The 139,401-nt window shown below is 39.9% G+C and overlaps 13 protein-coding genes and 1 long non-coding RNA gene across 19 annotated transcripts in view; 9 read left to right on the forward strand and 5 right to left on the reverse strand.

Moving 5' to 3' along the window:
* The window catches only part of LOC120726924 (sodium/hydrogen exchanger 3-like), a 20,287-nt gene extending 5,452 nt beyond the window's left edge, over window positions 1-14,835 (reverse strand). Inside the window, exons 1-8 of the mRNA XM_040020962.1 lie at window positions 14,366-14,835; window positions 5,624-5,926; window positions 4,404-4,564; window positions 1,780-1,858; window positions 1,329-1,506; window positions 997-1,217; window positions 270-472; window positions 60-149 (exon numbers count right to left, since the gene is read on the reverse strand). Of these exons, the coding sequence (XP_039876896.1) occupies window positions 60-149; window positions 270-472; window positions 997-1,217; window positions 1,329-1,506; window positions 1,780-1,858; window positions 4,404-4,564; window positions 5,624-5,926; window positions 14,366-14,627 (1,497 nt within the window). The 5' untranslated portion in view covers window positions 14,628-14,835. The remainder of the gene's footprint in view (window positions 1-59; window positions 150-269; window positions 473-996; window positions 1,218-1,328; window positions 1,507-1,779; window positions 1,859-4,403; window positions 4,565-5,623; window positions 5,927-14,365) is intronic.
* A 13,599-nt stretch (window positions 14,836-28,434) lies between these two features.
* On the forward strand, window positions 28,435-45,237 carry lipea (lipase, hormone-sensitive a). Of its 2 annotated transcripts, none has more exons than XM_040021055.1 (11): window positions 28,435-28,542; window positions 33,853-34,100; window positions 35,997-36,281; window positions 36,790-36,880; window positions 36,994-37,139; window positions 37,232-37,417; window positions 37,818-37,967; window positions 38,131-38,275; window positions 38,784-39,011; window positions 41,345-41,724; window positions 44,182-45,237. In XM_040021055.1, exons 1-11 carry the CDS (start codon window positions 28,533-28,535, stop codon window positions 44,407-44,409), a joined length of 2,097 nt encoding a protein of 698 aa, XP_039876989.1. In that variant the 5' UTR covers window positions 28,435-28,532; the 3' UTR covers window positions 44,410-45,237. The 2 variants fall into 2 exon arrangements, with proteins under 2 accessions (XP_039876989.1, XP_039876990.1); XM_040021056.1 differs by lacking the exon at window positions 28,435-28,542 and adding an exon at window positions 28,550-31,163.
* Window positions 45,238-48,722: 3,485 nt separating this feature from the next.
* Window positions 48,723-61,955, forward strand: LOC120726718 (probable ATP-dependent RNA helicase ddx6). The gene is made up of 13 exons (XM_040020544.1): window positions 48,723-48,885; window positions 51,010-52,136; window positions 52,228-52,332; window positions 53,193-53,322; window positions 53,858-54,004; window positions 54,165-54,259; window positions 54,371-54,493; window positions 54,902-55,030; window positions 55,300-55,416; window positions 55,677-55,740; window positions 55,842-55,943; window positions 56,846-57,059; window positions 57,878-61,955. Exons 2-12 carry the CDS (start codon window positions 51,894-51,896, stop codon window positions 57,052-57,054), a joined length of 1,464 nt encoding a protein of 487 aa, XP_039876478.1. The 5' UTR covers window positions 48,723-48,885; window positions 51,010-51,893; the 3' UTR covers window positions 57,055-57,059; window positions 57,878-61,955.
* Window positions 61,956-63,086: 1,131 nt separating this feature from the next.
* Window positions 63,087-71,219, forward strand: LOC120726719 (mitochondrial import receptor subunit TOM40 homolog). The gene is made up of 10 exons (XM_040020545.1): window positions 63,087-63,214; window positions 66,290-66,504; window positions 66,595-66,662; window positions 67,049-67,141; window positions 67,223-67,324; window positions 68,462-68,567; window positions 68,718-68,840; window positions 68,925-69,001; window positions 69,088-69,190; window positions 70,451-71,219. The coding sequence occupies exons 2-10, from the start codon at window positions 66,291-66,293 to the stop codon at window positions 70,588-70,590; spliced, it is 1,026 nt and encodes a 341-aa protein (XP_039876479.1). The 5' UTR covers window positions 63,087-63,214; window position 66,290; the 3' UTR covers window positions 70,591-71,219.
* A 2,447-nt stretch (window positions 71,220-73,666) lies between these two features.
* LOC120726721 (apolipoprotein A-I-like) lies at window positions 73,667-74,885 on the reverse strand. Its single transcript, XM_040020547.1, has 4 exons — window positions 74,810-74,885; window positions 74,675-74,722; window positions 74,440-74,590; window positions 73,667-74,347 (listed from the first exon to the last, which is right to left on the reverse strand). Exons 2-4 carry the CDS (start codon window positions 74,706-74,708, stop codon window positions 73,780-73,782), a joined length of 753 nt encoding a protein of 250 aa, XP_039876481.1. The 5' UTR covers window positions 74,709-74,722; window positions 74,810-74,885; the 3' UTR covers window positions 73,667-73,779.
* Window positions 74,886-78,245: 3,360 nt separating this feature from the next.
* On the forward strand, window positions 78,246-79,681 carry LOC120726722 (apolipoprotein A-IV-like). 2 transcript variants are annotated; one of them, XM_040020548.1, is made up of 4 exons: window positions 78,246-78,502; window positions 78,581-78,634; window positions 78,731-78,884; window positions 79,006-79,681. In XM_040020548.1, the coding sequence occupies exons 2-4, from the start codon at window positions 78,595-78,597 to the stop codon at window positions 79,454-79,456; spliced, it is 645 nt and encodes a 214-aa protein (XP_039876482.1). In that variant the 5' UTR covers window positions 78,246-78,502; window positions 78,581-78,594; the 3' UTR covers window positions 79,457-79,681. The 2 variants fall into 2 exon arrangements, with proteins under 2 accessions (XP_039876482.1, XP_039876483.1); XM_040020549.1 differs by having other exon boundaries at window positions 78,246-78,634.
* A 2,914-nt stretch (window positions 79,682-82,595) lies between these two features.
* apoea (apolipoprotein Ea) lies at window positions 82,596-84,859 on the forward strand. Its single transcript, XM_040020546.1, has 4 exons — window positions 82,596-82,665; window positions 83,033-83,183; window positions 83,829-84,116; window positions 84,421-84,859. Exons 1-4 carry the CDS (start codon window positions 82,623-82,625, stop codon window positions 84,725-84,727), a joined length of 789 nt encoding a protein of 262 aa, XP_039876480.1. The 5' UTR covers window positions 82,596-82,622; the 3' UTR covers window positions 84,728-84,859.
* A 1,292-nt stretch (window positions 84,860-86,151) lies between these two features.
* msto1 (misato mitochondrial distribution and morphology regulator 1) lies at window positions 86,152-93,298 on the forward strand. Of its 2 annotated transcripts, none has more exons than XM_040020779.1 (14): window positions 86,152-86,375; window positions 87,572-87,701; window positions 87,868-87,937; window positions 88,401-88,476; window positions 88,836-88,893; window positions 88,986-89,142; window positions 89,816-89,930; window positions 90,090-90,224; window positions 90,303-90,455; window positions 90,679-90,810; window positions 91,029-91,213; window positions 91,778-91,882; window positions 91,993-92,105; window positions 92,186-93,298. In XM_040020779.1, exons 1-14 carry the CDS (start codon window positions 86,292-86,294, stop codon window positions 92,443-92,445), a joined length of 1,773 nt encoding a protein of 590 aa, XP_039876713.1. In that variant the 5' UTR covers window positions 86,152-86,291; the 3' UTR covers window positions 92,446-93,298. The 2 variants fall into 2 exon arrangements, with proteins under 2 accessions (XP_039876713.1, XP_039876714.1); XM_040020780.1 differs by having other exon boundaries at window positions 86,153-86,375; window positions 88,989-89,142.
* A 1,210-nt stretch (window positions 93,299-94,508) lies between these two features.
* srsf4 (serine and arginine rich splicing factor 4) lies at window positions 94,509-100,850 on the reverse strand. 2 transcript variants are annotated; one of them, XM_040020783.1, is made up of 6 exons: window positions 100,680-100,850; window positions 99,324-99,511; window positions 97,421-97,530; window positions 96,773-96,987; window positions 96,603-96,680; window positions 94,509-95,480 (listed from the first exon to the last, which is right to left on the reverse strand). In XM_040020783.1, the coding sequence occupies exons 1-6, from the start codon at window positions 100,784-100,786 to the stop codon at window positions 94,967-94,969; spliced, it is 1,212 nt and encodes a 403-aa protein (XP_039876717.1). In that variant the 5' UTR covers window positions 100,787-100,850; the 3' UTR covers window positions 94,509-94,966. The 2 variants fall into 2 exon arrangements, with proteins under 2 accessions (XP_039876717.1, XP_039876718.1); XM_040020784.1 differs by lacking the exons at window positions 99,324-99,511; window positions 100,680-100,850 and adding an exon at window positions 97,970-99,317.
* A 494-nt stretch (window positions 100,851-101,344) lies between these two features.
* Window positions 101,345-105,855, forward strand: LOC120726818 (XK-related protein 8-like). The gene is made up of 3 exons (XM_040020781.1): window positions 101,345-102,092; window positions 103,077-103,264; window positions 103,349-105,855. The coding sequence occupies exons 1-3, from the start codon at window positions 101,767-101,769 to the stop codon at window positions 104,098-104,100; spliced, it is 1,266 nt and encodes a 421-aa protein (XP_039876715.1). The 5' UTR covers window positions 101,345-101,766; the 3' UTR covers window positions 104,101-105,855.
* An 89-nt stretch (window positions 105,856-105,944) lies between these two features.
* LOC120726819 (XK-related protein 8-like) lies at window positions 105,945-110,921 on the forward strand. The gene is made up of 3 exons (XM_040020782.1): window positions 105,945-106,651; window positions 107,034-107,224; window positions 108,905-110,921. The coding sequence occupies exons 1-3, from the start codon at window positions 106,344-106,346 to the stop codon at window positions 109,627-109,629; spliced, it is 1,224 nt and encodes a 407-aa protein (XP_039876716.1). The 5' UTR covers window positions 105,945-106,343; the 3' UTR covers window positions 109,630-110,921.
* Window positions 110,922-114,434: 3,513 nt separating this feature from the next.
* LOC120727035 (protein Daple-like) lies at window positions 114,435-127,844 on the reverse strand. Its single transcript, XM_040021159.1, has 2 exons — window positions 127,757-127,844; window positions 114,435-116,394 (listed from the first exon to the last, which is right to left on the reverse strand). The coding sequence occupies exon 2, from the start codon at window positions 116,334-116,336 to the stop codon at window positions 114,813-114,815; it is 1,524 nt and encodes a 507-aa protein (XP_039877093.1). The 5' UTR covers window positions 116,337-116,394; window positions 127,757-127,844; the 3' UTR covers window positions 114,435-114,812.
* A 5,955-nt stretch (window positions 127,845-133,799) lies between these two features.
* The window catches only part of LOC120727106 (XK-related protein 8-like), an 8,563-nt gene continuing 2,961 nt past the window's right edge, over window positions 133,800-139,401 (forward strand). The window contains exons 1-2 of the mRNA XM_040021251.1: window positions 133,800-134,567; window positions 138,261-138,508. Of these exons, the coding sequence (XP_039877185.1) occupies window positions 134,260-134,567; window positions 138,261-138,508 (556 nt within the window). The 5' untranslated portion in view covers window positions 133,800-134,259. The remainder of the gene's footprint in view (window positions 134,568-138,260; window positions 138,509-139,401) is intronic.
* On the reverse strand, window positions 135,380-137,870 carry LOC120727107. Of its 2 annotated transcripts, none has more exons than XR_005694428.1 (9): window positions 137,721-137,870; window positions 137,505-137,594; window positions 137,297-137,416; window positions 137,043-137,218; window positions 136,684-136,755; window positions 136,457-136,568; window positions 136,268-136,376; window positions 136,112-136,182; window positions 135,380-135,582 (listed from the first exon to the last, which is right to left on the reverse strand). It is a non-coding gene; the product is annotated as an uncharacterized LOC120727107 (long non-coding RNA). The 2 variants fall into 2 exon arrangements; XR_005694429.1 differs by having other exon boundaries at window positions 137,714-137,870.

The raw sequence follows: 139,401 nt of genomic DNA on the forward strand, positions 1-139,401 counted from the left end.
TAGAAACTGGGCGGGAAACGTTTTTGTCGGTGAAACATGACGTGTTTTATTAGATTTACCTTGTTTGTAATTTTCTCTAGGAGTGAGACCTCGGTTACTGCAGCTCTCTTTACTTTAAGCCACATGACCAGAGGTTTCATCGTTATTCCCTGTAACAATGTCAAGCACAAATGTGCCAACAAAATTAAGCTCTAACACAGACTGTGTAATTAACAAGCAAACTAATGTACACATATTTTAGCGAATTATCAACTCCAAAAATTCACTACCTGCAAGATGACAGTGAAGTACACCACAATGAGTGTAGTGCAGATCATCAGGTTTTTCTCCTTTATCTTTTTCTCATCCAGCAACACAGCCAGGCCATATGCAACAGCCCCTCGTAGGCCACCGTAGCTCATGATCACCATATCTATTAATTCAACTGGGACCAGCCTGTACCTGTTAAGGATCCACTGCAGGAAAAACACACCTGGAAGATACATACAAACACACACAGTTATTTAAAGACTTCACACATCGGTGGTGCTTTTTGCTGGATTGTTGAATTACGCTTTTAGTAAAGCCCAGCACTCAAGTCTAGTGTTTTCTTTGCCTCATACTAATCTCATTGTTGTCCCTCTTGTGTACAGACCTTTCCTGGATTTTCCCTGCCGCACAGTGTTTTTAGAGACAGCCTGAGCAGAGTAAATGAGAAGACATTGTTTGGCTGCCCCTTCCCCTGCATTCCTGGAGCCCCTATTTTCCCTTATCACTACCTGTATGTATCACTCTGGTGTTTTCATTGTAAATAAGCTCACTAAACTTGAATACTGTGAATCCTGCCTCTGAGTCCGGTCGCTCAGTGTTCTTGACACATGTATTCTTGTAAATGTGTGTCATTTGATCTTTGTGCTGCAGCAGCAGAAGATTGCTTTGCATAACACACCAAGTTTTTACCCCGCAATGTGTGTGATGCTTTGACTCAACAGTGATAGCCAAACAACAAAATCTCACCAATGAATCTATACACAAAGACGAAGAAGACTGTGAGGAGGATGAAGCCCGTGTTCCAAACCCAGATAACCTTATCGATGGCCGAGATACCGAGGAAAACAAAGATGATGGTTTCTGATCCGTTGGCGAAAACCTTCATGGCATATTTGACTGTTTGGACGGAACTCTCATCCATGTTTGCTCTGACGTACTTCTGACATAACACACCGCAGAATGTAGTCCTACAGAAGGAACCGCAAAGTAAACTCTAAATATGTTTACCTCATTTTTACATATATAAAATGGATACAGACATAATAAAACAAATTATATTTCAGTTGTGAAATACTCACGAAAGGATAGCAGACAGAGAAAGCATCTCAGCAGTCAGGTAGGAAAGGTATCCCATGACAAAGATGAAGCCTGGCTCGATGATCTGGATGTTTTTTGTGCATCTGGTCAGAAGTGAAATTAGTATGCCGAATGCTATGCCCACAAGGGAACCACCAAATGCAACCACGAAGAAGGAAACTGTGGAGAGAGAGGAAACATATAAAAATCTATTTTTTTTTAGTGCTATTGTTTACTCCCCTCTAAAACCTACTAGCCTTACAGGGCATTGATAGCATAAAAAGTGTTTAATTTATTTTGTGTCCACACCCGACAAATCAAAATGGTCAACACATTTGTGTGTTGCAGCAGGGACACTCTACACTGTCTATTTTGCCAGACTTGACTGTGAGCAGCTTCACTGCATGAACAAATACATTTTCTTTTACCAGATTAATAAATGTTATAGCTTACCTATTCCTTTAATAATTTCTGCTGCATTAATTCGGCCTCCTCCCAGCGATACAAATGCATCAAACACATTAAAAAGCACCTAAGAGAAAAAAAAGAAAACTTATTGAGTGATCAGTATATATATAAAAGAAACAAACAAAAAACTGTCAGCGTTTGGACAGTCAGACTGGAATGTTTTCAGACTTTTCTTTTCTAGTATGTAGCACTCAACAGGAGATAAACTTCCATCATATTCTCACTGCTGGACCTAACATGAAAACGGGAGGTGAGAGACTCCCGTGCCATGGTTCTGATTGAGACATGGCTGAACCCTGTTCCTGATTATGTAGTTAGTCTGCATGGGGTTAATCACAATGTGGCTACGCAGGAGCCAAACATTTTGTGGTAAATTCTGTGGAGGAGGGTTTTGTATTTACACAAGCAACAGATGAAGTACAAACACAGCAGCGGTCTTAAGTCAGTGTTCTCCTGAAACAGAGCTGCTCACTGTTAATGGCAGACTGTGTGACCTGCACAGAGAATTTACCACTATGAATATTATGGCTGTAAACATCCCCTCCAGTGCAAACACAAAATAGACCCTGAGTGATCTTTAAGACCTTCACTGAGTTTCAAGCCACTTTGCCAGAGGGCGTTTGTATTGTAGTAGGAGAATTAAATCAGGCAAACAGGCCTCGTTTCCAAGCCCACTGCTGTTGACAATGCTGACACATGACTGCAGTGCTGCACCTGCTTCTAATCACATCATTAAGTATGCAGATGACACAGCAGTGGTGAAGATAGTTGGCAGCATCATGTTTCTGGGAGCACAGATAACTGATAGCCTGGGCTGGTCACTTAATACAGCATCAGTAGTTAAACGGGCTCGGAAGCACCTGCATCGCTGTGCCGGATGAGGAGAGCACACCTTCCCCTCCCCATTCGCTCCACTTTCTAATGAGGCACCTTGAAAACTTGCTGAGTAGCTCTATCTCCATCTTATTCTGCAGCTCCAGTGTCTCAGAAAAGAAATTGCTGCAGAGCTCATCAGAGCCTGCAACATCATCAAAGATTACCATACTACTTGGTACACCAACTTTCTCTGCTCCACATCCCTGCCAACCTGAGGAGGGGCATCAAACAGGCCAAGGAGGCTTTCAGGTGAATGATAGAGGGCTTCCTCACTTCCTCAGGTGTGGAGGGGCATCCAAACGCTCACCAACTACAAAGGCCAGAGCCCCCCAATCCACAACAGCAGCATCCAACTTGCAGAGGATCTCACACCTTTGCCCAATATGATCACTACTACAGCTCATTCAGCACCATAAGTCCAGACATCCTAATCACCAAAGGTCCAGTTTCTTCAGGACATAGATAGAGACTTCAAGAGGCATAGACGGGTCCTCTCCCCTCTTATAGGAGGAGAACAGATGGAATCTGTCTCAATCTTTAATTTGTTGGGCACCCACATCTCCAATGGTCTTGTGTTAATGTTGGATCCATAACACCAACACCCTCGTAAAGAAGGCTCGGCAGGTCCCACACCTCCAGACGCACAAACAATTTCTTCCCCTTGCCATTCGGACTGTTAACAAACACTATATATGTATATATTTCTCTTGTTTGTTATTTATTCCTGCTGTGTACTGTTTTTATTTTATACCTGAACAGTTGATATGGAGCACAAAATTTCATTGTACATGTACAATTACAAGAAGGGCCATTCTATTATATTCTATTCTAGTTACATAATTGGATCTTGTTACCAACCAAAGTTGCTGACACCTGCTTTATTGCAATTTGTACTCACACTTGTGGCATACATTAAATGAAATTAAGTCTGAGTTTATTTAATGCTGTATCATAAATCAGTTATTACATTCAGCTTTGAATGAAGTAAACACTCCACATGATTCCATCAGAGGCCTCCAACCTTGTTTTTAAAAAGGGTATGCAAGCTTTCAAGCAGTGAATAGAGTGTAACTTCATGGTTCATATTAGGGCTGCAGCCATCGATTATTTCAGTAATGAAGTAAGCTATTGATTATTAATCACCAGCAATCATAAATATTCAAACAGAGAAATATCAGAATGAACTGCCCTTTGATTTCCATTTTAGAAACTGCAATGTTTTAAAGTTTACCTGCACACAAAATATGTAACATAATAATAATAATAATAATAATAATAAAACAATTAAACCCTTTATATGTATTAAATGTAATGTAATTTTTTTAAAGAAAAAAATTCTTAAATGCAAGAGTATAAAAATGATCTCAAGTACAGTCAAAGGTCAAAGTCAAATGAAGTGCAATGTATACGCAATTTTTATTCTGTCTTGTTATGTCAGGCTTTCTGACATTATTAGGAGGCAGGTTTTTGGATGTTAGACATTAATATTAATACTGAGTCAGTGTCCAGCCTAACAAAGTTAACCAGGTGCTCTGTTAAAGGACTCTGGCTTGCTTTTTCACAGTAAAGGTTTTAATAGTCATTAAAGGAACAGGCGCTGCTGTTTTAGATTCTAGAAACCTGAGCTCCCCGTCTCGGTAAGGTCTCGGCCTCATTGCTCTTTGCGGTGTGTAAACAGACTCCACGTTTTGGTTTGGTGAAAAGCTTGCGTTTACAGAGTTTATCATACTAACCACTGTCACACCGTCGTTGAGCAGCGACTCTCCAAACACTATGATGAAGAGGACTTCGTTAACGTGGACCTGATCAAACACAGCTAAGACAGCCACGGGGTCCACAGCAGCCATCAGACTTCCGAAAAGAAGATACTGCAGCAGACCGATGTCCAGGTCACCTGTACAGATACAGAGGGCCGGAAATACAATAAACCTAGCTCATATTTTCTGTAGCTGAGAATGACAAAGTAAGCATTCTAATTCATTAATAGAATAAATCGTGTCAAATCTCTCTCCAGTCTCGTCCAGTGCAGTGGACAAGGCCTAAGCATAAAATAAACTTATTAAGTCTGCATTTGGAGAAAGTTTGGGAATTAAACCAAATTAGCAGCTACTGATGCTGTTGTTTAATGTATTCAAACAAAGAATAAAAGTAAAGTATTAAAGGATTTCTGTAATACTAAAGAAAGCTCTTTTCAGGCAGCTTGCTTAAGTCATGTGACTGTACAACTATCATTTGTTCATCATGTCTTTGTTCCAGAACAATCACAGCCTTCAGGGGTAAAATATAAAGCCAGGTTTGAAGTGCTTATGTTTGTGTCATTTGTGTCACAACAACGTGTTGGTTATGATGGTCTGTCTCGCTTCCATTGTTAATGGCCTTTTTTCCCACTATTTGTCTGCTACACGTTGAGAAACATGAATTTGTATTTTAGTTTTTTGTTATATAAATAAAGTTTTTTTTCTCTGTTTTGTGCAGCCAGCAAGATTTACTGTGCATGTTTTATGCACAGTTCAATTATTACGATGCAGAGTTTGTGCTTTACTTTTTTGTGAGTCAAATGTGAGTATTTAAAAAAAATAGCACTAATTAGCCCCCAGTTTATGCATACAGCTTAATAACCAAGCTTTCTATCAGTAGCTGATAATGTAGAAATCCACCCTTTTTTCCAAATTTGGCCTCTTCTGGATTATAATAACCAACATGCTGCCGACCAAATCCTTATCAGTCAAGCCTCAAAATGTGGATTGTTAGTTCCAACGAAGTAACTAACTGATATTTTTAAATGTCTCCTTCTTTTACTTAGATTTTTAATAATCCTTTAGTATGCTAAACAACACTACAAATATCACAAATCGTAGCTATCAGTCTAAACATCTCAGAATGGATCGCTTCCTCTGTGTGAGTCGCAGCAGCAGGTGTGCTGAAATGGAATAAATCAAAGATCCTCTCTTACCCATGGCTCCTCCCATGTGACACCCCCATAGCGACAGCCCCAAACTGGCAGCATTCCAGCAGGTCCCAATGACGGCATGGATCAAAATAGCACCCAGGTTTGTGAAGAAGAGCTTGTTTGGCATGTGGTAGCCTGAATCCAGAATGATTTGAGGCAACAGGAAATAGAAGAAGACTGTCGGGCTCAGTGAGAAGGTCTGCACCTTGTCTGCACCCCAAATCATGCCACCCAAAATGAAACCAGAGCAGATGAGGAGGGCACTCTCAGGTATGTAGTTGGTGACATTATGGTTGGCCTCAATGACTGAGAGGAGAAAAAAGATCAAGACAAAGACAAGAACCATCAATCAATTGTAACAACCTTTTATTTTAAGCCGTTCTTCTTCCTGTCAGGTAGGAGCTGGCAAATGTTCAAAGCTCAGTTCACTTCAGTTCACTTAACCTTAAATATAAAACTCTAGTTGACCATTTGCAACTTCTGCAAATGATCAACTTTTGCTCATCTAAAAAAAGAGCATCTGGGGATATGAGCAACACGTGAGGTGGTTGGATCGTGTGTGAAACCTGTCTGCATAACCAAAGATAACCACATGTCTAATGAGCTCATAAAGTGTCACTAAAATTTATTTAACAATAAAAACTACTGAACCACAGTGTACACCTGTTCTTACCCCACAGGGTTGCACTTATGTTGTGCACATTTGTATTTAAAATTAGTTGACGATTAAATTCCAAAAACTATAGTCCCCAATACAGCTTACATTTGTGCAAGCACAGAATCAAAATGAATGTTTTTGCTAATATCTACTTCAGTGAGGATGAAAAATAAATGTTAGAACAAGTCTTTTTGCTTTCAGGTTTTTGAGTTAATGTACAAATTTGTGTGTCACTCCACACATATAGAAAGCAGCTAAAACAATCATAAAGCTTCCAATTTTATATATATGTAAGACTCATATCACAGTAAAAGTGAATATATTCTCCCATTACTAAAACATATTCACTCAAGGACCTCCAACAAGTTAAAGATTCTCTCCACACCATGCAAAGGTTAATCACTTCTTTAAATTTAACTCAAAGGAACCTCTTGTAAAAAAAAAAAAAAAATACTGGAAATCTATAAACAAACAAAAAATAATGAGGTAACCAAAACACTTACACTTTTAAACTCTCACTTTTGCTCACTAACTTGACTCCTTATAAAACCACATCTGTGCGGTCTCTCGTGAAGTAGATCAGCTGAGATTTTGAGGAGTTAGCTTTACGTTTAAAAAGGTTTAACTCAAGAAAAGGATGACCAAACAGACCAGCAACAAGAGCCAGACATGCAATTATCTAGTGACCAGCTCTAAATTAAAAACCAGTAGACTATAGGCCGACTGACCATACGCAAGATTGCAGTGTGTGACTGTCTGGTTTAGTTGTTGCTTTGACAATTTATTGCTTTGTTTGTATTTTCTGGGCACGTCCACAGGGATTTGTGACACAGTCAGTGATGGAACAGAGGTCATTGGATACCTGTTAAATTTGTGGGTTTAGGAGCATTTTCACCAGTTTTCCTTTAAATGAAGAAATACATTCAAACATATACTGTAAATCAGATGGAGCCAAAATCCATCTGTGTATACCGTATAATGTGTGGAAAAGTTGCAACAGGTGTGTGGTGTCACGGTCACTGAGTTTTGTTGTGTAGACTTCTTATCGAGTCTGTAATTAATGACCTAATTTGGTTTTATCTTATTTTTTCCTCTATTCTAGGTTTGTTTAATTTCTCTTGATTTCTGTCTCTTCCATAGTAGTCCAGGGGTTTTGAATTCCATTGAGTTTTTTTAACTCCATTTCCGATCAGGTTTCCTGTCGCCCTCTGTGTTACGATTCTTAGTCCCCAGTTCTTATTACTTTGGAATTTACATTGTTATTTATATTTACTTTATTGTGTTTTGGTTCAGTTTAGCCTCTCCGTGCCTTTTTGTATCTTCTTGTCAAATTCCTGCCTCTGTGTAATGTATTTTCCTGTTGAGTCATTTGAGGTTTCATTTTGTTTCAGTAGTTTCTGGTCTCCTGTGTGCTGTGTTTAGTTTTACCTCCTTGATTAGTTTCAGTCATTCCTGACCTTCCTGCATATATAACCATGTCCTTGTCTTTGTTATTTGTTATTGTGTGTATTTACCCTGCCTTGTGTGTTTCTCCTTTATTGCTCCATGTCAGAGTTTTCATTTGACTGTCAGGCAACTTTGTATTTTAATTGTTATGCCCTGAACTAGCAGGACATAACCCCTTTGGACTTTGTCACTTTCTGCCTTTCAGCTATAGCAAAACTGCTTCCTGCTCAAACCTGGACAGTTTCATTCTGACTACTGGAAACATAAATAACAATGCTGTTGGTATTGGGAGAATTCAGATTCAGACTATAATTAGGGTCTGTGGACCAGAGGTGGGACCAAGTCATTGTTTTGCAAGTCTCAAGTAAGTCTCAAGTCTTTATCCTCAAGTCTCAAGTCAAGTCTCAAGTAATGTCAGGCAAGTCAGAGTCGAGTCTCAAGTCACTGGTGTAAAAGTCCAAGTAAAGTCACAAGTCTGAAATTTTGAATTTCAAGTCCTTTCGAGTCTTTAAAAAAAAAAAAAACGAAAAAAAGCATGTTGCAGTTATATGCTAAATGTAAATATTAGACCATGTAATTTTTAAATCTGTTTTTCTCAACACATGACAAAATAGTGAACTTAGAAAATATACACAAATTGTGAAATTGCACCTCGTCATCTCCGAGCATGAAGTAAGGAGAGCCTTCAAGAGAGTGAACACCAGGAAAGCAGCAGGACCAGACGGCATCCCAGGTCGTATCCTAAGAGACTGCGCATACCAGCTAGCTCCTGTGTTCACTGAGATATTCAACATCTCTCTATCTCAGTCGGTGATCCCCACATGCTTCAAAGAGTCCATCATTGTTCCTGTCCCGAAGAAACCCCACCCTGCTTCTCTCAATGACTATCGCCCTGTAGCCCTCACCTCAGTAGTGATGAAGTGCTTTGAACGCCTGGTCAGAGACTTCATCATTTCTTCACTACCAGACACACTGGACCCACTACAGTTCGCTTACCGTCCAAATCGTTCCACAGACGATGCCATCTCTCATCTCCTCCACACATCACTCACTCACTTGGACACTAGAAGGGGGAATTATGTTAAAATGCTCTTCATAGACTACAGCTCTGCATTTAACACCATAATTCCCTCCACACTCACCACCAAGCTGGAGCATCTGGGACTCAGCTCATCTATGTGTCTGTGGATCTCCAACTTCCTAACTGGCAGACCACAGGCAGTAAGGATGGGCGGACATGTCTCAGCCTCCACCACTCTCAGCACTGGAGCCCCCCAGGGGTGTGTTCTGAGCCCCCTGCTGTACTCTTTGTACACATATGACTGTGTGGCCACTACCAGCTCCACCACCATCATCAAGTTTGCTGACGACACCGTCGTGGTGGGCCTGATCTCTGATAACAACGAGACGGCCTACCTGAAGGAGATTAGGAATCTGGAGAACTGGTGCCAGAGGAACAACCTCCTTCTAAACGTCAGTAAGACAAAGGAGCTGATAGTGGACTTCAGCACTAAGCAGGAGAGGAACTACCAGACCCCTGTCATCAACGAGTGCCCAGTGGAGAGAGTGGACAGCTTCAAATACCTCGGAGTTCACATCACGCAGGACCTGCCATGGTCCTGTCACATCAACACCGTGGTGAAAAAGGCCCGTCAGCGTCTCTACCACCTCAGACGCTTGAGAGACTTCCAACTGCCCTCCAAGGTGCTCAGGAACTTTTACTCCTGCACCATAGAGAGCATCCTGACGGGAAACATCTTAACCTGGTTCGGGAACAGCACCATGCAGGACAGACGAGCTCTACAGAGGGTTGTGCGGTCAGCTGAGCGCACCATCCGCTCCGAGCTCCCTGACCTGCACTCAATCTACAGCAGGCGGTGCTGGACCAAGGCCAGGAAGATCGTGAAGGACCTCAGCCATCCCAACAACAGACTGTTCTCTCTGTTGAGGTCAGGAAAGCGATTCCGCTCCCTGAAGACCAACACAGAGAGACTGAGGAGGAGCTTCTTCCCGCAGGCAATACGGTCTCTCAATCACACCACCACACAGTACTGACCCACACATATAGTTCTTACACACACACACTGGACATTCTGGACATTGTTTTCACTTCATTACTTAAATCACACTGCTGTTATTGTGTATATATTTATTTATATTTCTTCATACATTTTTATATAGTTCTATATTGTGTATTTTGTTGTACAGTTATTTTATTTTCAACTTTAATTTATATATTTTATCTTATTCTCCCAGTTAAATTTACCCTTCATTCTAATTTGTGTTGTACAGTTATTTCATTTTTAACCTTAATTTATATTTTATTCCTTCCTAGTTAAATTTACCCTTTTTAATTTTTCATATTTATTTCCTATCTTATTCATAGCCTTTTCCTTTTTTGTTTTCTTTAGGTCACGAGCAGTTGTCCAAGCATTTCACTACATATCGTACTGTGTATGACTGTGTACATGACAAATAAAATTTGAATTTTTGAATTTGATTTGATTTAAAATGCAGCTCAATTAAACCTAGCTCCTAGAATAATTTTCACCAACAGTTCTGAGATAAGCTGCATGTTATTCTTGGATGCGGTTGTAGGACTGGCTTTAAAATCGCATGACAAAAATATCATACACATTAAAAAAAACCTGCATCACCAACGTGGCCTGGACAACATTTGCTAGTTAGATGAAGTCAGCTATCTCATCGTAGCATATTTATATGCATATTTATAATTATACGGTTCTTGGAGTGAGCGCATACACTCGTGAAGTTTAGTAACTTCCGGTCACTGCAACAAGCCCAGGTACAGTTTACCGACGGATGGGTACAGGACCTTGAAATGCACCGTGTAGAAAGTAAAGACCATCGTACGTATCATAAGTTTACCAGTCTCACAAATCGTCGTCATAAATACACATTCGTTAACCGTTTATTAATAGGACCTTTGAGCTCAATGGTAATTAATTAGCAGTGGAAATAATTTCTGGTAGCATCACAGAAATGTAGCAGTGACAATAATATTGTATGCTGTAATCGTACTGGGCAATTGGTGATACAAAACAACTGTTTTACCCTGTGAATAAAAGTATATGTTTTTGTCAATGTACCATAATAACAGAAGCGAAACGCAATATTGTGTCAGGACAATTTACTATTTATGCACAATAAACAAAGGAGCATAGCGCTACAATTTCTGTTCAGCGCCAGACTTGCTTGTAACCTATATCACCAATTATGTTAAGAAAAATGACGCATTAACTACAACAGCAGACTGACCTGTGTGGAAATGCTTGGAGCAGACTAACCTGTGAGCTGGAGTGTTCTGGGACGTAATATTTTGTCTTTGAATGGCTGCAATCCAGTCGCCTCTTTGTTACTTCGGAAACATGGCTCGAACAATTTCTCTTCAACGACGTAATCCGATAACAACCGATCTCTTTACCCGTCGGCTTCCCGTGGCTGTCATGCGACCGGCTATTGCAGTTAATAATACAACAGCTTCTTGACATTTTTGTGTTTCTTTTTATCGCTGTATAACTGATTTCAATTGAAAGCCTGCGTGCGCTAGTACCGCTTGCCACGAGTTCCCAGAATCCTTTGCGGTTCTACCCGTGAATGACGTCACATTTTCAATCTCTATATAATATGCATGTTAAATTTTATATTTGGGGTAAAATATCAAGTCTTTTCAAGTAAACCGGTTCAAGTCCAATTCAAGTCCCAAGTCATTGGTGTAAAAGTCCAAGTCAAGTCACAAGTCTTAGAACATTTTTTCAAGTCAAGTCTAAAGTCATAAAATTAATGACTCGAGTCTGACTCGAGTCCAAGTCATGTGACTCGAGTCCACACCTCTGCTGTGGACAGATATAAGGTTTTAATGTACTAACTCAAGGGTCTTGAATGTGAGAGCTTCATGCATCCCATGGATTGTGAAAAAAATGTATGTATAAATATGGAATTAAACCTTTTTTTTTTTTTCATTTAATTGCATTTGTCATAGTTCTAAGTGATTTTTTTGGTTTGTCTTTTTCTTTTTACATTTTACAAATTTAAATGTGTCCCCAGTGACCCCAGTAACCTATATTTCACAACAGCAAAACAAAACTGGAAATTCTGTTTTAGATATGAGTTCTTTGGGGGAGTCTGAGGTCACCATTTCTACGGCAGAGAATCAAGGGTCCTTCTATGGGAGACTAGCTGCAGTGGCATTGACGAGCTGGCCAAAGGTTTTCGTTAACCCACCCTGATCAGCAGAGCTTCAGGCAGAGGAGGCTGCTGCAGTGATGAGGCTTTGTCCAGCTGTCCACATATCCATCAGCATTCAGTAGTGTGGACTTGGACGGCCGATGTTGGAACGGCGATGATGAGATCAACATTTCCTCCTAGATGAAGTAGTTGGTTGGGCTAGAGAAAGCTCCTCGCCCTCAGCCAACATATTCATCAGGCTGGAAGCTGTGCCAGCTGTCAGAGAGCCAGAAGGGCTGGATGGATATGTGGACAGCTGGACAAACTATTTTTAAAATCATCTCGTCCACGTCTGCTTCTAATCACCAGTACTGCAACCTCTCCTCGACCATCCACACTGCTCTGCCTTAGTCTGCAGCTTCACATCCTCAGCTCTGTAACTCAGGATCAAAAAAACAGTCTGATTTGGCTGCTATGCTCTGAATTTCACTTTTTATTTGATTGAAATAGTTCTCTACACTCTGGACGCACTGCACAGACAGTGTTGTGCTGAAAAGTGATTTCTTGTATTTGCCAAAAAGTGATTTTCCATATTTAAATTACTTTTAATGGCTTGTTGGCCTATGATATGTGAAACATATGTCAAATGTATCCCTCATGTCCATCCATCCATCCATCCATTCGCTTCTGCTTATCCTTTTCAGGATTGTGGGGGGCGCTGGAGGCTATGCCAGCTGTCAAAGGGTGAGAGGCAGGGTACACCACATTCACTTCCACATTCACACCTATGGGCAATTTAGATTGATCAATTAACCTACCCCCCACTAACTATCCCTCATCCTCGAGCTACAAACAACATTCTTGTCACAAGGTAGAAGCCACAATTTTTTGGCAAAGTGATTTTTAAATATCCTTCTTTTATCCAGTTAAATTGACAATGACATTACTTTTTTTTAAAGAGAGAGAGACCTGGCCAAGAGGGCAGCAGAAATTGCAAGAAGTATAACAATAGTTCTGTAAAGATATTTCAACTGGCTATAAAGGACTGGATTAGTTATATTGTAGGTAAAATAACCCAGTGGTTAAAATACTTGCAAATTAAGTCATTTCTTTAGTTTATAAGTAACCCCTTTGTAAATCCTATTCACTAAAGTCTATTTTCTCTATTTATTTAGTCTATTTATAAGTAAAGGTATTACAAAAAAAAAAAAAAAAATTACACACGTTGGAAATCACTTTTTGGAAGACAAAGCGCAACAGTGGTGTATACCAAAAAGTGCCTACCCATTTATAAACTGCTATAAATAACTTGTTGGCCTATAATATGTCAAAACAAATGTCCCCGTATCCTGGGACACGAAAACTTATGATGTCATGTCATCTGGAGCCCCAAACAACATTCCAGTCACAAGGAAAAAGTTATAATCATTTTTTTTTAAAAGTGAGTTTAACATCACCTTTATTTATCCAGTTAAAAAGTCTCATTGACGTTGAACATTTCTTTTTAAAGGGTAATCTGGCCAAGAGGCTTACAGGAACTGCTAAAAATATAACAATAGTACTATAAAGATATTTTAAGTGGCAAATATAATTGGATTGGTTGTAATGTAGGTGCAATAACACAAGGGCATGTTTTAAATAACCCCTTTGTAAAGCCTGTTCATCAAACTCTATTTAAACAATATAGATAAGGACATTACACACGAAAACTCTGCAAGTCACTTTTTTTTGCAGGCGCTCACTTTTTGGCAGATATTCCACGAGTTCTGATCGAGTATCCTGCCAAAAAGGGATCGTCTGCCAAAAAAAAAAAAAGTGATTTCCTATGTTTTTATGTGTTTTTAACGGCCAATATCTTTACTTATATTTGTAAATAGACTCTCCGCAGACTTGGCTCGTGTTAGAGCGGCCATCAAGTAAAAGTCGGCTTAAACAATAAGTGTTGCTAAGCAACGCGGCATGCCGGGTTGCCGATATTTCACATTGATTTCTATGAGGTTCAAATATCGTCCAATCGTCCATATCGTCCGTCACACATCCAAAAATTCACTATATGATGAGTAAGCTGAGGAAAAGCCGTGAAATATAAGATGATGGGGTTTTAATTAAACAGAGTTGCATGATTTTTTAAAATTCTAGTTGTAGGGTTAATCTTAGATTGCAAAGTGCCCTGAGAGGACATATGTTTGGCTCTATTTAAATATCACTAAAGTGTATAAGCACACACGTTTTTATACATTTAAGAGCTCTTACCTGAGAAATAATTAAAAATAATAATAATAATAATTGCACCAGTGATAAAAAATACATGTTGTGCGTAGCCCTAAACTAGAAACAAATTATTACTACTTCAAAATTATTTTTAAAAAAAAATATCTTGGGTGCAGAGGATTATTTTTAATAGATTTCAGAAAAGGAGAGCACTTCCATGAATTGGACTTTTTAAGACTTACGGAGTTTGCAGAGCCAGCAAACCAAAACCCACAGGGCCACCAGGTACTGTACGCTGATGTGATCCCACTTCCAGGTCACAATAGGCAGTGTTGTGATGGGCGCCACTCCATGACCACCTTCTCCAGTTGTGTTAGAGCTTGAGGCCGTCCCAGTTTCTGTTTGTGTATTTCGGGTTTTTGCTTCTTTACTAGCCAGGCTCAAGCCTCCACACGCCATCAGCAGCATGCAGAGAAAAAGTGTAAATCGCCAAAGAGTTGCCATTATTGGATAAAATATCTTAAAACTTTAATCAAACTGCTATTTAGACTGTTGATGAAAATGCTCGAGTCAGCCTCAGACTGCAGCTCAAAGTCTCATTTCCTTTTTCTGCGCCTTCTTCTTCTCACTCAGATCTCTGTCACTCTCTTCACATATGTATCCATATCCTCATCTGACCAGAGCATGGTATCCACTTTCTGCTCTCTTCTCTGTCAAGGATACAGCTTTTACAGCAGGTGAAGCTCAGCCCATTATGATGCTGGTCTTTCTCCACCCACATTTGTACCCAGACCAGCAAGTTTAGTCACGTTACTCAGTGAGTTCTATGAATGTCTGTATTAGCAAGTTGTCATAAAATTTCTACTTCTCAGATGGAGTTGATGGAAATATTTTGGAAGAAACTCCTTATACATACTTATGAAGCTCTTTTTTGAAGCAGGTGTATGTGTACTTTGATTTTATTATGTCATAAGTTGAGAAGATTCATGTTTTTTTTTTTTTAAAAAAAAGAAAATTTTGATCCAATGTAATATATGATATCCATACATTACAGATATAACTAAGCTGTTGCATATACTGATCAAGTTTAATGTCACTTAAACTTGGATTCAAGTGTTTTACTGGACACAAGGTCCTGCGCTGATTGGAGAGAGACTATGTTATAAACACATATATTGTGATATACAAGCATGCGTGAAAATTTAAAAATGTGTACAATGATTTGTGTGTAACGTTTGAGTTACAATAAGCAATTTCAACCCATTTTTAAGTTGAGCTTCACAAATAATCTTTGCTTCAAAAAGCGTCCTGTCTAAAAAGTATTTGTGACAGTGTTTCCTGAAGCCTGAAGCTTTTGGCTCTCAGCTAACATCAGGTTAGATGATGGCAATCTGTGTTTTAACTGAACCAAAAACTTTTTGGTTTAACATTAAAAAGGGCAAAAATATATTAAAAACATCACAACAATGAGCAATTTTTAAAATTCACCCCGCAAAGTTGCTCAAAAGGGCAGCAAATCAAACACAACATAAAAATGTCAGCTTTAAAAGAACCGTCATGAGCTGTATGTAGAGTGTAGGAGTGCTGAGGACCCAAATACAAACAAGTGAACTGAAAATACACCCCTTATTATTCTGATGCAATGTCCAGTACAGAAATCAATAAATCTACTGTAAAACATAGTGGAAACCAGTACAAAGAGGCTAGAACAACGCAGTTCAGAAACACAAGCTTTGATATTCAGAATGTGTTCAAACAGTGTCTTTACTATTACAACTATGCAGACGAGCTGTGATGGAAGAGAGAAGACCTGTCTTATTGCGCACAATAACAAATACTGGACAGGAAAGCAGGAAGGCACATGCCATAGTGCCATTTAGCATGTGGTCATCCAATCACCCTGTGGGCTAAAGCGGCACCTGGAAGACCTGCCTTAATCATATCTTTTAATGTTTCTTGTAAGCACTTTAAACTGCCTTCTAGAAAATGCAGCATAAAACTTCTGTATTGCCGACAATAGCTGAAGATTTAATTTATATATCTATCTTAAATCTTACATAAGACTTTGGTTGGTCCCTGTTACTTATTCTAAGAAAATATAACAGAGAATAGTGGGGAATATGGATTAAGCTTCACTACTGAACAATTAAACCCTTCTTTTTGAGCAATGTCCTGTGACAGAGGTGAAAACCATTTCTCTACTACATACAAACTCACAATTGAAAATATCCAGCTGTGTGTTGAAGAGCTTATGTACGAAACACATTCACTCTTCCTGTGATGTGTTTCAATAAAGCCTGTGGAAAAAGGAGAAAAGTGATGAAACTTCATGCAAAATAAAAATTCAACAGTAGTTGGCACGCAGAGGAAGCAAACACAGATATTCTTTTGATAAGATAGATATTTGTGCAGGTTTGCAGAGACTGATAGTCTGAACCATGAAGGGAGACTGGGAGGACAGTTAATGGTTTACAGTGGCACAAACCACTGAGCCTCCATAAAAATGTTGTTTCCAGTTTGAGCCAGCACAATTTGTAATTATAAAGCAATAGTTTCATAAAGTGTTAATAGGTAATAAAGTTACTGAACTATTTTAAACCGCTTGCACTTGGGGGGGAGGGGGAGGTCACGCTGTCAAAAGAACATGAGGAACAGTCAGATTTGGCATGGTTTAGTCCAAGTTCATTAAAAAAAACCACAAAAATAAATAAAAAATGCTGGTTAAAATAGAAGCAGGATTTAAAACAGCAGACAGATGATTTTATTACTGTATACTTGTTGAATAAACTAAATACACATCCTAAAGCTGACTAAATCTAAACCTACCAGCCATTCAGAATTAGCTTGCTTTGACTGTTTTTATTACACGTACCAGAAAAGAAAACACCTGTAAATATATTGCATGTCGTTACCATAATGCCATCTTTTTGATTTCATGTGTTTTTGTATCAGGATCAGGACCATTAAGAGCCTTTGTCTCCAGGTTTTCTTCAAGCTGATGTTAGCTGAAAGCTGTTAACTTTGTGATGAACCCAGAATGTTCAAAGTTTTCTGAATTAGCCATGAATCAAAGACTAAACACAGCCTACTGTTATCAGAGAAAAGTAAGAATTACATCTCAGTGCTATTCTGCATTAGCTCGATTACATCTGTAGTCAAATGTAAAGACATTAGTCTACAACAACAATGCAGGAGTACAAAGGAAGCCCAGAAACACAGAATGTCAATTTACATGAAGCAGACAACGTGAAATTTGTCATATCAGGAGATTTGTGACTCACAGCTAAAGCTGTCTAGCATGACCGTATTCAGGCTGTCTCAATGAAATCATACCAAGTCGAAAGTAGAAAAATGGAAATCTTCCTAGGTTTTTCTTCACAGAGACGCCCCTTATGAAGTTATTCATGAAGCCATTAATTTTCCAAAACAAACAAGCATTGCCTTGTAACCTTTTACATCAAAATATTGAGAATGACAAAAGTGATGCACTCTATAGCGCAATGAACGGGAAGCATAATAGCATAATAGGTACATTTCTCCAACAGATCAATAGAGATCAAGTTAATCAAAACCAATGCACTGGTGTCCTAAGCAGCTGGCATTAAGTGTTATGAAAGCTTTTGTAGCATGTGTTGTGCTAGAATTAACTTTACATACAGTTTCCATCACATCATCTTTGAATGCAGTATTTAAAGGGGACTTTCCTGGCTAACAGAAAGAACACAAGCAGAGCAGATCTTTCCTATAGAATTGTTTGTTTTTAACTATGCGTGCGTGCGTGCGTGTGTGTGTGCGTGTGTGTGTGTGTGTGTGTGTGTGTGTGTGTGTGTGTCTGTGACACAAGTGATAAAAGGGCCGAGAGGTGATTTGACTCATCGACTCATCACCTGTGCTCCCATCACCCCCTCCTCTCCTATACTTAACAAAAGTTGTGTTGAGCCTTCATTGCCACTATACAGGCGTGTTTAGGTGACAGAGGTTTATAAATGAACCGTGGTTTAGATTCTTTTTCCGACTTCTTAATAAAGGCTTGCCTTTCAACCAATAAATCACCCATATCAGCTCCTATTTTCATTGGAGTTAACATTTGAATACCCCTTTAATTCTGTCACTTTGGTCAAATATCCAGGATCAGGAATCAATTAGGAATTTTCTAGAAACGTTTTCAGCACAAAGGTAAAAAAAAGAAAAAAGAAAGAAAAAACTAAAAGTGGTTAACGCCTTTCTTTGTTTCTTTGTAACTGTATTTTCCCAAAGAGGGACATGGACAAGCCCTTCCAGTGATATAGAACAAACAAGTGATGTTAAAGGTTTTACAGTGTCTTTTAACTTGACAAGGCTGAAGCCCATAACTTCATGTTAGTGATAATGATTGACTATAACCAGTAGTTTCTCTTTGGCACCGTAAAAAGGATTTGTTTAACAACCAATCCTCAGAACAATGGCAAAGTCAAAGGAACGGGAAGACCTGAGGAGAATTCTTGTGAAGGGTCAACACTAGGATGGACTCCACCTTAGGAGTTGAGATAAAATTTTCAACAGGTTTGGTTACAAGCAAGCAGGGGCGGTCCTAGCCTGTTTGGTGCCCTAGGCGAACACTCCCTCTGCCCCCCGCCCCCCCAACACACACACACAACAACACAACCTCAGGTCCCGGCACGTCTTATGCAGTGGAGGCGTGATGAACTGATGGAGCTCCGCTGTGTCAGCCTCACCTGCAGCCGTGCACAAATCAAAGTGAAGTAAGAAAAACTGGAACAAACGCACACTAATCATGAAGCTACAGAGCCCCTTTACTCACATGGATAAGGAAAATTTTCATTGCATGTCCACATGTTGATGTGACAACAAGACATATACAGCAGGTTACCCCACAGTCAGATGCCTGCCATCTACCAGCTAACTGTGTGAAGAGGTAAAATTGCTATAAATGTCTGTTTTTTTGTTGACGCGCATGCTCAGTTTATGGTAGAAGCAACTTAATCCGGTGCTAAGCACAGTGAGACTGATTACGTGGACATTCATAGAAACCTTCTTGTCTGGGAGGAGGGATGGCAGACTCAGTCACTGCTGACAATAATTTTAACCTGTTACATTCTTTAGAAAAGATGATCCAGTGAAAGAGCCTTTGAAAAAGGATCTCTTCACATGTAAACAACAATTATTTAATACAGATTTGATAATTAAAGCCTCTCATTTTCCACCTCGTTTACCCTTTAATTTACGACTGATATGTTGAAATGGCTTGACACACAGTGAAATGATTTAATGCACAGCAGAAAGTGCATATTAACTGTGACTGCAAGTAAGTCACAGAAAGGTTATGCAACTTTGCACTGGGCTGAACAAGATTTAACTGGGAGATTGATTCTCATTTGCCTCAGGCCTGAATCTCAGGTCTTAGGGCAATTCTAAAATAGTTTCTGAAATAAATTTCATAACTGGGTATTTTTGGAAGATAATCAAACCTGCAGAGTAGATGGGTGCCATGCCGTAGGTAAGCCAGATGCTTGCTTCATTCTTGTGTCGTCAATAGAGCTGCACGGGCCGCCATCAAAAGCTGACAACAGTGGGAGAGGTGATGCTGCTCAGAAGAAGCTGCAAACCAAACCTTCTTGGATGGGAATAGAAGTGGCTGTTGTACCAGGGATACCTCTAACTCTAACAGAGGCCCTTGATTCCAAATGGTTTCCAGTAGGATGAAGCAAAAATACATGGCGAGTTAGAAGCTGAGCACTTTCTATAGTTGTGGGCAGTTTTTGCAGAGCCACAAAGTGAGCCCCTTTGGAAAACTGGTCAATTATTGACACTGATGAGGTTCAGGGAAATGTGGGAGCATGGCCATCCAGGAACAGATAGAGGTCTAAGCGGTCCCATGAACAGTAAACTGGAGGACTTGTTTTGGACAGAATAGGCAGATGCAGTACATTCACATACATCTTTAATTACATGACTGTAAAGGTTTACAAACCCCAAGAAATGCTGGAGATTTCTCATCACTGCCAAAACTGTCTACTCCACCATTTGAACCTAAGCTGGGTGTCATTTTACCTGTACTTGGTAATAAATCCCCAAAGTGCCACAAAATCAACATGCAATATAAATCCTTGTCCATTGACATGCAGTTCATTTTCCAATAAGCATTCCAGTGCCTGCAGGATGTGATTTTGATGCTTGGAAATGGTCTTGGAAAGGATGAAAATATTATCCAAGCAGACAAAGGTGAAGTCAGCACATTGTTACCCATGGCTTGGAGCACAGCTGGAGCAGTGGTATGCATAAAAGGGATCCCAAAATACTTGAAGTATCTTTTATCCACACCCTGTGGTAAGCATTACTGAGATACAACTTTGAAAAAATGGTGGCACCCTGCAAGAGTTCAAATGCGGAAGACAACAGAGGCAACAGATACTTGTTTTTAACAGAGATTTGATTCAAATGTGGATGCATGGTTTGAGATTCTCACCCTTCTTCTCCAGAAAGAAAAAGCCCAAACAGAGTGGAGATGACAAAGGCATGATGATGCCCACTGCCAGGGAACCCATGATGTACATTTCCAAAAGATGTACATTTACACTTTAATTATTGCTTCCTGCAATAATTAAAGTGTAAATGTCTACAGCCCATTCATACAATCACTGTGCTGGAAGAGAGAAAGCCACATTCATTAGAAACACCTCCTCCAAATCATATTTCCTGGATAACGAGGAGTGGTGACAGAATGAACTTTAGTCAGTTATTGTATTCCAAGACTGGTCAATGCCTGCATTATGGATTTTTAGCCTCTGTACCAGGGGTGTGCTAGGTATGTCAAAGATAAACAGACTGAGAAACTCAGTGAGGTTTTTTGAGTGATACTGGCAAGATAAGTACTTTTTTGAGCTGAAACCTGAAGAGGCTCTGGCAGGTTCTCCAACAGAATCCCTGGCTGATAAGTAAACATGGTGTTAAGAAAGCTCTACTCGCCACTAAAGTCCACTAAAGTCAACTGAAAGTAGAGTTTTCCAGCCAAAATATCAACACAGAAACGTGTTGATGGCTACCAACGTATCTGGTCGAGATGCAACTTGCTAAGGGGCATTTAACAAATAAATTACTGGCGGTGTATGCATACTTTTGAGCCTTGGTGGATTAGAGAAAATTCAAAATATATTCAAACAAAGTCATTAAAGTTGTATGTGCTGCAAAGTCATTTAATCCTGGAAAAATAAAAGTCCACAAAACTAATTTAAAGCCTGAAATTACTACGAAATTCATGCCCATGGTGATGTTCATGGTGATGCCCATGGTGATGTTCATGGTGATGTTCATGGTGATGTTCATGGTGATGCCCATGGTGATGTTCATGGTGATGTTCATGGTGATGTTCATGGTGATGCCCATGGTGATGTTCATGGTGATGTTCATGGTGATGTTCATGGTGATGCCCATGGTGATGTTCATGGTGATGCCCATGGTGATGTTCATGGTGATGTTCAGGTCTCTTTAGTTGAGCGGATAGTTGAGCAGATGGCCATATGCCACAAGGCTCAATGCATTGATCTGGGCTTGATTTCAACCCAGGGCCTCTTGCTGCATGTGGATTACCCCGTCTCTCTCCCCCACACTCCAATCCTAAAAAGTTCACTCTTCAATCAAATAAAGGCAAAATGCCAACAAATGATGTTCTCCTTTAAAATTGCTTAAGGTTTGAACATAAGCAAATCCAGAAAGGTCAGGGACCAAAAACACAGCCTATTAAAAATAATCCATTAATATTATTTTACATAAGAGCTGAAGGAAAGCATAATTATTTCTATATTTCTATATATCTCTTTAACTCACCCCTCAAAAAACATACAAAAAACATACTGAGTCCGTTTTATGTTCTCTTTACTGAGGCCGGCATGAACTTCACGGAAGTCCGAGGTGTTTGCTCAACAACTTACAGTTTATGGGTAAACTAGCTGCGTTAGTTGTTAGACTAACTCAAGATAGGTCTGAGACATTTATCCAAGGTTACTGGTTATCACATGGTTTCTGTGATGCTTTAGCCTTTAACTTTTGCTTGAAAAACAAAACGGTAGCAACAGACTGACGCAGAAATTGAAGACCTAAAGATATTATCCAATCTGAATTCATGTGAGTAACAGAAACCAACATGAATTTGAACATGGAGAGCAGTTTTCATTATCTAACAATTCCTCTAAAAGCTACTAAAAGCTTTAAATGTATTACCTAAAACCACAAATTTTAGATTAGTGGTGCTCGGAAGTAAATATCATTGCCAACTCTAAGAAGCTGACACTCTCAGTTGATTCATACATAATTCTCAGCAACTATAAGATGGTAGTTATACTTTGAGCCTTATGATAGCTTGGCAACCTGTCAAAGGGTGTAACCTTTCTGTGCACTCATGAGAGCTGGCTTCCAGCCTCCACTGTAACTGTTGCATACGTGGAAGACAATAGATGGATGGGATGGTTTTCTGTTTACTGGAAATCTGTTTTATCTGTCCCTGTGTTGGCCCAGGGGCGTCCAACTCCAGGCCTCAAGGGCCGGTGTCCTGCAGGTTTTAGATAGCAGCCTGGTTCAGCATACCTGAATCTAATTATTATTAGGCCTCTGAAGAACTTCAAGACACGTTGAGGAGGTAATTTTGCCATTTAAATCAGCTGTGTAGGATCAAGGACACATCTAAAACCTGCAGGACACCTGCCCTCGATGCCTGGAGTTGGATACCTCTGTGTTGACCTGTATTTGTATATGTCATGCGCTGGCCCATACTACGAGGAATGATGACTAGTGCTCAAAATATTTCCTAAATCTCTGCCAATTTATGTTTTTAAGCTCTCAAATGTGTATTACTCTTCAAATGTCAGATTTACACACCGCAAGCCCGTCTGTGCCGTCGCTGTGTTCTCGATGAAGGTTTAATTCTGTTGTATGCTTAGTCTTGTTTTTCTGTCTTTACGTCTTCCCTGTGTTCCTCATCTAGTTACTTTTGTCTGTGCTTCGTGTTACAGTCTGTCATGGTTTCCACATCTCTGTATCAAGCCTGTGTCTTTGCTAATGTCTCGTGCTTCCTGTTTTACTTTGGTTGTCCTTGTCCTATGTCAGTGTATTCTGCTTAGCTTCCTTTGTCTTGTTATGTCTCATTTGTCCCAGCTGTTTTCCCACTCATTGCCCAGCCTTTCATTGTCCTGCCTGTGTATTTTAGCCCTGTGTCTTCCTCTATTTGTTGCTGGTTCGTCTACTTGTCATCCCTAAATTTCCACCTGCGTTTCAAGTTTTTCTAGTTCCTTGCCTCAGATTGCATGCTTCTTGTTAATTTTGTCAGTTTAGGCTTTTCTTAGTTTGAGTTTCTGCCATTCTCTGCTTTTGTTCGTATTTTGCCTCCCACTGTGAATAAAGTTCACGCTCAGTAAGTCGGTTGTCAGTGTCTGCTCTTGAGTCCACATCTTTCACCAGTGATCTCCTCATGCTCTGCCTTGCGGATCGTGACAAAAAGTATAGTTGTGTTCACTATAGTGTTTTTGTTTTGTGGATAGTACTCTGCTGTAGCTGCAGCAAACCTGGTTTGAATCATTTTCACAGTCCTTTATCCTGCAACCGACCATAAGCCATTAAAAAACAGTGTTTTCAGGAGGAACAAGGCAGCACAGAGTATTTCATAAATAAAAAATAATAATAGAAACTATAAATACTGTTTAAGCATTCCAGCATGAGCGATTTTAAATTCTGGTATAAAGATTTTTTTTTTTTTATCTGTTTCACTGCAGTTTGCAGACAATAGATATTATAACCCAAGAGATAGACCTACATGAATGGTATCTGATACTATCTAATACAAATAAATATATCATTATTATTATTGTTGTTGTTGTTAAGTTTAGTGTAATTATGACAGATTTTTAATCCTCTTTATCTATTTTAGAGTTTCAGTAGCCAATTGACTGTTTATCAAGCAAGTGTGCTGGAAATAGTAATAGTAGTGGTCTAATCTAAATATCAAGACCAACTGTCATAAGCTGAAGCTCTAAATTGTCGATTACAACTTTTCCGAGTTGTCATAACTACCACATATATAAGATACTTGTTATACTTTGAGCCCTTTAACAGGCTGGTGACCTTGCCTGGGTGTACCCTGCCTCTTACCCTATCACAGTTTGGAGAGGCTCCAGAACACATGCAACCCCGAGTCATAATTTTACATGATAAAATGTTGGATTTTTGCACTTCAAAGGTTAAATAGAAAGTTATGTTCACTTCTTAGGCGGTTCTACTTTGAACAGTAGCACACTGAGATTGGACAGTGGCTTGTGTTTTGGTTTAATATGGTTCACCGCATTTTATCCTGCACCCCAGAAGTCTTTTCAACAGTATAGTGCTTTGCTAAATTAAGAGCAACAAAGATACAAGTTGTGTTAAATCATGTTAACAATTTTGTTAACATGTTAAAAATGTAAACGTAATTTAAGAGTGATGCAAAAGTCTGCAGGAGAAAATGCTGAGTGGTAGAGCGGAAGAATTAAGTCAAAGCAAATAAAAACTCAAAGAAATTTTCCTCATTCCTGTCAAGGTGATGATTTACAAGCTCAAACTTAGAAGACATAAAATATACCAGTATTTTTCCCGCTACTGAAAGTATCTGTTTAAGCAAAGTCATTACATGTTTATGTCTTATAAAATCTGTTTATGGTATGAAACTGCAGAGGAGAGGATGTTAAATAAGAGCACCTGCATGAATATCAGTAGACGTGTGACCTGTTTGACAGTTCAGGGAAGTAGCACCGAATGTTGAATAAACACACTGTGACTGTGATGACCTTACCTATGTCCCTGAATCGGATACTTATAAGTGCTATATGGAGGATCAGAAAGCCACACGCATCAAAATAAAGAATTATGTGCTTAATAATGAATTGTACAATAAAATATACATTTGTAAATTCATTTACAAATTCATTTTTAATTTTATTTATTCAAACACTACTAAAGTAATTTAATATTATTTAATAATTTAATTAAAAATAAAAACACTGTTTTTAAATCAATATTTTAAAATGAATTATTCATCTATTAATAAATACTTTAAATCAAAAATAAGGCTCACAAAAAAGAATTAAACTCTCAATCAAACCCTCAATTAAAAAAAAAAAAAGTGAATTCCAAAATTAAAAAACAGATTTTGAAAATTGTTTTAAAAACACAATTTTAAAAAGACAAATAAGTAAATGGATTAAAAAAAATCAAAGATTTTCAACAAATATAGTTCTGACATTTTAAATGGCGATTCCACAACTCATTCGAAAGTGGTTTAGCTAACAGATTAACTACTGGATTATGTCCTGGATTAGTTGACAGATTAATTATTGGATTAGCTATCTGATTTCTGAAATCCCAAAGCAATACATATTAGCTTTGCAACAGTGTAAGGAGCTCCCTGATTGGTTGGACATACGCATGCACTGCTAAGAAGTGTGTGTGCTTGCACAAGGGCCATTCAGCCTCCGGATTGACACTCTGCCCGACACGGATATGTGAAGAATGAAGGGACCCTGCAGTGAAACAGAGAGCTGAACCTCCAACTGTCTGCCTGCGGACTGAGCTGATAAAACAAGTAAAAGTACAAATGTGTACAAGTTACAGACGTCATTCTTAATAAAGTTACACAACGCTTTTGGTGTGACTTTATATTGTGTGTTAAAGGGGATAATGGTTAGGAGGTAAAGTAGAGGATGCAGAGACAATCATCACTGAGGCAGTCTCTCCTGCATGAAGTCCAGTTGGTGGTTTTCCTGTGTGTGTGTGTGTGTGTGTGTGTGTGTGTGTGTGTGTGTGTGTGTGTGTGTGTGTGTGTGTGTGTGTGTGTGTGTGTGTGTCTGATGCCGCAAAGCTGACTATGAGCTGTAACATCCTCCATGACTGTGGTATGGAACAGATGTGGGTGTGTCCTCATCTCACGGAGGAGTCCAAGTTGTCATCAAACAAACCTTCACACAAAAACAAAATATAAACAAATAAAATTACAGCAGTGATTTAATTACTTTATGACCTCTGTTAAAATTATTTCTACATCATTTGCTCAATATATCACAGCATTCAGGGCCATTATAAGCACAGAACGTACAGAGAAAGGTACTAAACTGAATCAATTTCAGCTTTTGTGCGTGCTTACACTTATTAGCAACGCAAAGTTATGAGCACAAACAGCAATGTAGAAAAATCCAGGCAGCTAATCCTGTTTAATCTCAGAGCTAATCAATATGCTAATATAAATGCTAATCTGTGAACTAACAGGAAAGGGAAATAGATTTTCATATGAGTTGTGGAATCACCAGTTTAAATGTCAAAAATTAATCTCTGAATTTTGAATCCATATACTTATTTCTCTTTTTGAATTGTGCTTTAAAAAACGATTTTGAACATCTGTTTTTTTTTTTTAATTTTGGAATTAAAAAAATGTTTAAAATTTGGTTTTGAATGAGAGTTTAATTCTTTTTTGGGAAATTCATTTTCGATTTGAAGTATCTATTAATAGATTAATAATTCATTTTGAAATATTGGTTAAAATATAATGTTTTGATTTTAAATTTAAATATTAAATAAAAAAAATACTTTAGTCATGTTTGAATTAATAAACGAATTGAAAATGAATTTGTAAATGAATTTACAAATGTATATTTTAATATTAATATTGTACAATTCATTATTTAAGCACAGAATTCTTTATTTAAATGGCTTTCTTTGTCTTTTTTATACATCTGCGGGGTGTTTTTAAACTCTTCATTCAGTGTTTATTCAACATTAAGATTTATACATATATATATACATATATATTTCTTTACCCAAGACGAATCATTTAAAATCTTCTTAAAATATAATTAGTTATGTTTTTCTATTGTAAGTTGAGTTGAGTTAATGGACATTACAGGCTTTTTCTTGCAATTGCATTACAGCCTTTTATTCCCTACAGTGTCTCAAATATGACATTGCTTCCTGCGAAATATATATTATTGTTTTCTGTAATAAATATCAGAAAATTACAATTACAGACCACTGTGTTTTAAACTCTTAAAATCTTGCATATTGTCCGTTTTTTAAATTCTAGTAAATATTCTGTACACTGTTGATGTCCTGATAGCTGCAACTAATCTGATGGCCACTAGAGACTCCCATGGAGTGAATGTTTTAACTGTAGTACATAAGCAACCTGTCTCTGAATCTTTTTTTGATTGTTTCACTGTTTGATTCTTTTGTTTTGTAATTATTATTATGACAAAAATGTTCTTCTTAAATTTGACTGTTAACAGTTTTCAGAGATTCTGAATGTTTGCAAACAAAATTACTATTAGTAGATAAACAATCATAAAAAACAACTTCTGGATTCCGCATTAAATTCCTCCTTCGATGCAATATGATTACTTTCTAACAAGCATACGATTAAACAAAATTGTAACTCAATGTTTGTATATTTCTTGTTTTAATCATACTGTGTGATTCCGTACTATTCATGGTTCTTAGTTGTTTTCTGCTTATGTTATATTTATAGTTTCTAGTCTAGTGCCTTCCCTTGTTCCACTAAACTAAACGTGGAACACAGGGAAGGGACTCATGTCCTGAATGTTTCCAACACATTGATAGCATGGTTGCTTTGCTCCTGTGTCTTTTTAGGTCCCTTCCAGCTTTTTATTTTGTTATTACCCTCTTGTCTGGTCTGTCTTTCATGGGCACACTTTCTTCTCATCGGAAACATCATTTGCCCACATCAATTTCTCCAACTGCTCCAAATATGACTCAAAATCTTCCTTCGATTCATTATATTCGACAACACGACCCACATGCAGTGTTTTTTCTTATGTTTGAACAGTCCCTCAACAGCCTCTTTAACACTGAAAATTTTTTAAAATCCTGGTCGCTAGTTGTGAAATTCTTGAATACTGGGGGGCAACAATTCACTCTATTACAAAAACGATATGTCCAAATGAACAGAATCAACCTTTTTGGGACCCCGATAAGAAGTGAGCCACCTTTTTTAGTAAAGACAACCCAGGGTTAATCCTCAAGTTATCTTGATAGTAGTAGTAGAGGCCTCTAAGATGAAAGAACAGAGATTGCTTTACTTTGTAATTTGTCAAGGAAGACACCAATTGCCTTGCTTGTCCTGACTGTCCTGCCACTAATATATAGTGAATAAATGTCCTAGTCATCAGAACTTTGATTTAAATCAGATTATATAATATAAGGGCTGCCATGGCATCAAAATATGCAGCTCAGTATTGACAATCCTTGTTTTTATCCCACCTGTGGATTAATAATAATGCTAACTGGTGTCATGGTAGACACGTGAACGCGCTTTTCTCACATGACGTTACCCAGCATTCTGCGGGCGAGCTCACAGAGATCGTCAGAAGATCAAGGAAGAAGATGCGGGAAGGTGAGTGAAGGCATTTACTACACAACGAGGTCACATAACCGCCCACATAACATAACATCTGTCGTGTTAGGCTCATCTGCACAGTGTTATCCAGCTAAACAAACGTTAGCGACGTTTTAGGTGGTTGTGTCTGTTTGTAAACGGTGGCATTTGGCAGTATTGGAGGAGGACGAGCTTACAGTCCCGAAACTTCGCGTTATGGGCGAAGTTGTCACCGGTAGCAAACTGTTGCTCGTTGTTAGCTTCGACAGTGGGCGCGTTTTCAGCGTTTAAGATATCCGGTTTGCTGTTTAAAACGCGGAATGATACAGACTGTAAATGTGAAACCAATGTCCGGGAAGACAACTGATAGTGATAGTGGACAGAGCAGCCTGCTACCGCTGTTGCTGACAAGTGTTTGCTACTGTTAGCTGTTTAGTTTGAAAGGGGTTGCCATGTGACAAGCCAGGCTTTTTATTTTGATAAATAAAGAGATTTAGCAGGGAAGCAAGTTTGCTCACGTCGAAAGAGGCGTGGACTCATCGTTAAACAGATGTCACCAAGCTGCCACGAATGGCTCATTTAGTTTAGTTTTGGTTATGTAACTTCGAAACTGAAACACGGAATCACTGTAATATTATCACAAAACCGGACCATTGCAGGTGGAACAGTGAGTCACGTTTCACATCTGGCCAGCGGCAGAGTGAAATTATAATTTAGGCTGTTGTTTCGGTCTAAGTGTTGATTGCGTTGTCCATTGATATTCGTTTACATTTTAAACTCCAGTTGTTAAAATGTAAACAAAACGGACTCATTTAGTAATGAGCAGTAATAATCCTACCTTTAGACAACATAAACCAGTAGCAAGTATTAAAATATATGTATATGTAAAAGATAAAGTAGTTGTGCAGTTTCATATGTGAGGAGCCATGGATGGTGAGCCACAAGCACCACCCTTTTGTGAGGTAGTTTTTGTTGTTTTTCCACAGACAAACATAGATAGATGGCCCTGTGCTGAGGATAAGTAGGCTAACATGAAAGCAGTTTCATTCAAGTTTGTGAAGGAAGGGGGAAAGGGATCTGCAGCATATGAAAGGCATTGGTTGCCCAATAATATCAAGAGCTGCAGCTAAATAGTGTCTAAAAGCACAAAATAAGATTAATCGTCTGATCAGACTTCTGAAAAGCTCAACAGGAGAAAAAAAAAAAAAGAAAATGCAAAGAAGTGCAAGTGATCTCTTTTTGTAGGCTTTTCCACGAACTTGCACAGATCTTCAAAGTATAGCCATAAGGAATAAACTTTCCTGATGATGTTCCCAAGAACTGAGGTTTATTTGTGGTTGGGGTCCTAGTTACCACTGGTGTTTCTAAGAAACAGTGGAGCTGAATGATTCTTTGAAATTGCACTTTGACCTTTACATTGGGAACAGTCTCAGAAAAGGGAAGTGAACAGAGATTTTGTTATCTGTAGGCCTGCAGCGAATCAGCAAGTAACTTGATTACACAAAAAACCCCTCAACACAATCTATTTGCTTTGGTGCTTTCTTTAATCCACAACTCTGTAACACTTAGTTGTCACCATTCAAAGGCAAGTGTTTCTTCCACTAAAAATAAACCTGTAGTAGAAGTGTATATAAGAGCCCCCACTGTGAATGCAGAGTATTACAACATTAAATCTGTCCAGGCCCCAGTTTTTCAACAAAAAGACTGATAACACAACAGCGGTAGTGACAGTGATGGTGTCATAGTTGAGTGTGAAGCTAAAGCTGGAGAAGTTCAGATGAACTCCTAACCCAATCTGATGCCATGATTGAATTGGGCAATTTGCTGAAAGCTGATGAAAGGAGTGCTTTTTTCTGTCACAACAGTAGGTACAACAAGCAGGGGGGAATCTAAGAGGGTGACATTATTTCAACTCTTTGATAACATTATTTTGCATATTTATTATAAAATCTAAATAAAATCTGAATTAAATTGTTTTGGATGTTCCTGGCTACTAAGTTCCTTGTCGACTAAACAAGGAAAGTAAATTAGACTAACCAACTAGGCTAAAACTAAAATTTACACTCAGATATAAAGCCAAATTTGGGAACTGTTTTATGTCCAAAGCCTTTTAAACAAAGACAATTTAAACCTTTAATCCCATTCTTCAATAACGAGTCATGTTGCTTAACTGTGCAGCACCTTGCATGGTGCTTTATAACCATTGCACATTGTAGTCCAGACAGTGAAGAAGAAAAACACTAAATTAATGTTAAATATGATATAAAAACATGTTACTGCAAACATGTTAATGGGTTGTTAAAAACATGACAAATTACCACCTGAAAAATGAATAAACCCTGACTAAAAAGGGTGATTTTGTGCCGTGTTTTTTGCACGCTGTTTGAAAATTCATGGCAACCGCTTCAATGAAAGTTCAAATCTAAAATAACAAAAAGATAAGTCATCCATCCTTTTTCTTCTGCTTATCTGAAGTTGGGTCATGGGGACAGCAACCTAAGCAGGGAAGCCTGAGAATTCTCTCTCCCCACCCACCTCCTCCAGCTTATCAAGGGAAACGTCGAGGTGTTCCCAGGCCAGCCGCTGCATACATCCGTCGGACCACCTTACCCAGAAGGCCTCAGCTGACTCCTTTCGATGTATGACTAGACTCCTCTGCATACATGATACGTTTATCTGTGCATCTAATTTTTTCACCTTTAAAAGAACTAGCAATAATAGCGTTAACAACAAATCAGGCCGAGGTTAACAGATTTAATGTCGTTTCTCATCATATGCATCTGGTAGTAGATGGTTGCATGACATTAGGACACAACTATTTACTGGCATCGTGTATCAATTAATGTATAAAACAATTAGATTAAATGACTTTTACATCTGGTACCGACTAGTGACAGTAGCAACGGTTAGTCAACTATTTGGCTAGTCACACACAGTAGTTAACTAACTACTTAAACATCTAAAAATAAAGGCAAACCAGTAAAGTTTTGCATGGGCCACTGACCTGGCACTGTAAGGCTGGGCACTGAATTATTATTAACATCAATTATTAACATTATCAGCATCTACACCATCAGAACTTTTTCTGCACCATGAAATTTTACATCAAACCACAGGTCAAGCCTCAGTTCTGAGAATGCTGATGTACTCGCTTTTCTTCATTGCACATGCTCATTTATAGGCTTGCAAACTCACTTATTCACTACCACACGTAAACACACAGACAGCACACACCAAATCTACTTCATCCTGAAGATATAATAATGTCAGAACTCTTATTTTTCCATCTGTTAATGTAAGTATGTATACCTATTTTTATCTAATATCACCATACTTCAGATTATTTAATTTTGCATTTAAGAAAATATTTTCTTAAGAAATATGTTTTTGATATGGCATGCAAATACAGCAGTAAGGTTTTTTTTTTGACAAATGTGGATTGCAGTGAAAGTAATAAAAACATTGCAATGTCAAAAATCAGCAGTTCATTTTACTCTGTTGAATATTTATTATTGCTCAATTAGCGATAGAATAGCAGATTACTATAATCTATAGCTGCAGCCCTTGTCATCTGTGCGAGCTTGTTTCTAACCGCTGTTTAGTGGGCTTTGCAGGCAGATGTGCATCACACTGCAGCCCTTATAGCATTAAAATATTGTGAGAAGCCTAAAGGTCATCTCTCTAAGGCACAGAGTGCTGCCCAGAAATGGAAAAACACAATCGACCATGTGTCAAAACTGCGACAAAGCTTTCAGTGTTTATGAGCATCTCCACATTTGGCACGGTGTCCCGATTTCACTCTTCGCTGCAGGCTCTGTGCTCTGACAGCTGCTGCTGACATGAAAGATTTTACTTTTCTTTTTTTAGTAAAGCCACACCACACACACTGGTCCATTGTCTCCATGACCATTTCCACAATGGCTTTTAATGTAGCACGACGATGCATGTTAAACTGTGACTGCTCTTTTTATTAATCATCATATGCAATATGATCTTTAGTGGGTGAATGTCCTCTCCTGTGTTGTGTGTGTGTGTGTGTGATATTTAGGAACGCATTAATTCAACTTTTTCCAGTTTTAATTCAATATAGGGTGCCAATTAGACACCAGTGTTGAATTAAAAAACTATTCCTCACTGTGGGAAGAGACTGGGAAGAATTCTTTATGTGTAAAGAAACATCTAGTTTGACTTCCCTTTAATTGATCAGAGTCTGCTGATTCTGGAGTGCAGGATAGCAGTTTCTATTCCTGCTTTATGACACATGACTGTTAAATTGAAATAATCCTAATAAAAAATTAAAAGCATTCCAACAAGTGCTACAGCAAACATAACGGGTGAACAGATGGGCCCATAGATCAGCTCTTTACCACTGACAGCCGATCCAGCTTTTGTTAGTCGGGATTGAATGGGTATCTGATCCAAATCAAATTGGTGCATCCATGGTGGACAATCCCACGACACTTTGGGTAACCCTGTGTATGTAGTTTGTTTCCTTTTTTTAGTTGGAAGTTTGTTTTTTGTTTCATGTTTTGCAAAGTTCTGTGTTGGAGGTTGTTGAACTCCAAGCCTCAAGGTCTGGTGTCCTGCAGGTTTTAGATTTCACCCTGCGTCAACACACCTGAATCAAATGATTAGTTCATTACCAGATCTCTGGAGGACTTCATGACATGTTGTGAACGTAATTTAGCCATTTAAATCGGCTGTATTGGGTCAAGGACACATTTAAAACCTGCAGGATACCAGACTTTGAGCCCTGGAGTTCCCCGACCCACAGCTAAATCATCAGATGTAAGACATCATGCAATGTGTCGTTGTCAGGGAAGGTAAATGGTGTTGTTAAAGCAAAGATGTTGCAATGTGACATTGTTATATTACTTAAACATTTTTTGCAAGATTAATTGCTGACAATATGATGCAGCACAGACCCAATGGCCAGTACACTACTGGATACCTTCCCAGTTATATTATAATAAAGGGCGTGTTTCATTTCATTTTCATTTGGAGATGCACCATCTTTGCCATTACAGAAGTCTTCCACAGATTTGTTTATTATTTTGTGACTGCCACGTTTTCTCCTTAGCTTTATTGCTCTTTATTGCATAACAGTCAGCTGCTCTCATGAGGTCAGTTGAACTTCAACCCTTGAACAGATAAATACAGTGTAATCACTGGCAATGAGATCACTGCGATCTTTGGGTTTCCCCTAAGTCTTTTATTTAGATGTATAAAGCGCACATCAGAGGTTTGCTGTATCGGCACGGAGAGCTTCAAATGAATGACAAGTTTCACTCGGCGGTCTCTTCTTCTTTCTCTCTCTTTCCTTCACAGCCCCAGAAATGGATTACGAGGTTGTGTTTGCAACCTTGGAGAAAGTGTGCCAAGACAACATCTCTGTTTTTTGCGGGCCTTCTCGTTTGCCACACGACACTGCTGTTGAGCGTCTGGTCACTTGTGTGAAACAGATTCAGGAACATGGTCGAGCCCTGGAGCCTGTAGTAACCAGCTTCACCGCCGTCTATCACCATTATGACTTTGATGCACAAACACCCGGGAATGGCTACCGCACGCTGGTCAAGGTATGACGGTGGCTGGACCGTGTGTGTTATGTGACTAACAGTGTGTTTGGTTTTTCAGATCTTTGGTTTAAATCATTAGAAAAAAATCGGTTTATTAGATTGTAGGTTATTGCATTTTAACAACGACGACATTTTAATATTTGTATTTCTGCAAATATTAGAAGTGTGGGGTTCACATGATTCAAGTACAGATTCACTCATTTTTATTGATCTATTTATCCATTTTCTTCTGCTTATCGAGTTCAGGATCATGGGAGGGTTGGACCTTATTGTTTTTGCTCAGTTAACATATTTTTCCATTTAGGTTTTTCATTTGAGTTTGTTTTGTTTTTTTTTTAAGTTTATAGAAATTCAGCAACAATATAAAAATATCAATTAAATTAAATATCAATTCAGTTCAGGAGATCTTTTTTATGTGTAAACCTTAAATTTAAAAAAAATCTGTTGATATCTTGAGTTATACAGACACTCCTAAAGCATGAGAAATAGTAGACATTGTGCATAGGAATAAAACAAATTAACAATTAGCAAACAAACTAAGTAATGCAAAAGTCTGTAGAAGACTGACAAAATATGATATCAGTCTGATTAATTGTCTGCAGTGAGTTAACCCTTTAAGACCTACCACAGAACAAAGTCCGCCAGAGCTTACTTTATATTTTTACATGCTGTGGAGCCATTTTAGGGAGCATTTCAAGTTGCTATACATCAATACAACTGTTATAGCCCAAATTTTAATAATATGTATGCATTAAGTCCATAGTAACTACATAAATTGCAAAAAAGTGCAATAAACTACAAAAAAATTGAAAATCGTTTTTGTTTTTTTTACACATATTTCTACTTGGAGAAATTTAAGAGGCTTATCCCTCAAAATTTTAAATACAAAAAAGTTGCAAAAAAATAGTTTACAACAACAGGAAATTTATTTTGAGTGTCTTCATAATTTTATTTTTGAGATACACCAATTTTTATTTACTGCAGAAGAAACGAAAATTAATCCTATAATGCAAATTTGCAAAGAAAACAGCATGTGCATCAAAATAAACGATTTAAAGCAGTTCAATTTGAGTTCTAGGCATCCCAGAAACTATTCAGAAAAGCATGAAGTCTAACATGACTTTTAAAAACACCAGTATAGGCTTATAAGGCCTATAAATAAAAAAACTACATTTTCTGCGAAAATGACGTCACTTCCGGTTACGGGCAGGTAATGGCGGACATGCGATAGTTCGTGCTGACGTCTATTTCAATGTAGGAAGTGTTATTAACAGCTGATCGGATCGGCAAAGCCCGTTTCTGGAATATTATGTTTTTGTTCCTGCAAGCGCTTTTTATGCAATTTTTGCAAAGCTATATGTGGAAGGAAAACGTGACCTAGGACAAGCTGATGGCATAAGATGTAAGTACAACTCCTCCGGTTTCATATGCAAAAAAAATTATTGCGCTAGCTTACGCGGTTCCGGTTCTACAGGGATTTAAAAATAGTTACGCAAAACGGAGCGTGCTGCTCCGACCGGCTTTAAAGGGTTAAAGTACAAACTCTGCAAATTGGAAAACAACCACAAAATTCTTTAATGGTTTAAAAATGGTTGACTTCCTGTGTGGTTTAAGGTTTGGTCGTTACACTACTGTGAAATGTAGTTCTTCCTTAAGTTTATATAGTAGGTACCAAGATTGTTTTAATCTTGGTTCAATCTTAAATTTTCATAGGTTTTGGAGCACATCATAAATGTTATAATAATCACTACAGATATAAAAAGCCCATCATCTCAGTGTGTGATTGGGCTGCATGAGAGCCTTTTAAAATTAACTATGTTTCATGAAAAGCCATAATAAACATGTGCATTTCATGTATCATTGCCTTCCAACCTCTCATCCTGTTGTTTCTTTCAGGTCTTGGAGGCTTGCCTTTTGCACATCATCCACAAAGCCCGTTACGTTGCCTCCAGTTACAGCAACCCCTTCTTCAGGGTTGACCACAACACGTCTGAGATGGAGGCGTACTGCAGCGCCCTTTGCCAGCTCCGAGCTCTTCTCCATCTCGCCCAGCAGCTGATCAACGACAACGACTGCGGCCAGCTGTACTCCCTGCAGGACAAGGACCTGAGCCGCAGCTTTGTGCAGGAGTACTCCTCCATGCACAAAGCGTGTTTCTACGGCCGCTGTCTGGGCTTTCAGGTCAGCCAACAGTGGAGACATATTTGTAATCAACTTTATTGTTTTATTATATATAGATTTTTTTTTTTTGTTGGTTTGATTTGTCAATTCTGCCACCTGCAGCCCTGCAGTAGGTTTAGACCTTTCCCCTAATAAAAACATGACAAGGATTTTAACTGCGATTTAATTTCTGGCAGCTTAAATTACATTTATTTTTATTATTTAGAAATAAAAGCAAAGGCTTCACAGACTATCATTAAGTACTGTAATATAGGCTCATTACGCTTACTATATGCAGATTAGGCAAGTTTACACTGGGCCCCATGGACTAAGGCCCAGCCACCAGATGCTCCTGGGCCTGGTTCCAGGGCGAGCCCCTGGTTAACCCTGTCCCAGGCAGGGTGAACCGATCCCTAGGTCTTTCACACAAGTCTCTTATGTTTTGTGGTTGTAATTAATACTTAAAAATAAGTAAGATCCCTGTCTTTTGAATGTATTTATTAAATGCCCCTCTTATTTTGTTTCACAGTACTCCCCTTCCATTCGCCCATTCCTGCAGACTGTTGTCATAAGTATGGTTTCATATGGAGAAACCTATGGTAAACAACAGTCTGGCTTAGGTGAGGTTTTTTTATTTTTTTATTTAGGATGTTGTCAAAAGTTACATTTCCTTCTTCTGAATGGGCATTTTTACCTTTAACCATCTTTAAAATAAGTATCTGTCCTCCTTTAGGAACAGCAGCCTTGTCTCTCCTCACATCAGGGAAGTATGTTATTGATCCGGAGCTCCGGGGCGCTGAGTTTGAGCGCATTACCCAGAATCTGGACATGCAGTTCTGGAAGTCCTTCTGGAACCTCACAGAGTCCGGCCTATTAACAGTAGGCAGAATCACAGACTCCTTCTTGTGCTTGTCTTTTACCTAAAGTTATCTTCAGCATTTGAACTTTCTTCCATTTCTTACTCTTTTCAGGGCTTCAACAGAATAGCCTCCAAACAAGTGCAAGTAAACTTCACCATGACCGTGCCTCCAGTCACTCTACGCCTTCCTCTGGCCTCCGACCCCAGGCTGTCTGTCACCGTGTCACCTCCAATAGCTCACTGGGGCCCCGGGCCAGTCCACATGCGTCTGATCTCCTATGAACTCCGAGAAGGACAGGTGAAGGTCAACAACTCGTAGAGTAGAAGAAGAAGAAAAGAGACATTTTATGTAGAGAAGGCATTTAAAAGACTATAATATGTAAATACAGTTGTTGACACGACTGACCAATATGGTGAGGATCAGACTTTTTACAGAATAAGCGCAGTAAATACATTCTGTATTTTTTGTATTATGTGTTTTTGAGATTGGATAAAACTAGTAGAGCTATTTTAGTAACCAGTAAAATTTGCTTATGGATGGGCAATGAAAAATGAGCACAGGGGAAATATTCAAGGTTTTCATTAGAGAGCTGCAAAAATGTGGTTGTACACATGCTGAAAGATGACTTCTGTTAAAAGACTTGATTGCTTTGTTTGCTTTATTTTATGATCCCATTCCTCATCCTTTCACTTTACAGGACAGTGAAGAGCTTCTAGTTTTGTCCCGTGCTAAGCCTCCCCCCATCTCCACCCATCTGCCCTGGGTACAGAAACAGCCTCGCTCCCCCTGGCTGCTCATCCACTTCCATGGAGGGGGCTTTGTGGCCCAGACTTCGAAATCTCACGAGGTACACAACAGAAGACAGACTTCTTCTTTTTTTTTATCTGTCATAGCTGTTCTGATTAATTCTACTCAAATTCCAATGATAATAATAGTAACAGGTAGCACTAGATCTTGCATTCCTGTGAAAATAAATTAATCGCATGCCTTTTAACCCACTCGTGTTGCAGAACTATCTTCGCAGCTGGTCGAAGGAGCTGAATGTCCCGGTCCTCTCCGTCGACTACTCTCTGTCACCTGAAGCACCCTTTCCCAGAGCTCTAGAGGAATGTTTTTACGCCTACTGCTGGGCACTGAATAACTGTCACCTGCTGGGTCAGTGTGTGTTGTCTTACTGTAAAGCTAAACTCATTGTAATTCATGGACCACATGTTGCCTAATTTGATTTAAAGTGGGGCAAACCAGTAAAACCAGTGCATAATGACCTATTTTTTTTCAAATTTCGTCTTTCTTATAAGTTTTTCTGAGAATTTTTGAAACTGTTCATGAACCCCAAAGCCAAGAAAGCCATAAAATCATCCTTTACCCCACTCTCTACTTTTTATACTTTAGGAATTTTCTCTTGTTTAATTTTTTCTCATGAGAGATTAATTTAAAAACAGATGATAAATAGTCTGAGATATCTTAAGTAAAAGAAAAAGCACACAACAGTACACCACACATAAATGACTGCATTTACTGCAAGTAGTAGATTGAGCACTAGATTGACAAAATCATGGCAGGAAGTATTTTTACAGTTTAAAAATATCACAACAGCACATCTGAATCTGCAGCCATGGCCCCAAAGAATTATTGGGGGAATTATTTTTGTTTTTATTGTCAGGCTCCACTGCAGAGCGAGTTTGTCTGGCAGGCGACAGTGCTGGAGGGAATCTCTGCATCACCGTGTCCATGAAGGCCATATCCACCGGCATCCGAATCCCTGACGGCATTATGGCCGCCTACCCCGCCACTTTGCTCACCACCGATGCTTCACCCTCCCGCCTGCTCACTCTCATTGACCCGCTGTTGCCTCTAGGTGTACTCACCAAGTGCATTAATGCTTATGCAGGTATGTGTGTGTGCAGGGCGTGTGTGCCTGCATGGAGATCAGGTGTGTTGTTTTACAGATCATTTAACACAAGTACATCCAGGTGCCACCTGACAAGAACACGGAATATTAAGAGGATTTATGTATAAACCGTCAAATGCGGGAGGAAAAACTTACGATTTGTCTGCCCCGTCAAACTTCTAATTAAGCATGTACTAAAAACAAAATCTGTGCCTACCTTCGATTTAATCTTCATTGCACCGGCTAGATGTCTTCCTGTTGTCAGCCACGCATAACTGCCAAAGCAAAAACTGGAAGGTTTCAGTCATGTGACCTGTTGTTCACAACCATATATAGTTGTTAATTACCAAAAACAAAGACATGTATTTATCACCGTCATTCTAATAATATAAGTGTTTCATGCTTTGTCTGAGTGGACCTGTACTATATGTGGTTCCGCTTTTGCTGTCATACCACAGCCATTTTTAAACTGGGAAATAATGACATAATTTCAACAATGGCCGCCCCTCCCTGAGCCTCATTCTGCTGGAGGTTTCTTCCTGTTAAAAGGGAGTTTTTCCTTTCCAGTGTCGCCAAAGCGCTTGCTCATAGGGGACATCTGATTGTTGGGTTTTCGCTGTTTTCTCTGTATTATTGTTGGGGTTTAGCCTACAAAAACGATGTAAAGCAGCTTGAGGTAACTGTTGCTGTAATATGGCACTATATAAAGAGAACTGAGTTGAACTGAACAGACTGGGTATAATTTGGCATATTTAATGAAGCCATGCAAACATTTTCCTTAATATCTGTAAATATATTTACAAGTTACATCCTCATGTAAGTTGTAGCTGTCATAGATTCAGGATATACCTACTTAATAAACAACCTTAAGCTCTGTTAAAAACTAGAACCAAACAATTTTACAGTTAATCCAAGTGTCACAATCTAAAGCCAAAAGCACATTTTTTTTTCTATAAGCATCAATATCATGGGATTTACTAGCAGCCCTGCACCAATTTAATGTCTGTGATGCAGAGTAACAAAAACCAGCACTGGTACTCTGGAAGTTTGATCTGCTTTCTGATCATTTCCAGATAATTAACTTTTAAAAAGATCATTTTGGCTAAAATTTGAAGGCTTGTATAGGCAAATTAGTCAGCCGGCGTAGAGACGAATCACAGAATCTATTATTAAAAATGTACAGAGCAGATTACATCCTGGCTGTCTCAATGCATTTCAGAGCTGAATGTCAATGTGACTGTCGATACACATAAAGGAGCCGCAGCAGACGTGATGAAGCCTGCTCGTCAGTTACGAGCAGCAGAGATCTGGGTGTGTTTATTAGCGCTCTGGAATGTAACTGCTGTAAAACAGTCTGAGAATAGCGCATTATTTTTATGATTCACCGCTTTGTTTTTACTGACACTGCTCCCTCTCTTTATTTATTTTTTGGCTCACTCCACCACTGCCTCTCATTCTCTGACTTCATTACTGGCGTAATAAGCCAAAAGATAAAGCCAGCACAGCCTCACCAATCCATTAATGCTCATATTTCACATATCTTCCATTTGTTTTGCTGTTCTTCATCTGGTTTCTTTTAGGTTCCTGAGTTGTTGTTTTTTAACGATGGCAACTTGTTGCGTTTGTCTTCTTGCACCCAGCTGCACCCAAGAAGTGTTTCAGGGTCAAAAAGAGACTGAGTGTAGTAATCCCCCAAGACTCTATTGGTATACAGACAATAGTACATCTAGATTTAAATCAAGGTGAAAATGAGAAGACTTACTGGAATAAAGTCTCAAAGTTGTAGTTGGGTAGTAGTTGTGATACAACTGTTCACGATCATCAGTTATATTTGAGACTGAAGCAGAAGGTCTCTGTCAAAGATAATCCAAGAGTTATTCAAGTGCTTCTGAAGCTGTTTTTTCAGTTGTTTTTCTCAAGTACAATTTACTAACCGCTGAAAAGACTTTGAAATACAACCCTCCTATAACCATACAGTGCTCTGTATGGTTGCACGGTCAAACCCTCCATCTACCTCTCATCCATGGCCACTTCAAAAACATGCTATTAGTGATTTTAGACTGTGGGATTGAGCTGGATACAGAAAGCCTCTGTTCATATGTGACAAATTCTTCTCATGTATAAGCAATAGAACACCCTCTTTTTAAAGTACCTTAAAAAGTACTTGTAAAACTCTTAGGTATTGGGCATATCTGCTGATTTGTAGTTCAGTGGATATTCTCTAATAATTCACAAATGTGTGCCAGACTCGTGTGTGGGTTTTTTGTTTTTGTTGTTTGTTTTTCTTCACGGTTGTTGTTTCCTCTGCTGACCAAACGTTGGTATCCTCTCAGGTATAGACTACCAGACGGTGCAGCCTGCAATGGGGAGCAGCACTCTGAGCACTCTGAGTAGAGACACGGCCATGCTGCTCAGTGATCTCACTCAGGGAGCCTCTAACTGGATCCAGTCCTTTCTGGACCCAAGGCGGACTTCAGGTCGCTCGCTCTCCCGCTCGTCTTCACAGAGACAGACTGAAACCCACATGTCCAACCAAGCTTCCGTACCCAACTCTGGAGCTCAGCTTTGTTACCCACAAGGCTTTGAGCCTCTGCGCTCTGAGTCTCTTGCTATGGTTAACCCAACATCCTGTCCAGTTATAAAGAATCCATTTGTGTCACCCCTGCTGGCTCCCAACAGCATGCTGAAAGGCCTGCCACCTGTGCACATAGTGGTAAGAAAGGAGATGGAAAGAGTTCATGTTTAGATTAGGATTTGGGCAACTTTTGGAATTTCTAGCCATAAAACTCGATTTGTTGTCACACAATAGACACCTCTGTCTTTTTCTTTAGTTGATCAGTTTTGCCCATGGGCTTCACACTCATAGACATCCAGTATACATGGGTGTATACATATATTCGCCCATGTATACTAAAGGCTGCCCAAAGTATATTTGAAACTAATGTTTTTCTTTACTTAATTATCACTCTAACCAGTGGATAACAACAATCCCCACACTTTTATTTTGAAGTTCAGTCACTGCTTACTAGCGGTGGCCTTCTTGACTGGTTCTCCATGCATGGGGTTAGATCGATGAGCGGGTCTGTTGCCTCTTTTCCACTAGTGCCTTCTCTGCTCGCCTTGACTCAACTTGAGAAAAGTCCTGTGATGTCATCTGTGTCTGACACAAACAACAAGTGACAATGGAGGACATCGAGGCGATGGTATACAGTGGCTTGCAGAAGTATTCGGCCCCCTTGAACTTTGTCACATTACAGCAATTTTATTGGAATTCCACGTGAAAGACCAACACAAAGTGGTGTACACGTGAGAAGTGGAACGAAAATCATACATGATTCCAAACATTTTTTACAAATAAATAACTGAAAAGTGGGGTGTGCGTAATTATTCAGCCCCTGGAGTCAATACTTTGTAGAACCACCTTTTGCTGCAATTACAGCTGCCAGTCTTTTAGGGTCTGTCTCTACCAGCTTTGCACATCTAGAGACTGAAATCCTTGCACATTCTTCTTTGCAAAACAGCTCCAGCTCAGTCAGATTAGATGGACCACATGGCTTGTGGCAAACTGCAAACAGGACTTCTTATGGTTTTCTGTTAACAATGGCTTTCTTCTTGCCACTTTTCCATAAAGGCCAACTTTGTACAGCGCACGACTAATAGTTGTCCTATGGACAGATTCCCCCACCTGAGCTGTAGATCTCTGCAGCTCGTCCAGAGTCACCATGGGCCTCTTGGCTGCATTTCTGATCAGCGCTCTCCTCGTTCGGCCTGTGAGTTTAGGTGGACGGCCTCGTCTTGGTAGGTTTACAGTTGTGCCATACTCCTTCCATTTCTGAATGATGGCTTGAACAGTGCTCCGTGGGATGTTCAAGGCTTGGGAAATCTTTTTGTAGCCTAAGCCTGCTTTGAATTTCTCAATAACTTTATCCCTGACCTGTCTGGTGTGTTCTTTGGACTTCATGGTGTTGTTGCTCCCAATATTCTCTTAGACAACCTCTGAGGCCGTCACAGAGCAGCTGTATTTGTACTGACATTAGATCACACACAGGTGCACATTTAGTCATTAGCACTCATCAGGCAACGTCTATGGGCAACTGACTGCACTCAGACCAAAGGGGGCTGAATAATTACGCACACCCCACTTTGCAGTTATTTATTTGTAAAAAAAAATGTTTGGAATCATGTATGATTTTCGTTCCACTTCTCACGTGTGCACCACTTTGTGTTGGTCTTTCACGTGGAATTCCAATAAAATTGATTCATGTTTGTGGCTGTAATGTGACAAAATGTGGGAAAGTTCAAGGGGGCCGAATACTTTTGCAAGCCACTGTACCTACTGCTCTGTGTATTGCTTTTTGCCTGACGTATGAACCACATTGTTCGTTTTTATTCTGGTCTTCGAAATGCTGGTTTTGTTTTTTTGTGAAGGAGTTGCTCTCATGACTCATTGAGTGATGCCATTGATTGGACAATCAGTGGCATGCAGTCCATTGACGTCACCTTTTCAGATCAACTTCGCTCATTTGGAATCCCGGTTGAGCAGGTACTTAAAAAGTACCTGTTACCAAGTACTATCACTTAATGGAAAACCCTAAAAACTGAGTTGAGCCGAACTGAGTAGGTACCACTGGAAAAGGGCTATTGTGTTAGTCTTTTGACAGACTGTCTATTGTGTACCCTGTCTCTGTCCTATGACAGTTGGGATGAGCCCCAGATCTCTCGCCTGAACAGAAAAAAATAGATGGAATAGAAAAACATTGATTATGACTCCAGCAGAAAGACATAACAAGAGTGTTTCTAAAGCAACTTTATTGCTGTGGCTGGCTCAAAAGGCTGCAGAACAGGGAGGCACATGGAACACATTTAGATACATTTAGAAAGGGTAAAAGAAAAGTTTTGTGAGAGGAACGAGGAGAAAATTTGACCACAGGCAGAGGTCCAATCACAGGTGCTTCGAGATTGTCATTTGAGACAATATGTAGCACTCACAGATCATTGGTAGCTGAGTCACACAGTGGCTCAACGGGACAGATGCTCTAGAAAATGTACTAGATACAAAAGGCACTTTTAACATTTAGCTTACTTGATTTCTCCTCATAAAGTCCAGTGTGAGTTGAACTGCAGTCTATTACTCACAGCAGAATTTGAATTGACTCTTCCTCCCACGCAGGCCTCTGCTCTCGATGCCCTGCTGGACGACTCTGTGATGTTTGCCAAGAAGCTTCGAGACATGGGCCAACCTGTGAGTCTGACAGTGGCGAAGGACCTCCCACATGGCTTCCTCAGCCTGTACCAGCTCTCCAAGGAGACGGATGTGGCTGCGGAAGTCTGCGTAGCACGAATAAGGGAGGTTTTTGAGCAAGAAAACCCACCGCACGATCTTGTGGAAGAGACTTAATTAAACATGTGTTAAGAGTGCCAACTTATCGGGATGACTGATCCAATATTCTTGGGACTTCTAAATAAAGAAAAAAGAGAGAGAAAGATCTGACAGAAAAGTGAAAAAGAAACAAATGAGGAGGAATTACAAGCACAAAGTGGAGGAAGCTTTGTCGTTCTGCACTTTAACCCCGCACAGCGTTTTCTGTAGGTAGTGGCGTTCAAGAGAACCACTGAAAACTTCTTACAACCAGCTTTAATAGGATCCTAATAATAATAACGACAAAAAACATAGTTATGAAGTATTTTTCTACCAGGATTTACATGTTTACAATCTGTTGAACATTCAGAGTATCACAGACTGACAGAAATTTAACTCAGAAAATCACAATAACCAGCTCTTGTAGTAATTTATCACCTGATGGAAGATTTCTGAAGTCGGTAAGCTGCTGTGCCTAAAATTCAAAGCTGTCTAGACATATATGATCTAAGTTAGAAACACTTTATTTCACAATGCCTACGTCAAACTGACCGGTGTTAATGGTTTACTTGTATAGGAATCACCTTCCAGATGCACTATAGTATTGTTATTATTATTATTATTATTATCATCATCATTATTGTTATTTGGATAAGGTGTGTCATCTGTTTTGGGTTGTTAGGTTTTTTTGTTGTTTCTTTTTTTTACAGTTTGTTACATGTTTACTTACCATTAAAAAGGCCTTCACCTTGTATTTACCAGCAGTATCTGGTACCAGCGTGAAAGTAACTTTATAAGGTGTAAATTAACTGTTTTATCACGTTGTTATTCTTTCACAACTGTTGAATAAAACTACACTCTGAAGTTTTTGCATTTGAATTTTTTTTAATGAGGTGCATGGGGATAACTCAGATTAGTGAATCTGAGCATTACCTTCAACGTTAGGTGTCACAGATGTTGACAGGAAGTAAACTTGCTTTTGATTTATTTAAATTCAGTGTTTATGTTGGTGGCAGTAAATGGTGAAATCGCTGCTTTAGTTTTTAACACACTGATGGCTTTTCTCGTTTTCAAATTTTCGAGTGTGTGCAACTTTAGGATCACAGCCTTCATACGGATTGCTCTGTTGCCAGTCATTTGCTTCGTTCTTGCAGTTTTTTTCTCCCCTTTATCTGTCTGCGTCCTCTAATCGGACTCTGCTAAATAGCTGCGCTCAGCTTTAATGTTAAGATAAAAATGTTTGTCTGCTACAAGTGCAGACCTCAGTCCATTTCCTGGCTTATGTCACTCAACAGCAGCTGGCAATACTCTGAAGGAAACCTCAATCAATGAGTCGAGTCATCAGTGCTATAAATAAGTCAAAACTGATTTAAACACAACCATCTAGCTCTATTAAAAAAGGAATTTGTGTGTCCACTCTTTCTACGTTTGCCTCATTGTCCTTGAGTGAGGGCGTAGAGGTATGTTTGATGTGTCACATCAATTACAAAAATGTCCACGAGAAGTTTATAATTCCTGTTCCCATTGAAAGCCTCACATGGCGATACAGTTCCACCATCAGCAGCAACGTCACTGGGATCAAACCTGTTGAGCCAGCTCTTAGAGTTTAATAAGCATCTAGGATACCATTGTCACCAAGAGCACCAGTAAGTCTGAGGAACAGGAGTCAGCAGTCACTGTGTGATTCAAACACTGTGACTGTAGATGCTGGCATCTTGGATATGCCTGTCTTTATCTATCTGGGTCAACGTTTCCAGTCTTTAAAAAGAAAAACAATATTATACCTTTGTTATTGTCCATCAAGAAAACAATAAGACCTTTCAGTATTAACATTTAATATGTGGTCTTTGTACTGTTTTCTGTGTTCTCTAGTGTTACTGTTTTACATAAGCTTGCATGGCAGGTTTTACTGACAACAAAAGTGAAACACATTCTGAACCCAGAGGTCACAGTGTGCATCACCTTAGCTTATCAGAATAACCTGTGAATCTGAGGAAATGTAACATGGCTCTCACATCCTCATATTTTTTACATTTAAGTTTTTATTGATTTTGCAAGTTTTTTGAAAGCATATACTTAAACCTGTATAAGGGGGGGGGGATGCTGGTGTGCATCCCTCTCCTTAAAAGTCTAAGAGAGGAAAGAGAAGCTAACTTACAGTAGGTTCTGAAAGAAGAAACACAGAAACAGGCAACTAAAAATGACAGTAAAGTAACATATTGGCTGGTAGTCACAGTTAATAATCCTTCAGATTATGGTAGTATGGTCGTGATGTCCTGTGTGCTTCAGATAGCTCCAAAAGTAGTCCCAAATTTTATCTTTGTCTTTTGTATCATTTTTAAGTTTATTCAGCATGGACTCATAGGAAGCAGTCTCTGCCATTGCTCTGAGTCTTTCAGCTCAGGAAGTCCTGTAGTCTTCCAGTGCCTGAGGATAACCCTCGATGCAGTTACCAGTCCAACCATAACAACCGTAAAAATATTATTATGAATTCTTGGAATATGAGAACAGGTCTCCTAACAAACACAATTCAGGAGTTAAGGGCACTTCTGATCCTGAACAACCTTTTAAAAGTGTGACGACTTCCTTCCAAAAAGGAGCTTTAAGGGAACATTTCCAAAAACAATGTAGGAAAGTCCACACCTCACTTTTACATTTCCAACAGAGATAGTCAGGCATAAGCTTCATGCTGTGTAACCTTGTTGGAGTATGATAATATCTATGCACAATTTTATATTGTATGCATTTGCTCGTCGCCTCCTTAACATAAATCCCATTTTCTACCAAAATTCCCATCCATTTTTTGTTTGGAATTGGTGCATTTAAATCTTTCTGCAACAAAGTTTTAATATTCAAACACCCACTTCTATTATCATTTACCAACTTATAAAAGCATTATGCTGTGTGGTGCTCCCGAGGAATATTCATAAAATTTAGAACAAGATTTCCATGACAGCATACATTTTGGGTCATGATGGGTATAAATCTCAGACTCTATACTCAGCCATTCCTGTCCAGCTTGATTTTTTTCCCCAGTAATTAACCAATTTTGCCACCTCGAACGAGATTGAATATAGTCTTGGATCGGGTAAACTTAAGCCGCCCTTCTCTCTAGGGCCATATAATTTACTTAGCTTGATTCTTGCCCTTTTCCCATCCCACAGAAACTGCTTAATTAAGTTTTCATTCTGTTTGAAGAAAACAGGCAGTATCACATTTGGTAACATGATTACTACGTAGTTGAATTGGGGAGCTATAATCATTTTTACAATATTTATTTTGCCCCACAATGAGATTTTTAATTTGCTCCATTTTTTTGCTCCCAGACGCCTTAACGCCCACTCACATCCTGGGCCATCTGACCTCGGGAAATCACATGATAGGGTGGGGCCAGGTTTCACAATGAGCTCACCCGAAACCCTGGCTGATTGGGAACCACACCCTCTTTCACACCTTGGCTCATGTGATTAGGTAGAGGATCATCAGGGGGTCCCTTGTTCCTCTTTGGGGGGAAACTCCCATTGGGTTTAAATCTGGGACTCCCCACCATTGACCCTTAGAACTGAAGAAGCTTCTCGGATGAGAGGTGAAACATCTTCAAACAACTCGAAGAAGTCCAGACGCTTTTCTTTCCAAGCTCCTTAGACGTTTTTATTTTTAGTAGGACTGGGTCAAAATTGAGTTGGGGTAGGTCCTCCATATCTTGGCTTAGCCTAATCCCGAGATACTTCATCCCTCTAGGTACCCATCCTCAAATTAACCCTCTATTATAGACACTCTCTGGGATGTAGGTTAGATTTTTTTTAGCAAGAATGTAGCTGTTGCTCCCTCAGTGTTAGCTGCCAGCAATGTTGCCTGAGCTAGGAAGCTTTTATTTACCATTCATCTCTGTACCAAACATTATGGGAAACAGGTTTACAATGTTAAGGAGTCAGAGCAGTAAGAAGTGCATATTTGAACTCATTTGAACCCATTACGATCGGTAGGTGATTGTAACCTTGAGCAAAGAATGTGTGGGCAAAGATCTAAAACAACTGTGAGCTGTGTTTCAGGTAATTAGGCACTTTTTGTGACTTTGTATAAAAGTCACAAAAAGGTGCGTTTATGACTGAGAAGAAAACTCTGGCTGATTAGATAAAGTACACAATGAGAATGCTATATTGATCGCTTTACAGAGCTTTTTTTATATTCAACTTTTATTTAATAATTCCATAAAATATAAAAATAAACATATGAATAATATAATTATAGTTAAAAATATAAATCCTATGTAGCAGTAACTAGGTGCACCAGCAGGTGGCAGCAACGTCTTGGAGTCTCACGTGTGATAAACAGCAGGGAGACGACGAGGAAGAGGAGACGAAGAAGAGGCGACCATGTTGATTTAAAGGAAGAAGAAACACAATAGAGGAGATTTATATCCAGAAAAAAAATCAGTGATTGAAGCTTATTGTAAAGGAAATAGTTGATCGACCGCGCAGTGAGTGTTCCTTGCAGAAAAATAAAACAATAAAGGTAGGTTTGCGGAGCTTTGAGGCGTTTACTTTCTGTAAAAAAACATCTGAGTTGCTATGAGCAGATTAGCATGTAGCTAACGTTAGCGAGTGGAGTTATTTGTGCTAAATTAGTCCGGAGGATAGCCGTATTCCATGAAGCTTTAGTGGAAACATTGCAAAATAATTAACCCAGTCAAAGTACATTTTTATCGCATTGTTATCGTTATGATAAATTAAAAGATCATAAAAAGTAGAAGACGAACGAACGTTTTAACGGCTCAGTCGCTTGTTAACTTTAGCTCCGTTAGCATAACGTATTTAGTGTTTCTCCTTAGAGGCAGCGTTAATGTAAGATATTAATCAATAAATGAAGGTATGTAAAGTTTATCAAATCCATAGTAATTGTTTTGGTGTGTTAAAGTTAATTAATTTCAGAGTGCGTTTGGAAAACTGCGTGAAAATTAAGTTTAAGCTAATGTGCAGTCTGAACGGTGGAGGAAAAAAAACTTGGTAAAGTTATGACGCTGTGAGCAGCTTTTGGCAGTCGACTCAAACTGTGATTGTTTGATTTGTTTCAAGCTGATTTGAGCCTTCAGTAAAGGATAGACTCAATTAAAAAAAAAAAAAATCCTGACAGTTTGGGCTTCGTTAATCTGAGGGCTGCCACCTGGCAGGTTCACCTCTCTAACCTCGGAGTGCTGAAGCAGCGTGTCGCTTTCTGCAAATAACTGCCGCTTTTATTTATCACTGTTCGGGGCAAAAGTCGGCCAACTTTACTAACAAAAGAGCAGATTCTCAACAACTTTAACTAAAGGGGGAAGGGTCTGCAAGAAACCGAAAACGCAGTTTGAGCTTTTTAATAAAAGTGGCACAGCCTGTTGAGTATGGTGTTTTAATACGGAAATATTCAGTGTTTCTATATACTGAATATTCATTAGTTAGTTACTCTGTAGGTATTCTGTAATTAATCTGTATGCTTATAAACGAACTACTACTAACTGTTCACTTCTTAAAAATATAGCACTATTATTTCACTATGTTGCATTTAGCATCAATATTTAATATGAAATCACGTAAGAATGCTGCCAGTTTAAATAAAGAATTAATAAATATTAGTAACAGTAGATTCCAAAGAAAAGTCGGCTTTGATGATTTTTTTTCCCTGTGCATTTTTGCATCTGTGGGCTTTTGGAGTTTAACCGTTGGCAAATATGTGAGAATGACTGGCAGACTAGGTTTCTGTGTGGCCTGTTGTAGCTGCTGCTCCATTACTTCAAAGCCAACTGACTGTGTGTGTAACATTTCTTCAGAGACACCCTTAACAGAACAGATTAGACTTAAGCATTAGATATATGTCATAGGTACATCATAACCACAGACCCCTCTGAAACCCAGCTACGTGACTACATGTCACATTAGTGTATTTTGTGATTGATTTGTGTATTGTTTTTGACTGCAGGATGTTGGCGATAACTGTATTCAATAAGTTGAAATGAGAAGCTGCAGATCTCAAATTTTGTAGGGAATTCTGATATAGATGATCAGGCATGTCTTTGACACTCAGGAGTTTTAATCTCCTGTAAAATTTGATGGTGCGAATCCTTTTAATTTCCCTTTTGTTTAGTTAGAGGTAGTTTTCAGTTGAAACAGTAGTGGTTTATTGGTGGCATTATGAAAAGTTAAAACAGGATCTGGAACATCCCCACCTACGCTGTCATCTCTGCTGTCACAGATAACGAGCGCTGAAAGTAAATTTATTTACCAACAAAACGGAACAAAAAATATTTGTTAGTGTTTGGGTCTACTTTGGAGCAGGGCAACTTTAAAGCTATGGAGGCCACTGTGAGTCCTACCTGTTTTTATGCAAAGAAATCAAATTACAAGTAATCTGATAAGATGTTAAATATAGCAGCCTGATGGCTTTAAATGCAAACATCCCAAAAATGCCAAATTGTTTATTTATGAGATCTTGCTTCTTTTTCTCATTTTGTAATCATTATTTACCTATTTTGGGTTATGATGTCATCTTCAGTGCAACTGATGATCAAGAGAGTAAATAGGTAAACTAATTATAACTGGGACTTAGAGTCAGCTGTTCATGGTCATTTAAAAATGTAAAATCTCGTGCTTTTATTTCTTTTAGGTGAGGAGTCTGAGTTGTTGGCTTTGACTCTGAGGAGGCAGCAGGCGATCAGGCCACAACTCTCACACTTCAGACTGAGCTGAAGACCTGTAGTGTCGAAGGAGAGAGGGTCAAACACCTGGAGGAGAAAGGAAACTCACACCCCCCACACACACTGAAGACTCAGCAAGGGTGGAAAGCTTTTTGGGCTTTGGACTCAGTTACCCCTTGTGTGATTTTTGATTTCAGGATCCATTTTTTTGGAGTGACTTATACCCACACAGTGGAAATAAACAGAAAGCATTACGGACTATAATTTTGGGGAGATACTTGTACAAAGTTGGGCATTTTCTTTCCTTTTTTCTTTTTTTTTTTTTGTCAAGAACAGGGATATTGAGCAACTCTAATGGACTCAAAAGTGGAAATAAGAAATACTGTTCCATTCACAAAGAGAAGTTTAAGTATTGAAGTAAGATTATATTGAAGATCCCCAAGTTCAGATTGCCTTAGTTGTTCTGTTTCAGGACTTGAACTGCTTCAATACTTGTTCACATATAATTTTTCTATATTGTGGACAAGTATATTCATGCATATGAATGCAAATTTCTCTTCATTTTGAAGAGCTCTTCTGTAAAAAGTTTTTTTTTTTTTTGGTTGTTGTTTTGTGTACGTCAGTCACTCTGTTGTTGAAGGGGACCGAACTGCACGTACGTGTGTATATGTAAATACTACGAATCCACTTCTGTCGTCAGCTTTGGACTTCAAACAAAAAAAGAGAGAGAATATCGTTTGTTAATGCTTTATTAAACTTTTTTACATCTGAAGAGAATTTTTAAAAATTAAACCTAAGACGCAAAAATCTAATACTTCAAAGGACAGAAAAAAAGAAGACAAAAACAGGGAAAATGGCAACCGCCAGAACAGAAAGTGTGGGCCCGGTCGTCATGGGACTGAATAAGCAGAACGGGCAGCTCAGAGGGCAGACCAAACCAGCTGCAGTCCAGCCAGCACCAACAACTCAAGGAAAGACTTTGGGTGCTCCCCAGAAAGCAGGAGGAGCCTCTCAGGACGGAGGTGGTATTAAGTTTGGAGATGACTGGAAAAAGAGCCTACAGCTCCCTCCCAAAGACAACAGGGTCAAAACCTCAGTGAGTTAAAATTTGATTTCAGTTTCTTGTCATGCTTTCGCTTCAGACTAGTTTTCTCCTGATGTCCTAACCATTTCTGTGACCACTGCAGGATGTGACGTCCACAAAGGGGAATGAGTTTGAAGATTATTGTCTCAAAAGAGAACTCCTGATGGGCATCTTTGAGATGGGTTGGGAGAAACCTTCCCCTATTCAGGTATGCTCAATATTTATTATCATTTATCTTCTTTCCAAATAGACCCCATTGATTAACTTACAATTTTATGTTGACAGAAAACCCAACACATGTAACCATTCTGCTGGGCATTTCTGTATTAGACAAACACATTTGTCTGTATCCTGTTGTGTTTGTTTTTTTTTTTTTTTTTTTTTTTTTTTTTTTTTTGGGGGGAAAAAAATCATTTTTGACAGTATATACGCCAATATCAGTTGATTTGTGCGTCAGCATTTGACTTTTTAAAAAAAGAATAGGTGTTTTCATCCTGTTTCTTTTGTACTCTCTTTAAAACTCATCAAAAATTAACATTAAAAGTAAACATCTGCAGCACGGTTGATGTGGTTCACTTTTTAGATCAGGATTATTTCTCATTATAAAGTAAATCAGATTTATTAAACTTTACAAATCTTGTCTTTTTAAACAAATAATTTCCTTAAACTTTTAAATATAATTTACCTGAAAAGAAAATATAAATGTGAACTGACATAAAAATGTAACAGCCTGGTGACAAGACAAGTGAATTATTACAAGAATCTAACACAACAGTGGCTTTATCTCCATTACCTAATTTTAACTATCACTGTGGATGATGGGGGAAAAAAACCTGGGTTACTTGTACGGTCATACAGTTTTATACATTTTATTTTGTTTGTTTGATTTGAGAGATGCTTACACATGCTGACACAATTCGGGTTGTTTTTATGGTCTACCTTGAAAGCACAAATGCCATGGTTTAAACATGTAAGACAAAGACACACATTTCAGTTGTGTCCATAAAATAAAAAAGGAAAGTATGTTTGTGTAATGAGACAGACGGTTTGCCTGTTGGTTCCTTGCAGGAGGAGAGCATTCCCATCGCCCTGTCTGGACGGGACATTCTGGCCCGAGCCAAGAATGGAACAGGGAAAAGTGGAGCCTATCTCATCCCACTGCTGGAAAGGATAGACCTGAAAAAGGACCACATACAGGGTGAGGCACTGCCTTTGGTTTTATAGTTGGACTCCAAATATAAGTTTTACTGACTACAGTTCTAACTACTTTTTTCTTTAAGGTGTTTTTTAACTTGTGTTGTTTTGCTATGCTTCCATTTTACCTGACATGGCATTTCCTTCAGTTTGTCTAGGAAACAAAGCACGTGCTATAGAAAGAGAAGCTAATGCATCGTCATTGTCTCACCAGCCTTGTTTTTTCTGTTGGTTCTATGTTTTTCCTTCAAAGCAGATTTCACACATGCACTGCAGCCCAGATCTTTTCTAGGACTGAGCCAACAGGGATGCACCTCAGCCTGACATTAACCTTTAAGTTCTCAAGTGCAAAGTCTCTGTGATGTTTGAAGGCACAGCTAATATAGCAAGTGGCCATCTTTGTGCTGCCTAGCAGAAAGGACAACTGTAAAACTAAAAAGCCAGATTAATTTCATGCGTGAAAACAGCTTGTGGAATCACATACCATCTATCATGTTTGTAATCTCTACTACTTTTTTTTTTTTTTTTAAATTTTCCAGCCATTGTCATGGTGCCCACTCGTGAGCTGGCACTGCAGATGAGCCAGATCTGCATCCAGCTCAGCAAACACCTGGGAGGAGTCAAAGTAATGGCCACCACCGGGGGCACCAACCTGAGAGATGACATCATGCGTCTGGATGAGACCGGTAAAGATTCATATCAACCAGCTTTGTGGTACTTTTATCCATGAGAGGTTATGCAGGCTGTCACTCTGAATTCAGTGTGTTATCTGTTGTTAAATATTGTCACAAAATGCCCCGTAGAAAGGAAGTTTTGATGGTAATCATAGTTCTGTTTTCACAATAGTGCATGTGGTCATTGCCACGCCTGGCAGGATCCTGGACTTGATAAAGAAGGGAGTGGCAAAGGTGGATAAAGTCCAGATGATGGTGATGGATGAGGTAAATATGAGTAAAGTCATTTCAGAAACTAGCTGTTATTTTATGTATTGTGTTGTATCGTGTAAGAAAAGAGGCTTTCTTTGTGGTAATTATTATTCCGTTTCTCTTCAGGCGGATAAGCTGCTGTCTCAGGATTTTGTGGTGCTTATTGAAGATATTATTAGTTTCCTGGCCAAGAACAGACAGATCCTGCTCTACTCTGCAACCTTCCCCATCAGTGTGCAGAAGTTCATGGTGAGTAGACGGCTAATTACTGCGCTGCTTGTCCAGCCTGCTGGCTCAGAGCCACTTGGCTCCACTTCGCTCACACTGCAGACCGAGCTCCGCTCCTGTCGCGCCCAAATCTGTTTCTTTCTTTGTTGTGGACATTTCCAGGGTTGATTCAGCTAAAGCAAATTTAGTTTACAGTCACAGGATACGATTGCTTTTACTGTTTGTACAAGTCTTTTTTTGAAATTCTGAGTATCTAAGCAGGTACTACTTGTGTGGTGGTTTCAGTGACAGTGCATCCAAAAAGAAATTTCTCCATAAAGAAGAGCAGAAAATGATCATGACAGAAATGTCCTAGAAGCTTTTACAGTTCTGAAAACACATTTTTAAAAGCACTGTGTGAACTGTTATCTCTCTGTGTCTTTGCTGTAGGCCAAGCACCTTCAGAAGCCCTATGAGATAAACCTGATGGAGGAGCTGACTCTGAAGGGCATTACTCAGTACTATGCCTACGTCACAGAGAGGCAGAAAGTTCACTGCCTCAACACACTCTTCTCCAGGGTAACCGACTCTCTGTTAACTGCGGTTACTTTGTGACCACAAGTACACTTCTTTCAAAGTGATAAGTTAGCCCGTGTTAATCCAGTGTTTCCTGATTAAATTTTACTCCCTTTACCTTTATTTTTTTTTATTTTAATTCCTTTCTTTAAAAGGTTTTATCAGATAAGGAAACACAGGCTTAATTGCTTTTACTTTCCACAGATGAAAATGCCCTCAAAGGCTCATTCTGAGCTAGGAATAACTTATTTTTTTTCTCCTCTCCATCATAGCTTCAAATCAACCAGTCAATCATCTTCTGTAACTCCACTCAGAGAGTGGAGCTCTTGGCCAAGAAGATCACTCAGCTGGGCTACTCCTGCTTCTACATCCACGCTAAAATGATGCAGGTGAGAACAATGTTTTTATGCTAACAGAACATTAGTGGGCTCTCAAATGAATGACGGGCGCAAAATAAAAGAATACGCCTGCTCGTAATCCTCCATCTATATAAATATTAATGTTAGATTCTTTTAAAACCTTAAAATTACTTTGATCACGGTATTAAAATACCTGAATATTTCAATGAGGAATACATTTTCTTCAGGCTGAAGAAAAGCAAATCCCGATGTTGGATAAGTAATGATTTGCGATCATTTGTTTTCTCCAGGAATACAGAAACCGTGTGTTCCACGACTTCAGAAATGGACTGTGCAGAAATCTGGTGTGCACTGGTGAGTTTTAACTGGAATATCTACTTGTGCATCACAAAAGCCTCAGAGTTAATCCAGGATATGTTGTAGCACTGCTGTAATCTTCTGTTGCCTTCCAATAGATCTGTTCACCAGAGGAATTGACATCCAGGCGGTAAACGTGGTTATCAACTTCGACTTCCCGAAGAATGCAGAGACTTACCTGCATCGTATTGGAAGATCAGGTATGTTTTGTTTTTGTTTGTAAATGTAAATCATTCAAGCTTACCTGCTTTTTTTTTTTGTAAATGAAATTGTTTTCCAGGATGCTTGAAAGTTTATAACTGGCTTGTATTTAGCTAGAAACCATGGCGCACAGCAACCCCTGATGCACAATGAGAGAAAAGTGTTTCTTTTCTTATGTCACAGTTAAAACTCTCATTTTAACCATCAGAGGTCTAAATATCCTGTCGCTAACCCTAAAGCCACAGTTACAGTTGAAAAGAGTGTCATAGCTTTACAAAAACTGGTGTTACTGCCTGTAAGGATGACAGTGCTGAGCATAAACTGCTATTTGCTCTAACAATTGTCCCTGTTTTTAACAGAGTAAATGTCAGGCTTTAGCGCTTTAATCTGTGACTCAACTGCCTTCAAAAAGTACTTTTGTAATTTTACGTCCGTTCTGAACTTGTGAAAGCCGCCTCTGAAAAATATGGTCTGTGTTATGATACTATTTTAAAAACTAAACTGAAACGAGCGAATTCAATCTGCAAAGTAACTGAAATGAAAGTAAACACAAACCAAAATTTCCACATGAAGTGAAACAGGAAAAAGCAAACTAGTTAGAAAGCACAAAACTAAAGCTTTACTACAGGCTTGGACTTCGCAATCTGCATCTGTGACGTCTCGCCACGTGGCACAAGTTGCCAAATTCATGGGGTTGTTTTTTTGTTTTTTCATGTTTGACACGCTCACAGCGCTTCAGACTGTGACTGATGTCATGGTTTTGATGTTCTGATGTCCCTTGGGAACAGTTTCTCTACTGTACTATTTTATTTGATTATTTTCCCCCCACAATATTAATGACATACTTTGTTTTTAGTTTAAACTGGACATTGTATATTAACCACATTCTCATGTTTCTCAGGGCGCTTTGGACACCTGGGCTTGGCCATCAACCTGATCACATCGGAGGATCGCTTCAACCTGAAGGCCATTGAAGACCAGCTGGTGACCGACATTAAGCCCATTCCCAGCAGCATCGACAAGAGCCTCTATGTGGCCGAGTACCACTCAACTAGCGGGGATTGTGACGTGGAGGAGGTCGAGGAGAAGCGCCAACAGGACAGCACCTAAAACAGGTGCGATGCCAAGAAAAAGCGAGGTCTGTCTGAAATCATTCACTGCTGCCTATCCCGGGAGTTCTATGTATTGAGCTTCACAGCTATGATTAAAAGTAAATTCAGGGTGATAGTTGGTCAATATTTACCATGATTTTAAATGTGAGCAAGTTCATTTTAAAATGCTTTCCTTACCTTTTAAATATATAGTTTAGCATGAGCTAAATTAAATGGCAAGCAACTTTGGGCATGTAGAGGTGGGCAAAGCAAACTGCTGTAAGTGGTGAACTAGATTTCTAACATGGAGAAAAAAAACAGAGGTTTATATTAAAAAAAAATTGCCAAAGATTGCTAGATTTGTGAAAGATTTAGATCAGTAAAATGAAATGCTGTCAGAGACTACTCGCGCCTTTGTCTCTGTCCCAAAAATCATAACAGCTGTAGCTTTGTCAGGATGGACTAATCTGTTTGCACAAAAGCATGTGTAAAAAAATAAATAAATAAACACTTAATGACTGAAATCATGGAGCGAGGATCAGCTGATCCATGGAAGAGTTTGCAGCAACTTGCCTTACCAGCTCTGTGTTGTGTTTCTGTTTGGTTTTTTGGGGGGAGTTTTTATCAATGTGTGGCCTTTCACTTGCTTTATCAAAGTCATTCTTACCCCTATGAGGGGAAAAATGCCATGTAGGGTATAATCTTACTCAGTCTAAAAGAGTAAGACTCACTATACAGCCCACTCAAGTGAGTAGTGAATGATTTCAGATGCAGTGTGGCTCCTTGTGTTGGTAACTTGACTGACGATGTGCTCCTAATCCATGTTTTGTCCTCTTCCTCAGGACGCTGAGACACACCGGGCTTTTGCACAGACATCAGCGCTTGCACGCAGGCTTCAGGCAACTCTTCATTTTTACATTCGTCACTTGTTTTCCGAGCCTGTGGAATGGATGTCTTTAAAAAAAAAAAAAAAAATCAAACAAAAAAAGAAACAAAGGCTGTTTTTATTTTGGAGCATTTCTTTAGCTTTTCCTCAACAAGAGCTGCCTCATTATTTTATACATTTAGAAGTTTAAAGTGTGCTTTGCACCAAGCTGGGACCGTGAGAAAGCTTAACAATTCCTAGAATTAGAGAAATGAGCTGTTTTGAACCCGTCGCCTTTGGAGACAGTTTTCACTTCCAGCAGCAAAGTTGGTCTATTTTGGGGTTTTTTTTGTTTTCTTTTCTTTTGTTTTGTTTTTTTTCTTTTTTTAAAAGTGGTGCACTTACACCAGCCATCACTCTGTCCACTCACACTGCTGTGGTCACTTAAGTGCCTTACTTGACTCCCGTGTGCACTCATCCATTCATAGCCTGCTGCCGACTGTCACGCAGCAGAGTACGAGCACAAAGACGAATCAATAGTAACCCGAGTTTATTGAAACTTTAGTCATTATGCAAAGGAAAAAAGGACAACACACACACACTGCTCTCCCGCTGAGAGGTGTGCAGAAACATGGCTCAAAACCATCCTGAATGTGAACGTTTGTTTTTAATGTGAACGTTGCAATAAAAAAATAAAAAAAAAGGGCAGCTTTATTTAAATACTACGTGACTGTTTTTCCCTTCCACCATGAATAAAACATGAGCAGAGCTAATGTGAGAAGACGGCCCCTGTACTGATTCGTAGAGTATGTTGGCCTGCAGATACACACAAGCAGCATGGGAGATGAGTAGCAGCTTCATTAAATTAAAGCTGTTGTTCTTTTACAGCTAAGAAAAATATATCTATATTGACTGGTACATAGTGTAAATCTATTGGTCGCTGTAGCTGCTGGATGAAAATATGTTCTCTTTTCCTGAAAAGGATGATGCATTCAAGACTCATTCAAAACAGCTGATAAATGAACTTCAGCATGTCCACGATTGGTGCAAAACAACACTTTTAACTTTTTCTTTCCCCACACAGCTTCTGGTTTTTTTTGGGGTTTTTTTTGTTTGTTTGTTTTTTTTTTTTGTTTGTTTTTTTTAAATCGAGGAAACGCACGGTGGAAATGTGTTTTTAAGCCCTCATGACAAAATTAACGTCGGTGAATGTATTAGTTGCCAATAATAGCTGTGCAGCCCAGTGGTTTAATGCCAAGCTCTTCACGTTGCTGCTGCAGTAGAGGCTCCGCTTCAGGCTTTGCTTTAATGAAATACAAACTGGATGTGAGCTGGTTTCATGAACCACAGAGGAATGAAACCCGCTCAGTCTTTAAAAGACCACATATAAAGTCAATTGGAAACAACTAATTTTTTTTTTTTTCTCTCGTGCAGCAACAATTTTTTTTTTTTTTTTTTTTTTTCCTCTCCACAGCCTACACATTTTTTATTTTTATTTTTATTTTTTTTAAGTGACAATTTTTGTGAGGGGTAGATTTCTTTTAAGCAAACTTGTAGCATCTTTGAACAGGCAGCTGATTTTTTTTTTTTTTTTTTTTTTTTTTTTTTTTTTTTTTTCCTGCCCCCTCACAGATCATCACGAATTATTAAAAAGAAATTTTGCTTTTTAAGATTTATTTTTGTTGCTCTAAGCAGTTTGGGGGGTGGGCACAGGGTGAGGCTTTAGCACTGGGTAACCTTTGGCGTTTTTGGGGTGAGTTTTGCAGAAGCCAAGTGTTTTATCAGATGCTCACCGAGCATCTTGAATCATCTCTCTGGGACTTAAAGCATAGTCAAAAAGCATTGATTTTGTTTTATTTGTAATTTTTTTTTTTTCTCCCCCAGAAGTTGGGGGGGGGAAAAAACAAAACTTGTTTATGTTTTGACTGCCAGAGAGTTACAACAAACAAACAAACAAGAGTTTGTGGAAAGTGATGAAGCACTGTGATCTCCTTGAACCTGTTCAACGTTTGTGTGATGGAAGATCAAAGTGCCGTGATTTTTATTTTATTTTATTTTTTTCCCCCAGTAGGGCAATCTTTATACGAGGTATTCTGAATCATTTTGAGGAAAGAAAATGGTAAATGATTCATTGTTTACACTCGTTGTTTACAGTTATAAAAGGAAAAAGAAAAAATGAAAATGCTTTGCTTCATTGGTGGAAGAGGAAGTAGACTTGTATTGTTTCCTTTTGTTTTCCTTGAAATAGATTTTCAGGATTTACATTGAAGCAAAACCAAAAAAGTTGAATGTCGTGTGTGTGTGTGTGTGTGTGTGTGTTGACTGATCTGGGATATCTGTGTGTGCGCGTGTGTGTGTGTGTGCATGTAAGTTGATTGATGTGGGATCTGTGTGTGTGTGCGTGCGTGTGAGTTGATTGATCTGGGGTGGGTGTGTGTTTGTGGGTATGTGTGTTTTAAAGAGTGTGTGTGCAGTTGATAAGGAGTCATCGTGTTTACATGCAGCCTCATCCAAACAGCTTTATCTCTGTGGATAAATCCAACAGGTTCAGTTGATTTGGAGCCAAATTTGTTACTCATGCATGATTTTAAAAGAATCAAACTGACCTGTTGTTGTAGCTCGAGGCTGCGTGTACGCGAGCTTATCGTGCAGACTGTTTTGTTGGTCAAGTACGATGTCTTAAGTATTGATGTGGGTGTTTACAGTTGTCAGGGATGTGATTATTTTTTTTATTTTATTTTTTTCTCCTTTTCCTTCTCCTTTTGTTTTTTTCCATCTCCCGCTTGCTCCAGAAGTTGATGTTTGTGGACACACAAAATAATTTCTAATGAGATTTTCTTTTTGTTTTCTTTTTTTTTTTCCCTTCAGTGGTTTGTGTTCCTACTCACTTCCCTGACAGTCAGTCCATAAACTCCTCTGTGACACAGAAAATTAGATATTTAGCTGAACACCCGAGATCTTTGTGAAATGGTTGGATTTTTACTTTAGGGATGAGATGAAATGAATCTGCCAGCTGTTTCTTAGCTATATATTTGCTGTTTGCGCAGTCAGTTGTAACATTCTTACACTCTAAAGTAACGAGCGCAGCCTCATTTCGACTCAGTCGAATGTTTTGAATTGGGAGGGGGAGAGTCGTCGTAACCGATAGAAACTACAGCATTAAGTCGATGTTGTTGTTTTGTCGGGCTTAACCTGTCACAGAGGAAGTTATGCTGAATGTGGTCATGAATGTTGGTTTTTGTTGTCGTCATAAAGTCTTTGTATGTGAGTGTTGGCACTCTTTAAATGGAGTGCTGACAGGGGCGGGAGGCAGGGATATTATCAGAAACATATTCAAAGTTAAAATCAGAGAAAGGGTGAGGACTTGGATACTATAATGAATTTTCTTTTTTTCCCCTGCTGGTGTAAAACAAAAGTTAACATCTTAATGTGGACTATTAGTGTTAAAGGCTTAAATGCCGCTAATATTTCTACCGTGGATTTGCTGCACTAAAATAGACTCGACCACTGCTGCTGGAGGTTTTTTGCCAGATTTTAATGACACACTCAGCAGATTTGCTGTAAGCTGAGCAGCAGTCCCCCTGCAGCTTCGATGCAGAACAGTGGCGGTAAAATTAAAAGTAGATGAAGACAAAGTCGCATGAGTAGAAGTGGGTGCTTATGATCTAAATTGGCAGATAAATGTTGGTTTAAATTATCCTTTTGTTGAATTGTTCTCCTTCCTTGTACTTACTGGTACTTTTTTTTGGCCCTGTTTTCCTAAAACCATGACTAGATTGGACTTGAATTGGTATAAAACAAGATTCCATGTTTCCTCCCTCTTTCCCTTAATTTCACCCATTTTTATTTTCACTGAAATGGTTTTGATTGGATGACATTTAAAAACATGTCGTTCTTCCATTGTTACTATTAAAAAATGCTTTTGGGTTTCTTTGCCTACAAAATGCATTAAAGAGGCACAAGGTATATTCCAGCAACTCTGTCCTCAATTGTTGTAACATGGAAACGCATATTCAGGGCCTGATAAGAAACTCAATAAATTGACCTGAACTTTACTGGCTGCTGTTGTTGGCTGTTTATTTCTCCACCTTTTTGATTCCATACAACTTCACACATACTTTAGATGAACATCTGTAGCGACCTGATGGGACCAAGCTAAACATGTTGTGCTCTGAAGACGCCAAAAGAAGCAGAAAGATCTGAAATGTCAGATTGTTGGATTGTTGGCAGTTCTGATTCCACAAATGTTTTTCCAGGATAATTTTAGGGCCTCTAACAATCTGATGAGTCAGACACTGAATTTAAACATTTAGATTTTATGACTACTGAGCTATCCAAACCCTAGTGATATGCTGTATTTTGGGGAGAGAGGTGGGCAGATCAATACAAATATCGATAGTGTGGACACTAATGCTGGTACTCGTATCTGATTGATATTAGCACAATGGGATTAAGACCTTGTGTCTATCCTCTAAGTTCAGTATATAACCCATTTTTATCTGCATGTGAATTGTGGTAAATAAAATATTTTTGGGGAAATGGAAAAGCCACTCCTCAAACATGCATTATGAAAAATATCTGAACATCTATTTTTTATTTATTTAAGTAATTATTACAGAAGGTATGAATCATGATTTAGTGGTCACTCAAGCTACCTTTATAGGTTAAACTTGTATCAGTGTCCTTCTTGGTATCAGCCCTGTATTTACTTGGTGTGGGCTGGATACCAAAGTTTGCGGTATTGCACTTCACTAGTGGAAGATGATAGTACATTTTTCTCTGTGTACTTTGGGTTTGTATGTGTACGTCTTTCTCCACCTTGCTAACTGTTCATCTACTGTTTTGGGCCTCCAGCTAAAAAATATAAAGGTGCTGCACGTTGTGTAGCCATAATGGGACAGAGGCCTGTTGTTTGAAAACAATGTTTTTTGTTTGCTTGGAGAGCCTCAGGCTACCTTTTGACCTTGAAAGTATTTCTTCTTCACCTTTTACTACAACCGCCCTTAAAACTCCAACCAACCGCCCGCCTGGTCTCTCTTAATCGGCGTCAGCGCCCCGCCCCCTTACGGTTGACCGTTCCTTGTTTAGCCAATAATGCTTGAGAATGAGCATTACATCAACTCGAATCCCGGCCTGCGATTCGTCAAGGACGCCTCATATGACTGATAGATGACTTCGTCAATCATGTCCGCGGATACATGCTCCTTCATCCAATCATCATTTTGCATTGACGAAAAAGGCGGGTCTCCCGCGTCTTCTTCGTTGGTGCCATTGGCTTCAACTTCCGGCTGTATCGTCCTCTGGAAATCACAACGTGAGTAGCATTTGAAAGCTCTGTATTTTATATAACGTGACGCTTCAGTGGAAGCGTGTTGGCGGTTTTGTTCAGCAACTTTTGTCTCACAGATCGGCCGCAGTTTTCCTCCATAAGCAGCAGCGTTTTATCTCCAGGCTGTCAGTTGCTGTTTGTAAAGCTAGCCAGCAAGCTAATCAGGTGCTAAAGGTGCTAGCACGGCTAACGCATTCATGCTTTCTTATACATGAGGCAGTTCTCATTCAGGGTGTTAGCTACAAAAAATTATGAGAGTATATAATAATTGCTGGTTTGTGGACATTTTCATTCTTATTGCATCATTGTTAGTTTAATTTAACCACCCTCTTTTACCTTAACTGCAAATGAATGAGTGTGAGCTGTGTGGAAGGAAGGTTAAAGGGACACTACACCTATTCTGCACATGTTCATTCATGAGCAACCTGAGGCACTGCTGTTTTAATGCTTAATTAGTTCAAGCAAACGCTTCCCAAACTCCGAAAGGATCAGTTTGATCTGTCACCGTGATATGCTTTTACATAATTATAAGTTTATGACTTAATGGAAACATCAGAGAGAAACGGGATCCTCCTAGTGGCGCTTGGCAGGTGGTGGGACATAGAGTGGTACAGGGTGCTGCTGCTAAAGGTACAGTGCTGTGAAAGAGTAATTACCCCTTATTGTTAAGCCAAACTGTAATTAATCACATTTTTTTGGAAAGTTGAATTGACTTTCAGTAGCCACACCCAGGCCTGATTAATGCAAGAGCTGATGAATTATCAGATCACTTAAATAGAACCTCTGACAAAGTGCCGTAGGTTAAAAGATCTGCAATCATGCAACGATCTACAGAAAACCAAGAACAAATGAGAAACCAAGTTAGTGACATCTATCACTCTGGAAAGGGTTACAAAGCAATTTCTAAGCCTTTGGGACTTCATTGAACCACAGTGAGAGCTAAGCTCATTATCCACTAGTGGAGAAAACTTCAAACAGTGATGAACCTTCACTGGAGTGGCCAGTTTACCAAAATTACTCCAAAAGAAGTTACAAAAGAGCCAAAAACAACATCTAAAGAACAGCTCTCACTATAACCCTCACTCAGGGTCAGAGTTCATGATGAAAAAACACAATAAGAAAGAGACTGGACAAAAATGGCATCCAAGATTTTTACCAAAAACGTCTTAATGATCCCCAAGATATCTGGGAAAATATTCTGTGGACTGATGAACGTTTTTAGAAAGGTTTGAGTTCCTTTACATCTGAAGTAAAACTAACACAGCTTTTTATTTAAACAAACAACATATCAACAGTCAAACACAGCAGTGGTAGTGTGATGGTCCAGGGCTGATTTGTTGCTTGATTGCAGTTTTTGCTGCCAATGGTGGCGCAGCTAGTTATTAGGTATAGAGGGCAGGTAGTTTTTTAGAGCCAGGTATGTTTGGATAACGTTATTCCTTCATAATTAAGAAAAAAAGAGAAACAAGAAAGGGCGAAAAAAAATCCACAGCTCTGTATGTTCACACTAATATTTTAAAGTGTATGCGATTTATTACTGTCATTTTGGAAACTGTGCTGACTTGAGTTTTTAGTGTGAAAACAGAGGGGTGGGCTACAACACAGGTCTGATATAGTCAGACTGACTTTGTGTTTGCTGGTTCAACAAAACCGGAAACCCCTGTCAAAGATAACAAGTGTCACAGTAGTGGTTATCATCTTTCCCAGCCCATGCTTTCTGCTCCAAGCTCTGTGTACTCACATAAAAGGCTGTGTCATTTGACGCGTCTGCACAAATGGATCCCTTGAATGCAAGCTGCTTCAATGATGTTATCAGAGAATAGGGGATGCATATAAGATAAACCTAAAGGCATTCCTGGTGCTGCAGAAAATAATTCATTTTCTGAATTCATTCAAAAGCTGCTATTTTCTACATAATTTCAGTGCTTGTGGGGCCTATTTTGTAATGGTTTGTATCACAGATTTGTTTCAGGGTGAGTGGAAATGTCTGATCAGACATTATCTGATTTATATCACATTTAGAGGGAGGAGAATCGGTGATGGTTCCTCTCAGTTTTAAACCCAAATCTGAACATAATCTCCTCTGGACCAGCTCATGTCCTCAGCTGAAGTCACCACAGTGATCTTACCAGGTTAAGAGAGTCACCATCATGACATGAAAACTCTGACTTTAAAACTCCAGTTTTGTTCAACAACATACCCTGCTCAAGTCACTCAGGACTATTTTAAGTGTGGAGTGGACCGATAACTCAGCTCATTAACTTTTTGCCGTCCTGGGGAACTAGAACCAGCTCAGGATGATTGACTGGTTGGTCTAAATCATAAGACTCCAAGCTTATGAATCCCTTGTATCCATACTGAAGTGCTTTTCTGACAGTTGCTAAACAATAGCATCGGACTCTTTGTGGTGGGGCTCTGTTACTATGCTGGGTTCAGTTTTGATGCTCAAAGTTAGTTGATAATATTGTAATTGATATGGATAAAATATGAGTAGTCTCTAGGTTTGCCTGTGTTATTGACATATTTGTATTATACTTATACTAACAGTGCTGATTGTTGAAAAGAAACCTATTCTGCTCATATCGAGCTCCACATGTTTACTACAGAGGCTTTACAGCGTTCTAGTCCAAAATAATCCATGACCTAGGCCTTTAATTCAGGGCCTTGATATACTCTCAGTTCCTCCCCCATCTGTAACTAGCTGCTTAAGCTTCTTTTCCTGTAAGCCAACATTGTTCTGATTGGCTGACCCTCACAAACAGAAGGTTAAAACAGTAAGTGGGTCACAGACAGAGTTATTTGCTTGGAGATATTGGAGATATCAGCTATTATTGACATCATACAGCACAAAGAGTAGAAAAGCTGCTGGAACCATGACTTGAGTGAGTGTTGTAACAGTATATATACAGGATATGAGAGAAAATGAAGAAAACCATAACAAGTTTCCTTTAACGTTTAACGTTTCCTCAGCTTGTACTGGCAGTCTGTTATTGAGTTATAAATCAGCTACTCACTCAGTCCTTCCCTCTCTGTCTCTGTGTTTCTGTCCTGGCTATTCAGAATGGGCAGTGTTTTGGCTGCCAGCTCCCCCAACCCACCACCACCAGCCTCGGGCGGCACTCCTGCCCCTGGCTTGACGGTGCCTCCGGGCTTTGGGATGCCTCCAGTTTCCGCAGTTATACCCCAGACTGGGGAAACCTCTGCTCAGCAGCAGGAGTCAGAAAATGCTTTGCCCAATCCAGGGGCGTTTGACGAGTGTCATCGGAAGTGCAAAGGTAAGAGGAGCAGATTTTAAAAAAATGCTTATTGGAGAGGAATGTCTGTTTGCTCTCGATTTGTCTTACCTGTGTGTGTTTTCTCCTCAGAGGTTTTTCCTTTGCAGATGGAAGGCGTGAAGCTAGTTGTTAATAAAGGTCTTAGCAATCACTTCCAGGTCAGTTAAGCTCATTTAACCTTGTTATTAGCTTGGCTAAAATTGGCTGTCTCGACTGATATCTGTGTACCCAAATGTTCAAGGATGGTGTGATGAAGATAGTTAGATTATATACACTTAAGATTCCCTCTGTCTGTAGAATGAGAGGGGGAATAAATACTGGAAGCAAAATAAGATTGTGTCAAACTTTGGCATTGACGTAGGTTTTTACAGTCATTGCACGACTGAAGCGACTCTCCTTTATGTCGATTCATGAAGTCCAGCAACATATTTCAAACTCAGATTTTACGGTGTCGTTTTAGTCTAAAGTTTTGCCGTCACTGGACTGTTTTCAGCGAACTGTAATAAATGTGAATAAAGTGCATTTTTAATCTGCGTGCTTGCAGGTGATTCACACTGTGCTGCTGAGCACCACTGGAGATTCCCTCTACAGGTTCGGTGCTACGTATGTTGGATCGAAGCAGACGGGTCCAGCAGAGGTGTGAAGCCTTAAATTCAATGTGAATCTCATCTTTACGCTGTGGTTTAAACTGTTATACAAACACTCTCCTGTTGTTCAGTCTTTTCCAGTCATGGTGGGAGACATGGACAACAGCGGCAGCCTTAACGCCCAGATCATCCACCAGATCACCAACAGGATACGATCCAAAGTGGCCTTCCAGGTGAAACCTCTTACTGCTGTCTGGACTTTTTCCCTTTAATACAACCATCAAAATGTGTGGGTCGAGTGGGGCTCTGCAGTGACTCTTGTTAACAATTCACTGCAGTTTTTAGTAATTTCTTTAAAAATAAAAATGTTTTACTCCATAGAAAGAAAATAATAAAAACAATCCAACCAACTTTGGCCGTCTAGTGTGCCACCATACTTTTTAATAGAAAGATCATTCAACAGTTCAAACAAGTTAAAGGCTTTGGATTTTATCAGACTGAGCCAGTGTTTTAATATATTTTGAAGTCTTCACAAAATCACAGTTTACACTTTACGAATGATTGATTTTGGGGGGGTTTCCCACTAATTTCAGACTAGAGTCAGCTGATGTCTGTAAAATGCTCGTTTAAATTTTTTCTTTTATATATAAAGGCAACGTTTGAAGACCTCCCCAGTACCCTAAATGGCCAATTTTGACACATAATATTAATTAAGATGTGTTTGATGACTTTTTCTGAGTGTAGCTGCCTATGCAGCCTCTGTTGCAGACCCATTTAATTTGTTCCATAAGCAGGCCTGAAATATTACAGAAACCTCTCTGTTCAACAAACAGCCTCATGGATTACTCCTAGTTGGCTTTCAAGGGGTAAAGACTAAAAGAATGTGTCATGTTGGCATTTTTTTACTTTTTACATTTACAGTTTATTCATATATTTTCCGTTGTGATAAGACGTGCCATTTTGACATAAATCCCCTCGGAGCACTTTGTGCCAGTCACATTTCCAGTTAAACCTGCTTTCAGCTGGTCCCTTATTCACCAGGGGGTCACCACAGCAGGCACCTCTGCATGTTTGACAGATTTTTCCACCGGACTCTCTGACACAACCCTGTGGGATAAAACTAGGGATGCGTCACCTGTTAGCAGCCACATTTTCAGTTATTAAGCACCAGATGTGCAGAGTGTCTATATCTGCTCCATCATTATACAGTAGAAGTTGCTGGGTTTTTTCATGGTCAGATTCTTATTTTTATCTTTATTTTTTTCATGTGGCGAGAAGTTTCTACGCTCAAAAATGTCTTCTGAGATGTTTCTATTTTGTGTGTTATTGTTCTTGCACGATTCTAACTGTTAAATATGTTGTATCCTCAGACACAGCAACACAAATTTGTGAACTGGCAGGGCGACGCTGAGTTCAGGGGAGAAGATTTTACTGCAACTGTCACGCTCGGAAACCCAGATGTCCTTGTTGGCTCTGGTAGGTCATCAGTCACAGACGCTGTGCAGGTCACTGTTACTGTTGTCTGTTCTTTTAAATTGGTGAAAAGCAGCTATGTAGTCAGACAAAACCAAAACTGTGATCTGCACCTGAACATCTGTTGTCATCTTGCTGTCGTGCACCTGTCAGGTATCGTCGTCGCACACTACCTCCAGTCCATAACGCCGGCTCTGGCTCTGGGAGGGGAGCTGGTTTATCACCGCAGGCCTGGAGAGGAGGGCTCAGTAATGTCTTTAGTTGGCAGATACACAGGTGAGACACAGTTTAAAGAGTAATACAAAGCCTGAACTATAACGTCAGACACATGTCCTAACTGATGGATTTACTTCTCTGTAGGCAACAACTACATCGCCACTTTAACACTCGGCTCAGCGGGAGCTCATGCATCTTACTACCATAAAGCCAACGATCAGGTAACCGCATCCGCATGCATCCCTTTTGTAAGAAAGGACTCAGTATTTTTACAGTCGGCCTTCATGATGATCGGTCTCTTCTACAGTTACAGGTCGGTGTGGAGTTTGAGGCGAGTGCCCGCATGCAAGACACCAGTATGTCGTTTGGCTACCAGCTAGATGTCCCTAAAGCAAATTTACAATTTAAAGGTAAAGATGTGCACGTTTGGTAAAATAATTTCAGGAGAGCAGTTTCATCTTCATCCATCGCTGCATTTTATTTGCAGCCAAATTTTTGTGACAGATTATAGAACAAAGTCGACGTTATAAATGTGCTTTGTCATTTATAGCGTTTTTAGAGTTTTTATAAACCTTGTGGTGTCAAATATGAGCTGTGAAGATCTGAAGTTGCTTGCATCAGAAATTGCCCCCCTAGCAACAAAACTGTGTCCCAGTTTTATAAGCCCCTCAGAATTTCCAAATGATTATACATTAAAAAAAGAAAAGGGTCATTTTAAAGCAGTCGAGCTTAAATCTGCCTCGTCGTCCCATCCTTAGGTTGTTCACTTCTTCCAGGGTGAGTATAGGATGTATTTGATGAGTTTTGGCTCTCGAGCTGCTGTCTCACTGCTCTTGGTGATGAGGAACTGACGAGGAACTCTCATCACAGCCTCCAGACTGTGCTGACACCCCCACACGCAGCTGGTTAGGGCACCACTGCTTCATTGGGTTAGTTTTGTTTGAGTGAAGGTGGATGAGTTTTGGGATAGTGAATATATTGGACAAAGGATGCTGAATATGGAGCTGCTGGGAAAGAGAAGATTCACGGATGTAGTGTGGCACAAGGATGCTGGGGATAGTGTGATCTGCCTCCTGAAAGAAGACGAATTTGGAGTCAAACTAGCATCACAGCAGCCTGACAAACCCTCATGGTTTATGTTCTGTGAGATAACATTCGTGTTTTCGTCAATGGGATCTGGTAGGTTTACCAAACAGAAATGTAACTGCTGCAGTAAGAAAATAAGTCCTCATTAGTTTTTATCTCATCCAAGAGATCCATTGAGCTTACACACAACGATCCCTTGTTGTGTGTCCACTTAAATTGTGCTTAAGGTCATACTGCTGCCCAATAACAAGAAAGCGACTCACTTTCTGGACAAGAACCCGCCATTAAGGCAGAGGAGGCCGCTACAGTATTCTGCTGAATGATAGATGTTGCCACATTACTGCCACATAATGCTGGTGTAGGAAGAGAAGAAGCCAGAACTGGAAGCAAAGACATTGCTGGGTGTATTTTTCCCCCCCACAAAGTCTCATCCCAGTGTAATGTTCCAAAATCACTCAAATGGAGGTAAAAACTGACACGATCACACCCAGCTGTGAAACGCACCAGGTTGTGTACATGTACACAAAGGCTTTCTCAATTTGAGAGTTTTTCTTACTTTAAATCTGCCGTTCTGCCTCTTTCAGGTTCAATTGACAGTAACTGGATAGTTGGGGCAACGTTGGAAAAGAAGTTGCTCCCGCTGCCCCTCTCTCTGGCCCTCTCCGGCTTCCTCAACCACCGCAAAAACAAGTTCCAGTGCGGTTTTGGCGTCAACATCGGTTAGGCCGACGTAGTGCCGGCTCACAAACGGCGCAGACGCACCACTGACCTAGAGACTTTACCACGGAAACTGCCGGTGACCTCTTTGGTAGATTTGACCAATAATTATAGTGCTGGTTTCCTCAAATCATTTTTCACCACATGTGGTGAATATAAGCGGTTAATATAAATCTACATTCGACTCTAATCCTTAAAGACGAATCCCCTCGATGATCAGTAGTGTGATGAATAATGTTACCTGTCAGGAACAAGCAGACCCTCGTCATAAACAGACACATAGACAGCAGGCGGACGTAACATTAGAAGACAGATTTACAGAGCTCTTTGTTTGAGTTCAGTGCCTGTCATGTTTGTTTTTATTTTGCTCCTGATTTAAAAATTTCTCTTCTTTTATTAATATTTTTTTTTTTACCATTAAGTCTGTCTTGGTGTGCAGTGAGTGAAAGAAGTATCAGTTGTTGGTTACAGACAAGTTTACCAGGTGTTAGGAAGGAGTGTACTGTACTGTATGTCATGTTCACAATGCATCACTTGTTTTGTTGCCTTTTTTATGTTACATACATACTGAACAGTATATATGAGCTGTATATACCTCTTCAAAGCTGATCAATACAATTTCTTACAAAAGCTGGACGTTGTGCTCGTTTCCTTCTGTCAACGTCAACTTTTTTTTTTTTTTTTAAGAGCCATTTGTAGCTGCTGTGTGCGTACTCCTGAACCTTCAGGAGTTGAGCAATCATACTTTGCACACAGGTACATCTTATCTAATATCAGATATTATGTTGCTGCCATGTTGCCTAGCAACACTCTACCAATGGGATAAATGTTTTTAGGCTTTAGCCACCTACAACACTTTATAAAAAACTATTGTATCACTTTTTTATTTCACATTATTCATCTTATTCATACCCACTTGTTAAATTATCTATGATATGCTGCCTGACATTGGGCAGTGACCATGACCATTTTTTAGCCTTTATACTCCTGCAGCATATTGTGAAAGCATCAGTTGCTCTCCTCAACAATATACCGTTTATTTCACAGAATTTGAATTACCTCTGCCTGGGAACCTTCAAGAATGACCCAGTTTTGGCAGATAATCAGCATCTGTCATCAATCTGCTTCAGGGTTGTAGCAGAACTGGAGCCTGGGTGTCATAGGGCGAGAAGAAGCCTACACCTGATCACAGATTTGTGAGGAGGAACTAAAGGCATTCTCATCATCTGTGATGACAACAAAACTTCAATTTCACCCCTCACAGCACGTAACTGGTTACTTCACCGCTATCTTATTGGATTAGTTCTGTTTGAGTGGAGCTAAATGAGTAGATAAGGCAGCAGAATCACCGATTAACCAAAAATGCGTGATTCTGGACTGTGGGAGGAAGCTACAGAGTCAAGGAGAACATGGAAACTCATCCCACAGACATCCCACGCTGGATTCAAACCCAGGACTTTCTTGTTGTGTGGCAGCAATGCTGATCTGCATACCACATTGTCAGTGTAACTAAGCTTGCCAATCGGTACTGTAGTATGGGTATGTACTGAATCAGTATCCCACATTTTGATTGATTCTAGTTTCCAGATGTCCACAAATGCATCACAAGAAACATGTGGCTCAAAGAGAGGATCAATCGATTTCTACTGTACAACTGAAACTGTTTGTGGCTGTGCATTAATAGTTCTAATAGAAAAAGAGGAATACACAAGTGCAATGAACATACCACAGAAGTTCAGAAAGAAACGTCAGCTTCCATTCATGTTTATAGTAAGTTGAGGAACTGTAATAAATTACAGCTTATTTGTCATATTCAAATGGCAAATCTATAACATGCAGTTTTAATGTTTAATGTCAAAAGTTCAGGCTCAGCTCTGGTAAATGCCCCTCATTGACCCACACAAACTCTTTGCCTTATATTTATTGTAGTTTGTTGGCATCACATCTCCTGGTCTGCACCATTAGGATCCAACGACAGTTTAACTTTAATATCATAAACTATTAGAAACTGAAAGTAAATATATTCTATGGTGGAAAATAGATCAGAATTAGCCCCTCTTAGTCTGCCTTACAATGTCCTAAAAAGAAGACAAAACTCACAAATCAATAAGAGGTGGCATTAATCACTTTCTAACAAATTGAAAGTAAAACAGAACTTTTGAATGAAATCTTTCACATATATCATTTTGTGCTCGGAGTACAACAGAGTGAGCTGCTTGGATAACTGTTTCATTTGCTTCAATCTCTCTATGCGTCATTTGAATTGTTCATCAGTTTATCTTGGGTTGGAGACTTTGCTCCTTTGTCTTATCAGGTTGTTGTGGGAACAGCCAAAGGACTTTTCTCTGTTAAGATATTTTCTCCCGCATGTTAGATCCATAAACCAGAAGTTCATCCCAGAGGCTGTTTGTCACAACAGCAATATTTTTAGATGTATTGGAGACAGGTAGTAAACTAATGGAAAAAGTAAATAGAACAAGTGGAAGTATAAATAATAGATATAAATCAATTTGAGACATGAGAGATGCAGAATGTTTAATTGGTATGAAAATAGTGATCCTTCAGGATTATCAGCCTATAGAACATAAACATCATGAGGAATTGCACTCCTCCAGTGACATTTAAAGCTTAACATGTATACCAGTACATATATGAGCGCCACTGAAGCTTGGTATTTACTTATGATGAATAGTTATTAACCTCGGGGCACCTATTTACTGCTACTACTAATCTGTAGGTGAGCGATACATTATGCTATTTTAGATGGAGGGTGTCAAACCTTTGGCCCACCAAAAGGTCCTTTGCAAAGTATGAAAATTCCAGAGAAGTATTTTAACTATTCACAATGCTCTAAATTTAAAGGTTTGTTGTGCTGTGTAATTACAAACTGAATGTGGAAAAAAACAAGATCATAAAACTAAAGTGAGTTTGACCCCCCCCCCCCCCCCTCCCCCTCATTTCCCCCCCATCCCCCAACTGGTAAGATCAATGTTCAGCTTCTGTTTACGACTAAAGCTTTTCAGAAATTAAACACGCTCATTGAATTACTGACACACCTTTAATGATAATCAAGACGCAGAAAATGCAGAAATTCTGGATTTTTATTTCATAAAACAGACAGGAGTGAAGATGAAATAAATATTTGGTTTGTGATACAGAGAAAGCGCTTAAGGCTTAAGACTGAGACAGAGTCCATTTACTGGCCGATCTTGGTGAAGGTTTTCCACAGGGCGTTCAGCTGAGTCTGCAGGTCCTGAGCGCTGGAGTCCAGCCGTTCCCTCAGCTCGTCTCCATAGGGAGCCAACCTCTGCTGGATCTCCTGGGTTTTCTGAGCCACCTGGGTCTCAAAGCTCTGGGTCAGGGGCATCATGTTCCTCTGAAACTCCTCCAGGCTCTGCTCCATCTTCTGTTTCATGTTCTCGGTGTAGGGAACCATCTGGGCCTGCAGCTGGCTCATGCTCTGCTCCAGCTGCTCCTTCAGCTCCTGGCTCTTCTGCTGCAGGACGGCCTTCATGGGCTCTGGGTCCATGGCCTGAGCGTAGGCTTCAGCTCCACTCTTCAGCTCATCCACCTTGGTCTGGATCTTCGCCACCATCTCCTCTGCGTTGGTGCCCATAGCGGCCAGGTCTTTCTCCAGGCGAGCCTTCAGCTGCTCGGCCTCCTGGGAGAACTGAGTCATGAAGTTCTGGGTCAAAGGAGCCACCTGAGTGTGCAGCGTAGCGACGTACTGATTCACGGTGTCGGCGCTCTGAGAGATCTTGGTGCTGATACACAGAAACAGGAAGTTATTAAACTGAAAACATATAATATATGTACATATTTTGTACTTCTTCAGACTCCTCATGCTGACTCTTACTTCACTTCCTCTCCCAGCTGGGACTCTCTGATCTGCTTCAGGGACTCCTCAGCGGTTTGTGTGGCCTTTGCAACATAATCCCAAAAGGCATCTTTCACCACTTCCAGGTTGGTCTTGGGAGGCTCTGGCCACAGGATGTTGGCGTTGCAAACTGTGGATGAAAGCAGACGGTTAATTTGATCAGCTGTGATTTAAAATGGGTTCAGCTTTTAATTTGAAGGGAAGATTTACTCACCGGAGAAAAGAGCGAGAACGATGAGCGTCTTCATGATTGAAGTTGATGCTGTTGGATGAAGAGAACAGGTGCTTAGTTTAAAGCTGGATTTAGTGGTTGATTTAAGAATATATAGTTTGAAATAAGATCTTTTACCTTACAGATGCAGCTTGTCTCTTCTTCACTGTCTGATGGTTTGTGCTGTGCAGACGACCGCTCGCGGGCTTTATAGCGACGCTGAAGGTTAAAGTCCTCCTCTGGTTGCCCCGCTGGACAGTTTCTTGTCACTGTTGTGACTCCACGTCACAATCTTAGTGTTTCCATATCTTATGATACAGGCTTGCTGGAATCTGGCTTGGTTAGAGTAGTTTTTCTTTAGGTTTGAACATCGTAAACAGAATCAGGTGCAGCAGAAAACAACTCGTGAAAGTTTTTTTTTCAGGAGAAACACAGGAAAACCAGGTTGCCTCTCCTGTAATTTCCATTTGAGGCTGGCTAGATTTCCTCCATAGACCACCATGTTTAAGTCTTTATTTGTAGTGATGAAATAAAGACGAGACTGGTACAAAAATTGTTTTGGGTCTCTTTCGTTGGTTTACACCTTTATAACAACTGTATGGTCTTTCTTTTATTTTTATTTAGTCATCTATTTGGATTTTATTAAAGGCTTAGAGTTAAGGGGAGTGGCCACTTTGACTGACAGGTGCGCCAACACAAGCAGCCGTTGACCTCACCTCCACTGATATGAGTCACTGAACTGCACCTATTTACCGTTTTTGTTCTGCTCGTGGCTTCTGAGACTATGTTAATGGAAATTTGGGACAAATTAGACTTTTAAAGTTACACGTGAAATAGAAACAAACTGACATAAACCAAGTGAAAAGTCTATAACAATGGTTGGACGTTAACTGAACCCAAACTTTAACCACTGGTGGATTTTCAGAGGTGAAGAAGTCTTCTGTTGCCCTAATTAGTAGATGCCTACTACTATTTGTGCTGATCGGTGTGTTAAATATCTGCCCATCTGATCTCAGAGACCAACAAGCAAACTCTCAGACACTTTGTTAATGAATTTAAACCTAACTAAATGAATATAACACGCTTCATATACCACAAATCCAGGAATTATGAACTATTAATGTTTCTTCAAGTTATTTTTGTACCATTTTCTGGACCTTTGTACCTGATCTTGCACATGAATGGTTTCTGTCTTTTATATACAGTCTATGGCTTTTTGATGGCTTGACAGATACTTTATTGATCCCACAATTACTGTGCTACAGCAGCAGACTAAAGAATAAAAATATGCACACAGTGAGGGCTTTATAACGTGAGAGAAATTAAAGAAATATTTACATATACAGTATGTGAAGTTAGTGAAAGACTAATAAAAGCAAGACTCATTGACCACACAACTTTACAGCTACGAAGGTTTCCAGGATTTGTAACGTGATTGGACGGCACGTCTCAGAGAACATAACCCAGCCCTAACCCCGTACACGCTGCCCTCATAGTTCCACCTCACTCTTCCCAAATACGTAGCCTTACACTTAACATCTGTACAGCTACACAATTTTAATTCTGTAAACTATTAGAAACTGAATGAAAATCTTTTCAGTCTACCAACTTCCACATGCTTGTTTCAGTTGCTTCAAGGTCTTTTTTCATATATATATATATATATATATATAGGTATATGTATATATATCTATATATATATATATATATATATATATATATATACATCATTTGAAAACAGCGTGGTGTTTATCAGCAGTTTGTCCTGAGAGGAAGACTTTAGCTTCTCTTATCAGTTTGTTGAGAGGGAACAGCCAAAGGACGTTCTTTAGTGAAGATAATTTTCAGATCAGAGGGCACCAAGTCTGACTCACACTTGACTGACCTGAGATTTCTTTGTGACACACGCTGTTTGCACTGCAGTAAAACAAATTACATCTACTGTTTCTCACTTTAAAATCAAAACAATGCTTAAAGTTTTTTTTTTCTTCAACCTTTATTGAGACTCTGTGATGAAGTGAATCTGTAAAACCAGTTGGGTCAGTTACATATGTACAATAGAGAAAAGGTAGAAACTCGACTGTTTACATGGTCAACTTGATTATTAATGTGTAACTCATAAAAATTCTAGTTTTCTCTCACTAGATGGAGCTGCCAGGCTGGAGGGAAACCTCAGAGAAGGTTTGTGGATGGATAGCAGCAGAAAGAAGAAGAAAAAGAAGCAGATAATTAAAATTAAGTTAAAATAAAGATAGCATTAAGGCTTTAACAAAAACAATAATATGTTTTAAATGAAAATTTTTAGGGAAGTATTTAGCTGCTCTTTTAATCCACTACTGTAAATAAATCAATTTAACAAGTGAAAAACTTCTTTTTCTTAAAGTTGCCAGTACTTAGCTGGACATTTAGATTAACTTGATTTTTCTCATTTAGGAGTACAAAATGAATTAGTTCCACACAAATATTTGCCAGTTCTTAGAAATTAAATTACTCTAAGTACAGTGAAAGAGTTCCCTTACCATGACTGTCCTGAGTCAAAGTATGTGAACTGTACTTAGTTGTTTTTGTTGTTGTTGTTGTTGTTGTTTTGTTTTTTTTAAGAATACAAGTTTGCATAACTTTTTAAAGTAGGGGAAACTTCCTGATTTTCCGGTGCAGTAGAATAACTGTTGCAGGACTGGAAATCACTGGGAGAATAAGATGAAGACGATGGTGACGATGCTAGTCTGGCTCATGGAAATGTGTTAAAAACCAACACAACATGTGGCTCCAACATCCCCTCAGAGGATGAATTGAAAGAAACATTAATTTTAAATTACCTGCCTGTCAGAGTCTTTGTACTTGTGATTTATGTGTTTTAATGCTTAGTTTTACTTTCTTTACTGTCCTTCCTTCCTTGCTCTGAAGTGTTTCCCCTTTTCTTCTCCCCCCTCTCTACATCTCACTGTTGTCTCAGTGAGTTAACTGTTTCATTATTTATTTATTATATATTAATTTTGAGGGTTTGCTCCTCGTGGTCTCATCTATCTTTGTTGTTTTCCTTTTCTCTAATTCTAACCTATTACACAATAACACTGTTGGACTTGTGTTATGTTGTATCAAAATGTAGTTCTTTTCTCTTTGTTTCGTATGTTTTATTAGTGATTATGTAAGTATTAGTCTTTGTTGTTCACCCCCTGCCTGCCTTTCGTTGTCAATCCTGCATGTTAGGTCTGTTTTTTTAAATTAAAGAATTGTGTGATACTTGCTTTTATTGCCTAGTTATGGCCCCAGCAGACGATCCGCACCATTGCCTTTAGTGGAAGTGTTGTCCTCTCTCTTTTCAGCACCAGTGTGCTTCCTTTGGTGTCTTTAGAGCATCAAAGTTTTGATTTCAACCAGTCTTGGAGTTTTGTTTTTTGGTGATAATAGTTTGTTAAATGAAAGAGTTTATAAAAACCTTTTTGTGCACTAGAAAAAAGGAGTTTCCATTCAGTGCCAACCCACAGATGTTTGTATGCAGAAAACAGAAAGCCTCACAGAGTTGATCAGATCAAAAAACATGATGTAAAATTGAATTAAAGTTCTGATCATGTGTGAATTTGTAGATTTCCAAAATAAACACCAACATGTCAGTCATGTCAGGCAGTGAGAGAGGTCAGATGCTGCTCTGAAAGATGTGTGCAGTGACACTGTTAGCACTCCTGTGATGTGGAAGCAGCCATGACAGCACAGCACTCAGCGCTGGACTTTACTCCTGATTCCTCCACACGACCGGCTGCCTATATATACTGAGTCCTGACAGCACACGCAGCATTCAGCAGCTGATAGACTGAACAGAAGGTGCACCAGGTAGGACAGCAGTGAGATTTGTTGCCTTCTCTGACAAAAATCACCACAAACTGTTAATTTTACTGAGTTTCTTTACAGGTGCCGCGTCAGACATGAAGGTCCTCGTGGTTCTCGTCCTCGCCGTTTTCACTGGTGAGAGACTTCTCATCCATTATCTTTGATCAAGAAGTATTCATGATATTCACAAACAACAGTGAATGAGAAATGCTTTTGCCTCATTTCTCGTAGCTGGCTGCAATGCCAACGTCACATGGCACGACCAGCCCAAACAGAAGGCTGAAATGGTGAAAGATGCTTTCTGGGACTACGTTGCAAAGGTAACCGCGACCGCTGAGGAGTCCCTGAAGAAGATCAGAGAGTCCGAAATGGGACAGGAAATGAAGTAAGAGTCCTACAGTGCTTAAAAAGCTTGAATTTTGTGTTTCAAGTGGCTTTAGTTTATATTGACAGAAAAAACTTGAAGATGAAGAAGTTTTAATTCAAAGTTCTGCTTATCTCTGCAGCACCTTCATTGCAACAAGCACTGATGCCATCAACACGGTCACCAACACCCTGCGCACTCAGGTGGCTCCTCTGGCCCAGGACTTCATGTCTAAGTTCTCCCAGGAGGCAGAAAAGCTGAAGACCCAAATGGAGACGGATCTGGAAGCCGTGAGGGCCCGAATGCAGCCCTACACCGAGGAGCTGCTGGCCAAGGTGGAGGAGCTGAAGAAAGACACGGCCTCCTATGCTGAGGACCCAGAGGCCCTGAAGGCTGCCCTGCAGCAGAAGAGCCAGGAGCTGAAGATGCAGTTGGAGCAGAAAGTGAACCGGCTGCAGGCTCAGATGGTGCCCTACACAGAGGAGATAAAGGAGAAGATGCAGGAGAGCCTGGAGGAGTTTAAGAGGAGCTTTGAGGCCCAGATGACCCAGATAAGCCAGAAAATCAACGGTCTGATCCACGGGCGTGCTTAAAACTGACCCTGTAAATGGACTTGAATAAAAACTAGGTGTCAGATATTTTCTTCTGCCTTGTCATCAGTGATTGCTGCTAAATCAAGGTGGATTTTAATGTCTACATAGAAAACATAATACCTCATGTTACAGATTTTACATCTGTGAAAGAGCCTCTCGGGGCTCTTGGCTTACATGTTACATTTTACCTCTAAAAGTGTTATCTGACAAACAACAATAAACACATTCAAGGAACTTTTGGTCTTTTCTTTGTGTTAGAAAGAGAAAATACATGTGATGTTTAAAAAAATGTGCAAATGAAGTCAAGCACGGTCACCTTTATGTGTCTAACGAAATCTCACAAACACAGACCGAGCAAATCTGCAGAGAAAAAACAATCAAACGTTTAAATGATGAGCAGAAAAATCATCACCATCAGGTAACAAAATGCACTCAGCTGCCTCTTTTTTAAAAATTTACTGCCTCACTTGATCTGGTAGCCAGTGTTATCTGACTTTACATAGGTTTTGCTACTAGGTCAGACTGTTATCTCTGTGATAACTTTGATCTTCTGTTTGGCTCTTTCGGCGTGTTCACTGTTCAGGAAAGGTTAAGACAGATACAGCTGTTAATTCTGCTCATAGCAGTTCAACAGAAACGAGAAAGCTGCCCTGTATTTGTGGGTGAAACATCAAAAAGAACAATATTGCAGCAAACATTACACATGTTTTTTACTTTTTTTAAAAATTGCAGATTCTCCATAAACTATTGAGTACTTTTAAGTAGAACGAGTATGCAGGGAACCAAAGGACACCACAATGAAGAATGAGGCTTAGGGCTTGGAATCTCTAAGAGGGGAAATAAAGGGGACACAAAGACAAGACAAAGGAAGACAGCACAGTTTCTAAAAAAGCAACAAAGGAACAAAAGCTCAGTAAATACTGAACAAAACCATCAACCCCTCCACCCTCGCCCTGTCGGTGTGGCTGGTGATCATACCATTTTTTTCAGTAGGATTTAAGAAGAGAGCGACTGTGGGATTTTTCAATCAATGCATCGGGACGATATCTTTAACAGTACAGGGGCTCAGATTTGGTTGAACGTTTTCTCGTCACATGGTCACCAGTGATTTCATCATTTACACATTGTGTTTCTATCTTTGCCCTCATTCTTCTAACAAAATCGTCTAGCTCTCCACCTTTTTCCCATATCTTAAATATATGTTTTCACTGTCATGCAAACCAAATACTCACAGGGCCCAACCTCTGATTGGTAAGTAAACTTCTTTAAAAGTGTTTCCACATGCTGCCAAAATACTGTGGCATTAATTTAATTACAAAGCACAGAGTTTGTTTTATTGGTTACAAAGATAATTAATTACACTTTGTCAGAATATTGCAGTTTCCGGTTTGGTTTCTTTGCTGTTTCACTAAAAATATATATCAAATAAATATTAAACTTAATAAATAATGATAAAATTATTATTTAAATTGATAAATAAATAAAGGCATTCGTTTTTATTCATGTTAAGTGCCTTGTAACTCGTTAAAATAAAAGATCACATAACTTTTAGTGTTGCTGTTTTTATTTACTGATTTTTAGAGGTCAAAATAGAAGAAGAAAAAAATAAGACAAGCAAAACTGTTAAATCGATAAACTAAATAAATGCATAAAAACAATTTAGTGTGTAATAAATGCACTACTGAATATTATCTGTTTTAATTACACAATTTCAAACAGTAATGTCAACATGAAGTAATAAATTTAATAGTTTATTTGGCTGTTAAAAATAAATCAAACAACTACACACAATGTGCTTGGATTGAAATATTCCTTTATGATAAAATACATAAATGTTACTGTACAGTGCTTTACAAATGTATTATTGTAAGGTTTATGCCGCAGTATTAAACATGCTCATAATTACCAAAATATATTATACTTCTATATTTGTTCATCCACCAGTGCAACATCTTTAATCAAAATTATATATTTTTAATGCTAAAATATAATAATTTTGTTATCCATTATTTTTCACATTTACTATTTTAGAAAATAGCTGAAAAAACCAGTAAAGCATGTTATTATTTTTCGATTAAGATGCCAAATGACAGTAATTTAGTGCGATTCTTGAACAGAAAAAATAGTTTTAGTGGTTGAATGACATATTTGATTAATTTCTGACTTCTTACAAATAAAAAATAGAAAATAAAAATAGAAGTTTTTTTTGGTCTAAATATTTGTAAAGCAATATATTTGTATATTAGTGCAGATATCTTCATGACTTTTCTGATTTTTATTTTTATTTTTTGCATGTTATATGTTTAATGTATCACATTTTCTACATATATATTTAATAAGAAGAAGGCTACATGTAAGTTCCCACATCTGCAGACAATAAAGCTATTAACTTTGCTCTGTTCTGTGTCAAACTTGCTAACTGGAAAGTTTCCCATCTTATATCAGTCCTAGAAATGAACACAGTGGCAATTAAAGAAGACTTTGAACCAGATCCAATGAACAGTGATATCAAAAAAACGACCTTTAACCTCGTCATTGTTGTGCTGTCAGCTGGCACTGGCTGAAAAGGTCACGGTAAAAGAAAACCAAAAATCGTGTTTCTCTGATCATGTGATGGTGCTCGAGGCAGAGTGGCTGAAAGAATCACATTTTAGTTAACAAACTCAAACACAAGTTCAGCAGAAGATCCAGAGAGGAAGCCGTGAGTCCAAAAGTGTTTACTATTTCTGACCTGTGTCTGCACGTCTCCTTTCTGTGTGCGACGTGGAGCCAAAACGACACGCTCAGCAATAAAGTTACAACAACGCAGTCGGGAACTTCGGCCACGGGTCAGAATTCCTCTTGACATCCATGTGATTACATCAACAGCCCCCAAACTGTATAAATACTGGGAGACGAGCTCAGTCGTTCTCACAGACGTCACAGATCAGATCGCTGAGGTAAGATTACCGATCTGAAATCTTTAAAAGTCGAATTTCTTTTTGCAGTCCAAAATATTTGAATACTTATTAGATTCATTAATCAAATCAAATGAGAGTTAGATGATTTAGACAACAAAATGTTATGTATTTGTCAATAAAGGGTCTCTTGAATACGTTTTTTTTAGTCTTTTGTAACTAAAATTTATTTGTACATCATATTCCAGGTGTCCTAATCTCTGGTCATCATGAGGGTGTTTGCAGTAATCCTTGCACTGGCGGTCTTTTCAAGTGAGTTTATTGTCTATTTAGGGTCAAATAATAGAAAGAAAAGTGGATGCAAAGTAGAATACAGGAGTGAGAAGAAAATGAGGATGTAAGATGTAAGCTCCTGTTACATTTGGGGGCTTTTATTTTGCAAAAATGCGGCCTACACCAGCTCAACTTTTAGTTACATACTGAATAAAACAAACTATGCATTCTGCAGCTTTTTTAGTCATCAGAGTTGTCCTTTAACAGTTAAATGCTGCCATAGGTCCCAGATTTGACAAATTAAAACATAATTTTAAAGCCTTATACTACAATTTGCATCTTTTGATCAAAGATGGATAACCATTCAAAAGTGACCATTTGACATGTTTTCCTTTGTTCAAACCAGGCTGCCACGCACGAAGCTTGCTTCAGCAGGACTGGCAGGACAGCTGGGAAACCACAGTCGACAAGTTTAGGGATTACATCACGGACCTGAACTCAAAGGCTGATGTAGTGGTGAAGGACATCAAGAGCTCCCAGATCAGCAGGGAACTGGAGTGAGTTCGATTATTCCTGTAATCGTAGTCGAGCATACTGACTTTTATCAGTGCTGCTCGGCTGTCGGCTGCATTTAAATCACTAAAATTGTGATTAAAAATTGAATCCAGCTCATAGAATTTTATCCTTTATTAATATAAAACAGTAACATGCATAAATTGTCTCAGTCAGTGTCTCAGTTCAGCAGCCAGCCATTAATTTCAATATTTTTGTTAAAGTTTAAGTTCACAGAAATTTTCACTTCATAAATTAAATGCAAATTGCTTCTATCTAGTTACTAAAGTTTAACTCCACGACTTAGAAACACTGAATTTACAACAGGAACGCTCTTAACAAAATGGTGCTGGGCTTTGGCTTTGTTATATAACAGCAGAGTGTCAGAGTCTGATCAGCAGGTTGCAGTGAGGTGAGACATTTTGAGAGCTGAACTTTGGCCTGTGCGTCTCCTGAGTTTTGCTTTAGTCCTACAGTTTACCGAATCTTTCTCAGTGTTTCAATTAAAATCTGCTGATATTTCTACTTATCTTAAATGATTCAGTGCATCCAGAGCTAATGTGATGCTTTACCCCCTTTGGATCCTGAATGCATCAAAACCACAGACAAAACCTCTAAACCGATCCATCTCCTCTCCCGTCCATGAACAGCACCCTGATCCAGGACAGCATGGCCGAGCTGGCCATGTACAAGGATGACCTGCAGACCAAGCTGGCTCCCTACACTCAAGAAGCCGCAGATCGTCTGGGCAAAGACCTGCAGCTCATGGCCGACAAACTCCGTGAACACATGACTGAGGCCCGAGAGCAGATGGACAAGTACGTCCAGGAGCTTCAGACCATGATGGAGCAGAACACCGACGACGTCAGGAGCAGAATTGCCACCTACACCCGTAAAATGAAGAAGCGCCTCAGCAAGGACACACAGGAGATCAAGAGGTGAGTGGGACAACCTCACCAGAAAAATAACAACATTTGGGGGGTTTTAACAGTGTAGAAAAACAAAGGAACAGATAGTGAGTGGATTATTCAGGTGAAATAACCCAAACTCAGCTCAGATATTAGGATTTGATGCTTTTTAGCTGGTGAATTTAAAATGTAAGAAACATTTTGGTGTGAAAGAAGGAAAGAATTTGACCTTGGTGGGAACTTTTACCACTTTTTTGTCTATTTTTCAGTTTGACTTAATGTCTTAATGATTAAGCTATTAATAAGCATATAAATATAAACATGTATTTTTCAGACACGTCACAGAGTATTTCGAGGAGCTTCAGTCCCGCACCTCTGAGAACGTGGAGGACCTGAAGACTAGACTGGACCCTTACTTTGCTCAGGTGCGAGACAACGCCCAGACAAAGATCACCACCCTGAAGGACCTGCTGACGTCTCAGATGGAGAACATGAAGCTCAAGATTCAGAATACAGCTGAGGACATCAAAGATCGCCTTGAGGACACCACTGACAACCTGCGATCCACCCTGAAGGGGAAGATGCAGGATGTGCGCGACATTTTTCAGTCCTTTGTGTCCTATTTCAGTGGAAGCCAGTAAACCCTACAACTAGCCTGGACTGCTCATTTATCCATCGCTTCATAAGTTAAAACCCTAATTCAACAGTTTAAAGTCATCAAATGTGTTTGTTCGACCACTCCCTGTGACTTTAATAAAAACCAGCTGCTCACATTTGAGTTCTCTGTAATGTCTTCAGACAGCTCATTTGCAGTCTTCTCTCACATTCAAACACCTGATTTAAAAGAGTTACACTTTGATGAGATGAACATCCTGAAAACAAGACAAAGACTACTTCCTGCAGAGCATATGGACACTGGAAAATAAATAACTTTGTGTTTGAAAGTTATTTTTGCCTTTGACTGCTACGCTTTGTTAAAAGCGACATATAAATTGCACAGAACATTTTCCTACACATCAAATGGTATGCCATCATAAGCATATTAAAGATTCTACAGTAGAAAATATACCTTTTTTAAAATCCCATTATTATGATAACTAAAACCTGAAATTTAAACTTGAATAATATCTTAGTTAACCGAAGTAAAAATAAAAACTGCACTTCTGAAAGAAAAACGGGATCTTGAATTGTTTTGTGTGCTCATAAAATAAACCAAAAGACAAAACATATACAAATAATTCGTTTTAATTATTAGTTTTGCCTTTAGTGTATTTGCTTGCTTAGAATTCTGATGTCTTCAAAAAGGGTTTATTTTAAATGTGCGTTCTCATCTAAGTTTTTGTACCTGGCCATGTTTTTATAAAAAAGAAACTAAATCAAGCAAATCCATTCAGGAAACTCATTGAAACTAAACTTCATTAAAATAAATAAATTAAAAAAATAAAACGTAAAAATAAAAAAGCCTGGTTAGTAAATATAAATAACTGATCGTCACTTTAAGTTCAGGGAGCGTGGATATTTGAATAATTATCTGAAAGGTTCTGCATCAGCTGTACACAAACACAAAGTACTTTGGGTAAACCTTCTACAAACTTATGTCATACATTTAAAAACAAAAAACAAAACAAAACAATTAAACTTTAACCAGAAAGTTAGTTGTTTGACCGAAGTCAGAAGTGGCAGAGGAATTTCTGAGGCTGGTGCACCTATCATATAATTTCTCTAGATCCTCTACTTTTATACTTATCCATCAAATCATTCTCAAAGCAAACATCACATTACCTAAAAATGTATATAAACATATTTATTACTCATAACTCATATTATTGTGTTCACTATTGCATTATTTTAAAAAGCATCAGATGAGTTTTAATATAAATATTTGTCACATACTCTTTGAGTGTTTGAAACAGTCTAATAAACAATCAAACTACTGTAACCAATGGTCCAACTGATGGTCCAACCATCCCGTACTGTACGGGATGGTTGGACCCCACGTGAATATAAGGCACAGTGAAACCAAACTATCATACTGACGTCGCTGATCCATCCAATCACATTTCGTCTTACTCTCCTGTCAGCCAATGGCTTGCAGCCGTCGCCGCTGCTAGCTCGTCTCCTCTCAGTGCCGTCAATTCTAAACATGCCCATCATGCTCGTAGTTGTGGGCTTTATCTTCTGTCTTGCGTGTTGATTTTCGTCACGATGAGCAGCCTCTGCAGAGAGGTGATCACCCTCCAGCTCGGACATTACTCCAACTTTGCGGGAACTCACTGGTGGAATTTACAGGTGAGGAGTGCGCGTGCAAGGCTAACGTTAGGCTAGCTGGCTAACGTTAGCTGTGCATGTGTTGTCAAACTTGTGAGCTTGCTGTGAACCGTTAGCTCTGGTTAGTCTCAGTTTGACAGACTGGGACACGAAGTATGGTCAAACTGACCAGCATGGCATTGACCATAAACAGAGGCATAGCCGCCAACAGTTGTGTGGCTAAAGCTGCTGAATTAGCAGGTTAGCAAACTGTTACGAGCTTTTCATAAAAAACACTCAGAACTGTTACCTGAGCATTTAGGTCCATAATTTGTTGGTCCAAGATTTAAAGCAAATATTATTATATATATAGTCTCCCCATTTTCAAAGGCTCTAGCTCAATTAAAAAGTTTTCGTATTTCAAAACATAAGGTTTATTTTTAATAAATGGATAAAGATCCAAAATTGGACCTCATCAAATGTGTTGTTCTCCCCATCTCCTTTTAGGTGCTCTATATCAAGCTATTCCTTTAGCCACCCTCAGTTGCTGCTTGTTTGTCGGTCTCTCTGCTTTTTGTTTTGTCTTCAGTAGCTAAAAAATAAAAACGCTGAATTGGGTTGAAATCATGTGACTGACTTGGTCATGGAGGAATACTTAAGGTTGCTTTTGCAGGATGATTTGGGGGTCATTATTCTTTTACACTGTGAAGTGCTGTCTAATAAATTTTCCAGCTTTTGGCTCAACTGAGCAGAAAGTACAGGCCTGTACACATCAGCATCCATCCTGTTACTTTTGTCAAGTCACATCATTAGCGAACACTCATGACCTGGTTCCACTGTCAGCCATATGTGCCCAATGCAACAACACTGCCTCTCCCATGTTTGACAGATACTGTGGTATGCTTGGGATGACAATCAGTGTCTCTCCTTCTCCTTACTTTTCTCTTCCAGTGTTCTGGTTCAAGTTGATCTAGGTTTCATCTGTGCAAAGATTTCTTCATTTCCCCCCCAGATTTGTGCTCTTTTAAATGTTTTCTGGTGAAGTCTAAACTGGTGTTCTTGTTCGACCATGTAATCAGTGGGTTGCACCTTACTGTCAACTTGTTGTATATACATTCATGAACGGGACTGTTGATTGTTAACAATGATACGTTTGCTTTGTGAATTTCTGTAAGCATTGTTCGATCGCTTTGACCGTGCTAGCAGATAAACAGAGGTGCTCCTCTCTTTGTTTGCAGGATGCATCTTTATCGTACGATCCGGAGTCACCGCCAGGTGAGATCCAGAGCGATGTCGTGTTTCGTGAAGGACAGACTCTGGGCGGCCACGTCACCTACACACCACGACTCATTGCCATGGATCTCAAAGGTAACTTGCTTTTAGAAATACTGGAAACTTTGTGTCTTTACTTTGTCCAGTTTACTGACTGAAATATAATATGTTAGCATTAATTTAGAGCACTTGTTACAAAGTTGTTGTTTTTTTGTTGTTTTTTTTGGTGAATTCTGACCGTCTTTCTCTCATTCTGTAACAGGAAGTCTTCGTACTCTGCGACAGGAGGGAAGTTTGTACGATGCAGGCAAGGACACGTCTGCTGTCACATGGTAAACAAGACCCTCTCTATTTGTTTTCTGCCTGGTATAACAAATTTTATTTGTGTTGTTTTCTGGTTTCAACACTGTCACATGTTGTTTTTTTTTTGTTTTTGTTTTTTTTGGTCTGTTTATTTGTTTACATATGGATATTTATCTACATTTAAATCTATTTATCTATAGGACAAATCAAATCCTATAGCATATCCCTTTTTTACCCTGTGGTGATAAAAGGAATGAGTATTTGTAGTCACCCCACTGGGCAGGTGGTATGGACACTTTGTGAATACGATGACATGAAAATGAGCCAATGGAGGACTTTGTAATTGATACCATAGGTGAATCTGCTAGGATGCTAAGGGGTTGCACTGACAGTCGCCATTATTCTTAACTAATCCATTTATTACATGCACTGGTCCTAAGACTGTTCATATTTAGTGTATATACTGAAAACTTTTTTTTTTTAATTTGGCAGGGATGGAAGTATCACTATGCACGAAGAAAGTCCTCCTGCAAAGAACTCCTTCCTTGAAGACCTTGATAAGTTGGATGTGAGTATTTCAAGTAGAAATGAAAACTAACACAAAGAGATTTTCACAACAAACACACACATTACAGTTATAGTCGGGTCGAAGCGTGTCGTGCCCTGGACTGCTTGAAGGGACTCGCATACATGCGTGTCATCACTGACTGCGACCAGGTTACAGATCACCGTTGCTTGCTCTCTTTGTAAAAATCCCTATAAGTAAGTAATAAATAAGGACGCACTGCTGTGTGTCATAGCTTCCCAAATTAATCCACAGAATGCAATAAGTGATGAAACTGGCTGTGCGAGAGCAAATTTCCAGGAAAAAAAATAGCTCAATAGAGACGTCTCCAAAGAGCCCGTCATTCTGTTCTTTGTGTCTAGAAAGGAGAGATACTCGCAGAGGCTGATTTTCCCTCCAGCTCCCAGCCTCAGTGCTCAGGTATGAAAACCTCTCAACCAAACGTGCATGAAATAACAAGTTTCTGTACCAAAATCATCACATGAGCTTAAAAAAAACCCAATCTCTCCCAGCAGCAAGGTCACTGAGTGTGGATACAGTGAACAGCCACCTGGCTAGAGTACAGAAGAGCTACAGGCTGGAGTGCAGCGTGAAGGTCTGGTCTGACTTCCTCAGGATCCACCTGCACCCTCGGACCATCTCGGTCATCCACCAGTACAACCACGATGGGTAAGGCGGGTGCAACATTACCTGTAGTTTGTTGATGCTTCTTACTTTGAACCTCTAAAGGAGTCAGAGCCATAACTTCAACATAAAAACTGCAGGTGCAGAATTTCCTGTCACATCTCATCGAAACAGCTTAAAATGTTTGGGAAATGTTCCCAATATTTTCCAAACCTCATTATGCAAACTGTTGTATGTTGTCATCAAAGAAGTTTCTCCAGATCTAGATTATTATGACAGAGAAAACTTTTTATATATTAGACCACAAAATAAGAGTGGAAGGCCCTCACCTGCGTTTCACCACTAGATGTCAGCCTTCCCTCACAATCAGGATTAAAACTGACTGTTCTCTGTGGGTCAGTATGGAAGAAAAGGCAGAAAATGTATAAACAAGTTTATTATAAAACTTCACGTATCCAAGCTGTCATTTTTTGTTTTATTAAAGTAATTAGACGAAACCTGAATACTTTAGAATAAAATGAAAGAACATTCAGTTAGTTTTCTAAATTAATTCTATTCTTAAATTGGTTGACAGAATGAAATAAAGCATTAAATTAAATCTAAAACATACCCACAACTGCTTCTCCACCACACTTAAAAAGGCTTCTTGAGACTTGCTGACTTACAGTTATGAGGTATTTAAACTGAGTGCTTTATATTTGCTTTTATGGGCGTTCAGAGAGGCTCACCGTCTGGAGGCTTTCGGCCAGGGCGAGTCTCTCCTCCAGGGGTCGGTGCTCGAGGAGCTGGAGGACAGGCTGCACTTCTTTGTGGAGGAGTGCGATTACCTTCAGGTAACTCTTCCATTTCACTCTCCCCTATAATTAGAAATATTTTTTTGTACTGTAAGACCTTTAAAAAGATGCTAATCAAAGTTTACTTGTACACCATTTCGTATCTGCCATCTTCTTGCATATCTCTTTGTGCTTCCTCAATCCTTTTTTTCCTTTCAGGGCTTCCAGGTGCTGTGCGACTTGGCTGATGGCTTTGCAGGTCTGGGGTCGAAGGTCACTGAGCTGCTTCACGACTCTTACGGAGGAAGGGGCATCCTAACCTGGGGGTTGTTACCCGTCAGTCACCCAGATTCAGTGAGTGTCTCTTTCTTTAAAAGCAAATGTTTTGTAACGCGGCTTCTTTATTTATATTTGTTGTCTCTGTTTGAACAGACGCCAGTGAAGGATCTCTACCGCCTGCTGAACTGCACTTTAGGGATGGTACACATGGCCAGTCACAGTTCTTTGTTCTGCCCGTTGACCTTGCGAGGTGGTCTGGGAAGACGACCGTCCTCTCCCACGACGTTCACCCACCTCAGTTATGATGTGAGACTGGCTGCAGTACTATTATTGTGTCATTTGGTCAACAAGCAATTATTTTAAGACCTTGTACCGACTTATTTTATGTTCTATCCAAATGTAAGCACTCAAACTTTAAACTTTGGCACAGCTCTGATTAAAGAGATAATTCAACTCATAGACACACAGTTTACATGTGCAGGTATGCAGGATTATATATAAACATGTATCTGTCTGTCTTCTGTGCCAGCCCTCACTGTGGTACCACTCCAGTTCTGTCCTGGCTTTGGCATTGGACACCCTTACCGCACCTTACAGGCTGAGGAACAACAGCGTCCCCATGTGGCAGTTGGCAGATGACCTGGCTGTATCAGGGAGGAAGGTATTTAACAATTGTTCATATATATATATATTTTTTTCTCCCCCTTCAGCAAATATTATTTTTATTTTTATTTTTTTAATCAAGTCATGAAAGGAACTAGCTCGAAGCTCTATAGGTATATAAAGGACATGAAGTCTCACAAGCTAGCTGGATGTTGCAGCTAGGTTATTTATCTGTGGAGATGCCTGAGATTATGGTAACCAATGTTTAAATCACAGGTCGTGGCTGCTTATGGTGCCGTCCCCTTTCCCATGATGCACGGCTCCTCTCTCCCTGACGCCCTGAGCACATACACCGACGTACTGCCGTGGAGGCCTCTGTCTGGGTGCGCTGAAGCAGGAGACGGCCGATGCTACGGCCAGTGGGCGACGCTCAAAGGCTTCGAAGGCCAGAAACTCATCAGGTCAGAACGAAGTTATTGAGTCAGTTATATTCTACTCTGACTCTTTAGTTTAAGTTTGCTTCTGCCCCTACGAAATTACCACTGACCTTCTTCATCTATGATAGCTGGTGTGTGATAGACCCCAGCCTCAGAGCTTGTTCCTGTGCTGCATTGATTAGTGCCTTTCTCCACTCGGGTGGATATCTCCCCCCTGAACGTTGTCCTGGGTCCCCCTTGCTGTAGCATTCATATTTATCTCTCTCCCTCATGTCCAACTCTTCATACTGGAGGCTTATTTAGCATAAAGGGTCTAGCCTAGGACCCTTACTGGATACAGGCGCCTCAGCTGGGTACCTGATAACAGGTGTTGTCCAGCTCTTCATACTGGAAACCCGTTCTTGGATGTCTGCCACTGTGATGGTTACTGGACCCTCTTCGGGGAGGTTGCTCTGGTGTCTTTATGCTAATGACTTTGGGTTAAACTTCAGCTAAGGTTGTGAATGACAGTTTTGTCAACATTTTTGAATAAACAACTTGTAGCAACATGCTTTTTTTCCCCCCCCCCCCTAATTCTCTTTTCACCAGCTCGCTGGCTGCAGGAACTAAACCGCCCACTCCTCTGCACAGTCTCCACAGCGGTGAGGACGTCCTGGCTTCCTACATCAGATCCTTCTATCCTTCAGCTCCTCTGTGAGTCTCTGCACTGACACGTGACACTTGCTATTTCTTTTTTTTTTTCTTCTAACAAATTCTCATCTCTCACCCTTGCTCTCTCCATCATCTTGTCATCCCTGTCTCAGGGCTCTGCAGCTGGTTTCTACTCCCAGTGAGCTGGCACCACCTTTCCCGCAGATATTCAGTCAATCCCTCGGTGCTCAGGGCTTCCTGGAGGGCCAGCCGCCCCCGCCTGGCAGTGAGTGTTTTTCTGTTTTTGTCTGTGTGTAACGCAGAGCCGTTCTACTATAGGTTTTCATGAATGATCTTTCTCTGCAGGTACGCCCCGTGTCGTCTCATCCGTACCCGTCATGACTTCCCTCCAGTCGGGTCCTGCGCTCGACCCCTGGCTCTCCGAGCTGCATCGCGGTGTGAGTGCTTTCGACATCCGCCGTGTTGCCCCCAGCTTCCTTTCTCAAGGGCCTGAAGTGTCAGACTACCAGGAGGCCCTGGAGCAGCTGCGCCTGCTGGCCCGGTGTTACAGAGACGACAGCAGAGGCGTGATGCGCTCTTCCTCCGAGGAAGAGGACGATGACTGAAGTTGGCTAGCGCGACTTGTATCTGCCTGCTTTGTTTACCAGCCTGCATGCTGTCAGCCTGATGCAGGGAGATAGAGGAGCTGTGCTCTGCTGTGTGAAAGGATGAGGACTGAAGTAATGGGTGACAGAAAAGAGGAAGTTCTGCCCATGTAGTTTGTAATTCAATGACTGTTCATATGTAATTAAAAGTATTTTATACAAAATGCACATCATAGGACTGTATTTACATAAAGACGTAGCTTTCACCACAGGTTGCATAGATTGTAGCATTCACAGCTCTCAGAGCAAAGAAAGGGACTCTTTGTTTGTTTGTTTGTTTGTTTTCTGCGGCCTCAAATGAACAGTAAACTGTTGAACATGCTTTGGGGTTTTTTGTAATTTGTCCAAAGCAGAATCAACTAATTTGGGGTTTAATGGGACATTTAGTATCCTCGGCCAAGTCTGCCTGTTTGTGCTGCAAACCTTTCATAGAACATCATAAAAAATTAAAAATTCCCCCTCAAAGGAAAACATAAGACCAAGGAAATAATGAATGCATTCACACTGGGCGCCTTAATCACATGACAGCAGATGTTGATGTGAGTCTTCTGTGTTAAAACCACAATTTGCTTAAGATGGGATTACAAAAAGCACTTCTTAGACACTTGTTTAATGCATTTCATGACAAAAATATAAATTGCCATGGTTGTAATAACATTTAAAAATGGAATAAAGAGCCTATAAAGTTAAACAAATATTTGTAATGCTTATCATCTGGTTCATGCTGGATCAATAATCCAGCGCACGTCCTGCCTTTAATAAAGCTTTCTGTGATTTAGGTCAAACTAAAGTATTAAAAAATGTAAATGACTAATATGGACTGAATTGTGGTGAAACTTAAATTATTTAATAAAGTTTTAATCTTTATAGAAAAATATTTTCTCCACACCAGAACTTGATAAGAAAGGTTTATTGCTGCTGTTGTGTGGTCTTTCTTTCCAGGATAAACAGCTCTGGTCCAATTCAAGTTAGATTTAATGATTCAAGCAGTTCAAAGAATAATACATGGATCTCCCTCTGGTTAGAAAACCAGCCAGCAGCAGTCTGCTGTAGCCAACTCCTGGGAGAGAGATTTATAAATGAGAATGTGCGTCTATCTGATTGGTCAAAACTATTGAGAAGCGGCCGTTGTTTACGTAGCCAAGTTCTGCTCTTCCTCTCCTCCCTCAGCTGCAGCTTCACATTGGGATGGACCGATACACCTGCCTCTCTCCCTCTAACCTGTTATCTCGTTTTCTGCATCTGAGGCAACATCTGTGTGGGCTTTTGTTTCTTGACCTTGCTCTGGTTCACGCACACAGCCTTCTGCCACACATGCACAAGCAACTTGATCATGGGAATCTATAACTTTTGTTTTGAGTGCTCAGTAGTGCAAATAACTATTAAACTGATCTAAAATTAATTACAGTCCCCATACCATTTGGCAGCACAGGTCTTGTAAACCAAACCCTTCTAGTCCTCACACTCCAACGTTGAGAATCTGTCACTGAACATATCCAAACTTTATGCCATAAAATGGAAAATATTCTCATGATTGAGTCACCTCAGTTTTTCTTTCTATGAACTCTGATAATTCTTAGTGTATTCTCAAACACTCTTTCCTGTGTGCGAAGAGTATTTATTTAGCCAGCTCCTGTTATGGCTCACATGTAGATACACATTGGAAACCTAAGGAAAACTGACTTGACCAATTCTGCCAGCAGCTATAGTTTAACTCAGAGATGTCAGCCAAAGGGTAGACGGAGTGGATGGCTTTGTAAGATGTGAAACACACAAAGTAAAAATTGGGACTTTCTACTGCATGTTTTCTTCTTCTCACATTATGGATAAAATCAGAGCCCGAGGACTAAATTGTTGTTTCAGCGATCTTACTGACAAATTACAGTTCTATTAAATTAAAGTTTAATAATTAAAATTAAACATTTTCTAAAAACTGTTCCAACTGTTTTCTGAGCAAACAAAGAAACAAACTCACCCCAGTGATATTTACACCATCATGCAAAAAAATAAAAGAGCCAACCTGCTTCCCTCACACACCGAATTTATTACCAACATAAGCATGACTAACAAGTCCAGAACAAGCTTTTTTTTTTCTTTTTTTTAATGTGAAACAAAGATTACAAGGATTTCACAAAAGTGGGGAAGGTGTTCCCAACCAGCATATCGACAAAAACAGTATGCTTCTACATTTGATTAAAAAAGGCTAAGACAAATACCATACCTTCGCTTAAACTTATAAAACTGACATTGCACCCTGTTGTTATTGTTACAAACACCACTAATGAAAACGTATGTTGGTAAAGGGCAAATGAAATGGAGTAGCATGTGCATAAGAGACATCGAGCATGAGCGCCTGGTATTCTACAGCTACTTATCAAAAAACAGGAGGTGAGGATAGTGTTGTCGGGCACGGGGAATGTAAATAGAGGGCAGGAGGGAGACACTGGGAGGAGGGCTTGTGACAAACAGTCCAAAATCTGAACTAAGAGCGGGAACGGGAACGAGAACGAGACTGGGAGCGGGATTTAGAGCGGGACTCCGATCTGGAGGCGGAGCGGGAACGGGAGCGGGCTTTGGCAGGTGAGGGGGAACGGGATTTGGACTTTGATTTAGACCTGGCTCTGGATTTGGACTCCTCAGGAGACTGAGAACGGGAACGAGAACGAGAGCGTGAGCCTCGCTCAGGCTCGCCGCCCTCGTCATCGCTCTTGGGCTCCTCCCGGCCCTTTGAGACAGATTTCCTTGACTGATCCTTAGCTCCAGATGCAGAACGAGATCTAGAGCGAGACCTGGAGCGAGAACGAGAGCGAGACCTGGACCTGGACTCCCCCTTCTTGCCCTTTTTCCCCTCTTTCTTGCTCTTTTTACTCTTGGGGCTGCGGCTCCGGCTGCGATCCTTGTTCTTCTGAGCGCCGTTGCTGCGCTCCTCCTCCTCCTTCTTGCCCTTTCCCTTATTCTTCTTGCTACGAGATCGGCTGCGGGAGCGAGAAGCAGCTCTGTGGACAAAAGACAAACCAAGTCTTATTGCACCAACCCATCCACCAAAATTCTCATTAACATAAAGCACTGAACAGCTGGGTAAAATTACTAGAATTTTAGGGGTTTTTCTAAGGGTCTGTTTTCTTTGTTTCGATGTTCCGCAACACAAAAATGGAATGATTGTGAGCAGCTTTAAAAGCATCTGAGAGACATAATTTAAACAGAAATTTCTACATCCTGTCTGAAGACAGTAAAGAGAAAGTACGTAGTCTTCATGCTTTTTAAAGGCCACCATACAAAAATAAATAAATAAAAGACTTCTTGCCCTATAGAAGTCTACAGTAAGACAGCCCTCAGCGCTAACCTCAGTAAACACTTATGATCAATTTATGCGCTCAGTCATATTTAGTAACTAAGAATCAGAAATCACAAAGGAGGATTATTCAGGATCTGCTCATCCTTTGTTATTGTTAATGACAAAGGATTAGCCAGGCAGCATGCAGTCCTAATTGCAGTTGCAGTCCTGAAAACGCTCCGTTGGCAGCTAAGCACGACTTTACAAACCAATGCGCGATGTCATCGTCTTATGACAAAGACTGAAGGTTTGACCTGAAGATTTATTTACATTTTTGTACATGTATTATTAAACCCATTATGCATTTCCTTATTTTTATATCTACACCCACGATTTCAGTAACGGGTGGTCATATTTAAACAAAGTCTGTATTAATGAAGTCAGGATAGAAGTAAACGTAACCCCTTATTTTCAGCTAGCTTTCCTCTACAGTGAGAACGAGAGATCTATCCTAATATGGCAATCTCAGTCTCACGGCTCTGGCTGTGAGCACAGGAGCTATAACGGCTTCTTACAGACAGGATGAAGTAATAAGTCACAACAAAGAGGATAAGAAAGAAAGATAAGAAAACCTTGATTTGAATCATGCAAAGTAACTCTAGTAGAGTCTACGAATATGAAAGCTATAAATGAGCGTAACACGTTTCCTGTAACATACTTATAAAAACAAATGAACTGAACTGGATACAAAGTCTCAAGCTGTCTCAAGGCAGCTAGTGAGAGGACAAATCGATCGAACATCTATCAGTTTCTGGACAAAACAGCAAAATAAAGTTTTTCTCACCTGGAGCGGGAGCGGCTGCGACTGCTGCTCTCACTGCGGCTGCGGCTCTTACGAGACCTGCGGCTCCTGGAGCGAGACCTGACAAAATATTATACCATTTATCGATCTTGGATCCGACTGCAGCAGCATGCAATTCCTAATACAATACCAGACAACAGTGCCTTTTTTACCTGGAACGGCTGCGGCTACGAGAATACGAGCGGCGGCGCCTGGCACCAGGACGGTCCTCAATGAGCCGGATCTTTCTGCCGTTCACCTCTGTGCCGTCGAGCTTCTCCAGGGCCCTCTTCATATCAGAGTAGAGCCTGAACTCGATCACCCCCTCATTCTTCCGGCCCTTGTGGGTGTCAGCGTAAGTCACTTCACCCGCCTGCCTCATGTAGTCCTACCAAGGAGAGGAAACAGATGAGATCATGAGAATGTGTCCACTGGAGGCTCTGACCAAACTGCATGTAAATATTTTACATAAAATCCATGAGAGCTTCTGAATCATGGATTCATATTACATCTTCCCTTATGGACAACCTGATCAGAATGGGTGTGTTGTGCTTTATGAATGTTTATATAATCATGTGGCCACAATAAAAACAAAAATCAAAATCTAATGCAACGTTCTTAAAGTTGGGTAAAATAAGGGAAATTTAAAAAAGAAAAAGACGGGGAAAATCTCACTATGGGAAATGTTAAAACGCTGAAATAATGGTTCACTTCAATTTTTTTTTTTTTTTTATTTTTTTTTAAATCAGGACTGTAAGCCTTACTTCCTTCACAATAAGTATTTAATATGAGAGAGGAGGGTGAATTAAGCAAAAACATACCTTTAAGTCTTGCCAGCTACAGCGGCTGGAAAGATTCTCAACAATAAGCCGATAATCTGTCCGTATAGGTGGACCATATCTGTCTCTTCCTCCCCAGCGTCCATATCCACCTTTCAGGGTAACAAGGAAACAGAAGGAACAATGAGGACAGGAAAGCAACCGGGATGGTGCAGTCATACTAAACTTCCAGCTACACACTATTAAAATATATCAATAATCTCTTGGGAAAGGAAACAAAATAGGGAAAAAGCAAAAAGGCTGAAAAAAAGAGAAAAAGCTATTAATTCCTAAAAAGACCCTAATTATTTCTTTCTATTAGTCTTTCTTTAAATTTTTAAGCCAACAAGAAAAAAAAAAACCCTATGGATATTAAATTTTGGTTGATGCTCAACAGGCCTATTTTAATAAGAAAAAAGAAAAGAAAAAAGCAATAAAAATCAAATTAATAACTGAAGGAGGAAGTACTTACGTTGAACTAAATCAAGTGTCTAATCTATCCTATCTAAAAACATTTCACTGATACAAAACATGTTGTTTTTTTTCAGGCACCTATAAGAGCTGAACCCACATCTGTTCCTAACCCCATGGCATCCTCACCACCCGGCCTGGGCCTAATGGGAAAAGCGGTCTTCATTCACAATGGCTCCCTTTTTTGGTCTGCCCAGGGGCCCAGAATGGTCAAACCACACTCTTGGAAAGGGGGGACACCATGGCCAGCAATAGGGGCAGGCAGTCAGCAAAGGACTCTTTCAATTAAAACATTGAGGTTCTTTGTTAAATCTTTACCTTTAAATTGACAATCACTTTAAATGAAATAAAAACGGAATAAGACATCAATAGATTACAAGATATTTGACAGTCAAATAGTTACTCTACAATGCTCAATCAATACATTTATACTGTTTTAATTAGTAAGCCAATTCCCGCATCATCACACATTCACATGTATTGTTAGTTTCAAATCCATCACATGGAAACCCAAGATATTTGAAGAAGTCATTGGTGGCTCTGGTGCACACAGATTTAATCACGTTACGACACCTCCTCCCACGCCTGCTGTTCTTTTCTGAGTAGAAGCTGTGAAGTGATGTATAGCAAAGCAATTCAAAACCAAATTACTGCTCTATCCAGAAACTCAGATGTACTCGCAGGCTAAGAGACCACTAGAAACCTAGAAGGCTCACTCAAGCCAGAACAATAGTGAAATGTGGACGGGTGGGAGTGTCTCAACGACCAAAACAAAGAAAATGAGGTCAGCGGCTTAGCAGGAATAATTCCCCTTTGGTTCTCAAAGAACGATCTACAGGTATCGGGGATACACCTACCAGACACAAGGACCAGATATTGGTCAAATCCTGATTTGAAAAGCTTAATCAGTCCGTGATAACATGCCAAATTGTGGTTAAACTGTTAAATGTTCACTTTAGACAGCAGAGCAGCGCCATTTTCTTTCTTAGGTTCCACCTTGCCTGTTTCCAGCTTTCCATCACAGAAAGAAAGATGCCGCCATCTGTCAGGGACTGCATCGCAGAAGCAACTGTTAAGTAGTACACGAGTAAGATTTCCCCAATTCAAAAACACCACTAGAAACCAGGAATGCTCATTGAGATTGCAACAAAGGTGAACTGTGATGAAACTACTGTGAAGGTGTGACCCAGAAACGAAAATTGAATTAATAGAGAACAAACCAGCTTCACCTCACTCCACCCAATTCTAAGAACCAGCTACAGAAAAACCACCTCTGTCAGTTTCCACCATGAAATTATGATATAAACTGAATGCACTTTAGCCACCAAGGACCAGTTCTGCCCCCCATGAAATTTAAGAATTCCCTGAAATAAATGAGATTTCTTATAAATTATTATTCACGTGAAATACGGGCAATACACCGCTGGACACTTACTCCGCCCTCCTCCTCCTCCACCTCCTCCACCACCTCCTCCTCCACCACCACCACCACCATAGCCTCCATCACGACGTGGTCCCCTGGTGTGCTCCACAATGACCCTCTCTCCACACAGCTCTTTGCCGTTTAGGTCATATACTGCATCATCAGCATCACGGGGGTCATCGAATTCAACGAACCCATACCTGCAGATGGAAATGAAACATGTTTAAATAAAAAGAAGAAAGGACTTTACAGCAGAGTTGCAGCAATGTAACAAGTTTACTGATGGCAGCAGGTAACTGAGCAGGATAAATTATTATTTTTGTCCTTTAAATCCAACATTTTACATCTTTTACTGTTATCTGTGTTTTATGATATAATACTTTATGCAAATTTTACTTAAGTTTTGCTCCTGTTTAGTTTTTTTTTTTACTGACAAGTTGTGTGTGTGTTGTTTTTTTTAACTTGGATGATTTATTTTATTTTAGTAATATAAATTTTAACCTTTTTCCTATTGTGTTTTTCTAAACATTTTCATGTTATCAAGCTTTTTATATGTTTTTTTTAATGTTTTTATATATTATTATTGAATTACTACATTTTATTAAGCTATTCGACTTCCTTGAACCAATTTTTTATTATACCTCTCATTTAATATTGTTGGCTGTTGTAACGCATAAATTTCTCAATACACCATTTTACTTCCTCAAATGTGAACAAATACAAATTTATTTGTTGTGCATTTTTGTAAATTTTATATCTCAGCCATCAGTGGGTATTTTTCCACAGCTTTGTGACACATACAGACCAAGTAATCGAACTTTACAGACTATTCAATCATATTATAGAGACAATAAAACCATCCGGCTGGAGCCTTAGATTTTAGCGGCCCTACACGTTAATTTGTTCAGATTAGCGCCAGTACGACCGCAAAGAGATATTTAACGTAAAGGAAGGCTATGCATACGGTTGAAACTATTCCCCCTACAGTTTCATATTGCGTTAAAAATATAACGGTGGGTGAAGTTACAGCTGCAGCAGACCGTTTGCTTGTAATGCACACAGCCGCCTTTGACTTTGCCACGTCCAACATTAGCTCGCTAGCGATTTGGCGCTAACGCAAACAATAACCAACAATAAAGATGGGAAAATTTAGCTTGACCTTTACATCGATAAAACAAGCACTCATGTAAAACGAAGGCGAACTTTAGGGGGGAAAAAAAACACGTAATAACGGGAAAAGCGAAATTTGGTGTAGAGTAGCTATATTAGCATTAGCAAGTCTGACCCGCTTTGGATTCAACAAGGCCGTACGCGGCCCTTCAAGCACCAATTTCCATGTTAAACACGATTAATTCACAGCATCGTTACCCGTTTTTCAAGTCGACTTCAAGTATCTTCCCGTAGCCTTTAAAGAACCTCTCTACGTCCTTCTCTCTGGCTCTGTAGCTCAACCTTCCGATATACACCCGCGACATGCTGCTGCCTCCTCCGAGCGTGCTGCCGAAACGACAAACCCGACAACAACCAAGCGGCTACAGCGCAGGCGTGAGACTGCCGCCATACATAAGGCCCTCCTTTGATATGATAGGCCACGACTAAAAGGGGGGTTGTCTTAGTTTTTTTTAACTTTAGTTTTTAGAAAATATATCGTGCGATTAGGAATGAATGAAAATAACTTTTTACAGTTAGACCAGAGCCACCGTTGGATAGGAGTTTCCATTTCTAGTTATCACAGACATTGTGGGGTTATTATTGAACCAGAACTATTTGTGCGAATGTCTATCTCAGTTTTTGTGTGCATATTAAAATCTGTGTGTGACTATTCAGATCACTGTGTATGTAATCGGATTTCTAAGTACGCAAATAAATCCACAAGCATACACAGCTATGACAAGCTTTGTTTGGGAGAGCGGCCAGTTAAGCATTTGCGACAAGACGCACTCCTTGATGGCACCGGACTACAAACAACAAATAGACATTAAAAGCGTAGTTAAACAACTACAGAAACTTTGTGAGAGTGTATAAGAGACAAGTATTTTTTGTGGCCCAAGAGTACTGCAATTAGGAGGCCGTTGCTGGAAATTCTCTGAAACTGCTAGCCTCATGCCTGAAATAAAAATGGCGAATGTCGGAAAGCGGTGCTCTGACTGTTGTGATGCGTTTAAAACCTGCATGAGCCGCGGTGGGCGTGGCCAACAATCACACAAACACACCCGTTCTTCTCTTTGGAAGTATTTTTTAGTTTTTAAACGTAATTTATTTGTCTTGGGGCGTAACATTAATTTACTGGAGCTCAAAATGTCAAACCCTCTGCAACTTCTCTTCATCGTGGTGAAGAAGACTGTGGAGCCACTTTGGGAGGAAAATAACGGTACACGACGTTAGCTGAAGGTTAGCTTCTCAGAAACAGGTAGCTCGAGTGGACAGCTAGCTGCTGAGAGAGGGAGGCTCAGCCATGGAGCGCGGAACTTTTTCAAAGTACTCCTGGACCGACTTCGTCTTCTCCGTGATCGGAGTGTGCACTTTTCTCGTAGACTGGGGCTCCGATGTTTGGGTGGCCACTGAGTTTTACTGCCGAGGAGACTTCTTCTGGTTCGGAGTCCTGGTTGGCCTCATGGTCCTGTCGTCCGTCGTGGTCCAGATGTTCAGCTGGTTCTGGTTCAAGTACGACCGAGAGCTGCCGGGCTTCAGCGAACACACTGGGGCGAAAAGCGTGCTCTTCGGGGACAGAGTGAAGTTGTCTTGCCTGCTGCATGTTCTACAACTGGGCTTCCTCTTTAGGTAAACCCGCAGGTGCTTTAACGCAGAGTTCCCAACTCTCAGCTGTCACCGTAAGGAGAAGACTAAATGGCAGGATTTTATGGAAGTGTGGCAAGGTTAAAGCAGTTTTATTTTAGCTTTAACACTAGGGTTTTCATGTTTGAACAGCAACAGTGCACAGTCCATAAATTTAAAACTGAAATAAATTTTTAATTTGATAAACATCGGGGTAATGCAGCTGCTTGATTGTTCGGATGCGCGTCTTCTCCTTTTGAGTTTATGACTCGTATTAAAACATATTTATTTGCTGAAGCCTCTGGCACCTTTTGAAAGGTTGGCTCTATTTTTCTGTTTTCTCTAATTCTCTATTTTTTTTTAATGTTTGATTTTATTTTCTGTTTATGCTATTTTATATGTACAGTACTTTGTGAACCCCGGTTTATTTTAAAGTGCTTTATGAATAAAGGTGTTATGGTATAGTAGTACCTGTTTTGAACATTTTAAAGTTTGGCAATGATAAATAAACTCAGGGTGCTAATAATTTAAAACAGTAAAACATCCCGGGTTTTAGCTTTAGGAACTAAGTAAATGTAAAACACATCTGTTAAATGTTAGTAAGGTCATTTCATGTAATCACTCCGAATTCATCACTGAATCTGTTTCTCAATAAGTGTTTCAACAGCAGCTAAGGCCTCTGCCTGTTTGTTGTGAAAGTTTCCTTAGCATAGCTTTTTCACTTTCTTTATTTTCTAATCCAAAATGAAACCATATATTTTTTCTTTAAAACACCTCAAGCCATGTACAAATGTCAGTGTCAGGTGTGGTAAGTTGTAAATCCAGTAAGTCTGAGCACAACTGACTGCATAAAAATGAATTAATGAGGTATGAAAAGCTCAGTCACACTGTTTTTGACCTCTCCTAATGAATCACACCCGATTATTTCCATGAGTTTGGTTTGTTCATTGCTGTGTCATTTTCTCACGCTGCTCTCCCATCCGCACTCAGACACATCTCCGCCATACGTCAGGGCTTTAGAGTCTGGTGGAGGAAAGAGGAAGGGTCAGAGTATGCTGTTTACCTGACACATGACCTGAGCATGCTCCGTCTTATCGAGACCTTCTGTGAGAGCGCACCTCAGCTCACCCTGATGATCCACGTCATACTTCGCACCAACAAGGCCAGGACAGTTCAGTGTGAGTTCTCTCTCTGTGAACAGCAAGCAAACATCACAGTTGTGCACTTGTTCACTTCCTCTTGGTTTGACTTCTGTTTTTCAGTTGTAAGTATTGCTGCTTCAACCACCTCTATAGCCTGGATGGTAGTGGATTACCACCGCTGCCTGCGTGCCTTCCTCATAGACAAAGCCAAGCAGGGATGGGGGTCCTCCTTAATCTATTTCCTGTGGAATCTGCTGCTAATCGCTCCACGGGTGGTGGCGCTCGCCCTGTTCTCCTCTGTCCTTCCTGGATACATCGCCGCCCATTTTCTGATGCTGTGGTTCGTCTTTGTGCTGTGGGCGTGGCAACAGAGGACAAACTTCATGGACAGCGTGGGTGGGGAGTGGCTGTACCGGTCCACCGTGGGGCTCATCTGGTACTTCAGCTGGTTTAACGTGGCTGAGGGTCAGACCCGTGGCAGGAGCCTAATCTACCATTCCTTCATGACCATAGATGGGGTGATCCTGCTGGTGACCTGGTGGTGCTACAGAGACCTGGTCCAGACTGATGCGTTCGTCCTCCCACTTCTCATCTCTCTACCTCTCACTTACCTCCTGGGGCTGCTTTTTAAAACCCTGTACTACTGCTGTTTCCACCCTAAACTGTGGAGACCCCTGGGGAGGGAGCCTGGACTGCCCAGTGATCTGCCTGATGCAGAAGTGTCCTTTAGAGACTTTTCCATCCAGGACAGCACCCCGTCCTCTACACTTGTCAACAAACGCATGGCCTGCCACGCCACTAATTTTTACACAGATCAAAGAGTCCTCCGAAACCCTCACGGCACAAACGGTGCCGAGCCCCCTCATCTGTGATGTCTGGCTTTTTACTGAATGAAGCATCTGTTTCTGTTTCTCAGATTTGTGCTGCAGTTTTTTTCTGCAGGCTTAGTGCACTAAAATAGTTTTCCAATGTGCACTAAAACTCTGAAGTTTTCCCAGCCAAAGTGCACTTAAGAACATAAATGATTGACAAATTAAGATCAGACATTAGCTGGTCTCCAACTTGTAGCTTCATAGTCCAATGTGCACATAGGACAATATCACCTCTGCAAATGCGAATATTCCCACTAGTGCAAACATGTCTGAAGTAAACAATTCCCTTCTGTGGCTTCAAAGTACAGATTCTAAAATCGTACATGAAACAAGAAACTTGCAATAATAAACTTGTATTTACACTAAGTGTACTTTTACATTCAAGCATAAACATACAGACAGTGTTTATATTGTAATAAAGGGGATTTCTGGATACATTTTTAACTGAAGTGTCAAATGAAATACCTGATGAGCACTCAGCTCAGTCCAGTGTTTACACAAAGATGCTCCCACAGTGGCTTCTTACAACCACAAATACTGTACTGTAACTATACAAACACTAGTCAGCCACAACATTAACACCACTTGCCTAATTATGTGTACGTCCTCTCATGCTGTCAAAGCCTCTCAGACCTGCTGGGTTACCAACACAGGAGCTGTGAGTGCGTTTGGTGGTTGGTAGGTTTATGGGTGTTCTCAGCAAATACAAAATCTGCTAAAGGTTTTAGTGTTGTGGCTAATGTATAAATTACGTTAGAAAAAAAATTGCATACAGCTTTAATTTTTCATTCTGTTTGAAGCAGGAATAGTTTGATAAGCTAAACCAAATCTGTTTGTGTGCTTTTTAATTGTGTTTTATTACTCCAGCCTGTTAGTAGCCTAAATATTACTGTTAAGTGTGAGCAGAAAGACAGTTTTTCTATATAGGTGTTATAGTTCAGTTCACTTTAGGATTTCTAGAAATAGATTTAGAATAGAATTGTATTTATTCAATATGTAATTATAAAAACTAAGCTATAAATGGTTTAATACAGAGACTTGGTTAAAGAGTAAAATAAAAACAGCAATCTTACATTTGTACATTGTTTCTAGTGGGTTTTCTTTTTTACTAAAAGTGTGGGAGATCTGGATTTTCCCTCTAAATTGGGATTTGTTTTTGAAACACTGCAAAACTTGTTTCTGAGGTTTTAAATTACCTTTGTTGTCGTGTGTGTGTTTTATTTTATCTTGTTAGAGTTGCTGCTGGAACCTTTTTGAATGTAAATTTCACTGTAAGTTCGTTCGTTCATAGTTTCTTTTCAAAAGCTGGTCAAGTGTTTTAAATCCACTAGCTTGGTTTCTCCTTTTTTCTTTTGTGTTGTAAAGCGAGTTCAGCTAACCTGCTGATTTGCCACAGACACGAATGTTTTAGATATTTCTCTGCATCTAGCTGCCAAATCTAGTGTTATTGTCGCTCATCCATCCACTATCTGTTTAGCTTGTTCAAATATGTCATGTGCCAAAATACTTTTACTTTAGTATACATGCAGAGCTGAAAGCACATCCTTCTCTCAGCTTTTTCAGTAAACCTGCCTCCACATCATCATTTACATCATTTACTACATGTTGAAACTCTGTTCTGTAAAAGAGTTGATAGCGTGTTTGGAGCCACTTTTTGGCATGCTGTCAGCTGGTATGAAAAGTTAAGGGGATTACTTCCTGTTAAACATTTACCTCATCTGTCCCGTGCAATTATTAAAGTAGTACCTAAGTTAAGTCACTTCTTTTTGTTTTTGTGTCTTTCTGCAAACCCAGATTACGAGCATCCGCACATCTTTTTACTGTAAGTCATTGGCTTACAGTAAAAAGATCTGGGCTTCCTCTTTAGGTAAACCAGCGGGTGCATTAATGCAGGGCTCCCACCTCACAGCTGTCAACCTGTGCCAGGTAAGGAGAAGACTAAAGGGCAGGATTTCTGGATGATGCTTAAAATATCCAGAAAGGAATTTCAGTTTCAGTCTTTCTGAAAGTCATCCAAATACGATGTTTACTGTTAGCGGGATATTCACCAGCAGGAGGTGTGTATGTGTGTGAATTAACACAATGTGCCTTTAAGATAAGCTTCAGGACACGGGCTGGTTGGTAGGAGGGGTTTTGAAACTCTCAAATCTTGAGTTTACTTTCGTTATCTGTCTATATAAGTTGTCTTTCAGCTCATGCATCACATGCAGCTGTGTTAGAGGCGCGCAGAGAGACGGGTGAACATGTCAGGCACTCAGGCTAACTTTAAATACTCCTGCTGGGACTTCCTCTTCACTTGTGTGGGCCTGCCGCTGTACCTGGTTGACATAGGGCTGGATATATGGACCGCTGTGTCCTTCTATAAGGAAAAGGCCTACGTGTGCCTTGCTGTTCTGCTGTTTCTGCTCCTGGTCTCGTCACTGCTCACTCAGGCTTACAGCTGGCTTTGGTATAGCTATGACAAGTTCAGGATGAAGACAAAGGTCGAGGGCTGGCCTACCAAGAGGCTGCTCAAACTGCTGCATGTTTTCCAGCTGGGCATCTACTTCAGGTAGTATTAAATTAATAAAGCGTGTTTAAAGTGCCTGTAGTGCAAGAACTCCATCAGGTTCGTGCATTAAACCACAAGAGTACAGATTTCATCATCTGTAGTGCTGTGGTTCTGTCAGTTTCATTTTATCTTATTTTTGAACTATTATGTGAAAATCAGTATTTATAACTTCCCGAATTCCCGAGTCATGCTTTAATTTTCTCTGTTTCACAAGATAAGCTACATTTTGTTTTCTTTCCTTCACTGTGTGTCGGGCAAACTGATTTTATTTGCTCACTTGCTTCCATAACAAGAATGCTTTCGGGAAAATTCAACTAGGTGTGTTTGACATTTGGATTTGCTTTACCTGGTTGTGACTCATTTATTATATTTTGGCTCTCAGGCACGCAGGAGTCCTGGAAAAGGCTGTAGAAAGCTTCCGCACAAAGCTCCCTGACCCTGAGGGTGTAGCTGTGTTTCTGAGCCAAGATCTGAGCATGTTGCGAATCGTAGAGACGTTTTCAGAGAGCACCCCGCAGCTCACACTCATGCTCACCATCATTCTGCAGCAGGGCCATCTGGATCCTGTTACAGGTACAGTTTATTACTCGAGTTAAAGTCATGTATGGTTTGGGCAGAAATAGTGACACTGTAAAATAAATTCTTAATGAAAAACTAAATGGGGAGGCTCATTGATACTTTAAAGTAAGTTTAAAGTCTTCAGATCATTAAAGATCAGCTCACCCATATTCACTTCAACTAAGCCGAAAGTATTTTTATGCTAGCAGTGTACTTTCTTAGACATAGAGTATGCACTTTTTGTACACAGTACAAATACAATATGCACAATACAAAAGTATTCAGCCACAGATCTTTGATCTCAGTGCCACCGTGTACAAAATAATTAAGGTAGCTCGCCACGCAGTCACAAACATTTTTAAAAGAATGCTTCGTTCTAAAGAGCTCACTCAATTCAAGTGTGGTGCTGTAATATGAAGCCATAGTTCAGTAACCATTCAGTTTGTGAAATGTCTCCCCTCCCAGATATTCCTTTATCATCTGTAAGTGAAATTACTCCAACCTCAGTGTTTAGGAACCTCAGCAACCTGGACAGGAAGTGGCAGACCACATAAAGTTACACAACAGGGTCACCACGCGCTGAAACATTTTCCGGCGCTCGGCTAAAAGATTCAAAAACAAAGCCATGTTTATTGTACTTACATGTTTTTGTTTAAAGTATTATTCCTGATTAATTTCTGCCACATGCACAAAAATCTGATAAGAGTGAGAGACCAAAAACATGTATTTGGGCTAGAACGATTAGCCAAATCCAAACAAATACAGACACACGTTCTTCTGTGCCACAGTTTAAAAAAAAAAAACTTTTTAAAAAAAGTAATGTAATTTGTGTCCTTTGTAACTCCAGCTACCGATCACATGCATATCAAAAAATTTCTTGTGCAGGAAAATCCCTAACCATTAAAAGGAACAATGCTTGAAGAGGAACCCAAGACAGGTCATTGCCTTCCACATGACCCTCACAGAATCAGCTGATTTCCTTGTATAAGAACTCTGGTATATTTGTTGAAATCATGCAAAACTTTACCTTCATACTACAAATGCTTTGTGAGTTACAGGCTGGTGAAGTACATGGGAGTGGTTTTAAATGTGATGTTGTTGATCTTCGATAACTCTTAAATACAGGCGATATCCACGTGAATTATTCAGCGCTGAAAAACATGTTTGAGCTCAAATCAATTTTACACCCACTTCAAATGTTACAAATTGAAAACAGATTTTTTTAAATAACCACTAATCTAATGGCATAAACCAGTGTTTCAATCACAAACCTGGACCGGTTTAATATCTGTGATGCTTGGGATGCATGGGATCCTTGTTCTTCTTCCCGATCATTCAGTTGGGAAAACTTAACAAAGTGCTTTTTAGGTTATTTTTATGTGAGTGATGGGGCCTGATCCAAACAGTTCTACCATATCAAAGGTCTGATTTTTATCTGCATTTTGAAGCCAATATTTTCAAATGTGTTTTTTCAGACCTAAAATTTTCATATGTGACTCTGTTGAGAACTGAGGCCTATGCTAGACTTTTGCACTTTTGCACAACCTGAACCTAAAATTTCTCTAAATATACCAAAGTTATGATACATTAAAAGTCTGCTGATTCTGGGACCAGTTTGCTTGTCTTTATGTGGAGTGGCACACTTCACAACATTTCTCTTTGCTTGTTCTGACGCTGCCTCTCGTTCTCCCTCAGTTCTGAAAGCCGTCGGCTCGGCCTCGGCTATCGCCTTCACTGTGACGGCCTACCATCGCTCGCTGCGCTCCTTCCTGCCTGCCAAAGAAAACCAGAAGATAACCTCATCAGTCATCTACTTCATCTGGAACCTGGTTCTCATCTCTTCCCGTCTCACTGCTCTCGCTCTTTTCGCCTCCGTGCTGCCCTGCTTCATCTTTGCCCACTTCATCTGCTCTTGGTTGGTTTTATTCTTCTTCGCTTGGCGATCCAAGACGGACTTCATGGAAAGTCCTTGTGGAGAATGGCTTTATCGAGCCACTGTTGGCATCATTTGGTATTTCGACTGGTTTAATGTGGCCGAGGGGAAGACGCGGTACAGGACTGTGCTCTATCACGGGTATATAATGACTGATATTTGCATCCTCTGTGCTGTGTGGTGCTGGAAGATGAGCACAGATCCTCCTGATTTTGTGATAGAGCCCATGCACGCTTTAATCACAGGTGCCTGTGTTATTGCAGTTTACGTCCTCGGTCTAATACTTAAAATTATTTATTATAAAGTCTTCCATCCAAACCCTAACAAAGATGAGCTTAAAGGGGCCAGCACAGAGCAGCAACCTGAAGGTGAAGTGGGACTTTGTATGTTTGCAGCCGCAGCAAACGTGGCAGCTCATCATCCGCCCGCCCCATCAGCACACTGCAATAAAAGAATGAGGAAGCTGGCCGAGAACTTTTACTCCTGATGTGCACTTGATATCCACAGGACGACTGGAAAGAGACCGAGTCATGTAGAATGTTTTATTTGAGATCACTTGGCTGTGTTTTCTAGGACTCTGACCTTTTGTCTGTTTTTGCCACAGATATAATGTCTCAAGGCATTACTCATCTTAATGTGGAGATGAATTTGAATATGCACTTTCTGCTGTGCATTAAATCGTTTCACTGTGTGTCAAAACATTTCAACATATCAGTCGTAAATTAAAGGGTAAACGAGGTGGAAAATGAGAGGCTTTAATTATCAAATCTGTATTAAATAATTGTTGTTTACATGTGAAGAGATCCCTTTTCAAAGGCTCTTTCACTGGATCATCTTTTCTAAAGAATGTAACAGGTTAAAATTATTGTCAGCAGTGACTGAGTCTGCCATCCCTCCTCCCAGACAAGAAGGTTTCTACGAATGTCCACGTAATCAGTCTCACTGTGCTTAGCACTGGATTAAGTTGCTTCTACCATAAACTGAGGAGGCGTGTCAACAAAAAAACAGACATTTATAGCAATTTTTCCTCTTCACACAGTTAGCTGGTAGATGGCAGGCGTCTGACTGTGGGGTAACCTGCTGTATATGTCTTGTTGCCACATCAACATGTGGACATGCAATGAAAATATTCCTTACCCATGTGAGTAAAGGGGCTCTGTAGCTTCATGATTAGTGTGCGTTTGTTCCGGTTTTTCTTACTTCACTTTGATTTGTGCACGGCTGCAGGTGAGGCTGACACAGCGGAGCTCAATGAGCTCATCACACCTCCACTGCATATGACGTGTCGGGACCTGAGGTTGTGTTGTTGTGTGTGTGTGTGTGTGTGTGTGTGTGTGTGTGTGTGTGTGTGTGTGTAGCCGGCAGCTGAAAAGCTCTGGCCGAGAGTTCCTGGACATCCAAGCCAAATGTTTATCACTTGAAGAATCAGACTCCTTTTGAACATTATGTTGATGCTAAATATGTATGTAAATATGGTGTCTGTATATATACAGCAGAACTGCTGCTGATGTGTCAAGATGATAAGCGAGCATCCGGCAGTGACAGGAAGTACCTGCTGGGAAGACGAAGACAATGTTCTTTTTAAACTGTGTTAAAAGTTATTGTGGTTTTGATCTGACCTATGTATGAAATGGATCTGACGTTGAGGGGGCGTCATTAAATTTAAGCCCTGATGGTATAAAATATATGTTTATGCTTTGATTAAGTCGAAGATCATCAATTGCTGTCTGCGTACGCAGTGATCTTCCCACGCGTGCATTAAATCATTGTTTGACTTCACCCGGCCGGATCAGTGTGGTTATTCTTCGATTTACCTCTTGTACCCTTCCTCAATATTGAACCCTTAACAATGGCCTATATTTGTGGCTGTGTTTCTTTTGTAGTTTATTCCTATATGAATATTAAAACTTGACTCAAAGTATTAAAAATGTATTTACATTGCTTTACAGAAAAAGGGAAAAATCATAGGACTGTGGGGGAAAGAGTGATTACCTCAGTTAAATAACCAGTGTTGACTATATTAGGTTCAGCTTTAAGGACCTCTGCATGTCTCCAAATGGCTTTGAATGTCTTTGAAATGAGAATAATACAAATAGAAAAAAAGAAAAGTGGACATCTGAACATTTCCACTAAACTTTACATTTGTGAAAATGACATTGGTTGTATTTATGAGGTTTCTGCACAACACTTAAGCTTTAAATAATGTGCATTATGTTTTTTGTTGTTGTTATTGTTTTGAACCACTCGAATGCAAATCTAAACTCTGACATGAATGTTTTCTCCTTTTTTACAAAAGATGTTAGTTGTGAGTTCAGCTCACATGTTGATTAATCGAAGAAATGAATATTTTAGACATCAAATCTCTGTTTGTTGAAAACTTTTTCGTCTCTTCAGTGTAATTACTAAAGTATTAAATCACTTCTTTTTCTTCTATGATGTTTTGTGTCTTTATTTCCACATAAACTGATGAAGCAGTAGTGATGGACTGCCTGACAGATGAGGTCAGCAGGAGTCTCTGTGAACTGTGATGTTTGTTGATGACACTGATATGTAGTGAGAGTAGGGAGCAGGTGAGGTGGAGGTGTGCTCTGGAGAGAAGATACAGCTTCTCTGCAACTGTGAAAACTTTGACATGAAGTCAGAGGTTCAGGACCAAACCACAGTAACTCCAGCAGCTGAGTCTGCTGCAATAAACCATCTACAGATTACATCATCGGTTTCACATCTCCTTGTTGTAAAATATGCCTGTGTGTAGACTCATTTAAGAACTGGGAAAATGTTGATGCATGAGTCAAGTCTCAGTCTCCTGACTTACAATAACAAAAGTTTTCTTTCATTTGTTGTAACTGAATTTATTTGCTCCTTCTTGTGTGTGACAAAAATGCTGTTTTCCAGAGAAGCTGGTTATATTTCATAATCGTTTGGCTCTCAGTCACAGAGGATTCATGGAAAACAAGAGAAACACACAGAGCTTCTACACAAAGTCAGTAAGAGTGTGTCCAGATTCCTGAACCATGATGTCCGCATGTTATGAATGTTCGTGGCAGTGCTCCATGGCTTATGTCATGTGCATGCTCACCATTTTTCCTTCAGCTGGATCCTGTGACAAGAGTTTATTACTCAAGCTAGGTCATGCAGATTTAGGCAAAAATTACGAGTGACCACACGTGATGAAATCTTGGATGCAGTACTACTACGACTCTAATAATAATAATCATTATAATAATTTGGGTTTAGAGCCCTCATAAATATAAATACTGAAGTACAGGAGATGACCATGTGAATTTATACTCCGTCAGTATCAGAACAGAGCAACCAGAAGTTAACTTTGACTTCTGCACGTCACAACGTACAACATACGTTGTGCACTGCAATGAGGAAGCTGGTTTAGAGCTATTACTCCTGATCTGCATCATTTGACATCCACAGGAGTCATGCTATACCACAAATTTAAAATTTAGATCACAGGGTTGTGTAGGATTAAGGACTTGGACTTGCATCCTGATTAACCACAGTTCCAGTCTCATATTACTCAGCCTAATGTGGACATAAAATCTCATCTGCACTGTCTGCTCTGGAGAAACATGACTGTATGAAATTGATGTTTGAGGGCTGAGAGGAAAAACTTCTTTTAAAGATATTTTAATGGATCTCTAAATAAAATAAGTGTGAAATTGGTGTAAAAAGCATGTTGATGAATGTGTTATTGTTTAAGGTAAAAGAGAAAAAAGAGGAAAAAACCCCGTATTATTGGTAAACCTGTTCAAAGAATATTGCACTGTTACTAGGCTGTACTTTATTGAAGCGTAATACATTCACTAAATAAAGGTTAAACGAGCTGCAAGGATACCAAGCTTCCCTTGTTTTTTCAAATGTATGTGAGCTCTGTTTATTTTCTCTGTTTCACTTTTGTAATTTTTCCTTAGAAAAGACTAATAATTAAAGAGGAAACAAATATTCTTTTTACCCCAGGACTGATATACTGATCAAGAGCTGAGCATGAGCATAGAGCACTCAGGTGTGTGTTAACAGAATGTTACACCTCCCAGGAGAAAATTCATCCCAAAGCCAGATGGTGCAATGCTCAGAAAAACTGCAAATCTCCCAATAACTACACTTCAAACTCCACAGGCCTCAGCATGTTAAATATTAATGACAGTTGAATTAGAAAAGGGCCGAACAATTATTTTTTTCAATGGTTACCAGGACAAAACCATTGTTCTCTTTCTCTGTGTATTTGCACAGCAGCAGATCTACAACAGAATGGCTGAAAAACAATTGACCATTTGAATTGTCCAGCCATGAAGTCCAGATTCGATTTAATTTAAATGCTGTGGCAGAACCGTGAGAGAGCTGTGCACAAGAGAAACTTAGGATAACTTGATGATCCAAAGCAACATTGTGTGATGTAGAAGAGTGGGTCAAAATTCCTTCGCAATGATGTGAGAGACTGATAACGTCATATAGAAAACTCCCTCGCTGAAACACATTCAGTTTCATTTTCCCACACTTCTTACTACTTTCAGTATTGCTTTGTCATTCATGTTTGCGTGACGGAGGTCACACACATTGTGTGTAAAACAGCCACACGCTGGATGTTGCAACACAGACTTCAAAGCAGCTGACTGCTGTTTCTTATGGGCTCATCATGATTCACTCAGGTTAACAGCTGGATGTGGTACAGCTGTGACAACTGAAACCATCCACATGACCCACCTCCCACGTGATCTTAATTCGGTCATTCCTGATCACCTTAGCTGGTGTCACCCATTGGGGCTTCCAGCCCACACATCAGCACAAATGTTTCTTTATACTATACCATATTGCCTGTTGTATTGGGTGCAAAAAATTAGGGCTGGGCAATGTGAGGAAAATCTCAAATCAGAACATTTCTTTTTTGCTGTATCACGATATATGTAAATAACCTAAAGATTCAATGTATCGCCCACCCCTACTAGAAATACTTGTAAATATCTTCAAATACAGGAAGCTATCTGGGCAAAGCGATCTGGAACACGGAAAGTAGAATATCTAAACAAATGTAACCAGCTAACATCAAACACCGGTTATACTTTATTTATCTTCTGTGTTTTTTCACTACCGGTTTGTACACACATACAGAAAGACAGTACTATGACATCCACTTCAAACTGGGAAATGATGCTATGATACATAAAATTGAGACACACTATTCTAATCTACTATTACATTCTTTGTAAATTTGCAGCAAATGAAATGAAGGACAAATTCAAAGGTTTTTTTTTTTTTAAATTTATTTTATTTTTTTAATTTCTGGTTTGGTGCTGTTTCTTAACGTAAAATGTCCTGTTGTAATTGGACATTTTGAGCTAAGAAACAGCGCCAAGCCCCAACAACACTTCCCTCATGGTGCTTTATATTGTAAGGTGAAGACCCTACAATAATGCACAAAAACTAACCCCCTAGAGCAAGCACATTGGCGACAGTGGGAAGGAAAAACTCACTTTTAAAAGAGAGAAACCTCCGGCAGAACCAGGCTCTGAGATGGGGGTGGCCATCTGCCTCGGCCAGTTAGTGATGAGGGAAGGAAGTTGGGGTTTTAAAATGTAATTTAGGTTGCTGAATTAAAAGAATATTTGACGCCAGTTTAAGAGTTTTGTAACAGAATCACGTGCACGTTTCAGTTCGATTTTAGCGTGCACATGAGAAAACCCTCAAGATGACATTTTGGCTCCTCAGCTTGGCGTGTTTTTTGAATATGCTGACGACCGCTTCGTCAACCACTGGGTTGCTTGACCTCATTAACAGTATTGGAGAAGGCCACTTTTCACGGAGATCATTGGCTACTTTCAGGCCGAGTTGTTCAATGTTTTCCATGGACATTTTGTAGCTTTTGGACAGAATTTTGTTCCAGATCTTGTGGGAAAGCCTCTGTACAATAAACTCTGATGTTCCTGCATTCCATGTAGCTGCCTCATTTTCTCCCTTCATAGCGTGCATTACCAGATCTTTGGTGACATTTTTCACAGCCTCCTGGTACTCTTCCCTGTGTTTAGAGACACTAAGTACTCTTGTTGGTAATGCCAACAGGTGTTTGGTGAAGGTTGGGACAGTAATACTATCAAGCTGTTCCCTTAGATTGAAAATCAGATATTTTCCCTTGCACTTGTGTGTTTTGCAAAGATCCTTGAGAATGGCCTTGTCTATGTTTTTCAGCCATTTGGGGGATAGATCCAAATGTTTCAGCTCAATTTCAGGCCAAATTTTTTCCATCAGGCGATCGCTAATGCAGTCGGCAGTGAGGCGCTCTGTGAAGAGCTTGTATTTAGTGGAGACTTGTTCTATGGCCTGTGAAACCACCAACTCAATCACTTTGTTGACACACAACTTTTCCCCACTCAGACAATCAGATGAGGACGACTCTGGGGTTGCCGTCTCCTGTGTTTCAGTCTGAGACTCTACTAATTCTTTTCTCTGCGTGTCCAGTTCTGTCTGCATTTCTGGTATGTTTGTCTCTGCCTGACTTTCTTTAATCTCGCTGGAGTCCTCACTCTGTGGCTGCAGAGCTTTCTTGTCCTCCTCCAGTTCTTTCTCTTCTTTCTCTGCATCCTGACATTTTGTGATGGCCTCTTTGACTTCTTCTTTTGTGTCATTCACCACTTTCTGTTCTTCCAGGAGTTTCTTGTTTTGTTCCTCCAGGACTTTTTTCTCCTGCTCCAGATTCTCTCTCAGTGTTTGTTCTTTCCACAGAGCATTCCACATAGTTTCTTTCAGATATCTTTCATGTTTCTGGAGCTGCGTGAACTTGGCAGACAGAGTGTCCTTCTCCTGTTTCAGCATCAGGATTTCGTTGTCCCTCTGCTGAAGCTGCTCTTTCAGACAGTTCATCTCAAGGTCAAGGTTGCTGACCTTTTCCTGATCTGAACACGTCTGTTGCTCTTTTTCTTTGGTGGCGCTGCTCACCTGCGGTTTGCGCGACACTGATTCGTCAGTGACTCCTGCAGCTTGGTTCTCATACAGCTCCAGCTTGGTGCGCATGTTTGAAATTTGAGTCATCATATGTTTGATTTGCTGTCTGGCTCTACTTTCACCCTCTTTTAAAAGTTTGTTTTCAGTCAGAGAGTTTTGCAAGGCTTTCCTAACCAGCATGAGGTTGTCGAGTGCACTCTTTGGCAGAGTGAAGACAAATTCTGGTTTTCCTTCCTGATTGCTCATTTTTGATATTTAACTTTGAAACAAATTTAGCGTGTTACACTAAATAAGATATTCAAATGTGAATTCGATAATCAAATGTGAATCAGGGTTTGAAGTTGGCTGTAGCAGAACAAAAGTTCGTCTAGTGACTCGCTCGTGACTGTAAGTAAGAAACGTGCTTGACCAGTGTGCTGATTCACCCCTATTTATAGAATTTTGGTGACTGTGATGTCATGGCCTGATTCTCTTTTCTTTGATGTTTGAAAATAGGTCCCGCCCATTGAAAATAGGTCCCGCCCACAGGCTCTCAGAATCTGTCAGTTAAATTCATACATTAATTTGAAATATGTTTTTGTTTATTTTTAAATTTTAATTCATCCCTCTTCTAAATTTAACCTAAGCCCATTTTCAGAGCGCTGCGTGTTCATCACAGCCATAAATATGTTAGAAATGAAGAGATTTCACTGTGTTCAAGTACCAGATTTAGTGCTAATTTTATTCAGTCATCCAGTGTTTGTTTAGCTTGTTCAAATGTTTCAGGTGCTGTAGAACATCTGATTAGTATTGTTCATTAATGCTTGTTTCCTATTCCTGTTCAAAGTAATACTCTGCGCACGCAGCCAGTGAGAAAACGTCTAACGCTAGACCCGCCCCCGGGAGTCAAGCTGCTTGCATCTAATGTCTCTCAGTTACATAGTAAACAAAGCTTGCAAGGAATCACGAATCCAGCATCATTACTAAACATCTAACAGGTGCCAAAAAAAAGAGCAACATTGAGTTGTTAACACTTCACAGCCTGCTCGTTAAACAGACAGTAGGGATCCAGTAGGACTGGACACAACATCAAGCCTCTTGGCTTCTGGTTTGATAACTTCACTCATTTAAAAAAAGAAAAATGCTGTAACACATCAGTGTGACATGTTTGCTTTCATCCTGCATCAAATTAAAACCCAGAGAATATGTGTACTAGGTTTTTTTAAGGTGATCTTTTTATTTTTCAACAGCTTATTACTAATTACGGATTTTGGGGAATACTAAAAATCATGACACATCAGGAAAAAAAAATCTTATAAAGGACGTGAAGCGATGTCACTGATGTTGTCACTGCTGATGTGACGCTATACCTTGTTTATGGTAGTACCTGAACTGCCATAAAGTTATGTTAACGCTGTGCTTTAGATTACAGCCAGGAGTGTGGCAGAGGAGGAATTTTGCACTTTCATATAAAATCCACTTTTGGACTAAGTAGATCAGTTAATGGCTGGACTATGGAGGAGAAGTTTTGCAGAAGTTCCTGTAATAACCTACCATTCCCAGGAATCTGCACAGTTCAAGTCCTTTGTTTAGGTGTGGGATATTCATTAATCGCCACCACTTTGGCGCTAAGGGGCCGCACCTGACCACGTCCCACTTCCCTGCTCAAGTATGTTACAGTGGCCTTGGCAAATTCACACTTTGTCAGGTTGAGTGTCAGCGCTTATTAATCTTGAAATCTGCATGACACACTGGCAGACAGAAAAGACCATTCGGTGAAAATATCAATTCTGGGGATCTGGAACATGGAAAGTAGAATATCTAAACAACATTATTGGTGTGTTTTGCCTCAGTGTTATTGATATTTATATGCTTATATTTTCACAATTGCAAAATCTCACTGTGGATGTAAGAGCCAAATTGTGGATATTTTGCATCCACTTTATTGTGTAATATTTTAATTGATTGTATTTGATGGCTTAGGCCCCAGGAAGACTAGCAACCACTGTTGTGGAAGCTAATGGAGTTCCTTATAAATAAGCAGACAATAAACACTATTCTAATCTTATATTACATTCTTAGCAAATTTACAGCAAATGAAACAAAGCACAAAGTCACAGTTGTTTTTTTTAATTTTATTTTTTTATTTTAATTTGTGGTTTGACGCTGTTTCTTAACTCAAAATGTCCTGTTGTAATTGGACATTTTGAGATAAGAAACAGCGCCAAGCCCCAACAACACTTCCCTCATGGTGCTTTATATTGTAAGGTGAAGACCCTACAAGAATGCACAAAAACTAACCCCCTAGAGCAAGCACATTGGCGACAGTGGGAAGGAAAAACTCACTTTTAAAAGAGAGAAACCTCCGGCAGAACCAGGCTCTGAGATGGGGGTGGCCATCTGCCTCGGCCAGTTAGTGATGAGGGAAGGAAGTTGGGGTTTTAAAATGTAATTTAGGTTGCTGAATTAAAAGAATATTTGACGCCAGTTTAAGAGTTTTGTAACAGAATCACGTGCACGTTTCAGTTCGATTTTAGCGTGCACATGAGAAAACCCTCAAGATGACATTTTGGCTCCTCAGCTTGGCATGTTTTTTGAATATGCTGACGACCGCTTCGTCAACCACTGGGTTGCTTGACCTCATTAACAGTATTGGAGAAGGCCACTTTTCACGGAGATCATTGGCTACTTTCAGGCCGAGCTGTTCAATGTTTTCCATGGACATTTTGTAGCTTTTGGACAAAATTTTGTTCCAGATCTTGTGGGAAAGCCTCTGTACAATAAACTCTGATGTTCCTGCATTCCATGTAGCTGCCTCATTTTCTCCCTTCATAGCGTGCATTACCAGATCTTTGGTGACATTTTTCACAGCCTCCTGGTACTCTTCCCTGTGTTTAGAGACACTAAGTACTCTTGTTGGTAATGCCAACAGGTGTTTGGTGAAGGCTGGGACAGTAATACTATCAAGCTGTTCCCTCAGATTGAAAATCAGATATTTTCCCTTGCAGTTGTGTGTTTTGCAAAGATCCTTGAGAATGGCCTTGTCTATGTTTTTCAGCCATTTGGGGGATAGATCCAAATGTTTCAGCTCAATTTCAGGCCAAATTTTTTCCATCAGGCGATCGCTAATGCAGTCAGCAGTGAGGCGCTCTGTGAAGAGCTTGTATTTAGTGGAGACTTGTTCTATGGCCTGTGAAACCACCAACTCAATCACTTTGTTGACACACAACTTTTCCCCACTCAGACAATCAGATGAGGACGACTCTGGGGTTGCCGTCTCCTGTGTTTCAGTCTGAGACTCTACTAATTCTTTTCTCTGCGTGTCCAGTTCTGTCTGCATTTCTGGTATGTTTGTCTCTGCCTGACTTTCTTTAATCTCGCTGGAGTCCTCACTCTGTGGCTGCAGAGCTTTCTTGTCCTCCTCCAGTTCTTTCTCTTCTTTCTCTGCATCCTGACATTTTGTGATGGCCTCTTTGACTTCTTCTTTTGTGTCATTCACCACTTTCTGTTCCTCCAGGAGTTTCTTATTTTGTTCCTCCAGGACTTTTTTCTCCTGCTCCAGATTCTCTCTCAGTGTTTGTTCTTTCCACAGAGCATTCCACATAGTTTCTTTCAGATATCTTTCATGTTTCTGGAGCTGCGTGAACTTGGCAGACAGAGTGTCCTTCTCCTGTTTCAGCATCAGGATTTCGTTGTCCCTCTGCTGAAGCTGCTCTTTCAGACAGTTCATCTCAAGGTCAAGGTTGCTGACCTTTTCCTGATCTGAACACGTCTGTTGCTCTTTTTCTTTGGTGGCGCTGCTCACCTGCGGTTTGCGCGACACTGATTCGTCAGTGACTCCTGCAGCTTGGTTCTCATACAGCTCCAGCTTGGTGCGCATGTTTGAAATTTGAGTCATCATCTGTTTGATTTGCTGTCTGGCTCTACTTTCACCCTCTTTTAAAAGTTTGTTTTCAGTCAGAGAGTTTTGCAAGGCTTTCCTAACCAGCATGAGGTTGTCGAGTGCACTCTTTGGCAGAGTGAAGACAAATTCTGGTTTTCCTTCCTGATTGCTCATTTTTGATATTTAACTTTGAAACAAATTTAGCGTGTTACACTAAATAAGATATTCAAATGTGAATTCGATATTCATATGTGAATTAGATAATCAAATGTGAATCAGGGTTTGAAGTTGGCTGTAGCAGAACAAAAGTTCGTCTAGTGAATCGCTCGTGACTGTAAGTAAGAAACGTGCTTGACCAGTGTGCTGTTTCACCCCTATTTATAGAATTTTGGTGACTGTGATGTCATGGCCTCATTCTCTTTGCTTTGATGTTTGAAAATAGGTCCCGCCCACTGAAAATAGGTCCCGCCCACAGGCTCTCAGAATTTTTCAGTTAAATTCATACATTAATTTGAAATATGTTTTTGTTTTTTTTAAAATTTTAATTCATCCCTCTTCTAAATTTAACCTAAGCCCATTTTCAGAGCGCTGCGTGTTCATCACAGCCATAAATATGTTAGAAATGAAGAGATTTCACTGTGTTCAAGTACCAGATTTAGTGCTAATTTTATTCAGTCATCCAGTGTTTGTTTAGCTTGTTCAAATGTTTCAGGTGCTGTAGAACATCTGATTAGTATTGTTCATTAATGCTTGTTTCCTATTCCTGTTCAAAGTAATACTCTGCGCACGCAGCCAGTGAGAAAACGTCTAACGCTAGACCCGCCCCCGGGAGTCAAGCTGCTTGCATCTAATGTCTCTCAGTTACATAGTAAACAAAGCTTGCAAGGAATCACGAATCCAGCATCATTACTAAACATCTAACAGGTGCCAAAAAAAAGAGCAACATTGAGCTGTTAACACTTCACAGCCTGCTCGTTAAACAGACAGTAGGGATCCAGTAGGACTGGACACAACATCAAGCCTCTTGGCTTCTGGTTTGATAACTTCACTCATTTAAAAAAAGAAAAATGCTGTAACACATCAGTGTGACATGTTTGCTTTCATCCTGCATCAAATTAAAACACAGAGAATATGTGTACTAGGTTTTTTTAAGGTGATCTTTTTATTTTTCAACAGCTTATTACTAATTACGGATTTTGGGGAATACTAAAAATCATGACACATCAGGAAAAAAAAATCTTATAAAGGACGTGAAGCGATGTCACTGATGTTGTCACTGCTGATGTGACGCTATACCTTGTTTATGGTAGTACCTGAACTGCCATAAAGTTATGTTAACGCTGTGCTTTAGATTACAGCCAGGAGTGTGGCAGAGGAGGAATTTTGCACTTTCATATAAAATCCACTTTTGGACTAAGTAGATCAGTTAATGGCTGGACTATGGAGGAGAAGTTTTTGCAGAAGTTCCTGTAATAACCTACCATTCCCAGGAATCTGCACAGTTCAAGTCCTTTATTTAGGTGTGGGATATTCATTAATCGCCACCACTTTGGCGCTAAGGGGCCGCACCTGACCACGTCCCACTTCCCTGCTCAAGTATGTTACAGTGGCCTTGGCAAATTCACACTTTGTCAGGTTGAGTGTCAGCGCTTATTAATCTTGAAATCTGCATGACACACTGGCAGACAGAAAAGACCATTCGGTGAAAATATCAATTCTGGGGATGTGGAACATGGAAAGTAGAATATCTAAACAACATTATTGGTGTGTTTTGCCTCAGTGTTATTGATATTTATATGCTTATATTTTCACAATTGCAAAATCTCACTGTGGATATAAGAGCCAAATTGTGGCTATTTTGCATCCACTTTATTGTGTAATATTTTAATTGATTGTATTTGATGGCTTAGGCCCCAGGAAGACTAGCAACCACTGTTGTGGAAGCTAATGGAGTTCCTTATAAATAAGCAGACAAATAAACACTATTCTAATCTTATATGACATTCTTAGCAAATTTACAGCAAATGAAACAAAGCACAAAGTCACAGTTGTTTTTTTTTATTTTATTTTTTAATTTTAATTTGTGGTTTGACGCTGTTTCTTAACTCAAAATGTCCTGTTGTAATTGGACATTTTGAGCTAAGAAACAGCGCCAAGCCCCAACAACACTTCCCTCATGGTGCTTTATATTGTAAGGTGAAGACCCTACAATAATGCACAAAAACTAACCCCCTAGAGCAAGCACATTGGCGACAGTGGGAAGGAAAAACTCACTTTTAAAAGAGAGAAACCTCCGGCAGAACCAGGCTCTGAGATGGGGGTGGCCATCTGCCTCGGCCAGTTAGTGATGAGGGAAGGAAGTTGGGGTTTTAAAATGTAATTTAGGTTGCTGAATTAAAAGAATATTTGACGCCAGTTTAAGAGTTTTGTAACAGAATCACGTGCACGTTTCAGTTCGATTTTAGCGTGCACATGAGAAAACCCTCAAGATGACATTTTGGCTCCTCAGCTTGGCATGTTTTTTGAATATGCTGACGACCGCTTCGTCAACCACTGGGTTGCTTGACCTCATTAACAGTATTGGAGAAGGCCACTTTTCACGGAGATCATTGGCTACTTTCAGGCCGAGCTGTTCAATGTTTTCCATGGACATTTTGTAGCTTTTGGACAAAATTTTGTTCCAGATCTTGTGGGAAAGCCTCTGTACAATAAACTCTGATGTTCCTGCATTCCATGTAGCTGCCTCATTTTCTCCCTTCATAGCGTGCATTACCAGATCTTTGGTGACATTTTTCACAGCCTCCTGGTACTCTTCCCTGTGTTTAGAGACACTAAGTACTCTTGTTGGTAATGCCAACAGGTGTTTGGTGAAGGCTGGGACAGTAATACTATCAAGCTGTTCCCTCAGATTGAAAATCAGATATTTTCCCTTGCAGTTGTGTGTTTTGCAAAGATCCTTGAGAATGGCCTTGTCTATGTTTTTCAGCCATTTGGGGGATAGATCCAAATGTTTCAGCTCAATTTCAGGCCAAATTTTTTCCATCAGGCGATCGCTAATGCAGTCAGCAGTGAGGCGCTCTGTGAAGAGCTTGTATTTAGTGGAGACTTGTTCTATGGCCTGTGAAACCACCAACTCAATCACTTTGTTGACACACAACTTTTCCCCACTCAGACAATCAGATGAGGACGACTCTGGGGTTGCCGTCTCCTGTGTTTCAGTCTGAGACTCTACTAATTCTTTTCTCTGCGTGTCCAGTTCTGTCTGCATTTCTGGTATGTTTGTCTCTGCCTGACTTTCTTTAATCTCGCTGGAGTCCTCACTCTGTGGCTGCAGAGCTTTCTTGTCCTCCTCCAGTTCTTTCTCTTCTTTCTCTGCATCCTGACATTTTGTGATGGCCTCTTTGACTTCTTCTTTTGTGTCATTCACCACTTTCTGTTCCTCCAGGAGTTTCTTATTTTGTTCCTCCAGGACTTTTTTCTCCTGCTCCAGATTCTCTCTCAGTGTTTGTTCTTTCCACAGAGCATTCCACATAGTTTCTTTCAGATATCTTTCATGTTTCTGGAGCTGCGTGAACTTGGCAGACAGAGTGTCCTTCTCCTGTTTCAGCATCAGGATTTCGTTGTCCCTCTGCTGAAGCTGCTCTTTCAGACAGTTCATCTCAAGGTCAAGGTTGCTGACCTTTTCCTGATCTGAACACGTCTGTTGCTCTTTTTCTTTGGTGGCGCTGCTCACCTGCGGTTTGCGCGACACTGATTCGTCAGTGACTCCTGCAGCTTGGTTCTCATACAGCTCCAGCTTGGTGCGCATGTTTGAAATTTGAGTCATCATCTGTTTGATTTGCTGTCTGGCTCTACTTTCACCCTCTTTTAAAAGTTTGTTTTCAGTCAGAGAGTTTTGCAAGGCTTTCCTAACCAGCATGAGGTTGTCGAGTGCACTCTTTGGCAGAGTGAAGACAAATTCTGGTTTTCCTTCCTGATTGCTCATTTTTGATATTTAACTTTGAAACAAATTTAGCGTGTTACACTAAATAAGATATTCAAATGTGAATTCGATATTCATATGTGAATTCGATAATCAAATGTGAATCAGGGTTTGAAGTTGGCTGTAGCAGAACAAAAGTTCGTCTAGTGAATCGCTCGTGACTGTAAGTAAGAAACGTGCTTGACCAGTGTGCTGTTTCACCCCTATTTATAGAATTTTGGTGACTGTGATGTCATGGCCTCATTCTCTTTGCTTTGATGTTTGAAAATAGGTCCCGCCCACTGAAAATAGGTCCCGCCCACAGGCTCTCAGAATTTGTCAGTTAAATTCATACATTAATTTGAAATATGTTTTTGTTTTTTTTTTAAATTTTAATTCATCCCTCTTCTAAATTTAACCTAAGCCCATTTTCAGAGCGCTGCGTGTTCATCACAGCCATAAATATGTTAGAAATGAAGAGATTTCACTGTGTTCAAGTACCAGATTTAGTGCTAATTTTATTCAGTCATCCAGTGTTTGTTTAGCTTGTTCAAATGTTTCAGGTGCTGTAGAACATCTGATTAGTATTGTTCATTAATGCTTGTTTCCTATTCCTGTTCAAAGTAATACTCTGCGCACGCAGCCAGTGAGAAAACGTCTAACGCTAGACCCGCCCCCGGGAGTCAAGCTGCTTGCATCTAATGTCTCTCAGTTACATAGTAAACAAAGCTTGCAAGGAATCACGAATCCAGCATCATTACTAAACATCTAACAGGTGCCAAAAAAAGAGCAACATTGAGCTGTTAACACTTCACAGCCTGCTCGTTAAACAGACAGTAGGGATCCAGTAGGACTGGACACAACATCAAGCCTCTTGGCTTCTGGTTTGATAACTTCACTCATTTAAAAAAAGAAAAATGCTGTAACACATCAGTGTGACATGTTTGCTTTCATCCTGCATCAAATTAAAACACAGAGAATATGTGTAGTAGGTTTTTTTAAGGTGATCTTTTTATTTTTCAACAGCTTATTACTAATTACGGATTTTGGGGAATACTAAAAATCATGACACATCAGGAAAAAAAAATCTTATAAAGGACGTGAAGCGATGTCACTGATGTTGTCACTGCTGATGTGACGCTATACCTTGTTTATGGTAGTACCTGAACTGCCATAAAGTTATGTTAACGCTGTGCTTTAGATTACAGCCAGGAGTGTGGCAGAGGAGGAATTTTGCACTTTCATATAAAATCCACTTTTGGACTAAGTAGATCAGTTAATGGCTGGACTATGGAGGAGAAGTTTTTGCAGAAGTTCCTGTAATAACCTACCATTCCCAGGAATCTGCACAGTTCAAGTCCTTTATTTAGGTGTGGGATATTCATTAATCGCCACCACTTTGGCGCTAAGGGGCCGCACCTGACCACGTCCCACTTCCCTGCTCAAGTATGTTACAGTGGCCTTGGCAAATTCACACTTTGTCAGGTTGAGTGTCAGCGCTTATTAATCTTGAAATCTGCATGACACACTGGCAGACAGAAAAGACCATTCGGTGAAAATATCAATTCTGGGGATGTGGAACATGGAAAGTAGAATATCTAAACAACATTATTGGTGTGTTTTGCCTCAGTGTTATTGATATTTATATGCTTATATTTTCACAATTGCAAAATCTCACTGTGGATATAAGAGCCAAATTGTGGATATTTTGCATCCACTTTATTGTGTAATATTTTAATTGATTGTATTTGATGGCTTAGGCCCCAGGAAGACTAGCAACCACTGTTGTGGAAGCTAATGGAGTTCCTTATAAATAAGCAGACAAATAAACACTATTCTAATCTTATATTACATTCTTAGCAAATTTACAGCAAATGAAACAAAGCACAAAGTCACAGTTGTTTTTTTTAATTTAATTTTTTTATTTTAATTTGTGGTTTGACGCTGTTTCTTAACTCAAAATGTCCTGTTGTAATTGGACATTTTGAGCTAAGAAACAGCGCCAAGCCCCAACAACACTTCCCTCATGGTGCTTTATATTGTAAGGTGAAGACCCTACAATAATGCACAAAAACTAACCCCCTAGAGCAAGCACATTGGCGACAGTGGGAAGGAAAAACTCACTTTTAAAAGAGAGAAACCTCCGGCAGAACCAGGCTCTGAGATGGGGGTGGCCATCTGCCTCGGCCAGTTAGTGATGAGGGAAGGAAGTTGGGGTTTTAAAATGTAATTTAGGTTGCTGAATTAAAAGAATATTTGATGCCAGTTTAAGAGTTTTGTAACAGAATCACGTGCACGTTTCAGTTCGATTTTAGCGTGCACATGAGAAAACCCTCAAGATGACATTTTGGCTCCTCAGCTTGGCATGTTTTTTTGAATATGCTGACGACCGCTTCGTCAACCACTGGGTTGCTTGACCTCATTAACAGTATTGGAGAAGGCCACTTTTCACGGAGATCATTGGCTACTTTCAGGCCGAGCTGTTCAATGTTTTCCATGGACATTTTGTAGCTTTTGGACAGAATTTTGTTCCAGATCTTGTGAGAAAGCCTCTGTACAATAAACTCTGATGTTCCTGCATTCCATGTAGCTGCCTCATTTTCTCCCTTCATAGCGTGCATTACCAGATCTTTGGTGACATTTTTCACAGCCTCCTGGTACTCTTCCCTGTGTTTAGAGACACTAAGTACTCTTGTTGGTAATGCCAACAGGTGTTTGGTGAAGGCTGGGACAGTAATACTATCAAGCTGTTCCCTCAGATTGAAAATCAGATATTTTCCCTTGCAGTTGTGTGTTTTGCAAAGATCCTTGAGAATGGCCTTGTCTATGTTTTTCAGCCATTTGGGGGATAGATCCAAATGTTTCAGCTCAATTTCAGGCCAAATTTTTTCCATCAGGCGATCGCTAATGCAGTCAGCAGTGAGGCGCTCTGTGAAGAGCTTGTATTTAGTGGAGACTTGTTCTATGGCCTGTTGAAACCACCAACTCAATCACTTTGTTGACACACAACTTTTCCCCACTCAGACAATCAGATGAGGACGACTCTGGGGTTGCCGTCTCCTGTGTTTCAGTCTGAGACTCTACTAATTCTATTCTCTGCGTGTCCAGTTCCTGTCTGCATTTCTGGTATGTTTGTCTCTGCCTGACTTTCTTTAATCTCGCTGGAGTCCTCACTCTGTGGCTGCAGAGCTTTCTTGTCCTCCTCCAGTTCTTTCTGTTCTTCCAGGAGTTTCTTGTTTTGTTCCTCCAGGACTTTTTTTCTCCTGCTCCAGATTCTCTCTCAGTGTTTGTTCTTTCCACAGAGCATTCCACATAGTTTCTTTCAGATATCTTTCATGTTTCTGGAGCTGCGTGAACTTGGCAGACAGAGTGTCCTTCTCCTGTTTCAGCATCAGGATTTCGTTGTCCCTCTGCTGAAGCTGCTCTTTCAGACAGTTCATCTCAAGGTCAAGGTTGCTGACCTTTTCCTAATCTGAACACGTCTGTTGCTCTTTTTCTTTGGTGGCGCTGCTCACCTGCGGTTTGCGCGACACTGATTCGTCAGTGACTCCTGCAGCTTGGTTCTCATACAGCTCCAGCTTGGTGCGCATGTTTGAAATTTGAGTCATCATCTGTTTGATTTGCTGTCTGGCTCTACTTTCACCCTCTTTTAAAAGTTTGTTTTCAGTCAGAGAGTTTTGCAAGGCTTTCCTAACCAGCATGAGGTTGTCGAGTGCACTCTTTGGCAGAGTGAAGACAAATTCTGGTTTCCTTCCTGATTGCTCATTTTTGATATTTAACTTTGAAACAAATTTAGCGTGTTACACTAAATAAGATATTCAAATGTGAATTCGATATTCATATGTGAATTCGATATTCAGATGTGAATTCGATAATCAAATGTGAATCAGGGTTTGAAGTTGGCTGTAGCAGAACAAAAGTTCGTCTAGTGACTCGCTCGCGACTGTAAGTAAGAAACGTGCTTGACCAGTGTGCTGTTTCACCCCTATTTATAGAATTTTGGTGACTGTGATGTCATGGCCTCATTCTCTTTGCTTTGATGTTTAAAAATAGGCCCTGCCCATTGAAAATAGGTCCCGCCCACAGGCTCTCAGAATGTTTCAGTTAAATTCATACATTAATTTGAAATATGTTTTTGTTTTTTTTTTTATTTTAATTCATCCCTCTTCTAAATTTAACCTAAGCCCATTTTCAGAGCGCTGCGTGTTCATCACAGCCATAAATATGTTAGAAATGAAGAGATTTCACTGTGTTCAAGTACCAGATTTAGTGCTAATTTTATTCAGTCATCCAGTGTTTGTTTAGCTTGTTCAAATGTTTCAGGTGCTGTAGAACATCTGATTAGTATTGTTCATTAATGCTTGTTTCCTATTCCTGTTCAAAGCAATACTCTGCGCACGCAGCCAGTGAGAAAACGTCTAACGCTAGACCCGCCCCCGGGAGTCAAGCTGCTTGCATCTAATGTCTCTCAGTTACATAGAAAACAAAGCTTGCAAGGAATCACGAATCCAGCATCATTACTAAACATCTAACAGGTGCCAAAAAAAAGAGCAACATTGAGCTGTTAACACTTCACAGCCTGCTCGTTAAACAGACAGTAGGGATCCAGTAGGACTGGACACAACATCAAGCCTCTTGGCTTCTGGTTTGATAACTTCACTCATTTAAAAAAAGAAAAATGCTGTAACACATCAGTGTGACATGTTTGCTTTCATCATGCATCAAATTAAAACACAGAGAATATGTGTAGTAGGTTTTTTTAAGGTGATCTTTTTATTTTTCAACAGCTTATTACTAATTACGGATTTTGGGGAATACTAAAAATCATGACACATCAGGAAAAAAAAATCTTATAAAGGACGTGAAGCGATGTCACTGATGTTGTCACTGCTGATGTGACGCTATACCTTGTTTATGGTAGTACCTGAACTGCCATAAAGTTATGTTAACGCTGTGCTTTAGATTACAGCCAGGAGTGTGGCAGAGGAGGAATTTTGCACTTTCATATAAAATCCACTTTTGGACTAAGTAGATCAGTTAATGGCTGGACTATGGAGGAGAAGTTTTTGCAGAAGTTCCTGTAATAACCTACCATTCCCAGGAATCTGCACAGTTCAAGTCCTTTATTTAGGTGTGGGATATTCATTAATCGCCACCACTTTGGCGCTTAGGGGCCGCACCTGACCACGTCCCACTTCCCTGCTCAAGTATGTTACAGTGGCCTTGGCAAATTCACACTTTGTCAGGTTGAGTGTCAGCGCTTATTAATCTTGAAATCTGCATGACACACTGGCAGACAGAAAAGACCATTCGGTGAAAATATCAATTCTGGGGATGTGGAACATGGAAAGTAGAATATCTAAACAACATTATTGGTGTGTTTTGCCTCAGTGTTATTGATATTTATATGCTTCTATTTTCACAATTGCAAAATCTCACTGTGGATGTAAGAGCCAAATTGTGGATATTTTGCATCCACTTTATTGTGTAATATTTTAATTGATTGTATTTGATGGCTTAGGCCCCAGGAATACTGTCACGGCTGCCGAGGCAAGCCATGTGGAGTTAGAAGAAGGACCCAAGATGCAGGCAGTGGATGAGATGCCGGTGAGTTTTATTTACAGAGGTGTAGTGGCAAACAAACAGTGGGGTATAACAAATAACTGAAGACACCTAAACTGGGAGAACTAAAAAATAACAGACCTGGGAGCATACGACAACGGGATGAGAAGCAGAGAGACGCAGACGAGGAACAGGACACCGTGGAACACAGGGTAACACAGACTGACACTGAGTGATACAGACGAACCGGCAACAGGCAGGAGAACACACAGGGCTTAAATACACACACCAGTAATCAGGGGATGAGAGACAGGAGGGCAACACAGCTGGGAGGAATCTGAGCTGACGGGACAGGGGAAACGTTAACTGAGCACACTCACATATGACACAGACCTTCACAATAAAACAGGAAACTCAGACACATGGAACCAGACAAGACATTGAACTAAACAGACAGATTCACAAACAGATGGGGTGACACCATACTGACAGATACAGACGCAGACTCAGAGGCAGACCGAATATAACACACAGAACTTAAACAATCATCATCATCATCTAGAAAATGAAAACAAACTAAAAGCGCTGGGTCACCGACCCAGGACCATGACAAAGACTAGCAACCACTGTTGTGGAAGCTAATGGTGTCATGGTCCGCGGCCCGGCGTCTGAGGTGCTGATGGGATGCCCACTCCCGTGGGCGTGGCTGCTAACTCCACACCTGCATCCCATCCCAGGCGATCACCAGGTGGACTATTTAATCCTGCCCAGCCTGCTGCTCCACGCCAGTCCGTAGTCGTCCTTCAGCGGTAACGTACACCTGCGGGAAAGCCCTTATGCAAACCTATCCGTGTGAACTAACACTAACTCTGCCTTGTATACTCAGATCACAGCTCGGCGTGTTTGAGCCACCTGCCTGTCCGGAATTTGGATCACGATCAGCCCCAGCCGCCTCGACCTTTCTGAAGCTTCTCCCCACGGACCCTCACCCCTCCCTCCGGTTCCCTCGGCCCCGCTATCATCGTAAGACGCGTACTCTACTTCCCCTCGTATACTGCCGTTTTCCCCGCACCCCAATAATCCTTTTTTCCTTTTTCTGTTTCAGCCTCCCACAGTCCCGCTCTCGGCGTTCCTGTGTGATTCACCTCCCGGTCCCTCGGTTTTTCTGGTTCCGTGCGTTTTTTCCCTTCTACCCTCCCGGGACACCCTCAGTTATAATAAAGTTTATTTTTGTTCTCTCGTGCCGCTGTGTGTGTGTGTGTTCTGCTCCTGGGTCCAACTTGTGCGTGGAACTTCGGTTCATGACAAATGGAGTTCCTTATAAATAAGCAGACAAATAAACACTATTCTAATCTTATATTACATTCTTAGCAAATTTACAGCAAATGAAATAAAGCACAAAGTCACAGTTGTTTTTTTTCATTTTATTTTTTTATTTTAATTTGTGGTTTGACGCTGTTTCTTAACTCAAAATGTCCTGTTGTAATTGGACATTTTGAGATAAGAAACAGCGCCAAGCCCCAACAACACTTCCCTCATGGTGCTTTATATTGTAAGGTGAAGACCCTACAATAATGCACAAAAACTAACCCCCTAGAGCAAGCACATTGGCAACAGTGGGAAGGAAAAACTCACTTTTAAAAGAGAGAAACCTCCGGCAGACCCAGGCTCTGTGATTGGGGTGTTCATCTGCCTCGGCCAGTTAGTGATGAGGGAAGGAAGATGGGAGAAGAAGAGGGGTTCTTTTTAACCACTCCGGTTTTAAAATTAAACTTAGATGCCAAATTTAAATGAATAATTTAAGCCACTTTGAGAGTTTTGTCACATAGTCGCATGCACGTTTCAGTTCAATTTTAGCGTGCACACGAGAAAACCCTAAAGATGATGTTTTGACTCAGTTTGGCATGTTTTTTGAAGCTGCTGACGATTTCTTTGTCAACCGCCAGGCTGCTCGACTTCATTGAGAGTACTGGAGAAGGCCACTTTTCATTAAGGTCGTTGTACACTGTCAGGGCGAGTTGTTCAATGTTCTCCAAGGACATTTTGTAGTTTTTGGACAAAATTTCCATCCAGATCTTATGGGAAAGCTTCTCTATAATAAAATCAGATGTTCCTGGATCCATTGTATCATTTTCTTGGCTCATAGCGTGCATTACCAGATCTTTAGTGACATTTTTCACCACTTCCTTGTACTCTTCTCTGTGTTTAGAGACACTGAGTACTTTTCTTGGTAATGACAACAGGCGTTTGGTGAAGGCTGGGACAGTAATATTATCAAGGTGTTCCCTCAGATTAAAAATCAAATGTTTTTCCTTGCAGTTGTGTGCTTTGCAAAGATCCTTGAGAATGGCCTTGTCTAGATTTTTCAGACGTTTTGGGGACAGATCCAAATGTTTCTGCTTGATTTCAGGCCAGATTTTCTCAATCAGACAATCGCTGATGCAGTCAGGAGTGAGGCGCTCTGTGAAGAGCTTGTATTTTTTCTCTATGGCCTGAAAAACCACCAACTGGATCAGTATGTTGACACACAACTTTTCCCCACTCAGACAATCAGATGGTAGACTGATGTCAGAAGGACCTAAATCTGAGCCAGACAAACAAGACTTTATTTTATCAAAGTCTTGTTTTTCAGCTGTGAAGATTTTCTTCTGTGTCGTCCCAGATGCTTCCTGATGATCCCGTGTAACAATTTCTCTCTTTTCACTCTGTAGTTGCAGAGCTTTCATGGCCTCCAGTTCTTTTTTACATGCTTCGTTTGCTTCCTTAAATTTTGTTATGGCCTCTTTAAGTTTTTCGTTTGTGTCATTCACCACTTTCTGCTCTTCCAGGAGTTTCTTATTTCCTTCCTCCAGGACCTTTTTCTCCCGCTCCAGATTCTCTCTCTGTATTTGTTCTTTCCACATAGTTTCTTTCAGATTTCCTTCATGTTTCTGAAACTGCGTGAGCTCGGCAGACAGACTTTCCTTCTCCTGTTTCAGGATCAGGATTTCACTGTCCCAGAACAACGTTCACTCATTGAAAATAGGCCCCGCCCACACAGAACAGGCTCTAAAAATTGATACATTAATTAGAAATTGTTTGTTTTTAAATTTCCATCCATCCATTTGCTTCCGCTTATCCTTTTCAGGGTTGCGGGGGCGGGGGGGGGGCGCTGGAGCCTATCCCAGCTGTCATAGGGCGACTGTGGTCTTCAGGCCTGATTCTCTTTCCTTTGATGTCTTAGACAGGCCCCGCCCACTGGCTCGTTGAAAGAACACAAAGAACAGGCTCTCAGAATTTTACAATGAAATCCATACATCAATTAGAAATATGTTTGGGGTTTTTTTTTGTTTTTGTTTTTTAATTTTGATTCATCTTTCTTCTACATTTACCCTAAAACTATTTTCACCCCTGACATAGAAGCTCTTCTCTGTGGTAGAAAACCTTAATTTTCACGCTCTCTTCACTTCCATCAGCCCTTCTCACATCTTTTCCCCCACTATTTGCTACACAGATCATCTGCAGGATTGATGCACGCAAAAATCACCCTTTTGACCTTCTGCCCACAGAGAGGAGGTTCAGGTCAGTTCAAACACACACTAACACACTCCAAAGCTGTACAGACCCTCATTAAACACTCACATTTTACAGCTTCACACGACTGTGGGTCAATATGAACGTGTCATGTGCCTGTTGCTTACGTATAAGGTAGGAAGGATAATATTTAGTACAAGCGGGCGAACTGCGCTGATTTTTTTTAATATGGAAAAAAATTATGTCTTCGTTTTTTGTGTTATATATTGAAATAAGATGACTTCTCTTGTGTTTAGAAAATAATGCAGTTTTTCTTAATCAATCTTAAAAGCAGCTATTTGCTGTTTTGCGTTGCATCCAGACCTACTGCTGCCTCCTTCCTTTGCCTCCGTGGGTGTCTTTATCTGAGCGTCCCTTTAGCCTCCATGACACTCCTGGTAGCAACATTTAACTTTCAAGGCTGTTTACAATCAGACAAAAAGTCTCAGTTTTGAGCGCAATCAGCTCTTAGTTATTCTGACCTCACCACAGCGCCATCTGTTCAACACGACGTCTGTGTGCAGGCTCATGACCGTCATGTCACAGGTATTAAAACACATGAGAGAGATGCTGATTCATCACAGCCATAAATATATTAAAAATGAAGAGATTTCACTGTGTTCAGGTACCAGATTTAGTGTTAATTTTATTCACTCATCCAGTGTTTGTTTAGCTCGTTCAAATGTAAAAAAAACAAACAAAAAAAACAAAACAAACAACTTTGTTTACTTTAATCTTAGTTCAAAGTTCAGTACGTGTACTAGCCTAAAGATTCAACAAAGATTCAGCATTATTTGTAAAATATGAGGCATTTTATTACAAAAACCTGCGAGACAGTGTTTGAATCCACGTTTTTTCATGTTGTCGGCGAGTATCAAAAGTGAGGCTCAGTGTTTGTTGTTCCCTGAAATAAAAATACACATTTGTTAAAATTTTCTATTTGTTATTTGTCTGTTTTTACTAGATTTACTTTAGATTTTACTGTAAGCCATTAACTTCTGTGTGGAAATACCGTCAGTTAATGTTAAAGGGGCGGCTGTCAATAGCAGGAAGGTACGTGTGTGAAATACCTCAATGTGCCTTTAAGACTGCAAACATGGGCGGGTCAGACTGTAGGAGGTGTTTTTAAACGCTGAACTTTGGTCGTTGCTTTCGTTTGTGTCAGAACTGCTGCTTGAATCATAATCAGCTGTCAATGTTAACGTGTAGCTGTGTCAGAGACACGGGTGAACATGTCAGATACTCGGACCAAGTTTAAATACAACGGCTGGGACTTCGTCTTCACTTGTGTGGACCTGCCGCTGTTCATGCTTGACGTCGTTTTGGATGTACTGGCTGCTGTGTCCTTTTATAAGGAAAGGGCCTACGTGTACCTCGGTGTGCTGGTGCTGTTTCTCCTGGGCTCGTCGCTGCTCACTCAGGCTTACAGCTGGCTTTGGTACAGCTATGACGAGTTTGAGAGGAAGACAAAGGTCGAGAAGCTGCCGTCCCCGAGGCAGCTCAAGCTGCTCCACGTATTTCAGCTGGGAATCTACTTCAGGTAGTTTTTTTTTTTTTTTTAATAATAATAACTATAAGTGCAAAGTGCCTGTTTTTGTTTTTGAAGTAGGTGTAAGCAGGGAATACTTAAAAAGTTCAGCTTATCTAAGGGTGCCCCTGTTCTGACAAACCATCCTACTTTGGCAAAACGTCCTACCCGTAGGATAATTTTACGCTGCCATATGACAAACTGCCCTACTTTGGCAAAATGTCCTACTGTATGTAATTTATGCACATTTCTGCTGCCAAACAATAATTCCAGCACAAATTTAAGTAGGTATGACGGTTTGCCACTTAACTTTGCCCATCAGAGCATGTTTGTAGCTGATATTCATAAAGCCAGTACGGGTTGACACTTCTTTTTAGCCACTAAAGTGTGCTTGTAGGTCACATTCACAAAGGTAGCATGTTTTGGCACGCAATTCTTCCCGTCAGAATTGCTCTTATTAACAAAGGTAGCATGTTTTGGCACGTAATTCTTCCCGTCAGAGTATGCTTCTACTTTATAATAACAACGGTAGCATGTTTTGGCACGTAATTCTTCCCGTCAGAATTGCTCTTATTAACAAAGGTAGCATGTTTTGGCACGTAATTCTTCCCGTCAGAATTGCTCTTATTAACAAAGGTAGCATGTTTTGGCACGTAATTCTTCCCATCAGAATTATGCTTCTACTTTATAATAACAACAGTATCATGGTTTGACACTTGTTTGTAGAAGCAGTCTGCATGCCAAGGTGCTTAAGTTATACAGCTGTCACCACTGAAGTGATTGGAACACCTGACTATATAAACTTTGACAATGAACTCACTCCATTATAGTTACAGTATATATTTACTGAATATATTTACACATACATATATTTGACATTTATAGATCCAACAGAACACAGGGAGAAAGAACTGAAAAAGAAACAGTGTACAAATTATGCACATTTGTCGCACAGGTACTTGACCAGGCTGCTCTCATATTGAGCACATCCAAAATGTGCCCATCTGGAACAAAACTCGCACTGCACCTGAAGAGGGAGAAGGGGGGGGGGGGGGGGTGTGTGTGTAAGTGTGTTAACCAACATTATGAATTTGATGAGAAAATAATTACTACAGTGGCTTGCAAAAGTATTCGGCCCCCTGTGAACTTTTCCACATTTTGTCAGATTGCATTCACAAACATGAATCAATTTTATTGGAATTCCACGTGAAAGACCAATGTCTCTACCAGTCTCTAGAGACTGGTAGAGACAGACCGTAAAAGACTGGCAGCTGTAATTGCAGATAAAGGTGGTTCTACAAAGTATTGACTCAGGGGGCTGAATAATTACGCACACCCCACTTTTCAGTTATTCATTTGTAAAAATTGTTTGGAATCATGTATGATTGTTGTTCCACTTCTCACGTGTACACCACTTTGTATTGGTCTTTCACGTGGAATTCCAATAAAATTGATTTGTGTTTGTGGCTGTAATGTGACAAAATGTGGAAAAGTTCAAGGGGGCCGAATACTATTGCAAGCCACTGTATATTGCATTTGTGGTTTATTTGTTTTACCATTTCAATCATACTGGACTCAGCATCGGCTTCCAGCATGGAACAAACCACACAGTAGTCATCAGCATTACCTAGAAACACACTGACATTAAACCTAACAGTTTTAAACAAAACTGAAAGTGCTATTGCAATACAAAAGCATACGACTCAACTTACTTTGATGTTCTAGCAGTTCGCAAGCAATTTCACTGCGGTGCAGCCCAATGGCTTCTGGAGTGGACAGCACCCTAGTAACCTCTCCACTCAGAAGGTAGTGTTCGGCAAACTGTAAAATATGTTACAGTAATTGCAATTGATTAACTTAATTCTAGTTTAATACATTAAATACAATTGCTTATTAAATACCTTCAACACTAAAACTCCACAACTGCTGGAGTCCATCTGCTTGTTGTGTGGCAGAGTCTCCATTTTCCAATCCACTCGGGACTCTTCCTTTCCTTTCATCTTCAGAAAATTCCTAATAAAAACAAAACAAGTTTTTAAAATGTAGCCAGCCAGTTGGCAAACCCTCCTGCCTTTATGAATATGAGCTACAAGCATAGTTTGATGGGTAAACGGGGCATAATATTTACCTGAATACACTGCAACGGTTGCACAGCAGTCAGTGGTTTCCCAACTTTTAGACGCTGGTCACATTCCTGAATCTTTAAGGTAAAAATATTTATGGAGTTCATGTAAATGTTCAACATTCTCATTTGTAAAAAACAAAAACACTTAATGACATATTCTCTAACGAACAAACTATTTAGCAACAATAGTTTGTGTGCGTGTCTTCAAATCTCTGCCAGGCCTACAGGTTATTACTGTAATATCACTAATTAACCATATTTATTTATATTTTGCAAGTGTACAGTTTCTCTTTTAACTGATATAAAAAAAATTTGCTTATTTTAAACACTATTTAACAACAGTACAAACAGTTAATACATACCCATGTTTTAATGTCAACTGTCATACCAAACCAGTAAAATCTGGAACACACTGCATTTAGCGTTTTGTGTGTGCCAGTGTGTCCTCCAATTGGAGATGAATGAAACTCATGAAATATCTTCCTGGCACCATCCATAGTTTTTACTACTCTTCTGGTTCCAACAAAGAGTTCTCAATCTGCAGTAAAACAATATATATTTAGAAATTAATTTAACCACATATATGAGTTGTTAGTATTAACAATAAATTACTGACCCTTTTGTTTGAATTTTGAGGCATATCTTCTGAGGTTTTGCCTCTGAGCCTTGTCATATCCTGAAGGGTAGGAGCCCGCAGAAATGAACACGTAAATCTCTTCCCACTTCTTCTCCATATCTACGAATGTCAGTAAACATTTTCTTATGAGCTTCAATATGTGCAGTTGACAATGCAAATAATTTAACTTATTAAATAACGAAATTACCGAAACAGCCTTAAAACACCGAAGCTGCGGACTCAAAAGTGTTGTGCAAATACCACGCGTCCAGTAACTTGACAGCAGACTTCACCGAATCTGCAAATTCGACAGTTTTGTGCAGAAAGCAGATAGCGACTTCACTTTAATATTGACAAACAATCGCAAAGGCTTAAAAAAATCAAGTATCAACGTCAATAAAAAATACTAATACTTACTACTTACCTATTCTCCTGCAAATATGACAATGGAGTAGCGTGAAATCACAGCCGGATGCGCTTAGCTTCCCTTTTTGTGTTGTGCGCATGCGCGCACATGCTCAGGAACTACGGGTAGGACGGTTTACGGGGTAGGAGAAATTCCCAGAACACCACCCTGACCGTCCCATACAGGAAATGCAGACTGACAATCTGCGGTTACTATACTACAATGTTGTGCACCTGACTGTCTGCTGTAATAAACTATCCACAGATTACATTTTTGGTTTCGTTTCGCCCTGCTTTATATATATGTCTGTGTGTAAACCCGTAGTTGAGACCTGGGAAATATCTGAAACACGAGTCATGCCTCAGTTTTCTGGTTTACAATAGCTGAGCTGATGAGGTAATGCATCTCCTTCCTGTCTCCATGCTGAGTGGGTGAACCTGATATTATTTGGATTGTAGTTTTCTTCTCTCGTGCATGCTTCCTTAGAAATTCAATGCAGCATATTTGACGGGAGGATTCAGTCTAACTGGTTATGTTTCATATTTTCCTGTTTCGCAGGCATGCAGGAGTCCTGGAAATGGCCGTGCAAAGCTTCTACAAGAAGATCCGCGACCCTGAGAATGGTGCCAGCCGACATACGGGTTCCTCTGCAGATGAACAGGAGCCTGATTCCGAGAGCATAGCCGTGTCGTTGAACCACGATCTGAGCATGTTACGAATCATAGAGACATTTGCAGAGAGCGCCCCGCAGCTCACGCTCATGCTCACCATCATTCTGCAGCAGGGCTATCCAGATCTTATTACAGGTGCAATTCTTAATGGACACGTGTTCTTTATATCTGTGTGCTTTTTTTGTTTCCTCTTCTTTTTTTTGTTTGTAAGTTCATTTATAACTTTATACAGTGGCTTGCAAAAGTATTCGGCCCCCTTGAACTTTCCCACATTTTGTCACATTACAGCCACAAACAGGAATAAATTTTATTGGAATTCCACGTGAAAGACCAACACAAAGTGGTGTACACGTGAGAAGTGGAACGAAAATCATACATGATTCCAAACATTTTTTACAAATAACTGCAAAGTGGGGTGTGCGTAATTATTCAGCCCCCGGAGTCAATACTTTGTAGAACCACCTTTTGCTGCAATTACAGCTGGCAGTCTTTTAGGGTTTGTCTCTACCAGCTTTGCACATCTAGAGACTGAAATTCTTGCCCATTCTTCTTTGCAAAACAGTTCCAGCTCAGTCAGATTGGATGGACAGCGTTTGTGAACAGCAGTTTTCAGATCTTGCCACAGATTCTCGATTTGATTTAGATCTGGACGTTGACTGGGCCATTCTAACACATGGATATGTTTTGTTTTAAACCATGCCATTGTTGCTCTGGCTTTATGTTTAGGGTCGTTGTCCTGCTGGAAGGTGAACCTCTGCCCCAGTCTCAGGTCTTTTGCAGACTCTAAGAGGTTTTCTTCCAAGATTGCCCTGTATTTGGCTCCATCCATCTTCCCATCAACTCTGACCAGCTTCCCTGTCCCTGCTGAAGAGAAGCAGCCCCCAGAGCATGATGCTGCCACCCCCATATTTGACAGTGGGGATGGTGTGTTCAGAGTGATGTGCAGTGTTAGTTTTCCGCCACACATAGCGTTTTGCATTTTGGCCAAAAAGTTCCATTTTGGTCTCATCTGACCAGAGCAGCTTCTT

This window comes from Simochromis diagramma, unplaced genomic scaffold, assembly GCF_900408965.1.
Source record: "Simochromis diagramma unplaced genomic scaffold, fSimDia1.1 OVJJ01000753.1, whole genome shotgun sequence".
Lineage (NCBI taxonomy): Eukaryota > Metazoa > Chordata > Actinopteri > Cichliformes > Cichlidae > Simochromis > Simochromis diagramma.

What these genes read in the sequence shown, in the direction of transcription:
- lipea (XM_040021055.1), top strand. An exon ending in TAAACAACAGTCTGGCTTAG is followed by an intron (nt 36,881 to 36,993) that starts GTGAGGTTTTTT and finishes GTCCTCCTTTAG; the next exon opens with GAACAGCAGCCTTGTCTCTC. An exon ending in ATGAACTCCGAGAAGGACAG is followed by an intron (nt 37,418 to 37,817) that starts GTGAAGGTCAAC and finishes TTCACTTTACAG; the next exon opens with GACAGTGAAGAGCTTCTAGT.
- LOC120726718 (XM_040020544.1), top strand. Translation starts at nt 51,894, where the DNA reads ATGGCAACCGCCAGAACAGAAAGTGTGGGCCCGGTCGTCATGGGACTG. An exon ending in AGAAACCTTCCCCTATTCAG is followed by an intron (nt 52,333 to 53,192) that starts GTATGCTCAATA and finishes GGTTCCTTGCAG; the next exon opens with GAGGAGAGCATTCCCATCGC. An exon ending in TCCACGCTAAAATGATGCAG is followed by an intron (nt 55,417 to 55,676) that starts GTGAGAACAATG and finishes TGTTTTCTCCAG; the next exon opens with GAATACAGAAACCGTGTGTT.
- LOC120726719 (XM_040020545.1), top strand. Translation starts at nt 66,291, where the DNA reads ATGGGCAGTGTTTTGGCTGCCAGCTCCCCCAACCCACCACCACCAGCC. An exon ending in GTGTCATCGGAAGTGCAAAG is followed by an intron (nt 66,505 to 66,594) that starts GTAAGAGGAGCA and finishes TTTTCTCCTCAG; the next exon opens with AGGTTTTTCCTTTGCAGATG. An exon ending in AGATGTCCTTGTTGGCTCTG is followed by an intron (nt 68,568 to 68,717) that starts GTAGGTCATCAG and finishes TGCACCTGTCAG; the next exon opens with GTATCGTCGTCGCACACTAC.
- LOC120726721 (XM_040020547.1), bottom strand. Translation starts at nt 74,708, where the DNA reads ATGAAGACGCTCATCGTTCTCGCTCTTTTCTCCG. An exon ending in CGTTCTCGCTCTTTTCTCCG is followed by an intron (nt 74,591 to 74,674) that starts GTGAGTAAATCT and finishes TTTCATCCACAG; the next exon opens with TTTGCAACGCCAACATCCTG. An exon ending in CAGCTGGGAGAGGAAGTGAA is followed by an intron (nt 74,348 to 74,439) that starts GTAAGAGTCAGC and finishes TCTGTGTATCAG; the next exon opens with CACCAAGATCTCTCAGAGCG.
- LOC120726722 (XM_040020549.1), top strand. Translation starts at nt 78,595, where the DNA reads ATGAAGGTCCTCGTGGTTCTCGTCCTCGCCGTTTTCACTG. An exon ending in CGTCCTCGCCGTTTTCACTG is followed by an intron (nt 78,635 to 78,730) that starts GTGAGAGACTTC and finishes CATTTCTCGTAG; the next exon opens with CTGGCTGCAATGCCAACGTC. An exon ending in GAAATGGGACAGGAAATGAA is followed by an intron (nt 78,885 to 79,005) that starts GTAAGAGTCCTA and finishes TTATCTCTGCAG; the next exon opens with CACCTTCATTGCAACAAGCA.
- apoea (XM_040020546.1), top strand. Translation starts at nt 82,623, where the DNA reads ATGAGGGTGTTTGCAGTAATCCTTGCACTGGCGGTCTTTTCAA. An exon ending in TGCACTGGCGGTCTTTTCAA is followed by an intron (nt 82,666 to 83,032) that starts GTGAGTTTATTG and finishes TGTTCAAACCAG; the next exon opens with GCTGCCACGCACGAAGCTTG. An exon ending in CAGATCAGCAGGGAACTGGA is followed by an intron (nt 83,184 to 83,828) that starts GTGAGTTCGATT and finishes GTCCATGAACAG; the next exon opens with CACCCTGATCCAGGACAGCA.
- msto1 (XM_040020779.1), top strand. Translation starts at nt 86,292, where the DNA reads ATGAGCAGCCTCTGCAGAGAGGTGATCACCCTCCAGCTCGGACATTAC. An exon ending in CTCACTGGTGGAATTTACAG is followed by an intron (nt 86,376 to 87,571) that starts GTGAGGAGTGCG and finishes CTTTGTTTGCAG; the next exon opens with GATGCATCTTTATCGTACGA. An exon ending in TCACCCACCTCAGTTATGAT is followed by an intron (nt 90,456 to 90,678) that starts GTGAGACTGGCT and finishes CTTCTGTGCCAG; the next exon opens with CCCTCACTGTGGTACCACTC.
- srsf4 (XM_040020783.1), bottom strand. Translation starts at nt 100,786, where the DNA reads ATGTCGCGGGTGTATATCGGAAGGTTGAGCTACAGAGCCAGAGAGAAG. An exon ending in TGGAGGAGGAGGAGGGCGGA is followed by an intron (nt 97,531 to 99,323) that starts GTAAGTGTCCAG and finishes TTACCCTGAAAG; the next exon opens with GTGGATATGGACGCTGGGGA. An exon ending in CGCAGCCGCTCCCGCTCCAG is followed by an intron (nt 95,481 to 96,602) that starts GTGAGAAAAACT and finishes TTTTGTCCACAG; the next exon opens with AGCTGCTTCTCGCTCCCGCA.
- LOC120726818 (XM_040020781.1), top strand. Translation starts at nt 101,767, where the DNA reads ATGGAGCGCGGAACTTTTTCAAAGTACTCCTGGACCGACTTCGTCTTC. An exon ending in CAACTGGGCTTCCTCTTTAG is followed by an intron (nt 102,093 to 103,076) that starts GTAAACCCGCAG and finishes ATCCGCACTCAG; the next exon opens with ACACATCTCCGCCATACGTC. An exon ending in CAAGGCCAGGACAGTTCAGT is followed by an intron (nt 103,265 to 103,348) that starts GTGAGTTCTCTC and finishes TCTGTTTTTCAG; the next exon opens with TTGTAAGTATTGCTGCTTCA.
- LOC120726819 (XM_040020782.1), top strand. Translation starts at nt 106,344, where the DNA reads ATGTCAGGCACTCAGGCTAACTTTAAATACTCCTGCTGGGACTTCCTC. An exon ending in CAGCTGGGCATCTACTTCAG is followed by an intron (nt 106,652 to 107,033) that starts GTAGTATTAAAT and finishes TTTGGCTCTCAG; the next exon opens with GCACGCAGGAGTCCTGGAAA. An exon ending in CCATCTGGATCCTGTTACAG is followed by an intron (nt 107,225 to 108,904) that starts GTACAGTTTATT and finishes GTTCTCCCTCAG; the next exon opens with TTCTGAAAGCCGTCGGCTCG.
- LOC120727035 (XM_040021159.1), bottom strand. Translation starts at nt 116,336, where the DNA reads ATGAGCAATCAGGAAGGAAAACCAGAATTTGTCTTCACTCTGCCAAAG.